Source organism: Urocitellus parryii, chromosome 3, assembly GCF_045843805.1.
Source record: "Urocitellus parryii isolate mUroPar1 chromosome 3, mUroPar1.hap1, whole genome shotgun sequence".
Classification (NCBI taxonomy): Eukaryota; Metazoa; Chordata; class Mammalia; order Rodentia; family Sciuridae; genus Urocitellus; species Urocitellus parryii.
In genome coordinates, this window is record NC_135533.1 from 11,845,204 (window position 1) to 11,989,382 (window position 144,179).

A 144,179-nucleotide genomic window follows, 5' to 3' on the forward strand; every position below is an offset into this window, starting at 1 on the left:
TGGTGCAAGTTTGTAATCCCAGAGGCTTGGGAGGCTGAGGCAGGAGGATTGTGAGTTCAAAGCCAGCTTCAGCAACTTAGTGAAGTGATACGCAACTCATTGAGATCCTGTATCTAAGTAAAATACAAAATATGGCTGGGGATGTGGCTCAATGTTGAGTGCCCCTGAGTTCAATCCAGGATACCTAAAAAAATAAAAAATGGAACTGCTTCAGTATTTGCTCATCCCCCTTCCCAACTTATTTTTTTTCCTGTTCTAGTTTTGGGGATTCTCAATCTCAGGCTGCCTCAGGATGTCTGACAATTCACTGGTGTCCTGTTTGCTGTTTCTTTTTTTAAAACTATTTTTCTTTCTGGTTCATTCTGGATGATATTAACTACTTTGTCTTTAGATTCAGTCTAAGAAGTCTAATCTGCTGTTAATCTCATTCAGTGTATTTTAAAACATTGTATTTTTCATCTGTAGACATTTTATTTCAGGCTTTTCTTAACATATGTATACTTTCTTCTACCCCATCGAACATACGGAAAAATATATAAGGGATCTTTTAGTGCCCTGGTTTACTAATTCTGTCTGTCGTGGGTATCCTTTCTGGATGGCTTTTTCTGGTGAGTGATCCCCCTCCCCACCTCGTTTCTAGAAAATGTTTTCCAGTTTCTTTGCGTAGTATTTTATCAAGGTGTTGGCAGGGCTGCACTCCTGTCTGGGGGCTGTAGGAGAGAATCCCCTTCCCTGCCTTTCTAGATTCTAGAGCCACCTGCATTCTTTGGCGCATGTTCTGCTTCCGTCTTCAGAGCCAGCAGCACAGCATTTCTCCAGGCTATATCTCTTTCTCTGACTGTCTTTTGCTCCCCTCTCCCTCACTGAAGGACCTTTGTGATTATATAGGGCATACCTAGATAATTCTCTCCATTTTAAGGCCATCCAATTAGAGACCTCAGTTCCATCTTCAACTTTAATCCCCCTTTTCCTGGTCCCCTAGCATATGCCCAGGCTCTGGTGATGAGGCGGAGGACACCTGGGTGAGTGGGCACATTATTCTGTTCACTACTGACATCTCTGCTTACCAAGCGGTGACCAGTGGATCACGCAGGGACCTAGAAACATGTTCACCTCAAGCTGGAAATAAGCACAATTCTCCTCTGCCCTCAGAACTTCGCTTCCGTGTCTGCCTTCTCCACCTCTCAACGCCTGGCCCTGGCTGGGATGTAGGTGAGCAGAAGGGAGGGTGCTGTATGAGTCCGCGCTCTGCGGCTGTGACAGAACACCACAGCCTGGGTAATCTGTAATGAACAGACATTGATTGGCTCTGGAGGTTGGAAAGTCTAGACAGAGGGGCTGGCATCTGGCAAGGGCCTCCCTGATGCATTTTCCAGGGCAGAAGGATGAAGAGAGGGAAGACAGGAAAGGGGACCCAGCTTGTCTTTTAATAAGGAACTCACTCCCACGAAAATAGCATTAATCCATAGTTAAGGGCAGAGTCCTCAGGGCCTAGTCCCCTGTGAAGGTCCCACCTTTTAACCGTTAACAAGAGCAATTAGGTTTCCCACACACACATTCAAACCACAGCAGGCTCAGGAGATTCAGGGACTTCTCTGCCTGACTCGCCCCACATTCCGTGTCAGCTCTGGTACCTCGTCATTTTTCGATAGAGAAACAAAGAGATGTTCCAAGTATCTTCCAGATCTATGATATAGGGCCAGATTTTAGTTTTAAAATCAGAGTCAACTCACATTGCTGTTCTTATAGAAAGCTTTATCCTGTCGGTGGCGAGTCTACAGCATTGTTGGAGAAAGAAGTAAAGGAAGGACTTGAATACAGGCTTGCTGGAGGTGGGTTCCCACCTTCCAACGCACAGGGCAAATGTAGAAGGGGGCAGGGCACAGGTCACAGCCAAGCCAGGCCTCCAGCTGGCTGGTCTGATTGACACCTCTGCGTCTGTCCTGTTTCCTGCGCAGACCCCCCCATCCTGGGGATCTGTAGGCACAGAGAGGTCACATCCCTACCCACATTTCAACACATGAATGACTGAAATGACTGAATGAATAAGCAGTACTGCAGATGGGGATGGAGAACGGGGAGAGAGAGTGAGGAGATTTTTTTTTTTTTTTTTTTTGAGGCATCAGCCATATGGAAGGAGCTCCAAGCTAGAGTTGTGATAATGATCAAGGAGTCAGGAGCCAGCTGGTTACTGTCATCTGACTGATAGGTCTCTTCACCCTCCAATCTGCTGTGCCATCCCAAAGGAGGAAGAGAGCCTTGCTCTCTACACTTGCTAGTCACACTGAGCCACTGCAGCTGATGAGTGGCATCTGGTCTTAGGGACTAGGCTGTTGTGAAAACCTGCCAGCCAACTGAAAGCCTGACGTGGTCCAGAAAGACCGAGTCTGTCCTTCCTACATCTGCTGTCACCCTCTGTCCATCCTCTCTGTACTCTTCACCCCCACTCAGGGATGATGATGATGATAATAATAATAATAATAATAATAATAAATTACAGGAACAAAGAAAAATAAGACAGAAATGGGGGGGAAAGGAGAAATATGTTGTGTGTGTGTGTGTGTGTGTGAGAGAGGGACTTTATCTTCGGCTCACTCTCTGCAATCCTGCTATGCATAAATATGGTATCACGTTCTCTTAAAAGATTCATATAAACTGAGATTGAACAACTATAAAACACAACTGGCATCTTTAATTGCCTATAGCTATTTTTCATCATATCGTCTAAATGTTCGTTGAATGCCCACTACATTTGCCACTTGATTTCTCATTTAAATACATGTTGTAAGAAAATTAATTACATTTAGGAAAGATTAAAACCCACACACACCCTTCCCAAATACATTGTACTCAAATGCAAACAAGGGAAACCTGCTACAGCTGAGACTGTCAGAAGGAAGAACTCCAACACAAACTTGGCCTTGAGTTCTTGCAGCATCAGCAACAATAACAAACAGACGACTTCCCTCCACCCTGATGAAGGGGAAAAGCGTTAAAATGCCCAACTGGCTTCTGTTCCTTTCCCCTTGAAGGTCTTCACTAGAGCACTCCACCACATGCAACCTGGACGACTGTTTTCAAAATGAATGATTCAGAAATGAGTGTCAGAGACAAAGGGAAGCCAGGTCCCAAGGGACAAGTTGACAGACCTGCAGGCCTCTTTGGGTTCCGTTCTGGGTCTCATTTGGTAAAATGAAGTTGTACCAGCCTTGCAGACCTTCCCCCTTAGCCTGGCAGTGCTTCCCGGGGTCTCTGCTGGCCCCTCACCTCCCACCCACCCACCACCCTGCCCATTATATATTTTCCAGTTCTTGTTGCAGTGTTTCAGGCTCGGACTTTTCTTGGGAGTCCCAAAACAAATAAATTACAATTGTGATGGAAAACAGATCATTCGACCATTGTAAGCATTTTAATTCTTCTTTTCATTTTATAAATGAAAAAAATAAATACAAAGAGGGGCTCAGAGTTTCCAGAGGGTTCTCAAGCCAGCAAGGATCAGAGCTTTGATGTGAACTCAGACCCATTGATTCCCCCAGGATGTTTCTTCTGCCTCATGTTACATCCAGAGGAAAAATTAGACCTAGTCATGTCACTGGCGACACATGGAAGATAGAGGCCAAGTTTCGTCAAGCCACTAGTTAATTCTACCAGTCCAGGTCTGAAATCCTGTCTGCTAGGGAGGAAGAGATACAGGCGACACCTTGATTGGCTGTCACAGAAGCTTCCTTTCCTCAGAACTAAACTTTTTTTGCTTTGAAACTCTGAAGACCTAAATCTCTTGAGCCCTGATCTGCTTTTATCTCCTTTCCAGCCTCCCAGGTGACATGTCCTAGTACCGTTTTCCAACTTCAGATAGACTAACATCCCTTTTCATCAGTGTCAGTTTCTCTGATGGTCTCTGGGACTTTTGATGTCTCCCGGGGGAGCTAGAGAATTGTCTCCTGTTTACAGGTAACTGATGAGTCACATGTATTTACATAGCAGTCTATCAGCGGGATTTTAATGTTCGTGACAATGCAGGGCACAGCTGGTTCCCAGGTAGAGGGTGATTCACCACACCCTCAAGAAAGACCAGGCTGTTTTCTCCCCTGCTCAAGGGGAAGTGATCCCTCTCCTCTGGCACCGGATCTCCTAGGGGAGGGGCCAGATGACATCTCTGGCCCCGAAGAAGAGGTCTCAACAGGATGAGCTGAACCCAAACTGGTCTTGAGCCATGTTCTGCTCTCTCCTTGCTCTTCTCCTCGGCACATTCTTAGGTGGGTGCTCTTCTTTTTGAAAGGCATCCCTTCAAATCCTCACCCTCACCCTGGACCCAGAGTCTCAGCTGTTTTGTTTCTCTCGAGGACAATCTTCCAATTGCCTGGACTGGATCTGGGGCTTTTGTCCTAGTGGGCTAGTGTGCTGAGTCTCTGCTACCTCTATCCCCAGGGGAGGAGGTTGATCTTTTGGTCTCCCCTGCCTTGGTGACATTTGGAGCCCTGGGTTCTGCCCATACATCCCCCATGATTGAAGTCCGTGTGCTTGAGCCTTGGAAAGGCTTGAGCTGTGCTCTGCTGGGGTGGAAGACTGGCTGGGCTGGGGCGCTTCCTCACTAAGGGGCGCTTTACCCTTCTCACAGGTGCCAGAGCTCAGACTATCCATCAATGGCCAACTAACAAGGTGCAGCTTGTGGGCAGTCCCCTGTCTCTGGAGTGCACCGTGAAAGGGGCATCAAATCCCAATTTATACTGGTACCGACAGGCTGCAGGAGGGGCCCTCCATCAGCTTTTCTACTCTGTGAGTGTTGGCCAGGTAGACCCCGAGATGTTCCAGAACTTCTCAGCCTCCAGGCCTCAGAGTGGCCAGTTCTTTCTGAGCTCCAAGAGACTGCTCCTCGAGGACTCTGGCTTCTACTTCTGTGCCTGGAGTCTCACACTGCGCCGGGTGGGGCAGACATCTGTGCAAAAACTCCACCTCTCCCCAGTCCTCCCCGCCCTCCCCAGAAGCCCTCACTTAGGAGGGTGGAGGAAGTTTGCGACTGGGTTTCTGGCTGCTAGCCACGGCGACATCCAGAAATCAATGTGAATCAGGCTAGAATTCTCCAAGGAACTGTACTAAGCTCTGTATAAAAAGAGCTTATTCAAGCAAAACCTGTGAATTGTCTACCCATCCTCAAGTTTCCAGCATGTAGAGGTTTGGTCATAGGCCAGCCCTCAAAACATGTGGTACTTCGTCTAACACCCTACATTGTCCCAAATTCCAGTTTGTCTGTACTGGATGTTCATGTGGCACCTGTGGCTAAGATAAGTCAGATACGCCCGTAGCCGTGAGGTGGACTGGTGAAGATAGGACGATGCCAACTGGGGTGACTTAATTGGTTAATTCCATCACTGGGATACTCCCCTGTCATTGATCTTTCTGCTGACACTAGGAAGTTTGTGGAGGCTTAACCCTGAGCTTTCGAGCCAGGGAAGGGTGAGATGTTCAGTGAGGTAGAAGTTAATGTAAGAGACATGCACTTAGGAATTTTGATTACAGTTTTTGGTTTTAGTTTTCTTTTTTTTTTTTTTAATTCCAGTTCTACTGTCCCTCATCCCTTCCCTTGCAGCAAAAGAGGGAACAAACACAGATGGTGATTGAAGATACAAGAGACTGAGGATAATGAGGAGGACTATGGTATAATGGAAAAGTCCTAAAAAGGAGAAATGACTTGAAGAGGAAAAGGCTGGGAAGAGATGTCACGGTTACCTTGACAACCACCCATCCTTCATCTTCCATCCTTCTCTAGTCCTTATTCTTGAAAAGGTTTTCTTTCCTAATGTCCCTTCACCTCCACAAGGGGGCACAAGAATTCTTAAAATACTCTTTCTGGCCTTGGCCTACAACAATTGAGGAGTGTGTTTATTTTCAGTGTCATTTAATCTGAGTCAGGGACAGAATGGTCCAAGGGTCACTACTGAACTTGAAGGATCCGCTATATATTAAGCAGCAATTATGTGCTGGACACAGTGAGCCATCCCAGGGACTAGAAAGAAAATGAAGGATACTCAGGATAGTGGTGAGCAAAGTCACAGCCTGATCAAAGCACTTGATCTTTTTGCCTAAATTTTAGTTGCTATGAACTTGAATTATTTATTCTCTGTAAAATTTGCCTTAATTGATTGTTATGTGTATTAAATGAGATGGTCTTTATAAAACCCAATTATAAGGCCTACTTTTCAGCAGATAACTGTTTTCCTCTTTTTAAGCTTATAAGATATTTTAACTACAACTTTCCTCAAAGAAGGATTTATTTTTAAACGTTTAAATTTAATATTATGTAGTAAATTTTTAAAATGCTCAACATACTTGAATGACAAATCCATGAAACTTGTATCCTACATTGTGCCTCCTTGGTCTTTCCTGTTGGGGCTTTGTGCAGCCTCAGAATCCTTAACAGAGAAATATCCCAGGCAATCACCATTAGTCAGATGGAATAGGTAAGAGATTTGAAAGAGATTATTATTTATCCCTGTAAAATATTCAGAAAAGTTCTGGACAGCTTCACAATGGAGATAAAATTTTAACTAGGTTTAGCAAAATGTCATTCCAAGAAGGAGAGTTGGCATGGGTGGAAATTATTATGTTGTGTGCATGTATGAATACATAACAATGAATCCCACCATTGTGTGTAATTATGATGCTCCAATAAAAAAATATGGTGGGTGGAGAAATGTGGAGATCTCAGTGGATGCTGTACACTCTGGGAAGGCAGTGAGGAGAAAGTCTCAATGGTGGCACAGGTAGGTATGCTTCAACAGGTATAGTGAAGTTACTTAAGGTGAGGCTTAAAAGCCATCTAAGTTTATCAGGATGGGTAAAAATCCCCCATGCCTCTCTCTTGCACAAGGATGCTATTTCCATAACTGTTTCTACCACATTTGGAACTTTAGAAATCCCCAGTCAGCACAACTGCAGAGGGAAAAGGAAACCAGCTCAGAGCGGCAGACGCTGATCTGCCATTTCTCACCAGGAATTCATCAAACTCACTTTCCCTATTGGTCACAATAAGCTGTTTCTTTTCTAGGAAAGCATCCAGGCAGAACCCGGATCTTGGCTTTGACTTTGTAGGTGTGCTGGGATAATCATGTACAAGCATCCCATTCCCTGGTCTTTGGCACGTGGAAGATCCAGGGCCACCTGTGGGTAGCCAGAGAAATGCCCTTCAAGTCACCTCATGTGGATCCCAGCCATCATGGAGTTGAGGGGAAACATCCTAGGGCCTAGAGACAGTTTAGGGAAGACACAGAAGGGCCAGTGTGGGAAGCTGCTGAGACTCAAAGAGGGCTACTTCACATTTTTGTCCAGGATCATATGCCTTGAGTGGAGTATGAGAGACCTTTTAATGGCTACAGAGTGGCATTGGCCTGTCATGTGCCCTGTGATGTCTGTCCCCATCTCAGGGGGGTGATTTCTGCCTCTCTGGTTTTCCATTCTCTTCTCTATTATGTTCTTCCTCCTCCTCTTATCCAGGTGGAATAGAAAATCAAACACATGGACTTTGCAGGTTTTAGTCACCAGAGGATGGAGCTTAGAAAAACCCGGTCAGTGCTGCACACAGACAGCAGCTCGAATGTCCAGGGACTGTCCATTTTGCAGTCTGTTGATTATCTAGGCTCCCTCCTTGTGACTCACTGTCATCTCTTCTGACATGAGTGGAAGGAAGTGGGGGCAGGGTGCATGTGGAGGGAGGTGGCAGGGAGCTTGGGGAAAGGGGGGAGGAGGAAGTGCCTGAGTGATGTGGGACCCCAGGAACCCCCAATGAGGTCAGAGCAGTTACTGCAGTTGCTCTCATTCTCCACTGTCTCCACGGTGTCCCCTGCAGCCTCTGACTTGGTGTGTGACCTCCAGCAGGTGTGAAAGATAGGTCGGTGGGCTGGAGCTGCAGGTGGAGCTGAGACACCCGATTCCCCCAGAGACCCCTTTCTCTGCTCTCTGAAGTTCTAGTTCACTGCCAGGGTACTAGTCAGAGGTTCTGGCAGAAAAGTTGGTATGGGAAGGACTTGGGGGCAGGATGTGGAGAGTGTGGTTTTCATGATGCTCAGAAGGTGGGTGGGGGAGGGACTTTCACAGGCACCCCAGATGTGGGACCTGGCTAATGTCAAACCACATCCTGTTGTGACTCCCCGAGATGGAGCTTGGGCAGGTGGCTGTTGTTACTTGGTGCTGATGTTACTCAGAGATAAACAGTCCAGCAGCTCTGGCTGGGCTGAGACACTCCTATCCCTTCCCCAATTGTCTGCACCAACCTAAAAGCCCCGACCTGTATCTCTCCACTTCCTGACCTTTGAAGCAAGGCCAGGCTGCTGTTTCCTATTGTTTTCTTCTCTCATTCATGGCTCTAGACCTCTTTCCTGGAGTCGGGCCAGGGAACTGGTGCCAGGGCTCCAGGTGCCTCTCATTAACTGTGGGGCTCTGGTATTAGCACTGTCCCTTTGAGACTAATGTCACAGATGTACATGACTTGGGGCTGGGGAGAGCTTTGGTTCTTTGAGACACTACCCTCTTTCTAGCTTGAAGACCGTAGCCTGAAGACACTACAGATCACCTTACTCCATTTTCTTATTTCACAAAGAAGGACTTGGAAGTCTAGAGACTATGAATGGGTGGCTTAGGGCCAGGTATCTGGGGACAGAGGGGGACCAGAAGTTAATTCTCTGTTTTGGCAGCTCCTGGACTTCAGACAAAGCTTAGGGAACACGGGTTTTCTATTGAGCTATGCTCTTGCTACCAATTTTAGGAATCAGTTTTAAGGAAGAAATGAAGCAAAATGAACATCTGAGATGCTGACAAAATGAACATCTGAGGATGGAGGGGTAAATATCACAGCTGTAGAGTCACAGCCTGCAGAAGCCAGGCAAGCTGGAGAGATGAGCTGAAGAAATGTGATGAAAGTAAGCAAGTAGCCTCTGCACCCTTCCCCCACCAAAGAAAGACACCAACAGCATGCACCCAGGAAGGAGAATACGTGCCTCGCAGGCAGCACATGTGAACAAAACCCAGAATTCTGAGTCAAAAGTGAGCTCTGAGTCAATGGGGCCAGGAAGGAATGAAAAATTAAAAAGTTGCCCAAATGAAAACCAATATGTTGGATCTTGAGAATGAGGAGAGAAAGCTCCCTTTTGCCCTGTGGGTCAGAACCCACCTGGTGCTCAGTACTTTTTTGAACACTTCCCTTCCAAAAAGATAGAAGGATAAAAGAAAAGTTAAATGTTTTCAGAAGACAGTGACAGGGCTAAAGAGAGTATGAAGAGCTCAGAACTGTATCTGAGAACAAAGTGGAGGCAACTAGAACTGTCTAGGTTGAAAAACACCTTCAGGATAATGGTAATTATAACAACAGCTAATATTGTTGATGCTCTGCTAAGAGCTTTGCATGTCATGTGCGTTAAATAAGATAAAACCATCATGTGAAGTTAAGGTTGGGAATGAGCTCATTTTACACAAAGGAAATCTGAGTCTTGGGTGGTCACTTACCCAAGGTCACAAAGTTGGGAAGAGATGGAGCTAAGGCTTGAACCCAGGTCTCTTTGGCTTCAATGTCCATATTCTTCATAGTCAAACTTTTTAAAGCTCTGACAATTTTTTCCCTCATATATTTCTGGAGTTTTGACTAAAGGTGGGCACCCAAACTATCTTATGAAGGGCTTTCATAGGGATATAATTATGACCAGTGAGAAGGACAAGGTGAGATTTATGGATACTTAAAGAGGAAGAAATTCTTCATACAGCTGTGCTACTCAGACAAGAGTTCTCTGTCTGTGGATAGTTCGAGCCTAACTGGGGAGGAGGAGGAGAGTCAGGATTTCATTATTATGTTTCTTTACTACCCAGAGTGTCTGTGATTCCAAGATCCAGGAAAATGCAGTCCCATCAGCAAGTGCCGGGGGCAGAGGATCAAGTTGTAACTGCCACTATGGCCCAGAGCCCCGTGGGGACAGCCAGGGGTTGCTAGTGCAAAACCCACTTACTTCCATTAGTCTTGGGTCTCGTGAGGGTGTCGTAGGGACTAGGCCCACAAGAAGCTCTGGCCCAGTTTCCCCTCCAAGACCACTACTCAGGCTCTCATAGACCTCTGCCAAGAGCAGTTGCAGAACAAACTGAAGGGACTTGGAAGAGTCACAGTTGTGGGCCCATTTCAGCTTGTGTTTGCTAATTTACAGATGCCACTTGCTGTTCTTTGGGACCCCGTCTCCCCGGAGCCTTCTTAGCAGCCCAGGTGCAACAGAGGTAAAGATTATGGATGGAGATGGTAGAGAAATGCATGTCGCTGGGACTTAGGGGAAGGGTGGGGTGCACCAAATGTACCTTGCTTGTTTCAGGACAGGACCAAGAATTGTCAGAATAAACCTTACGAAGAGACAGAAAGGTGGGGTGTGTTGAGGACGTCCGTCAGAGGTTTCAGACCCATCAATAAACAGAGCAAAACAAGATGTGAGCAGAGGTGGGAGACATAGATAGGGACAGGAACAGGGAATGTTTTGCATTTGGGGCCCAGATGACATGCGTAAAGTCTCAGAATCACCTTTCTGGAAAGCACAGCAGTCTGCCACAGCAATGAGTGCACTCGAACCCAAACTGCTGTTCAGGCTGTGCCGCATTCTGCAGTGTGGGTCTTCCTACAGGCCGCTTTTTCCAGCTGCATGGTAACAGTGACCCTGTGATTAAAGTTTGAGGACTCATCCGCAGGTCAGAGGCAAACTAAGAATTGGCTTGTGGGTTTTAGCCAATCCCCATTGGCCTTCCTGACACTCTAATGTGTCTAGGGATACACACATTTCATTTTTATTTTCACACATGGTTTCAAGAAGACTCTAAGTGTAACCCTGCCCTGCAGCTTCCGTCCCTAACCAGAGTGCCCTCAAGAAGCTCCTCCTACCTGACATTTGGGGCTGTGCATCACACAGATTATTAGGGGCTCAGGTCCCACTGGCTTCTCCTTTCTGGGTCACTATAAAAGAGAGACATGGGGGGGGGGGCTGGGCAAAAGATGGAGACGCTGGTATCCAGGGCCTGTTGTCCTTAGCTCAACTTATTCTAAAATCCTCTTCCTTTCTTCTTTCCCTCTTTTTCCCCAATCACTTCCTTAAAAGAAAACAAAGTCTTTGTCCCTTGGATGTCCCCAAGACACCAAGAACGTCCCTAACTCCACAATGAACAGTGTAGTAGGAAGATCTCTATGGCTACTGTCCTGATGGGAAGGTTCTTGAGAGGACAACATCTCATGCAGCCCCGCACCACAAGACTTCCCTTCCAGCTCTGGGAAGTTCCTATGATTACCTGACCATTTGGATTATTTCATCCCATTATTAGATGACCCTTTCCTTTCCTCACGGCCACTTAAATTCGTAAAGGTCACAAGTCAGCTCCTCTCTTGAAGGGCTAGCCACGGGGAGTTCAGCTGTGCCCCACGGGATAGTGGAGTGCTCCACCACCACCCCAGGGCACTTTTCTAGAGGTGCTTTGTTCTGATTCTTTCCATCAGAAAGCATGCTTTCCCCCAACACTGGTGTCACCTGTGGAGTTTGCTGCTGCTCCTGTCCTACATTCTGCCCATACTTCCCTAATGACATGGGACTGTCATTAGCCCTGAGGTTAGAACCAGTGCACAGGCCTGGGTTGATGAATCTCTTTAGTGTCTCCACGGCAGGAATAACTCTGGACCCAAGAACTGTCTCAGAGCTTCTTGTGTCCTGGTTTTTTGAGGAAAGTCCTGGTTCCCTTCTGTCCCTACATCCCATCTGGTCAGTGACATCCTCACTCTCAGTAGGATCCCAATTGGTAAAATAAATGATATGACTGTTCTACACATAACCCATTGGTGTCACGTTTAACCTGAGGAAGAATGGAGAGGAGGCCTGGAATTGTTCCAGAAGAATATACTTAAATTCTAGATAAAGAGGTGGAGGCAGAAGAGACAACTTTCCCAGGGCTGTGAGTTGAGTGCTGGGAGCCGTGATGTTTGGGAGAGACAAGGAAAGGGCAGTAAAGACTTGGGGACTTTCCTGGGTCACTTGGGGTGTTGAGCAGGGACTAGATGGGGTTTTGACTCTCCCCATCTCTGTTACCCTGGACTGAGAGGGTGAAATGCAACTGGACTTTATCCTCTGGAGAAGATTCCTTCATTTGTTCTTCACCTTGACCTGCTGGCAAACTCTGGGTTACCCGAGCAGCAACTCTGCCACACACTCCCACCTGCTAAGGCCTCTCCTTTCAGCATCCACAAGAGAACAACCACCAAACCCTCAGAACCCATTCTCTTCTGTGAGGGGCTACCCTCCCCCACCTCTGCCCTAGTCTAGCACTACAGCTGCTCAGCCCCTCACGGCTCTGCTTGGGCAAACCCCTGTCCTTCTACACCCCAGACCCCACAACACTCCATTTTCTCCAAAGCATTTGCTCGTCCCCTCTTCTGCTTAACTTTGCATCTAATCCCTGGAAGGAATCTCCATAATATGCTTGCAGCTTCCCCAATTCCCCCCCAGGGAGGATGCAGGAGGCATCCTTTTGTGGATGCTGGTACAGGGCTAGAACCTGTTCCCTTTGCTGTTAAGCTGTTTTAGCTCCCATAGAAACAAATCAACACATAAATAGCAAAAGCAACAACCAGTTTAAAAAAGTACTACAATTTGTGACATTAAAAGATAGTTTTGACTGATGGAAGTTACTAGAATGTAATTAGCTCCTTAGGCCAACCCTGGTGAAGGACCATCCTTTCGTGGCTTATGCAAGTTGCCTCCATGACACCCCTCACCTCCACTTCTTAGAAACTGTCACAGATGTGTAGTGTCCCTGCAGAACCATGCCTGCCCAGAACCTCAGAATGTGACCTTATTTGGAAATCTGTCTCTGCAGAAGTCATTGATTAAGCTCTCTAGATGAAGTCATTTGGGATTTAAGATGAGCTTTAAATACGATGACTCATGTCTTCATAAGAGAAAGGAGAGGGGGATTTAGAAGCAGAGATACAGGAGAGAGCCCTGTAAGACAGAGGGAGAGTGATGCTGACCGAAGCCTAGGAGAGGCCGGAGTCACCAGAAGAGAGAGAAGCAAGAAATGATCCTCCTGGGAGCTGTCAGGGAGCCCAGCCCTGCTGATAACTTAATTTTGGATTTCCAGCTTCCAAATTGCAAAGAGAATAAATATATATTGTTCTAAACCAGCTTGTGACACTCTGTTACGGTACTTTGTCATGTACTTTCTTTCTGCAGCCCTAGGAAACTAAACATTGAGGAATTAAGGCAAACTCCAGTGTGTATCTGTGGGTGCTGCCCTCCCTGGAGTTTGGGGGCAGCTGCTCCAGAATCACCATGACACCAGGAACAAGTACACCACCCTGGTTGCTAATTGGGAAAAGCTTCCAGAAGAGCTGTCTTCAGAAGAACATGCCACAATGTCACCCCTTACCAGTTACTTGATCTGTGAACTATAGTTTCTATACCTGTAAAATGGGGAGATCCACACTTGCTTCCAATACTTACATGGGGCCATTTACTATTCTCTGCCTTCTCTATCTGATCACATGCGTACACTCCATAGTACAGTGTTCCATCTTCATGCAAAGTTCACCCCTGTAAGGTAACTGCCTCCACCCTATAGGTGTCCCTAACACCATGTGCTTGGGGAAGTGAGATCTCCATCCATCAAGTGCAGGAGCAGATAGAAGGGCTACCGTATGCATATGGCCTCAGCCTCCTTGGTCCTTGCTTCTGGGCGATTACTCATCCCAGATTTCACAGAACAGTTTTATCAACTCCATCTTCTCTAGGATTCCAGCCTAGATCTGCAGAGCAACACAAATCTTAAGTCCAAATCCTGAAACAAGATAAACTAGAGGTGTTCAGGACATACAGACAAAACCTAAAGGGGTAAAGAAGGACATTTGATCTGGTCCACTTGATCTCTGTCTTGTGCTGGGCAGGGTTATACTTCACCATGATCTTCCCTCTCTGTCCCTGACTTGCTGGTTTTCCAGAGTCCAGCCACTGCCTTTCAGACTAATCTCACACTGGGAACTAGGAAAGTCTGATACAGTCCACAACTTTTGGGGACCCTCATCATAATGTACAGGAGGAAAGAGTCTTAGTCAAAGGAGGCAAGATAGTCACTCTGCATGCCTTTGGACATGCTGTCTTTTGCAGGTCAGAATGGAGGTCAATGAAGGGCAGAATGCCAAAGAAATCCATGAGACACAACCAGGCCCCAAATACCCACTTTTATTGGTAAAAATTGTTTCAGATTCAGGGCTATAAGCTCAATCTTCCCAGAAGCAGAGAGAAAGATGAATATCCCAGTAGGAAGGTGATGAGAGGTGAACAGAGTAACTCTTTAGGTCCATAGGTTGGATTAGGAACAGGAGAATCAAGGTGAGGCTGGAGAACAGCTCAAGACACGGGCTCAGACCTGGCCTCAGCAATTCTTCTTCTTCACCTGAGGAAGAGAGGACATTGTCAGGGCCCAGGGGCCACAAAGCAGTGGGAGTGGAGCAGAGCGGGCAGAAGCTGGGCCTGACTAGAGGAGGCCCTTGTTTCTCCCATCCCCCAGTGACGTACTCTTAGTGAGTCTGCGTTTCCTCCTTGGCCTGCAGTCCCCTGAGGTCTCATTGGGATGACAGTGGATCAGGGCTGGAGCTGGCTCAGAGATCCCCTTACATCCCATGCATAATAATACTTCACCCCCTCCCTCCGCCCATCTGCTCCCTCACCCCTCTCCCTACCATGGCCATCAGTACCAGGGTGCTGACCAGCACAGCATACACAGTGGCCTTCCCCAGCAGGATCTCATAGAGGATGGTGGCAGACAGCACCCCTTGCTGATAGGTCACTGTTGGGACAAAGACAGAGCAGGTAAGTCCCTGAGAGCACGTGGTCTGGCCTGCCCCACACCCCACTGTCCAAGAGTTCTCTGTGCCCTGGGTCCAGAGACAAGACCAGGGAGATGAACAGAAAGGAAGCAGCTCACTCACCCGAGGTGACACCACAGTCTGAAAGAAAAGAGGGGAGAAAGATGGGTGAGAGACCTCATCTCCTTCAGCAGGTTGGAACCAAGTCAGCCTCAAGCCTGGTCCTGGCCCGTCCTCTCTGAGCCCTGGGACCATCTTTCTTCTCCTGGGACAAGGTCACCCATCATTCTGGAGTCCTATAATGAGTGGCAGCACCAAGGGGACAGAGGGGGTACCCAGGTGCTGAGCTCCATGGAGAAAGGGGCCCCTAGCTCTTAGGCTATTGGGCAGAGGATGGGGAGGAGTTAGCCCTAGGTGCCCAGCTCCCCTTCCTGATGGCCTTTAGTCCTCTTCTCCACCCCCAGCCCTGCATCTAGACTTTCTGACTGTACCTCATCTTTGTGCTCCCCTGGTGCAGCCCCATCTCCTCACAGCCTCCCCAGGCCCTGCTCACCTGCTCGGCCCCAGACCTCAGCACTGACAGTCTGGGTGATGGGTTTGGGCCTCTCCTCGGTCCACTGGTCTTTCTCTGAGAGCCCATAGAACTTCACTTGGCAGCGGAAGTGGTTGCGAGGGTTGAGCCAGAAGGTGGCAGAGACCCTCAGGCGACTGCTCAGGAAGTATCTGGAGGCATTGGCGGCACTGGAGGGCTGAGGGTCCGTGCTGACCCCATTTTGCACCTCCTTTCCATTCACCCACCAGCTCAGCTCCACGTGGTCTGGGTAGAAGTCTGTGGCCAGGCACACGAGGGTGGCCTTTTTTTTCCTGTCGATCTCTGCTTCTGATGGCTCAAACACAGTGACCTTGGGTGGGGTCACCTTCTTCAGGTCCTCTGGAAAGTGAAGTGGGGTTGGGAACAGGGCTGTTCTGAGATCACTGTGGGTCAGGTGGAGACTCTATGTGTGCATGTTTGACCCTCAAGATAATACAAAGTTCTGTTGTGGAGGGTACTGTTTGCTTTGGGGGTGCAGGGGGTCAGTGTTCCATTCCCCTCTGGTGTTCTCTCTCTTCCTTGCCTTTCCTTTGAATTCACCTGAAGAGCAGGCACTGTTCACTGACTGTCTCCCTTACATGGCTTATGAAAGGGCACTCTCTAACATTTGGGGTTGTGTCCCTTCATTGACAATTATTTATTTCTCCTCCACCAATACAAGTTTACTTGCTACTTCTCATCATTTTATATAGTAGCTATTAAAATGGAATCTTGGATAGAAATCAGAAATAACCGTAGCTGAATCCTAGAACTGATTTTTCCCATCAGTGCAAACTCAGGACAGTCTCTTTCATGTCCCTGTGTCATTTTTTTTCCTGCAGTTTCCTCTGCCTCCAAGTGCCACCCAAGTTTCTATTACATTCTTTGCTTTTCCTTGATTCCTTTTTGTTTCTGAGCAGTTCTATTAAACTGAAGCAATATACTTCTTATGAGAACCCATAGTATTCATATTCTGGGCTCTGGAGAAAATTTATTTTGTCCCTTCCTCACAGTTCTATGGATATCACCTCCTTCCAGTGCCACCTCAGTTCTGCCTGCATACTTGCAATACAGGATTACAGGCTTAGAAAGACCCAGTGCCTGATGCCACCATTTCCAAATTCTAAATATCTTTTTAATAGTAGCTCTGGCATTTTTAGTTTAAGCTGGGCCTGCAAAATTTGAAGCTGGTCCTATCTTCATATGGTCAACCTCCCTTCACCCTACCTCCTTCCTTGCTAGTTAGTTATGATTTTAGGTCTAAACTGGCAGAGACTGGGGTAAAATGATAATATCCTCACTTCTATCTTTCACTCTGTTTCAAAGACTCTGAGGTCGCTAGTACTCACACTAAATATTGTAGGTTAAACTGCCTAGAATGGGATCCTGCCAATTTCCAAGGGCAATATGGAGTGTACTTCTCTGACCTCACTCAGTCCCTATAATAAAATTAAAGTGCCTTAAGCCATGTGAGCTATTCCCTAGGATATTTACCAATACTGCTGGCAGAACAAACATAAGCAGACCCCCACTACCCCTCAAAGGATGTCTCTATGACTCTACTGGCCTGTGTGAATATAACAAGGTGCCCTAGTGAGCTGCATTCGTATTCATTCTGCTATGGACTAGCCTCAGGCCATACTGTGAGCTTCCTCTTTGCTCTTCCCAGTTACCCAGTCTACCACATACACAGCCCTCCACCCTGTTTCTATATTACGCAGAAATTGAAGCTCACATTTGCCTTTTTCTTTTTACCTTTTTTACCTTTCTTTTTCTTTTTACCTTTTTCTTTTCTTTTCATCTGACCCTAGTCTAAATAATTTCTAAATGACTAAAATGCCAGGGATTTGGACCCAGCTTCATCTGGCTCAAAGTTTATCTTTCTCTACCCGGCTGGTCACAGGAATCTAGAATTTCCTCAGGGCACACTTTAGTGAAGCTGAACCAGCCCCATTGGATCCAGCTTAATGACAGTTGGTGCCTGGAGTTGTGCTTATCATACAGTCTGGGTTAGTACACCAAGACTGTGAGTTATTTCTCTGGCTTCAGGGTTCTCAGCAGGTGGTGTTTAAGGTCCCTTTCATTCCCAGAGCCTAAGATCTTCCAGGGAATTTTTCTCACCTCTCAGGCAAAATAACTGCATTTAAACCTGTGTTTGTGATAAGTGAACAGAAAGTGTGAGCTAGAGTGAGTGACAGAGATTTCAGGCTAGTAGGGGTGGGATTTTCATCTAGGGACTAAATACATCCCAGAAGCTAGGTGCCCCCATTCCTGCCTGCACCTGTTTAATGACCAGCTATGAGCAGCATGGACACTGGGCCTCCACCCCTGCTTCAGGGGTCCCACACACTTAGGAGGAAAGAGATGGAGGGGTTTTAATATAATTTTAAATCTATACTGCCCAGCCTCGGCTTGTTTTCTTGTTTTGATTCTTCTTTACCGACTCATGCTTATCTGGCTGCGGTGTTGGCTTCCCTGTTCCACTCTTGTCTGGCAGCCTTTTTCTTCTCTTTTCAACTGACCCTAGTCTAAATAATTTCTGCCCCAACACCTGTCCGGAGCCCCGCTTTGGCGGGCACTACCCTCTAGGTTCATTCCTGCTGTTTCTGCGCATTCAATTCTTTTTGCTTCTTAGCAGACATATCTCCCTCTACCTAGTCCCCAACCAGGCTTGCCCTTCTCTTTTTCTCTAGTCTAGCGGTTCTCGGGAAGGGAGTCCTACTCTCTGTCGCCCAGCCTGTCCCTAAATATCTCAGAAAAAGAGAGAAATTGGCCATGTCCTGTGTCCAGGTTCCTAGACCCTGAGCACCTCCCTACCCAACCTGTTCTTCACCAAGCTGCGGAGAAGCCGGGAGGTGAATTTGCAAAGCTGACCCCGGATCGCTAACTCTCTGCGGGCCCACAGCTCCCCTCCACCCCGCACCCATCAGGGGGACCAAGGGGCTCAGATAGGAAGGTGGGGGTCACGCGCGAACCTCACCTATGACCGTGAGCCTGGTGCCGGGACCGAAGTACTGTTCGTAGGAACACGGAGGCACAGCCCCGCGCGCAAACCCCCAGCAGCGCCCTGAGCCACTTCCCACCCCAGGGTCCCAGCCCCGGGTCCCAGCTCCGGGACCGGTTGGCTGGAGCGCGGTTCCGGGGGGAAAAAGGTTCAGAGGAGCGGGAGCAGCCCCCGGACCTCGCCCTCATCCATCCCGATCGGCTCCGGAGCTGCAGGTCCCCCGACACTCACCCAGTACGGTCAGCCGGCTGCCAGCCCCGAAAGTCAGGGTACCGGCTCCAGAGCACAGCCCGGGGGCTCCCCACAAAAACTGGACCCGAGCGACCAGCTCCCGCCACCGTCCCCGCCCGCCGCCGCTCACCTAGCACCAGCAGCCGCGTGCCTGGCCCGAAGTACTGGGTCCCTTGGTTCACGGCCCCCGAGCCCGGCACAAAAACCCGTGCCACAGTCCCACCCTGTCCCAGGCCGCTGCCCCGGCTCACCTAGCACCGACAGCCGGGTTCCGGCACCGAAGTACTGAGTGTTTTGGCTCACAGCCTCCCAGAGCGGCACAAAAACTGGCGGCACTCCGGCGTCCCCCGAGGGCCCCCCACTCCCGCACCCCGGTTCCCCGTGTGCCCCCGCTTACCTAGCACCGTCAGCCGAGTTCCTGGGCCAAAATACTGAGTATCTGAGCTCACAGCCTCCAGGCCCAGGACAAAAACCCGCCCGGCCTCTCGCTCCTGCTGTCCCAGCCCCAGCCAGGTCCCTACCCACCCTGAGAGCTCCAGCGCTCCCCCAGAACCCGGACCAGGGGTCTTTGGGCTCAGGCGCCGAGGAGCGGCTCTAAGCGCAGCCTCACAGGGAGCCCCCCAGCTACCCACCTCTCTCCATCCCACCCCACCATATCGTCCAGCTTCCTCCTTACCCAGTACAGTGAGCTTGGAGCTTGCCCCAAAGAACCACTGTGAGCGAACTGTGTTCCCACAGCCCTGGGATCCCGTCACAAACCCCCGCTTTCCCCGCTGAAGGGCACTCGATGGTCCGGAGCCCACTCCCCTAAGTTGGCCAGGGTTCAGGGGCATCCAGGCTGATCAGCCACTTCTCCTGGAAGCTACCTGCCTTACCTAGCACGGTGAGCCGGGTCCCTGATCCGAAGAACTGCTCGGCATAGGAGCACAGTGGCAAGGAGCTGTCAAGAATTCCTGCTCCTTGCCTTCCTCACTAAGGCCAGGAGAAGGGGAAAGGCTCGCCCTCCCTCTCCTGGGTTTTCCACTTCCCACCTCTAGACTTAATTGGACAAAGTAAAGGACATTGCAGAGGTCACTCCTGATTTGTAGATGAGAATTCACTTGGTTTGGGGATGATACAGTGAAGGTGAAATCGGATGGGGTGTTGGTAGTGTTGGGTAGCCTGGAGGGTTTCAGACTAAACCCTGCCTCTTACTGATTATATAACCTGTAACCTCTCTGACCTCAGTTTCTTCATCTGAAATATGGGATAGTATCTTTTCTACAAGGTTTTTACGAGTTTTAATTATATTTGATGCAGTCACAAGTACTTTGCCAAGGGCAAGTTTTATGAAAAATGCTGAATAGCAACTCTACTTAGTTGCCTTGCGCTTCTCATTTAAGGAAAGCTGTGAGCAGGGAGATACACAGGTATCACTCAGTCTTGGACCCTGCTAGACAACAGTAGGGACCAGCAGCACAGACCTCTGCCCATCTGGTAGCTGCTTTCCCCTGGCTAGAGGGTATATTTTCTGGGTCAGGGCTTTTTGTAAAAGCATCTCCTCTACTTGAATCATTGTGCTCCCCCCACTCCCCACAATGTTATATTATGATACAAAAATGTTTCTTCCCCATTGGTGCTCCTCCCCCAGCCACTGGGCAGAGGCAGAAGGTGCAGGTGGCAGAGGTTAGTCTGAGTGGGGCTAGGCAAACACAAACCCAAGGTAAATCTATTTGGGGGAGGGGCTTGTGGCTGGTTATTGTGCTAGTGGTGGTGTGGGAATGAGGGCAAAGAGCCCCTCCCTGGAACATGCGCCATTCTGAGGAGACCATCTATGTCATTGGGTCTCCCTTCTGGGATTCACTGTGCCCACCTGCTCAAACTGGCATTTATAGTGAAGTAGATGAGAGTGGGGGAGGGGAGGACAACTTTAACAGAGCAATCCATGATGCAGGTGATGGCAACTTGAGGCACAAGGACAAACAACTCAGAAAGCGCAATAATTCCTATTGCTTCCTGGACAAAGTCCACACTCCTTATTTATTTTTTCCACAGGTATTTAGTGAGCATCTATTCTGCATCAGCCCGCATGCTATTTGCAACAGTCAGAGTAATTTTGATTACTCCTACCTCTGAGCCTTCCACCTAAATTGATAGACCTAATATGTTTGGGCTTTTGTTCATACCTCTAACTTGGTATTACCACTCTCTATTGGACGGCGGAGCCCGATTCTTCCTTTGAAGAGTTTACCACCTCTTCAGACTCTTCCCTGATTATCCCAGCCCAAGTTAATTGCCAGTCTCTGCATGTTAGTGGACAGCTCAATCGCTGTTTCAATGCATGTTCTTGTATTCCAGGTCTTTGTAGTCGTGACTTAGCTCCTTTATGAACTGGGGGACTATAATTGGGATCCCTTTATTTTCTTGGAGGTCAAAAGCAAATCACTGCAATGACACGTGTTCAATGAGTAGGTGTGTAAATATATTCATATGTATACATATGTGTACATATATGCACAGACACCTTTTGAAAACATGCATGTGTTGCATTAGAGAGAAACAGCTGTGTGGTGTAGAGAGATGGCTATGTCAGAAAGGACTAGTGATGATACTCCTGAATTGGGTCACTTTGGGTTCACTGTTTATTCACTGACTATTCAGATTCCTATCTGGTGTCTACACTGAACCAAGGCATCAGGCCATATTCCAGGGATACTATCATAAAACAAAAGAACCTCCCAGTCAAATGGGGGTATCAGACAAGAGGTCGTTTCCATTAAGTGTGTTGAGTCAGGAAGGGGAGGCATCCTCTGCATCAGGCACTGGGATGGTGTAGTTCATCCAGTCTCAGGGGAGAAAAGGGGAAATACAGGACGATGAAGGGCCTGAGAGGCTTTTGGGAAGGAAAGAGATCGAAGCCAGATCCTGAAGGCCAAGTAGAAGTCATGAGAGAGAAAGAGTGCTGTCATTCCAGCCAGGATGGATAGGAGTATCCTGTACCCAGTGACCTGAGCAAGAGGCTTAGGGGTCCAGACATAGGAAGATGGGTGGGTAAGCACGGAATAATGAGATAGAGTTTATACTCTCATCTGTATGCCACCTAAAAGACTGGGACTACATCACCACAGTGACCAGGAGACAACGGAGAGCTTCCCAGAGGTCTCTAGACCTAGACATAGGGCTGATTTTTTGGTTTTAGAGAACTTTATTTTCTATCCTTATAGGCAATCATTTTCACACCAATATAATCAACTAAAGGGAAATTCATCAACAGATTGTAACTTAAACTGTAAGACACATCTTCCACTGAAAATAAGTTTCCAAGTCAGTGCATTCTCTTATTGTCAGCTGGGAAACCTACGTGGTGAACTAATGGAGAACCAGTGTAATCTAGGAAGTGACTGGAAGGATATTGGGTGACATATAGGGAACCAAGCCTTGTCAACAAGGATTATATGACCAGTTGACAGATGGACACATTTGTATGGGTCTGCTGTTCCTTGGAGCACATTTGTCCAGGGAAGGAGAGAAAATTGCTGTACTCAGCCTCTCCATAGACTATTCTGGGTATAATGTCTTCAACTCCCATTACCACCTTTTCACATTTAATTAATCTTTCCTGTCAATCACAGGTGGGTCCCTGACTTTTGTGACTGGAGGGTTCTGCATTTTCTTGAAAGCCTGCTGTTTCTATCCTGACTAAATGGGAAGAGCCATGGGGAATTCTGAGACAGAAAAGAAGCAGAAATATCACGTTAGGCCGAAACAGGACATTTTATTTGTTTGATCATCTAAGCATTCTAGGATTCCTTTGGGTTAGGGAAATTTAAGCAAAAATGATCAAGTGAGCATGCCTATAGGGGATAGATATTGGGGTCAGGAGAGGGATGACATCCCTTCAGAAGCATTGGCAAAAGGAGAATCCATGCAGCGCCATATTGGGTTGAAAGTTCCTGGCTGCACCTCCAGAGATAGCTTCAGGAATCCTTTCTCTTGACCTGCAGCAGGGGAGGTGGGGATTAAGAAGAAGTGGAAGGACCATTGACCAAACAAACAGTAAGTCTCCTCACAAACCCACTGGTTGTTTGGGGAACCACAGAATTTTCTTCCTATTAGGACTCTGGAGTCTCAGGTTGTCTTTCGATGTATATGAGTAAAGCTCCTTCCTTCCCTACCACCCGTAAATGATCCTGAGGGTCTCTATATCTGTGCTTCCGAGTTTGGGTTATGAGATTTCCTATACAGGCCTGCCCCATCCCACCCTCCTCCTTACCATGGCCATCAGCACCAGGGTGCTGACCAGCACAGCATACACAGTGGCCTTCCCCAGCAGGATCTCATAGAGGATGGTGGCAGACAGCACCCCTTGCTGATAGGTCACTGTTGGGACAAAGACAGAGCAGGTAAGTCCCTGAGAGCACGTGGTCTGGCCTGCCCCACACCCCACTGACCAAGAGTTCTCTGTGCCCTGGGTCCAGAGACAAGACCAGGGAGATGAACAGAAAGGAAGCAGCTCACTCACCCGAGGTGACACCACAGTCTGAAAGAAAAGAGGGGAGAAAGATGGGTGAGAGGCCTCATCTCCTTCAGCAGGTTGGAACCAAGTCAGCCTCAAGCCTGGTCCTGGCCTGTCCTCTCTGAGCCCTGGGACCATCTTTCTTCTCCTGGGACAAGGTCACCCATCATTCTGGAGTCCTATAATGAGTGGCAGCACCAAGGGGACAGAGGGGGTACCCAGGTGCTGAGCTCCATGGAGAAAGGGGCCCCTAGCTCTTAGGCTATTGGGCAGAGGATGGGGAGGAGTTAGCCCTAGGTGCCCAGCTCCCCTTCCTGATGGCCTTTAGTCCTCTTCTCCACCCCCAGCCCTGCATCTAGACTTTCTGACTGTACCTCATCTTTGTGCTCCCCTGGTGCGGCCCCATCTCCTCACAGCCTCCCCAGGCCCTGCTCACCTGCTCGGCCCCAGACCTCAGCACTGACAGTCTGGGTGATGGGTTTGGGCCTCTCCTCGGTCCACTGGTCTTTCTCTGAGAGCCCGTAGAACTTCACTTGGCAGCGGAAGTGGTTGCGAGGGTTGAGCCAGAAGGTGGCAGAGACCCTCAGGCGACTGCTCAGGAAGTATTTGGAGGCATTGGCGGCACTGGAAGGCTGAGGGTCCGTGCTGACCCCATTTTGCACCTCCTTTCCATTCACCCACCAGCTCAGCTCCACGTGGTCTGGGTAGAAGTCTGTGGCCAGGCACACGAGGGTGGCCTTTTTTTTCCTGTCGATCTCTGCTTCTGAAGGCTCAAACACAGTGACCTTGGGTGGGGTCACCTTCTTCAGGTCCTCTGGAAAGTGAAGTGGGGTTGGGAACAGGGCTGTTCTGAGATCACTGTGGGTCAGGTGGAGACTCCATGTCTGCATGTTTGACCCTCAAGATAATACAAAATTCTGTTGTGGTCGATACTCTTGGCTTGGGGTCACTGTCCCCACCTCTGTCGCTCTCCTTCTATCCTTATCTCATGGATAGGTACTGCTTACTGCACACCCCCATCTCCCTAAGGACGTGATTTTTTTTTTTTTTTTGCTTTTGTTATTTCTCTTACTCTGGGACTTTTTTGCTGATCTTTCAAAAAAACTTATCAGTCTGGTTTTTTCCTAATTCAGCATCTTGCTCAGAACATGGATAATGATTTTCAGACTCAGAAGCAGTCAGTGTACCATTTAGTGAGCCTGGATTTTGAGGCAGAAAATTCCCATCAGCAGCATGATGGTAGGAATCAAATTTATTTTTTTTCTAATTATCATTTTTCTTTTTTTAAAAGTGTGGTATTGGGCTGGGGATGTGGCTCAAGCAGTAGCTCGCTCGCCTGGCATGCGTGTGGCCCGGGTTCGATCCTCAGCACCACATACAAACAAAGATGTTGTGTCCGCCGATAACTAAAAAATAAATATTAAAATTCTCTCTCTCTCCCTCTCTCTCTCTCACTCTCTCTTAAAAAAAAAAAGTGTGGTATTAGTTTGTTTCAACAATACCACAGGTTGGAATCAGCCTTTCTTGCCCAGAAGACACACTTTCCTCATTGTATTTATTTTTCAAGCGGGTGTGGTGACTTGTCCAGAATGGCTATACTTCTATGAAAGACCTTGTGCATTATGAAAAATAGTCAAAGCCTGATTGCTGTTATAAACAAATCACCAGGTCCGTCGGCCATTTCAGCAAAAGGCTCACACTGGAAATCTCTGGGCACTTTTACACGCTTGGCAGATGAGAGGGAAGAATTTCTGGAATCATTGGAAGGCATTACCTCATGTGATGCCTCATTAGGAACGGAAGGGACCATATCCACTATGCATGCACCTGCTCTTTTGCCAGAGTTTGCTGCCCTGGTTGGCTCTGCTCTGACCATAGTACATAAATGTGCCATGCCAAGGTGACTCCACTCTGTCTAAATTTGAGAAATGTTTGGGAAATTTGAGGCACAGGTTTGGAAAAAGACAAACACTATGATGATGCAGGGATGAAAATTAACACAAATGCAAGTTGTCAAATCAGTTGAATCCTTTATAAAGGATTTTTACCCATTTTACATCTCTTAGGGAGCTAGAGATGATTGAAGTCATCTTTCAAATGGAATGAACCATCATACCCTATGCTGGGACCCATTCCATTGAACCCAGGACTTGGAATTCAGTAATTAGCACTTTCAATTAAATTTTTTGGCTTGAGCCCCTACCCGCAGGGCACTGTCTTCCCAGGGACCCATCCTGACATGACCTGGTATCCCATTATTTCAGTACTGTCTGTTTCCAGCCCATTCCCCTCACACACCTGCTTCTTCCAAAGCATGGCAATGGCTCTGTTAGGGTTTCAGGATGGCCCTTTACCCCAACGTCCCAGTGAAAATGTTGAGATCTGAGAAAATAGGGTCTCCAAACTAATTTTTTTTTTTTGCCTTTATACTTAACCTGTTGCTGAGATGGGGTAAGTTTCCTGTTGTAACGGTCTATTGAGACTTCTCTCCCTGATACCCACCAAGCACAGCACACTCAGAGACTCCCTGCTGCTCCTGCAGTGCTATGACATGGACTATGTCCCCAGGCCTCAGGAGCAGCCCTTAAACCACGCTGGCCTCACCAGCCTGGGCCCTACTGCCTCCAGGGCAATTCAGCCACCCCAGAGAGATGAACGTGGCTCTTCTGAGACTGGCAGGGGCAGACAGGAGGAGAGTCAAGCAAGCCCACAGGTCTGTGCTGGAGGTTTATGTTGGGAAGGAGTTTAATGTAGGTAACAGAGCTAAGTAACCAAAATGGGGTCAACAATGCAGAAATGGAGAAAGGAGAGGAAGGAAAGAATGGAGATGAGCAGATAGAAAAAAGAAAACAAAGCAACACACCTAGTAGGGAGGTAGAGGTAAGGGAAGTCCCAGAGAGCAAACAGAAAGAGAGCAAACATAAAGCCCGAAGGTGAAGGAAGAGGCTCTCAGGCTGGAAGCTGCGGCAGACACAGAACAGCAAGCGACTGGGTCCTGGGAAGGTAGGAGAGGGCGCCTGGCTGCAGAGCTCTGATATCTAAGCTTATGCCCAACACCCTTCCCAGATCACTGTGGTCAGAACAAGCACCTCTAGACAGAAATGGAGCCCCCATACCTGTCACAGTGAGCCTGGTACCAGTCCCAAAGAAGAGAGGCGAAGTATTGGCGCACAGCTACAGGTGGCTGGGTAAAACCCTGTTGGGGGTTCCGGCCAGAGGCAAGCCTTTGCTCCCCAGAGCAGAGGGCCGGCCGCCTTTCTCTGCCTGCACTCAGGGCAGCAGTCCATTAGGAAGAATGCCTAAGCATACTATGCAGTGAGAGGAGAGGGAAGGACAGGAGGGACGGGTCGAAGAGGTTTAGGGGGAGCAGACCCACGCACGAGAAGGAAAGATGAGCAAAGAAAGTAGGAGCGGATCACAGACTGAAGACTCAGAGGACAGAAACAGAGGTGCCGACCCAGCCCCACCAACCCTGGCAAGTCAAGGAGTAAAGGAATCACCAAGTCCCCGTCTACCAGTGCTGGGAGAAGCAGAAGCGGAGACTGACTCTGAAGGACAGTGGCCCTACCACCCCAGTCCTGCAGCTTACCTAGGACAGAGAGTCGAGTCCCCTCTCCAAAATGCTGTGCCTGGTTGTAACACAGTAAAACACAAGGGTGGAAAACCCCAGGGAGCTGCTGGAGTGGACTCTACCCTCCTACTCTCTCTTAGCCCAAACCCTGGCTGTGTCCTCAGTGCCTGTCCCCTCCAGAGTCCTCCTAGAACTCCGACGTAACAAGGCACTACTCCAAAATAAACCTTTTACGTACCTAAGACAGTCAGCTTGGTTCCATTGCCGAAATAGAGTTTTTCGTTGGTGGCACAACACGACAGCCTGGCAGAAAAACTGCCCCCTCCTCCTGCCGGCCATTCCCTCCCCCCAAGCCTACCACCTGCTCACCTCTCCCCGTCTGTGGAGAATTTTACATCTGAAGTGGAGGGCAGGGCAGACAACCTTAAATGCCATGATTAGGGGACAAATGTGCCCTATGGGGTCCCCATCCTTCTCTCTGTGTCTGTCTCCTTTCTGTGTGAAGGAGACAAAGAGCAGGACCATGAAGATGGTAAGGGCAGAATCCCTGCCACCTATCTTGGTCAGAACAGGCACCTTGAAGGAACAGGAGATGGACAAGGTGACTCCTTCCTTCTGCCTCCCTAGTACCGTACCCATGAAATGTTGGATATGGATTCCCTCCATGTCTGCATCCAGACAAGAATTCAGATCTTCCCAATAAAAATACATTGTAACCCAGGCCCATGAAATAGAGGCTCCATCTGGTCCCCAGCCCTCCAACCCTGATTTACTTACCTACAACAGTGAGCCGGCTTCCCTCCCCAAAATAGACCGTGTTTCCAGAACACAGCCTCCTGGGTCCACTTCAAAACCTCCCCTTGTCTGCTGAGCTCAGCTGGGATTCAGGGAGAGGCTGGGTGTTCACGGTCTCTTTCCTCACACAGAACACCTTGCTTCACACACTCCCATGCCCTTCCAGAGCCTGCCCAGGACCCTCGCAGGCGAGGAACAGAGACACAGCATGGCCTGCTCCAAGACTAGGGCGAGGAAAAACAGAAGCCCCTCTAGACCTACTGGCCAACGAGGGAGATGGACAAGTTGGCAGCTCCTTCATCACTGCCCGGTTCTCAGTCCCCTACCTGGGGAGGGACAGCACCATTGCCTTTTTCTTGGCCTGCCGCCTTCCATCCCAGACTTAGCTCTGACTCCACCAAAAATCTACAGACCACCTGGGTGGATTTGCCCTCCCGGGGAGCCTCCTCTGAACTCAGTCCCCAACACGAGAGGGCCTCTCCTTCATATTTTGACAGCTCCCAGAACAGAGTCTACCCTCATCGAACAAGCCCACAGAGCCTTACCTATGACCGTGAGCCTAGTTCCCGAGCCGAAGGTATACTCATAGTTGGCACATCCAAATATAGCCGCTCAAAAATGGACACCTGAGGCCCACTTTTCCCAATAAGGGAGCTGAAAATTTACCCGAGGGGTACCTTACCTACAACCGTGAGCCTCGTGCCTTCTCCAAAGAAGCCTTCTGTGTTTGCACGGAGACGTGGGGCAAGGAGGAAAATACAGTCCATGTGCAGAGAGAGGAAGCCCTGGGTAGGATCTGAAGGACCTGGATGGGGAATGCCCTCTTCTGCTTTGTAGATTTTTGTGTAGAACAACGTTTTCAACGCTTTACTCTTGGGACCACGGAACATGACAGGGAACTTCTGCCCCTTTCTGGAAGGATACCCATCCAAAAGCTCCCTCTCTGAGGGCCCATTCAAGGGACTCAGGTGTGCAGAGCAGGCCAGGGGCCCAGAACCTGTGACGACTGCATCTGTCAAGGGCTGGGTATCCCTGGGGTCCTCTGGAATCCTCTATAGAACCTCTGACGCACCTTCCCATGACCTGGGCTTGGCAAGAAGGGATCTCCCCGCATCCTTCACCTGTGGCGCCACGGAGGAATTCTTGTCCCTGGGTTCTTTCTGCATGGGATGCTCCAGTTCTGATCTGGGCCTGTCTTTGTCCATGACCTTGGCCTGGCATGGGGTCAGGTGTCAGGCAGAAGCCTTCTGAGCCCAACCACACCTGGGCCTGGGACCCAGGAGATGAACAGAAGGGCTGTGGATGTCGGGACAGGCGGGAAGGTTTTTGTAAAGGCTTCCCATAGAATTGAATCACTGTGGCCCCCCCTGTCCCCACAATGTTACAGCTTTATACAAAAAGGGCTCCTCCCATGACCCCACCCCTCAGAGGCTGCAGAAACCACCAGAGCAGCTGCTTCTTGGAGGGGGTAGAGACAGGAGGGGCAGGGGACATCACCCCCCATTGTGGGGAGATGGTGGGGCACAGACCAGGCTGGGGGCTCCCTTCGTACCCCACTTGGGGGCTGTGTGACTTATAGAAATGTTTGCTGAGGGGGCTGGTTTCCCTGGTATCCACCCCTTACCAAGCTGTTGTCACAGCAGGGAGCTACCCTGTCACGGAAGTCCCAGAACCACCCCTCACCTCAGCCCCGCCCCAAGAACAGACCCCTCTGGACTCAGACTGTCTCTTTAGCCGATCCTGAGCCTCTCAGGTGGTCAGCTGGGTCCCAGAGTTCTGTGGAAAATTGACCACAAGCTACAGGGAGCAAGGACTGTTCTAGATACAGGAAACAATAGCTGTATTTCCAGGGACCAGTTTGGAATGAGAGGAGATCACAGGCAGCGTCAGCCATCCTGACCTTCACTGTTGGCCTCAGAAGCTCAGTTAGGTAAAGGGAGCAGGGGAAATCCTGTGGGGGCTGGATGGAGAGCACCTTCAAGGCCACTCCAAGGTCACAGCCTTTGTGCTCTCTTCCCTGAAGGATGGAGACATTTTAAGTTCCCGCAGGTATCATTTCCCCTCAGGTACAAGATGACTTTGAAATTTAACTTGCATTTGGGCGGCCTGGATACCTCTCCCCAGATGATACTTCCTTTTTTTTGCTATGACTTAAAATCCAGATGAAGGAAAAAGTCAAACGTGACTAAATAATAATGACACATTTGCAGAGAAAAATAGAAAAAAAAAATCAAAAGAACGTGGGGGAGAGATTTGCAATTCACGCCCTCTGTGCTATTTCCCCCAACATGTGATAAACTCCTAAAAATCAAGAAAATAATCCAACAGCCCTATAAAAAAGGGCAAACAGCAGATGGTTCAGAGGAAAAGAAATTGAAATGGTACTTAACTATAGGGGAAAACTATCACAGCAATAATGTAAAGTAAAAATCCATTGAAATAATACTTTTCACCAATTAGACTGACAAAATGAAATCCTGAAGGCCGTCCTTCCCAGGTAGCATTTGGTGAAATAAACACATTAACATGCTGTTTTGCTGGTAGGAATGCAAATGACACACCTCATGTGAAGCAATTTAGAAGCAAAAGCATTTGCCTTTTCACCCAAAAGTCCCACTAGGGGAATTTATATTGTAAACACTGCTGCATACAATTGAAGGCGGGAGAGATATTTGCACCGTTTAGAAAAGTAAAATATTGGGAAAAACTCAGAACAGGATGGGATCAATAAACTCTGATGTTCCCATAATGGAATAGTATTAAATGCTAAAAAATTAATAAGATGCTTGGAAAGATCTTGAAGATAAATCATTAACTGGAAAAGAGCAAGCTGCAGAACTGCATAGACGTATTCTGCCATTTTGTCCAACAAAGGTGGAAAACGAGAAATATACATTTGTTTAGTTGATTTTTTACAAAGAAACATGGGAAGGATACAAAAGAAACTGGTAAGAGTGAATACCTATGAAGGATGAATGGGCAAGGGCAGGGACAGTGAAAATACAGGTTACATCTCTCGGTATTAACTTCATTGTGTTATTTCTATTTTGAGACTAGATGACTATACTATTTAAAATCAAACTTAAATTAATAAAATTTAAACAAGAAAGAGAAACAAAATATTACTTTGAATAGTGTATGAAAATATCCTACTTAAAAAAGCAATGCTTACTTAATTTACAAAGCCATTGTTTTTTCCCAAAGAGGATCACTTTATATAAGGAGCAAATTCATGGTCATGAATTCAGGGATCAGTGGAATTCCTAGTCCTGTAGGAAGCTTGGGAGAAATGCAGACTTCTAATGAATCCTTATGAGCTTGAGTTAAAATCTCTATGATTAGGTTTACCAACATATTTAAATTAAAAAACAGGGAGAAAATTCTCCTGGGTATTTTTGTCATAGTGCCAAGCATGGGACCCATAGTTGGTTCCCTGATGGAAACTGGACAGGTGTAAGCCCTGGAGAATATCAGAGTGCTAGCCAGGGGTGCCCTAAACTGGGTACAAGGCCTGGGTCTTAGAATTTAGTAAAGAAAGTGGGAGACATCTATTTATTTGCCTCATTAATTGTGACAGATCTCACACCACCAACAGCCTGAATAAAAGGTCGATTGCTTCCATTGATTGCAAAGTAGTTAAGTTCTCTTATTCATTTTCTTTCTTCATTGTGGCATAGACTTTACTTTGATCTATTTTCAAGTAGATCTGTTTTCCTGTCTTATTCACCCCTTTTGCCTATCAATAATTTACCCGATAAGTTAGCTTCCCTTTAAATCATCTGAGGACAGTAATCCCAACTAGTCTTATGATATCATAGTATCTGATGGAACTTTTCTTAGTTTTGCTTCTTTGGACATTGGGCTATAATGCACACAGAGCTCTTCCTTCCTTCCTTCCTTCCTTCCTTCCTTCCTTCCTTCCTTCCTTCCTTCCTTCCTTCTTCCTTCCTTCCTTCCTTCCTTCCTTCCTTCCTTCCTTCCTTCCTTCCTTCCTTCCTTCCTTCCTTCTTTCTTTCTTTCTTTCTTTCTTTCTTTCTTTCTTTCTTTCTTTCTTTCTTTCTTTCTTTCTTTCTTTCTTTCTTTCTTTCTTTCTTTCTTTCTACCAGGTAAAAGCAGCATACACTGGTTGATTTGAGCCCATGCATCTATTTGGGCAGCAGGAGGCAATCTTTCCTTATTTTTTAGAGCTCAGTACATGCAATCTGGGCTTGGCCACTTGAGGGGGTCAGAAGAATGTGCAGAGCACTGGTGGGGACAGGAGAGGGATGCCGGATCTTTCTGAAGTTGTATATTGTGGGACAAGGGGGAGAAACTGGGACACATACAAATAACATTTTTCTCATCTGTAATTCTTGAGAATGCTCAAACATGTTCATAGGTTTGTTTCAAACTCTTTCCCCCCACCCACTCAATTTTTTGAGTTGAAGAGATGAAAATTAAAGAGGCTAAAATGAGCTGCCCAGTGATGAGAAAGAGATGACACCTCTACTCCAGACTTGAGTTCCCTGCTAGAGTTCCCTGCCCTCAGGGAAGCCTACCCCCTGCATCCCAAACTGACTGCGCTCCCACTTAAGACTAGGAGAACTTGGTTAAGTTACCACACTGCTATAAACTCCAGTCTCCTTATTAAAATGAGAATAACAACAACAACAATAATAACCACCCCATGGGACTGCTGTGAGCACTAAATGATATAATACATCTGAAGATTTATCCTGGTGCCTGAATAGAGTCAGTAAAACCACTAGCTACTACTATTCTTTTCATAGAAAGTATTGGCTTAGGGATTTCTCTACCACGCTGGATCTCAAACTTTCATGTGATCAGAATGACCCAGAAGACGTGTTAAAATGCAAGTTCTTGGGCTCCATTCCAGAACTTCTGACTCAGTGGGTCTGGCGAGGGGCCCAGCATTTGCATTTCTCCCAAGGTTCCTGGTGATTCTGGTGCTGTCTTCCAGGGACCGCTCTTGCTCTTTGAGAACCATTCTTCTGAAAGTTTCCTTCCTTTCTCAGGATCTGTTTTTCCTTTTACTCTTTCTTCATTAATCACTAGGTGCTTATTCTATCCTGGGATTTGTCTGATCACTGGAGAAATCTGCATGAGTAGGGCCTGATCTCTTGTCAAAGTCCATGCCAGGATCAGCTCAGCCACTGTCTGGGCACCATGGGCAGAGGCATGGCAGAAATGGGCAGAGAAGGAGGATGCCTGACTCAGGTCCGAGGCCACTGGGACCAGCATCAGGATGGAAAGAGAAGAAGGCATCAGGGAAGAGTTTTCTGAAGAGGCTGGAGAGAATGAGGCAGGGCATCCTTGCTGGTGGAGTCATGGTGTCCAGAGATAGAGGCTAGAGGTGCATGGCTTGTTGGAAGAGCCACCAGGACTTCTGAGTGTTGGAGGAGAGCTTCAGAGCAGCAGGCAGAACAAGGACCCTGCATTTCCATTATAAGGAGGTTCATTCTTAATGCTGTGGGAAGCCAAGTACGGTGTGAACCAAGTACAATGAGCAGGAGCAGCTGAGCTGCATGGAAGGGAGCAACAGGGGGAGCCCCTCAGGAGGTTCAGGGAGTCAGGAAATGGGCTGGAGAGACTGGTCTCATCACTTCAGATGGACATCGCAGCAGGAGAGAATGGGAGGCAGGACTGTGTGCACATAGGCAGATGCGGCGTTCCCCGGGTCAACCATCTGCTGGGTGTTGGGCATGGGCAAGCTAATAACCTTCTCTTAGCCTCTGCTTTCCATCTGCACCACTGGAATAAAAGCCACTCTGGAAGGGAGAGAACTAAGTGTGCAAACACCTCTAAAGCCCTCAGGACTGTGTGTACATAATGGTGTATACATATTACGTGGATGAACCAAAGGCAGACCTCTCAGGCTGTGACTGATGGACACCTAGCGAGCTCTGCTCTCCTTCCAGACCCTGGGCAGGTGGTTGGGAAATGGCTGATGGGCTCTTCTTTAAGTTGGACATCTGCAGGTAGGAGGGAGTGCAGCACTTTGTCCACCAGAATATGGGTGAGGGGATTGGAAGCTGAGGTGATCGGGGCTGAGGTTTGCCTAGCTGTCTTTGCTCTGGGTACAAAGAGGTTCCTGCTGAATAGAGAAGACAGGATCTTACCTACCAACCAACCGCACACGCATCAGCACAATCAATACCCACCCGAGCACCAAGGTCAAGGAAGCTCTGGGAAACGCATTTTTCTTGAGAAAATAGATCATCCTGCCTGTTGTGTCTTATTATTATTTGGGTTTCAGGTCTTCATATGCTGTTAATCTAGTATTCCCTGGAGATTATTTTGAGGACTGGGGCCTCTGCTCATCATCTCTCAGGAGAGAGCTCTGTCTGACCTCAGACCGGAGGATGCTTTTGAGACCAAAGGTTCTGGAGGAGCAGGCACAGACACAGGCAGTGAGGATAGAGCAATTTTATTGGCAAGGTGACTTCAGAGGGACAGGCATAGGGACTTTAATTGGCAGCGATGGTCTTCTGGATCCAGTCCACATAGTTGCACACCTTGGTATAGACTCCAGGATTATCCTTCAGGGCACAGCCATAGCCCCAGGAGACAATTCCCTGAAGCTGACCATTGCAGACCACAGGGCCACCGGAGTCACCCTGGAGAGGAGGGTTGAGTAAAGAGGACGTGAAGAGGAATATAGCTACACTTACTCTGAACCTTAAAGACCCACCCAGCTGTGTGGCTCCATATCTTTCTCACAGGGACCCATTCTCTGTCCTTTCTAAGGAGCTGGCATGCAGCTGCCCAACTGAGCCTTCCCACCCAGCCTCACCACACTTGGGTATTCAGATTCTATTCCCAGGTGGGACCTGGGTGCTGGCAAGGATCTTGATATGTGGAAGGGCCAAATCACCTGGCAAGAATCCTTGCCTCCCTCCAGGAAGCCGGCGCACACCATGTTTTTGGTGATCTGTCCAGGGTAGGCAGCTTCACACTGAGCCTGGCTCAGCAGCGGGGCCTGCAGGCATTGCAGCAGGTCTGGGTAGTTGACTATAAGGGGCGGAAAATGAAGGAAAGAAAAAACATGAGCCGGGCCAGGTTGGAGAAGAACGATCCAGTGGGCCACTCCTGGAAAGGAGCTCAAGAATGCAAGACCCAGAAAGGAACAATGGCTTTTGGTTCCCATCCTTAGAAGTAATAATGGCATGTTCTCTACTTGTGTTCTTTTGGTTCTAGGATCAACTCTTTGGGACTTCGCATCTCTTGGTACCCACTACAGAGCCTTGGGTGTTGTGGGCACTTATCGGGGATTTGTAGGCTGGAAGCAAAGGGCTCACACTCAGGAACATGATTGGAAAGTGTGGAAATGTGGGGTTGGAGGGAAGTAGGAGGTGAAGGGTCCCACTCACCACCAGAGCTCAGGGTGTTGCCCCAGCCAGAGATGAGGCACTGGGTGCCCGCGGGTGCACAGGAGGTGGGCAGAGACACGGTGGCCACCCGGGCGTTGATGGTGGCAGGAGAGGCGAGCTTGATCAGCATGATGTCATTGTCCAGGGTCCGGCTGCTATAGTTAGGGTGGCGGATGACCTTGGCCGAGTTGATGAACTGCTCATTCCCCTCCACGACTTCGATGTTGTGCTCTCCCAGTCTCACCTGGATGCGACTGTTGGGAAGAGGCCTGGTGAGGGTTTCTCCCCAGAGCCCAGGACACCCCAGGGGGCTCAAGCTCCCTGTTCATGGGCAACTCTGGAGGCGTGGCCTGGAGTATGTGACAATGTCAGAGGAGCAGTGGGGCCGGAGTGGGCGAGTCCTGCTGGGAGACCTGGACCCTTTCTGCTTCCGGGATGGTGGTGTGGAGGGGGATGAGGTGAAGGACGGTGGTTGATGACTCCTCCTCACACTACTGACCCATAGCCCCTTCACCCTTCACTCAACCAGAGTTGTAGACCCAAAAGAGGGACCTGAAGTTCCCTTTGTGAACTACCCGCAGGGACCAGTGCTCTCCCTCTCCCTCTGGCAAGCACTGTCATTCTGCAGGAGCTCGTCAGTGTGTGTCCCTGGGACCCGCAGCAGCAGTGTCACCTGAGAACCTGTCAGAAATACTCAGTGCCCACCCCAGACCACGGAACCAGAACCTCAGGGATGGTCCTGGTGATCTGGGTTTTCACAAGCCCTCTAGGAGATTCCCATCCCACTCAGGTTGGAGAAAACCTGGCAGAGACATTAGTTCTCAGTTCTGGGTACAGAAAGAAGGGTTAAAAACTCACCAGTCATTACCACCCTCTTCTTGAAAAGGCCGAGTTGGCTGCTCTGCTATAGGACCCAGGCATTCAAGTTTTATTTATTTATTTTTAACTGTTTCTTAGGTGGTTTTAATGGGCAGCCAACTGGCAGGAAAGTGCTTATGCAAGGTCCCTGCCTGCCCTCCTCACGGGTTCTTTTTTGTTGTTTGTTTGGAGGTACCCAGGATTAAACTCCGGGGCACTCAACCACCGAGCCACATCCCCAGCCCTATTTTGTATTTTATTTAGAGACAGGGTCTCACTGAGTTGCTGAACGCTGCCTGGCTTTTTGCTTTGAACTCACAATCCTCCTATCTTTGCCTCCCAAGCCGCCGAGATTACAGGCGTGTGCCACTGTGCCTGACCTCACTGGTTCTCACCACCACAAAATATCCCTCCCTGCTGTTACAACACCTAGCCCTTCAGTTTTAGGAACGTCTTTGGGGTAGAAGGGTCTCTACCTTGGGCCGCTCTTCATGCTCAGCTCCAGAAGTCAGTGGCTCCCCGCGACTTCTCCCTCACCTTCCCCACCCACATCACGACCTCAGCACTTCCCGGGACTGACCCAGGCCCTCCAAGGAGGCCCGGGCAGTGGAGCCTGCCACCAAGAGCCCATCACTTACGACTTGTAGCAGTGAGCGGCAGACACCACCCACTGTTGGTTGATGAGGGAGCCTCCACAGAAGTGGTAGCCTGAGTTCAGAGACACCTGGTAGGGCACGGAATTCTGCTGACAGGTGTAGCCCCCGACAATCTTGTCATCGTCATCAATGGGGAGAGCAACTAGAGTGGAGACAGGAAGGGAGAAATCAATTTAGCAGGTTGTGGAGGGCAGAGCCCACAGCCTTGGCCACCTCCTGCTAATTAAGATTCCTTAATGAGCGCAGCAACCACAGCCAAGCAGGGAGCTGCCACCCCTGTGGGCATCACAGGTTATAGTGTCCTGAGGGCCTGCATCTGCAAGACACAGAGCAGATACCCTACAGGGGCTCAGAGTTCTTTGGGGGGAACTGGGGTGAGGACACAAGAAATGTACTTAGTGGGATACACGTCAGAATTGCATCGTCTCACCCACAGAGGGCTTCTCTGTCATCGCCCTAACTGGTCCACCTCCCATGGCTCTGTGAGCCCGGGGTTCTCAGGATGGTTTGGCCTGGCTGGCTAAGTAGCCCTGGTTATACCCAGCTCCTACCATAGCTCAGATCTGTACACTGAGGAGAGATTAGAAAGCGGCCTTTGGTCTCACATAGGCAGGAGGCACTGTTATTGACCAATGATTCTTAACTTTGGCTGCATACCTGGGAATCTTAAAGCACCTGGGAAATTAAAAACTCCAACATAGAGGCCCAAATTGAGACACATGAAGTCAGAATTTCTAGGAGAGACGCACTCAAGCAGCTATGCCAGAACTACATAGTCACACCATAGGGCTGCTGGTTCATTTCATGGACCGCCTGCACCTGGCCTCCCTCACCAGCCTCCCTGACACAGATGGAGGAGGATGGTGGGAGTGGAATCAGGGAGAACATGAGAGAGGTAAGGCTTACAGAGAGCCCAAGAAACGGGTAAGGAGACTTGCAGGTCAGGGGAGAGAACATCAAAGTGAGTGTGAAATAGGGGAGTCCGCCATGATGGCAGGGCAGGTGTCTTCCAGGAAAGAGGTGGGCAGGGCCCCAGGCAAAGCAAGACATGGAACTCACCAGCGGCTCCCACAAAGGCCAGGATCAGGAGGGCATTCATGGTGGCAGAGGTGTGTGTGAGCAGGTGGTGGAGAGGCGCCTTTATACCTCCCCAGTGAGGGAGAAGAGGGTGTTCGAGATGAAAGGTCACCGACGTCCCTGCACAAACACACCTGCAGCTTTCCCATTCCCAGTCTTGCATCAGCCTGGCTATTTTTTGGCCACTCTGTGGATAGGTGACCTGCAAGTGATAAGAAACTCACCTTCGAGCGAAGAGAGGGAGAGCAGCTGCTTCCTGGAGGGGCACTGGGATGGGGAAGCTGGGGAGGCCAAGCCTCATCTTCACAGCTGGACTTTCTGAGGCTGAGGAGCTAAGGGTTAGGAGGAGGCAAGATGGCCTGGGTACTGGATCCTCTGACCTCATGGGGATTTACTTAACTTACTTGGAGAAAGGCCTGACCCCCTCCGTAGCAGGCTTGGCCGTTCAGGATCCCGGAGTCCCCCTGAGAGGAAAGGCTTCAGTATGAAGATGTGTCTCTAAAATTGAATCCACTTGGTGGGAAGGCCGAGCGTGAGGCCTTTGGGAACCAGAACTACACCATCAAGAGGTGATGACAGAGCTCTTTAGGCGCCTGGGCTTCAGCTGGCTCTTCTTTCCAGCAAGTCTTATGGGTGGGGAGTGTTTCAAAGGAGGTGGGGCAAAGGTTAAGTAGGAGATTCCCCAATCCATTAGAGGGATGGAAGACCAATTCCACATCCTTCCTCTCCCTCAGTTCCAGGACCTTTCTCTCACTGCTTTTACTGTCATGGTTCTCTGTAAGCAGCCTCAAAGTTGCCCTGCCAATCTGCACTAAGATGAGTAAAAGTGCCCACCGTCTCGGAGAAGACTGTGGGAGCTCGAGTTGTATGCCCAGATTAGCAAGGGTTTGGGGAGAGGTGGATCTGGGTTCTGATCAGGGAATCAGCAACAGGTGGAGACAGGTTAGCTCACTGTAAAGAGGTAAGGCACTGGATGCAATAACAAAGACATGGGAGGGGGCAGATTCTGGAATTCTCCGTCTTACCTGCAGTGAGACTGTTATGCTAGGTTCAGTACAGAGTGCACCTTCCTGGATAAGACCCAAATTTGAGACCCACCATGATCATCAGGATCCGGCATTTCAATTCACGAAGGCATAACTTGGCATGAGTGTAGAAGGAGATGGTGTGCGTGCTTGTGTCTAATATGTGAGCCAGTTGCAGGCACAGTCTTCCAGGATGCTCTTGTCTCTCAGGTCCTCTCATCTCAGGGTTGGAGAGGGGGCCAGGAGCGAGCAGAGTTTATGTCTGACTTCTCTAAAAAGTAGAAAAAGTATGAATGTTTTGAAGATGCTGAACAAAGCAAGGAAAGCTCAGCTCCACATCTGGTGCTTGAATTAGACATGGTACAAAGGATGGAACATGGAGGAAATGGAAACTGAATTGGAGGAAATGCAGTGTGGGGCTCATGGGGTACCTTCAGGTCCCATCGCTGCATGAGAGGCCTGCAGCTCAGCGCTCTCTCCTCCACTCTGCACCCCTTCAAATGCTTCATGGACTCATACCTAAGTGAGAATACTGACTTATTTGTACAATGCCTCACAGCTTTTCAAGAACTTTTGCACCAACAACAGTGGCACATTACTTTTTCTTTGTATTGAACTTCACATTTAACTTCTTACACAAGTTTTAATCATGAGGTATGAGGAATGAAATTATTTCTATTTACAGAGGTGGTGGCAGAGACTCAGAAGGATTCTGTCTTGCCCAGGAATACATCTAGTAAGGGGTAGAGTTGGCCTCTAGGTTACAAAAAGAATGTAAAGGGATGTGAAGTGTGGGATTTGCTGCAGGTGGCATCTTAATGTTTTATTGGGGATCAAGCCAGAGGTCCCCAGAGGAGAAATTATACACCAGGTTCCCTTCTAGCACTTTTCTTCCGGCACAAATAGACCATTGAATTAATATTTCACCAGCAACCTTGTCTCAGGGCCTTACCTTGATATGACTTCCAACCCATTTCCAGTGCATGGACACAGGTTTCTGGGCTCAGAAGCAACTTGAGTCCGAGGAAGCCAGATTGTGCAGCCAGGATCATAGGTGATTTTTTTTCTATGGTGTCACCTAGCATGCTGCTGTCTTGCCTGCTTGCCATAGAGGGTCCACAGGAGTACTACTTTAGAGGATAAGATAGACTTTTCTTCTAGTATCTGTAGGTATCAGGGTGACCTGGATGTGTGACCCAAAGGGAAGTGATCCTTGGCAGAAGACAGGAAATTGATTTGGGAGAAGGGGAGTTTTGGAGAGGTTCTGCAGTCCTGATTCTGTCTAAAGTGGAACTTCCAAGGGCAAGAAGATTTTTAATTAAAAGCTTAAGATTAGCCTTCTGACATTTTGTACTCCTACTTATGTAGCCTGAGATCAGCTTTCCTCGAAGTAGTGGGAATTGCCTCAGAGGCAGAGAAGGGAGTCACAGAAAAAGACTATGTTGTCTCATACTCTAAGTTCAGACGAATAGACTGGGTTCAGAATTCAGCAGCTTAAACTCAATTTGGATGTCTACACAGTTCTTGGTACTGTGTATTGTACCTTTGGATTCCTTTGTCTACACCAGGACATTCCCCTGGCTTGTGTTTGGTGCTTACCATATCAAACCACTGTCCTGCAGTGAAGACACCAGTGAAGAGTTTCTGTGTGCTCATTATTTGCAAGTCTTATGGACCTTTTCCATTTTATCATCACAACCACCTATGGGGTTCCACGTTTTGCAGATAATCAAATGGGCTTCTTAGAGGTGAAGTAATTTGCTCAAGTTCACGCAGCCAGTATGCTGGAAAGATGAGATATAGACACTGTAGCCCCAACCTGGGCCTGCATGTTCCACCTTCGAACATTGTATTTCCCTTCCTGTGACCTCATCCTCCATACTAAGGCAGTGGGGAACAGATACTGTTTTCACCTGTTTACAGATAAAGAATCTAAATCTTGAAGGTTAAGTCACTTCTCTGGAGTCACTTGAGTGAGGAATGTAGGAATAATACCAGAATCTCCCCTTCTTTAAACCATGTTTATTTCCATCGTGTTGTTGCATAGTGGAGTCTTTCTGATCTCCCAGTGGTCTGAAAAGAAGACCGTTTTCTTTTTATTTATTTATTTCTTCATTAGTTTTAATTAGTTGTACATGATAATAGAAAGTTCTTTGATTCATTGTACACTAATGGAGCTGAATTTTTCACTTCTCTGGTTGTGCATAAAGTAGTGACAGCATTTGTGCAATCATACATGTATCTAGGGTAGTGATGTCTGTCTCATTCCACCATCTTTTCTATCCATTTTCCCTCTCTCCTCAATCCTATTTGCCCTATCCAAATTTACTCCAAATTTATCCCAGGCCCCCCAACACCCATATGGATTAGCTCCCATTTATCAGAGAAAACATTCGGCCCCTGGTTTTTTTTTGAGATTGGCTTATTTCACTTAGCATGGTATTCTCTAACTGCAAATGCCATAATTTCATTGCCTTTTAATGTGGAGTAATATTCCATTGTGTATATGTACCATTGTTTCTTTATCCATTCATCTATTGAAGACCTTCTAGGTTGTTTCCACAATTTAGTAATTGTGAATTGTGCTGCTATAAACATTGAAGTGGCTATGTCACTGTATTATGCTGTTTTTAAGTCTTTCGGGTATAGACCGAGGAGTGGGATGGCTGAGTCAAATAGTGGTTCCATTCCATGTTTTCTAAGGAATCTCTATACTGCTTTCCAGATTGGTTTACACCAATTTACAGTGCCACCAGCAATGTATAGGTGTGCCTTTCCCCCCACATCCTCGCCTACATTTATTGTTGCTTGTATAAAGACTGTTTTCTTTTTATAACACTTTTTTATCCACATCTTTATATAATACCTTTTTATCAAATCCCCCCACATTAGGTTTTTCTCCTCCTGTCCACTACTGCTTGGTCCCAATATCCTTATCACTCTAGAACCAGATGATTAAATTCCAGACTGTCTTCCCCCTAACCTTTTATTTCTTTTACTCTCATCCATTACTTTTTCCCCAAGCTATCTACCTCTCCCACAAAACTATTTCTTTTTATTCAATAAGAAATTGTTCTTTTAAATATCTCTTCTGTGAATAACTGAATCTGGATAGTGAAGGGGGTGCTCTGTGTGATCCAGAAAATCTGAAGAGACAGAGGCATTAGAAGCACAGACTGGTCATGGCTAATCAGCATATTAATAGCCCCCTTCTTCTCTTGCCCTGTCTCCTGCTCCCCATCTTAGAGCCATGAAAACATGCAAAATTAATGCTCAAGGAACTTCCATTTGCATATCTTACTTATTCTTCAAGCCTTATTTACTGTGGAGAGGTAAGTGAGGGAGTCTCTAGCAATGGAAGTTTTAAGGTTGTGTAAGGTCAATTTCTGTAGTGTAACAGTGAGTGTTTTTGTTCATACTGCAACCATTCCTTGTCCACTCTCTCGGGCCTCTTGGAGATGCTCAAGTGATCCCAGTTTATCAGAGAATAAGCAGCAGAGAGGCGGTGCGGGGTCTTGGAGGAATAACCATGCAGGCTGTTGTTACTGTAAAACCTATGACATGTGTGATGACAGACTTTAATGCAGGATGTGTGTATCAAGTTTTGTAAATCATATTAGATCCAAATTGAACTCCATAAACTAAGTTTGGTGAGAAATCCAATTGGTCAGCCAGACTATGTCTGCTCATTCGGTTCATAAAAAGTCGAGATTGTTTCAACCACTTGGAAAGCAGCCAACTGGTGAACCCATCTCTTCTAGATCAACTTGGCTTCCAAGGTTAAGAACAGAGTGCTACGTCTACATGGGCACCAGCACATTTCCAGTCTGAGGCCCTTGCACCTCAGGACCACTGTGCTGGAGCAGATTCTGGGCTGGGCCTCCATAGAACCTGTGACATCTGTTGCAGTTCCCAGGCTTGGGGAAGGCCGCAGAGGGGCTTGGCACACACAGTTATGTGCCTTTCTCTTCAAATAGAAATCTTTGCTCAAATATAGAGTTGGAGGTTTCTGTTTCTTCCTTTTTAGATTAGATTGTCTAAGCCCCCAAGACTTTGTGGACTTTTCCTCCAAGGGAGGTACACCATTGCTTAGCAAGGTTTCCTTTTTTTTTTGAGTCATGCTTAAATATTCGATAAATATTTGCTGAATTTCTGTGGCATTCCAGAAGTTATGGACTCTAAGATGATAACAATCAAGAACATGGGAATGTGCTTCATTTTTGTGGCATGCAGGTGTGAATCCATACAAGTAAAAAGGTTGAAATGGAAGGCAGAACATACATAACTAGATATGCATACACACACATTTTATTTCATGAAATAGTGATTTGATATTAAAACAGAGTAAAGTGGTCATGTGATATGCAGTGCAGTTCAGGTGGTCAGGAAAGTTCTCTTTGGGGAGATGATACTTGAGCTAACACCTGAATAAGAAAGAGTCATGCAAAGATGAGAACAGGAGGGCTTCCGTGGTTCCCTTGTGAGTCTATAACAAGAATCAACACACACAACCTATTCCTTTGTAAAGTTAGAAAACCCAATCATTTTCCATATGGCTGAATATTATTATCTTCATTTTATTTATGAAAAACTAATGTGTAGAGAAACGGTGCACTTGTTCAGGGTTACTCCTATAACATGATGAAGTAGAACCAAGTTTTAAGCTGAGGTGTGTCAGTTGACAGAGTTTAAGTTCCTAACTTAAACTGCACTGCTACATTATGCCTTCTAAGGAGGTGACTTTGCTATAACACAGGAAGCTGCTACACAATGCAGGCCTTACCTGCAGGGCACTGTTACTTCTTGGGGGCATGGGGTATGAGGAATTTAAGATGCCACTAGACCTAGTAAAACTGGATGTAGCATGGCTCCCTGTGATCTAGAGGATCAGCATGTGTAGAAGCTGAAGACTCCCTGGAGCAGGTCTAGGGAAGACCAGCACAGGACCAGCAACTAGGATACAGGAAGGCTGTGACACAGGAAAAGCTACACACTCAGCAAAGGACAAATTAGAAAAATAACTCAGAAGTAATGCATATTAATAAGCAAAATTATTTATTGTTCTTGGCTTGGGTAAAAGACTTTCTTCTGACTAATTCTTGTTACTGAGTAGTTAGTCCACGGGGGTTTTTGAACAGATGTTGTTCTATGGTGAAGATACAAATTATAAAATTATAAAATAACAAAGCACTAGGTTTTATAGCACCCTAATTGCTTGACAAAGGCAAATATAATTACTTCCTGGAAAACCCACTGTTAGTCCAGGCTTTAAGGAATTCCCAAAGAAGAATTTACAACATCAAAACACATATTATAGTTGGAAATAAGTCACTGTGAGATTCAGAGGACATTCCAAATAGGAAAACCAGATTCAAAAAGGCATTATCAGATCAAAGATCCAAATAGATGTTTGATATTCTTAAAGAAATAAAATAGTCTAGAAATGCACAAGAAGCAAATGATTTTTCAAGCAATCATTCATATGCATAAGAGACTCAAGGAGATTTCCTAGAAATTAAAATTAATTTAAATAAAGTCAGTTTAAAGTGTAAGTGGCTTATTGGCGCAGAGGTATGAATTAGGAAAGTGAACAATGGTGCTAAAGAAATTACCCAGAATGCAGCAGGAAGATGCCCAAGGAGGAAAAGTAGGACTGAAATGGTAAAGATACTGGGGGATAATGAGAAAGAAGGTTGAACACAGGAGAGAGCTACACTGCACGGCATCTCCTCTTCTATAAAACGTGAAAGGCCAGGTTTATGGGCTGGTGTTCTGGCCCTGAGGATTTTACTTTCACTACTAACTTCTGAATCCTATGTGTGTGAGACTGTAATGTTCATTCGAGAATGACGTTCAAACCTATCCAGAAAACAGGCCCATGCTTTTCACTTGGAAATGGGTAATTTCCACATTCATAGAATGGGGTGTGGATTGAGGGTAAGTGGGGAGAAACTAGGAGTGAGTACTATGAAACTCTGCAACATGCTCTTGAAATTGAATTTCTCCTTCTGGCATTTTCTATTTAATAATAGGGTGATTTATGTCCTTTTAAGGAAGGACAGATGTTGGCAGGTAGAAGAGGGTATGACTTTATACCAGAATTCTGCATCTCCTTCAAGAACAGTTCTTCAGTTGGCCTTGGACCAACCAAGCCCCCACTTCCTGCCTTGTCTCTTGTAGTTCTCAAGAATAACTGTAGAATGTAATGAGAACCCTACCTCCTAAGATAAGGAGGAACTGGTAAAGCAGCCTGAGCTCCACTGGACTCCTCCTGGAAACAGGATGGGCCTCAAATTTAGCCCAAAATGTCATGTCAACCCTGGGGTATAAAATCCAGACCAGGCTTCTTTCTGGGATTCCTCAGCTGTGGTGCAGAAGAGATCCAATCTACCCTGGGCAGCATTCTTGAGCCATTTCTGTCATAAACCCTCTTTATGTCACTTATGTATGTGAATGTTCTGTCTCATGTGATGCTCATAAGTAGTAAAACTTCAGCCCTAGATGCAGAGTTTTTGTGGTAACCAGGGAAGAGTGAACTTGCTTCACACAGCTGAGTAAGTCTCTTATTAAGAATAAAAGATAGGGACCTTCATAGAGCATCCCTATCAGACACAGGGCTCTTCGAGAACTATTGGGTCAACTTGGTCAATGCTGAAGCACCAGAAAGCTTTCATCACAGTCTGTTCTGCTATTGAATCTCTTTTGTACTTGCCTCATATTTACAGACCAGAGGAGCACAATCAAATACATTATGTCCCAAGGCTGGTTTAATATCCCAAAAGATCAAGCATCATCCATGGCAGATGATATGAATTTCAGCAGTGTATTTCTGACTTTAAAGAAGATATTCCAACAAGCCCCTGACCTCTGGAGCATGGTGGCAGGTCTCAACTTTTGCAGATTGTACATTGATCTGGCACGCATATGTCACATGGAGGCCCCTACAGTGTTTCCAGGTTGTGTTCACTGTGAACAGTCAGCATGTCATCAGTGCTATAGACCACCATGATATCAAGATGATTAAGGTCCTTCCCAAACCTGTGTTGATAGAGAATAGGCTATCTTAGAGCCTTGAGATAAAATGATAGAAAATAAGCTAAATATTTCCTTGAGACAGAACAGTTAAAACGTATATCTGATCCTGTCACTTTGAAAAAACTGTTATCTGATTATCTTTACTCACACCCTCTGGATGAAATTTTGCCCCTGGCCACCCAAGAGCTTCTCTTCCTGACTGTGATGGAATCCTCTGGCTAGTCCGACAGTCTCTGTCCACTCCCAGTCTACTATTCATGTCCATATCCACTCACAAACACACAGACGGTCCCCACCCAGAGGTAGTGGTTTCCCCCACTCCATATTTTCAGGGTCCTCAGGATCATTTGTGGGCAGCTGGGTAGGAGGAAGCTGAGGTTCTTGCTCAGATCTTTGATCTGTGTCCAGCACTGTGCCTCCAGCACTGCAGAGATATAAGCTGCTGTCTTCGGGGCTCACGTTGTTCACAGTCAGAGTTGAGAATGTTAGGTTTGGGCGGCTGATGGGAAACTTATCTTTGTCAAGTCCACTCTCATATGTGGCCTCAGAGCCTTGGTTTGCAGTGGCCATCAGCATCAAACTCTGTCCCGGGGGCTGACGGTACCAGAACATCAGGGAAACTTGGCTATCCACCTGACATTGGATCGTCACAGAGGTCCCATGTTGGCAGATGCTCCTGCTTGGCTTTTGATAGAGGAGAACACTGGACACAAAGCCTGATTACAGAGAGACAGAGACCTGTTAAGGCTAACTCGCTTAGGATCAGACCTTCCCCAGACAGGAAGGTCTCTGCTTCATTGACTCCAATATCACTTCAGCTCCCATAGGACCCCCAGCACTGCCTCCTTTTTGTCTTTCCAATCGTCATCCTGTCAGGATCCTCTAATCTAACATCTCCCCCATCCCAGCTGGTGGCTTTGGACCCTCTGGAGGGAAAATATTCCAAACCTCTTCTCAGCACTAACATGAACCCCAGACAAAGATCCTACCTCGTCCCAAGAGAAGTAGCAGGACAGCCCACATCTTTAGTCAATGACCTCTCCCCTGAGAAAAGGCATTAAAAGTCAGATGGAAATAATCTTTCCTTCTGACCCTGCAGTTGCTTCCCCACCTGCTCTGTTCCAGAATATGGAGAACTGGGTCTGCCCCCTAGTGGAAGTGTGTGGCTCTTCATTTAGAATGGGCGTTTAACAAGGCATCCCAGCACGCATCTGTCACAGCCCACCATCTATCCGTGTTCTCATCCATCATTATTCAACAACTGCTTAATCCCTGGGTACTTTTAATAAAGATTACTTGTACTCAAATTCAATTGAGTAGGGGTTAAGCAAAAGTCCTGTAAAATGATCATAATCCCATGTTCCTTTGCATTATTCAGCTAGTTTCCTGTATTATGTAACCACCAAAAATTGTTTCTTTTTGCATAATAGAAGTATTAGTATTTTTGAGCACTTACTCTGCTTTGCATGTATTATTTCAGTCTATTTACATGCTATGTTATTTAGACTGCTATTGTCATTCCTTTTATGAATTAGGAAATCTTACCGGTAAGACCTAGAGAACTTAACCCACCCAGATTCACATAATCCCAAAATTAGTAACAAAATGAAGATTCCAGTCCACTCCTATTGATCCCATAGCTCAGACATTAACATCAATACTACAGAGGATTGCCTTGGCTTTTCAGTTTTCTGTGCCTTATTGACTGGTACATAACTAAGAGTGATAGGCCTAGTAATTTTTATGTTGTTACCTTGAATGTTGTCAAAGGTACATCTGGGATTCTGTTTCATCCCTCTGGGGATACTTGGCTTTTTGTTTTAATAAAAATTTAACTTGTTTCAATTCAGACTTCAAATTCTGTTCCCCTAGAGTAGGCAATAGCTGAAACTGCTGTTTAATTCTCTCAGCCTCAGCATGGCTGGCTGGACTGTGATTTTCATGTGCATCATTCAGGCCTCAACCAGATATTTGGACAGGGTTTGTGTGAGAACATCGGCTTGCACTTTTGTGGCCTTCCCCTTTCTTGAACATCCTCCCTGACTCCACAGCTGAGTTCTTCACGGTTTTCTATGTGACTAGAAATGCTGCCCAGCAGAAAAAGATATTAAAACATAAAACTGTCTTTTCACCCAAGTGTGGTCTTTCCTGTAGCTTCTGCCTGCTTCTGGTTGCTTTGCTGTGCCTTCAGCTAGGCCTTCAAAATTTGTGTCTAGAATTTATGGTTGTTATTTCCTGGAAGGTGTGTCTTCAGGAGTCGCCAGGCCATTGTCACAATTGCCTCATTCTTTTTAAGGCTGCTTAATGATCAGAAGATTCTAGTTTTCTGGTTCCTCTGTGTATATGAAGCTTCTGAAAATTCTAGATTCATTTTAATGGGATCACCTTCTCCATTATGGATCTGGGTTTTGGATAAGCCACGAAAACTGACAGTAGAATCCATGGATGGTTTACTGAAACAGTATGGACAGATAGATCCACAGTCCCCGCATGTTGGCCATATTTGAAAATGTAATTCTAGAGTCCCCTGTTACAGTTTGGACTGATTGCGAGTTAGTTCTACTGTCTAATGTTCTGTTATTCTGAATAAGATTTCCATGAGTTCCTTTTATTTTGTTTTTCTCTCACAGTTTCCTTTGGGCACATGTTCAGTAATATCCCCAAAAAGGGTAAAATAGAAGTAAAAGTCTTGGATTCTAATACAAATGAAAATTGTCTTTTTGTTTGTATTTTATCGATATCTTGAGTTTGTGGAGAAATATATGTCGAAAATCATTTTCTATCAGAATTTTATAGATATTTCTTGCAACGTTGCTTTCTAGAATTCAGTGTTGCCGAGAAATCTAATGTCATTTGGCTTTCTAATTCTCTTATAGCTTTTTATATGTAGCTTTAAGCTATAAGTTTTCTTTGTCCTGGGGAGTATAGTATTAGGATCATTGAATCTGCCGTGTGTTGAAATTTCATAAAGCAATGCCTTAGTTTTAGTTGTAAATTCATCAAAAACACTGTTGCCTCTTCAGTGTGGAGGCTCGTGTTTTCCATTCCTGGGGAATAAATTTTGTGTGATTACTTCCTTGAGGGAAGCTGCTCTTTCCTTTTTCTGGGACCCCTCTGGGGCAGCCGTTGGGTCTCCTGTGTTGACCCCTTCAGCCACCAGTGTTCCCTTTTCTTGTTTTCTGTCATCTCTTTTGCTCTACTTCTTTTGACTCTTATTTTAAACAATTTATTTTGCCTTTCTTAAAGTTTATAGGTGTCCTCCCTGAAATATATTTCTTCTGTACCATTTTAAGGATGGAATATTTCTTTTACCTGAGGATGGAAGCAAGCATTTGCATGACTGCTATTTGAAAATTCCCTTTCTTTCCTTTCCTAGGTCTGCTTGCCTCCGTTTTCTTTGCTCCCATTATTTCTTTTTCTTTTCTCTTTCTTTTGTCTCCCTCTCTCTCTCTTGCTTTGGGGAGGGGAGGATGTGGGGATGGAACTCAGAGGCACTTGACCACTGAGCCACATTCCCAGTCCTATTTTTGTATTTTAGTTAGAAACAGGGTCTCACTGAGTTGCTTAATGCCTTGCTTTTGCTGAGACTGACTTTGAACTTGTGATCCTCCTGCTCAGCCTCCTGAGCTGCTGGGATTACAGGCATGTGTCACTGTACCAAGTTGCTTTCTTTCTTAAATGTTAGAAATACCACTGGGCATGGTGGCACAAGCCTATAATCTCAGTGACTCAGGAAGCTGCAGCAGGAAGATCGTGGGTTCAAAGCCAGCTGCAACAATTCAGTGACACACTGTCTCAAAAAATAAAAAGGGATAGGGATGTATATCAGTGGTAGAATGCCCGAGTTCAATTCACATACACACACACTCATACACACACACACACACACACACACTGATGATCTTTGATCGCTTATTCATGTTAAAGCGGGGCATGAAATCCCCAGTGTCTGGTAACATGGTGCACTTGCTTACTAGAGTTCACTTGAAGAGACCAGGCTGGAAACCAACCATTTTGAAAGGGTCACTCAGAGGCTGGTGTGGGTCTCTTTCCCAGGAATGTGCAGTTTCTTCAAATACGAGTATTTCACTAGGCTTCTGTGGAGTGCTACCTAGTTGCGCTCTGCCAGGGCCGTGGAGAGCTGTTGGGGGACACCTCTTCATGGGTCTCTGGCATTTCTCCACACCCCCCCAACAGCTTTCCTTCTGGACTATCTCATCAAGGATATTTGCACAGCAATCAGCCCCAAAAGGTGAGACCATGTCTCCCTTTGGGTTAGAGAAAAGATTTGTTTCTTGTCCCGAATAATCAGGATCAGTCTCCCTCTGGGGAAAAGGATGATCAGGTGTGGTAGAAGCCTCTTCTGAGGACTGAATTCTCTGAGCTTTTGGGTCATCAGTTGTGACTCAACCCTACCACATGTGCAACACCCCGCAGCTCCTCCATATCACTGTGGGGGTGAGGGTGAGGGTGAGGGTGAGGGGTGTGGAGAAGCCGCTGGCCACAGGATAGGGGAGGACCTAGGTCTGGGGCAAAGCTCTTTCCTCCAGGGACCCATGGGAGGCAATGACAATGACGGATGGTCCCAGAGGGCACTGGGAACAGACACACAGTGCCTCCTCTTTTGTGACACACTGTCTTATGATTGATCATCTGAGTTCGTGCTGTGCTTGCTGTGGGAAATAGGGAATTTGTGGGTAAATGTCAGGTTCTCGGGTACACCGAAGATGCTTGCATATGAATTTTGTAGACCTGTGCTCTGTTGCTTAATGATACATCGTGATGATGTATTTCCTCTGATCGGGATGTTGACTTCAGAAGGAATCCTGTGATTCTAGCCTTATGTCAGGGAATCTTTCCCTTCATTCCCATGGGATTGCTCACAGAACCTGACATTTACCCACAAATACCTGACAGGTATTTTTTCCTTTTGATAGTTCTTTGAAATTCTCCAAAATCAGGTCTTGTCTGAACTCTCATATAAACTCAATCCTAGGCATTACAATACATATTGATTTATTTTTTTTCTCTTACTTCTTTTACATAAAAATGCAACACTGAATCCAAATGTGTTTTCCTATGTCTATTTTGTCTCATTGATAGCTTTCCAAAGTTCTTATAATTTGGGTTTCTAATACCCTTAACATTTCTTCTATATTTCAAAAGTAGGAAAGTCTCAATTAAGATTTTCTGACAGGGTAGTCTGGTCATTCTCTAAAACAAACACACATTTTCTCTGGGTGATTATTGCTTGACCAGTTCTTATCACTCTTTGCATCAGAGTTTATTCCCTCCCTGACTAGATTTCTCCCAACGTAAGAGGATTATCAGAGAAACTGGAGAATTCACTTTTTCAAAAATTAGAGTGTTTCTCTTTATTGAATGAACAGAATCCCAATTCTGTAAACTTCCTCTTGATCAGCACATGACCAATAAAATTTATTCAAAAGGTTTAAAATGTATTAGTGGCCTCTAGTGACACTACTAACAGCAGAGATGCTGAACAAGAAGAGGACTTGGATATAAATGGGAAGGAAAACTAGGAGAAAAGGATAGAATGGGGCTCAGTGTGAGTTTAAGAGGACTTCTTGTTGGCTCGAGTCTCACAGATTCAGGTTGGGGACGACATACGTGTTTGGCAGGTTAACCTCAGAGTGTACCCCGACTTGGCAGGGGTGAAATCATCTCCCGCTAACTAATATTGCCTGTTGAGTTTCCTGTTCATGGCCACTTTTTTTCTAATTGTCACCAACCTGCCCCAGGAGCCAGCATCAGGCCGAGGCAAAGTCATTTTCTTTTTGTGCAGGGAGGCTGTGGCTGTGCAGTACTGTGGCTCTTCTGCAGGCACAGAGGTACAGAGCCGTCTGGGTGAAGCTGGCAGACTCCAGGATCAGGGAGAATCTCTCCCTCTTCTTCCGAGAGACACTGTACCCCTCAGGGATATCCCCTTTGTCATTATTGTCAGTATCATACGAAAAATAGATCAGCCGTAGCCCCAGGCCCGGGTCTTGTCGATACCAGAACATTCTTTCATAGTCCATATCCTGTAAACACTCCAGCACAGCTTTCTCCCCCATCCTTTTGACAAGGAATCTCGGGGTCTGGGTTACTCCTGTGTCCACAAGGCCTGCGAGAGGATAGAGGAGGTGAAAAGAGAGGCCAATGGGAAGTATGATAAGGGAAAAATCCTGGATCCAAGTCCTGCAAATAACAGGACAGGACTTTCCACCCCACCTCAGCCACCAACTCCCAGGACTCACCCACTGCCAGGAAACAAAGGGCCACCCCCCAGAGCAGCCTCACTCCCATGGCAGTTTTGAGGAAAGAATGGGTCCTCTCCCAGCTGCAGGCTGACTGTGATGTCATCTTCCTGCTCATGCTCACCATCCCTCCTCCATCACTAGACTGGGGTCTGGAGGGGAGAGAAAGAGAGAGAGAGAGAGAGAGAGAGAGAGAGAGAGAGAGAGAGAGAGAGAGAATGAGAATGTGTATGTATGTATGTGTGTGGGAGGTATATGTCTTTAAGTATGGATTTGGTATATCAAAATATTTATTTTTAGGTACTTCTGTTCCAATTGCTGCTGTTTGTTTCCATAGAAGTGGGTACTCATACACAATTTTTCTAGTGGGTATGGGGCAAATTCCTTTTACTGGGCACCTTTCTTTCCAAGCTGCTGCATTGGTAGTGGTGATTGGTAGTGGTGATAGCAGTGGTGCAAATGCCCACACATGCAGTTTCACCAGGTGGGGTGCCTGGGACAGAGGAATACCAAGAGTGGATGCAAGCAACAGTGAGTGTGTTATTGGTGGAGAATTTAAGAATAATAACAAAACCCAATTAATTGTCTGCATTTATCATCATTATGTGGTTAAAGAGTTCTTCCCATGCAACATTTTCTTTCCATGGCTGATTTATTTTCATTAGTAAAAATGTCAACCAGTAGAAGCAGAGTGTTGAATGCTGCTTTCCAGGGGAAGAGGATGGGGAGAATGGGGAGCAGTTATTCAACTGTAGAAAGGCTATGACGGAAGAGAAGGCTATACCACCTGTAGCTCAATTTACAGGACTGCATTGGACATAAAATTTTGTTAAATTAATTTGCTTACTGGACCTCATGCTAAATGTCCTTACCACAACAAAAAGAAAAACCATCTCACCAGGTGATTTTGGTGCACATGAAAAACCAGTGATCAAAACAAAAGGGTCAGACACAGATATCACAGTGATGCTTATATTTTCCAATAAAGTTTTTCTTGTAAGTTATTACACTTATATCATCCATTTAGATTTCTTCATGGTATATCAATTTTTGAAAATGCAGCTATGTACACAAAATCAGTCACAGGCATGGGACAGTTTCTATTCTGCTTGGAATAATATGAAGTCATCATGACCCAGATTCTTAGTTTTGACCTTACCATAAACACTGATCCCTCACCCAACAGATGGACCCTTATCATGGATCAACTTGCTGACATGGCTCAACATGAAATTTCACTGGACCATTTGCTTATACAAAAAGTTTTAAATCGATAAATCATGGTTACAAGAAATAATAACAGAAAAAAGTCATTCTTTACTAAAATGGGTTTTAAAAGAAATAATAACAGAAAAAAAGTCATTCTTTACTAAAACGCACAAGACATGTAAATTCTGAAAGTTTCCATTTTGGGCAAAATCTATAAATGTACAAGGTAGTCTGACATGCTTAAATGAAAGGCTTTAGACTAAGGTAAAGTTTGTTCCCTGGCACACAGAGGTAAATAAAAGGAAGGGCTTGTGCATCCTGTGGTAGTCCGAGGGCCAGATCTCCAAGAGGTGGCATGAGAATCTGGGTTGACTCAGGCCATTTCTGTGAAAGGGACTAGTATGGAAAGCCCTAGACCCCCTAGAGCCTCAATATCTCCAGAATGGGGAGACAGGAAGGGCTTCTGAGTGCTTCTTGCTGGGCCTTCATTGGTGAGGGCAGGGCTCAGGAAGGCCAGCTCTCCCCTTTATGTGCAGAGCGGAAGTGACTGCATAGAGTTGTGGGCTAACTGCTGGCAGAGTGTGTGAGGGGGCTGCATGTCTGAAGGTTGGGAGAAATGTTCAGTCTAGTCTCAAGACAGCACATATCTCACAGCTATCCCATTTTGGGGTGCCCCAGGCACCAAATGAGCAATAGATTAATTGTATCCTTCCTCCTGGCTCTTGCCCTGACTCACACATATAGATCATGGTACACATTGTGGTTCACCTTCTCTGACCTTCTTTTCTGACTTTGAAACCTAATAGGGATCTCAGTGACACCATGATTCATGAACATTGTGGATAAAAAGGGGGAGAATTTAGGAAGGATACTGAAGTATAACCAAAGAAAAACACTTAATATATGGCCTGGCGCACCAAGTTCAAGGGTATCATACCTGGGCATCTGACCTGCCTCTTCCCAAGGGGACAAAGGTCTACCCAGCCAAGAATTCTGGTCTCCATGGCAGGTGAGTTTGTGGTGGAGTCTGAGTGTTAGGATTAACTCTGTTCAGCCTGTTATAAGAGCACACAAGAGGAACTGATCCATCAGGGATTTAAGGACATCTTAGAGGAAATTGATACCACTGGTTACCGGTGAAGAATTCTGCTCCCTCACATGTTGAAATATAACATTGGAGAAGTTCACTGAGGCAAACATATAAAGCAGGGCTTGTTTAAAAAGGGGTGGGCTGAGGATGTGGCTCAAGCGGTAGGTAGCGCGCTCACCTGGCATGCGTGCAGCCCTGGTTCGATCCTCAGTACCACATACAAACAAAGATGTTGTGTCCGCCAAGAACTACAAAAAATAAATAAATATTAAAAAATTCTCTCTCTCTATCTCTAAAAAAAAGGGGGGGTAACATAGACATATGGGGGCAGATGGAGAAGCCCAGGACAACTTTATAACTTCCTATTGGGGGGGCTATTCCTGCTGCAGTTTCCCTTAGCAACAGGCTGGAGCAGGGGCAGGTTCTTGACAAGGGTGGAGGAAGGGCTCTGAAGGAATTAACATTTCAATCCCTCCATTTTCTGGATCTGACCCTTGCCTATCTGCTTGTCTAATTCTGGCTTCAAAATGACTTCTAAAGTGATTAGTTAGGTGTCCAGAGGCACATCCAGGGAGAGGAAGAGGGCTGAAGGTAGAGTGACCATCATAGATGAAGGCCTAGAAGTGAGTCAGCAAAAGTCTCATCTGTGGGCCTGAGAGACGCGGAACATCTCTGGATAGAATGTCAGCTGAAGGCAAGGGAAAGTCCACCTTGAGAAGGGGGGCAGGTGCATAGCCACAGCATCATGGGGGTGTGGAGAGACTTGCAAACTCACAGAAACTTGACCCTGAACTTTAATGGGAAGACCCAGGAGGGTGTAGGAGCAGGTAGCATGGCTGGCAGGCAGGCTGACATTTGAGTGTGGTTAAAGGAATCCAGGTGAGAGACGATATCTGCAGGTCCACAGTGTATCCCTGAGGTCGGAAAAGTCAGTAAAAATGTGGAGAACCTGGGAATGTGCAGGACAGGGCAGGGGATCGGCTATAGAGGAGAATGGGCCTGGGGAGACAGGGAAGGTCACTCCTGCATCTGGGGCTTGTTTGATTTTGGTGGTGGCAGAATCTGTCTGCTGAAATGGGGAAGCTGGGGGGGGGCACTGGATTTAGTCAACAACTCAGAACATTTTCAGAACATGGTGTTCTCTCCAAGGATGGAGACATCAGGAAGGGGACCTGGAGTAAGGGACCCAATTTTGTGGCAAGTAGATTGGGAATGAAATGGTTCATTTGGGCCACAGCTCAATTGTATTTGAAGATTAAAGCTCTACATGGAAGAGGATTGTAGACTGTAACCCCAGACCCCAGGCAGTGACTTCTCCTTCTTGGACTTTGAAAAGCTCCTTTGTATGGTGGGGGAAAGGAGAACTAGCCCCTGGGTGTTAACCATTGCAGAGTGTGGGGAGGGCTCCTATGGTCAATGGTGGTGGGAGCAATTTTCCTTTTGTTTTGGTGGGACCTTTCTGGGGAGGAGTCACCTATTTTTGTGGCTGCCCCTTTTTGTGCAGAGAGCAGCTGTCTGTGCTGTGCTGTGGATAAACTACTGGCACAGAGGTACAGGGAGGTCTGGTTGATGCTGGTTGACGTCAATGTCAGAGGAAATTCCTCCTTCTCTTTTCGAGAGACAACGTATCCATCGGAGATATCTCCCTTATCAACAATTTCAACATTAATTGAAAGATAGATCAGCTTGAGGCCCAATCCTGGGTCTTGTTGATACCAGTACATACAGTCATGGTTCATATTCTGAGAACAAGTCACCGTCAACGTCTTTCCAGTCTTGGTGATGAGGTACCTGGGGTTCTGGGTCACCTGGGCTTCCAGGGGGCCTGTAAGGGAAGGAGACAGAGCTAGAGACAGCTGGGGTCCGTCGGAAACTGTAACCCCAGGAAAGGACTACAGCAGAGGCCTGAAAGCTAAGGCCAAGGGTTGTCCACATGTTCTGGGACTCACCTGCTCCCAGGAGACAAAGGACCACAGAGCCCAGGAGCCAGGGGCCCATGGTAGCCTCATAACATGACACCTGCATCAAGAAGATGTCTGCCTGGGGACTCTAGTTGTGTTTTTTTGCAGTGTTTCTACTTCTTTAGCTACTTGGGCCTGAGAGACATTTCCCAGAGAGAAGCCACTCCCCTTTCCTCTGGTCACAGGGCCAATTCAGGCGGGGGACACCTGTGATCAGTGTCATTTTCCTCAATCTCCTTGAGGCCGCTGGTCTTCATGGATGCATCATGTTTTCTTATTAATACATTCTGGTAAGATTGCCAAATATTTATGTGTTTTGGATCTTGATGCGACAAACTGGCAAAACATGTTTGTCATCACTCAGAAATGTGAGAACATGAAGCTTACACTGTTATCAAAACTGCCTTCTGCTATTTTTAGAATGCCATTTCAACTCTGCAGAAAGCATTCCAAGTATCTTACCGACTGTCTACTCACTGGTATATTTTTTAGTTGCTACCTTTTAAAAGCAGCTAAGGTGGAAAAACAGTCAAATCCACATCCTGGATTATTTTACCACTCTGATTCCAGCTCAGAATCCTGGACACGTGGCCCTGTTGCTCTTCGGCAGATGAGACTGGGCGATGGGTGTTGCAGCCAGCAGCTGCTCCCCTCAAGACCACAGGAGGAGTTTCTTCTTTCCTTTTCCTCTTCTCTCTCTTCAGTACCTTGGATCATCCTTAAAGTTTCTATTAACAACTTAAGATGAATAAAATTATATACATCTGCCATGTACCACGTGCTACACACACACACACACACACACACACAAAAAAAAAAAATGTGAGCTTTTCTTGCGCTCTTTTTCTCAGGACAATGGTATTCCTGGGAGGGAAGGGGACTGCCCTAGACCCCTCCTAATTCCTCCCACCCACAGCTGGAGCTTCCCTGAGCTCTTCAGTACTTTATCAAGTAGTTTTCATCTCCAGGGAAGAAGCAAGTTTCATGCCAGTTTCAAAGCCACCCTCCAAAGTCAGAGATGACTTTGCTGCCAGCCCCCTTCGGGGTGGAAGGTGCAGCTCCAACAGTTTCCATTCCAGGTGAGCAAGGGAGGACTCTCATGGAGGACTCTTGTCCAAGGACACGTGCTCTCTCTCTCTCTGTGTTCCAGCACCATACCTTTCTGGAAAAGAGTGTGGGGAGTGAGCTTGACTCTACTTCACCCATAGGGGTCTGTGTTGTCCTGGGAAATCTGCCACATCCTACCTGTGGGTCTTGAGGGAAAGAAAACCGTTTTCTTTCTCAAAATCCCACTGAAGTGAATAATTTAACATCAGTCAACTCCCTCACCCCAAATATCGCCTTCAGAAACCTTTCAGTTTACCCACATCCACCAAGCTAAGCCCTCTGTCTACTGGACTTTGGGTTTTCTCCCTTAGACCTTCCAACATTGTAGAAGTGAAGAATTACACTTCAAGGTATTATTGTTTTTCCCATGCACTTTTCATAGTAGTTTAAATCAAGATTTAGGAGGTTGCTGACTTTACCTTCCTGTCCCCCTTCCAGCTAATTCAGTCTCCTCAGACACATGGCCCCTCCCCAAGCCCTCCCTTTGACTACAAGGAGGTCTCTGGTCTCTTCTTCCTTCTCTGCATCAACCAAGGCACTGAAATGCTGCTGCTAACCTGTGTCCCCACATCAGGAGCCAGTGTTTGCCTTCCACTTTTCCTTCTTACCACCTTCCCTTTGCTTTCTTCTACCCAAGGCCACTGCATGCAAGAGTTTTGAGAACTTACTCCATTTCTCCTATGCAAGGCAGGCTCCTATGTCCCTAACAACAGGACTGGGAAGAAAACAGAGTGTCTAGTTGGTGGGGAGCTCAAAGACATCTCCATCAATCTTTTGCAATTTTGTGTAATACATTTCATTCTAGCTGTCCTGTCCCGACTCCTATTCCCATACTCCCAGATGTCTGCTCTCTTCCTCCCCCTCCTGGCACCATTGGGTAAATTCACTGCATCTTTCATGCACACATCCTGGGCAATGGTATCTTGACAAAAATAATCAAACCTGCATCTACCAGACTGAGGAGTAATTTCTTAAAACCTGTGTGAGAGAACACGTGCTCTACCCTTTAAATACACAACTATTCCTCACCTCCTGCCGTGTCATTCTGATTGCTGGTGGAGGAGACTGTAGAAATCTTGTCACATTCTAACTCTTACTTTGCTTTATGCTCGGGTGCTTTTGGTACTGAAGAATTCACTTTGCCCTTTATTTTCCTGTGCAAGGCAGGCTTTGCAAAACTCCAATAAGGAATATTGGTATGTTTCTTTTAATTGATGATACTGTACTTAATTAGATCTAACTCCTATTACCTGAATTTCTTGATTATATTAAGAAATGTGTTAGTGCCCCCTAGTGGAATATTCCTATAATGGACGTACCACGTCCTGATCCCAAAGTTAGATGAATACATTTACTTGGATGGTAAATGGGACTTAAGGATGCAGATGGAATTAAAGTTGCTAATCATCTGATCTTGATTAGATTAGATTGGGCCCTATAGGGAGAATGCCTGTTTATCTCAGTGGGCCAAATCTAATCACACAGGTCCTTTTCCTAGCCAGAGACACATGACCAGGTGACTGGACAAGCAGGCTCGGAGGGTAGAGAGATGGACCACTGCAGGTTTGAAGATAGCAGAAGGGAAACGGAGGGCAAGGCAATGGGTTCTCTCCCAGATCCTTCACAAAGGAACACACCCTGCGGACCTTGATTTTACTCAGGTGAGACCTGCGTTTGACTTCTGACCTACAGAACCATAAGATGACAAATTTGCATTGTTTAGAGTCCAGAGTGCTAACCATCACACTGTGGAACAAGTTTGCATTGTTCTAAGTCATAATATGTGTGGTGATTTGTATGGTAACATCAAACAATGAGTGCAGTAAAAAAAAGACCCAAAACATGGCAAGGTGCGGTAAGAGAGTGACGAGGACGGGAAAGCCAAGGAAAGTGAGTGACCAGGACAGGGAGGGACCTGTGTGTTTTCCTCCATTGGGGTGGGCTCCAGGGCCCGGGTTGTTGCATGCCTTGGGTTTGCCATATTTTGTGCAGAGAGGCTTTCTATGTATTGACAAAGTGCTGGTGAAGGGGGATTTAAATATTTGGTAGTGCTGGATGATTCAATGGTCTGGGAACATAATCCCATAATTTTTTTTTCTTTTCTTTCTTGTTTTTTTTTTTTTTAAATATACCCGTCCCTTCCTATTTCTACATCATTTTTCTAACACAGTTTAGTTTATCAAACCACATGTTCTTTAAAATAAGTACCATCCTTATGATGGTTAGGAAGACAGGTTCTAGAGCAAGTTTGAACTTGAATCCCATTGTGGAAATGATCGCTTCTGTGGGCTCAAAGCAATTTACTCAACTAATATGTGGTTCAATGTCTTTATAAGTGAGTGGGTGTGTTAGCTTCCTAAGGCTTCCATAACAAAGTGCCAAAGACTGGCTGGAGCAGCAGAATTCTATTTCCTTAGAGTCCTGGAGGCTAAGATTCTGAGATCAAGATACAGCAGGACAGGTTTCTTCCAGGGCCTCTCTCTTTGGCTTATGGGTAGTGCCTTCCTGCATCTCCAAAAGGTCTTTTCTGTGTGTGTGTGACTGTGTCCTAAGCTCCTCTTCTAAGCACTAGGGCCTTGCCCAAATGCCCTCATTTTAACTTAATTATCTCTTTGAAGATTCCATCCCAGGTACAGTCACATCTGGGGTACTGAAGCTTGAGGTGTCAATGTATTACTTTGGGGGTGGGGTAGCAATCTGCCTATGACAACGGAATCTGAAATGTACTTACCTGACAGGTTTGTCATGACATTCAAGTAACTGCATAAAGAGATTAAGACATTGCCAGACCCAGGACAAAGTGCTCTGTTTCCTGCTGCCTCAGTCACAGCCTTGGTTCATTCTCTGCCTGTAGGAATCCTTTTCCAATCTATTCCAATGTTCTCACCCCAAACAGGCTTACTACACCCCCTTTCCTACACTTCTTTGTGCCCTCCTTCTTTCTCAGGTGTCCTGTGCCAACTTTGGCCTGGTTCCCTGTTAATCCTGGTGGCCCTGCCAAGCAGGACGACTCTGCTGACAGGCTAAAGGTGTGACTGCAATATCAACAGCAGGAATGGTACAGGAAGTGTCTGCTATCTTTCCCTGTGCTATCCTTTGTCTTGCTTCTACATGATTATAGCAATTTTTGTCAAACTGAGCATATATTTTTATACAGGTTGGCATCTTAAATTGAAATAAATTTAATACACAGTTTCCATGTTTCATTTTTTAAGCATTCACCCTATTTTATGTTTTGGGTGCACCCACATACTCTTCTCTCTTGCCATGTGAGGTGACACAGTAACAGGTTTTGAGGATTGGGCCATGGGCATCTGTGGGAGTCATTATTCTACCAATCAGAAACCCTTGAACAGAAAAGAAGGTGAGGCTGGGAAGGGGTTACACCTAAGAAATACAGTTTGGAGGGAGGAGGGGAGAAGATGCGAGCCAAGCGTCTGCTGATTTTTTTGTTTATTCTGTTAACAGACATTTAATGAACGTGTGTTGTGTACTGGGTGCTCTCTTAGACCCTGTGATCAGAAACATAGACACAAAAGTCACCTTTCTTGTCCCCATACTGATTATGATTGACTATTCACAATTTATACATGGAGAAAGATAATAGAAAGGCATGTCTTCTGACCTTGAAGATTTAATAGATAATAGAAAGGCATGTCTTCTGACCTGAAGGCCATCAAGAAGAATGTTGTACCAATGAACATCACCATTTGGCATTTGCGTGAAGGGAGGATTATAGAAGGAATGAGGGAACCCAGAGGCAGGAGCCTACAAACTTCCTAGGAGAATGGAGCATGTTTCACATAGTGTTGTTTTTAAAATAATATTTGAAAGTGCGGAGTGTACAGATGAGCCATGCTATGGATATAGGTGCACAGCATGTTTTGAAGACAGAGTGCGATGTTGTATGTGAGTGGTAGAAGGTATGAATGGATGTTGTACTAAGGCCATGATAAAAGAGGAGACCTCAAGATCAAGTTAGAAAGGAACCATAAAAATAGAAATCCCACAGTGGTCAGAAGGTAGAGGGAGTGAGGGAAAACATTGGCAGGAACCTTTTCTGAGGTTTTCATTGGAATTAATGGATGAGGCTGAGTAAGCAGGCCCATCAAGTCTGGAATTTCAGTGGCCTTGAGGGTGTAGAGGTTGTCTTAGTGGGTCTAGTACCTGTCCCTTGGGTGATCAGGACAGCAGAACAGGGACACAGAGTGTGAGAGCCTGGTGAGAGCCCAAGAAGGCTGGTTTGGAGTATGGGTTGGTATGCTCCAAAAAAAAAGGTGCTTGCTCTCTCTAGAAATTGATTGACTCTGGGAGGGGAAGGCCCTCCAAGATCAGCAAGGCCCCTGATAACAAAGCATCAGAAAATATAGGCAATAAAGAGGCATGATTAATACATATAATGAGTATGTCCTCTTTAGGGCTCAACTCTTAATATGGAAAGTTATCAAAGTGACTCAAGAGGAGAGGCACAGTTTCTATGACAACATTCTAAACTCTAATGACATAACATCAGAATACAAAGGACATTTTCAAATTATGAAAGGTATAGCCACAGAATCTTCCGTGCTAATAAATTTTGATCTGATGTATTATAAGCAGGGAAAGCCATGGAAGGAAGAGGTAGCATCATCCCTTCTCAGTGTGGAAGATTCAGTTTGGGTCCAGTGATAACACTGGATTGGATAGAATGATGGAGAATAAGGAATCAGAGAGCTCAATAAGAGAAATATTTTATTTATCTAGGAAACTGGTAAAAAGCAACTAACCATGGCAGCAGTTAACAGTCATTGACATAATAGATGAAGAGCAAAGTTATTTAGGAGTTAGAAATGCAAGTATTTAACATATGGAATGGATGTCCAGGGCAAAGGAGGAAGAGAAACTCATCATAAAATATAGGCAACAGAAAGGAATTATTTCCCTTTTTCATCTTGTTATATGTCTTTCTCTGTTTATGGGATTGAATGGCAATTCATTTCTGTGAACTCATCAGTATTTTGGGGGATGGTACTGGGGATTGAACCCAAAGGTACTTTTGCCACTGAGCCTTTTCAGTTTTCATTTTGAGACAGGATCTTGCTAAACTACTGAGGGTCTTGAAAAGTTGCTGAGGCTGGCCTTGAACTTCCTCCAGCCTCAGCCTCCTGAGTTGTTGAGATTTCAAGCATGTGACACCGTAGTCAGAAATTCTTCAGTACTTGAATTATACTCAGTTACCTCTGTGGTCTAATCATGGGAGGGTGGATAAATTCATGAGAAGAATTGCCCAGCTGAGTCTCTGCTTCTCAACAATCCCTATAGACAAAACACACTTCCTGGATTTTTTCCTCCATCTGGGAGATGCTGGGCCCTCACATACGGTGCAACATTTTTCTGCCCTCTTTGTCCTCTTCTTCTGTTACTCGGCCATTGCACATCCAAGGAAGTCCTGCTGCAGCTCTTCCCATTTTCCTACATACCATGATTGATCATGGAGAGACCCCTTAAAGTCTCTGAACAATCTTTGCCAATCCGAGGGGAAACTTTTTTCCTTTACTTGATTGAACAGAGTTCAGTTCAATCAAAACTCAACATTTCCCTACGTTTGTATCTGATAAGTGAAGTTTGTTTTAGAAAGTATTCAAATCATGTTAATACCCTCTAGCTTTGTGGGATATTGAGGAGGGGCAAAGACTGATTTCGGTAGGAAAGGGGTCCCGGAAGGACAAGAATGGGAAAAGGGGAGCTGGGAATGTCAAGTGTGGGGTAGGGCTTTGGTGCAATCCTGGGGAAACATCTGCAGTTTGGGATGAGGGATATGGGTTGGGATGAGGGATATGGAGGGCAGGGTCTCCCCCTTGGTTTGCCCCTTTGTGTGCAGAGAGGGACATGGCTGTGTGGTGCTATGGGTTCACTTCTGGCACAGAGGTACACAGATTTCTGGTTGGCACCGGTAGGCTCCAGGGTAAGGGAGACTTGTCCTATCTCACTTTGTGAGACAGAGTACCCCCCAGAGACAGCTCCTTTTTCAATGATGTCAGTATTGAGTGAATAATAGACCAGCTGCAGCCCAAATCCTGGGTCTTGTCAATACATTGCAAGGTGATTTATATTCTAGGAACCCCTGTAGCGTTAATTCTTTTCCTGTCCCAGAGATCCTGTGTCTTGGGAACTGTGTGACTACAGCATCCTTGAGGCCTGGAAAGGAAAAAAAAAAAAGATCAAATAAAGACAGAGGCTGGGGGAGGAGAGGCTGATGCTGTGGTCATAAGGTGTTCTATAGGGAGAGCTGGGAGCCAGCAATAGGGATTCAGGACTAAACCAGGCTCATCTGCTTCCAGGAGACAAATGACCTCACAGCAGAGGGGCCTGGTGCTCATGGCATCATTGGAAGCATAAAGCTGACTGTTACTCGGATGAATTTAGGCTCTGTGACCAATGCTTTTCATCTACTTCCTGTCCAGAGAGCCCAGCCTCCTCCACTGCTTCAGACGAGAATCAAAGGACTCTCAGAAAACTGGGTGTGATAGTTCCATTTATTCAGGCCAAGGAACTGTTTATGTTGTTTCTTTGAAGAATCAGCATGGCAGGTTTTTATTTTTTTCTTTTTTTGCCTCTGTGAACATTCTAATTTCCTTTACACATCCTTTGTGATATGATGATTTTGTGCCCTTTGAATGTGTACTAAAGTATGGAGGTAGATTTACTAGTATCTCGTGGGACCGTGAGTGTATTCTCTGAAGAATTCTCTGGGGACTCTTTTCCACCTTATCTCTATACCTGACTGTCAGTCATCTCTCCCAATGTACTCTAATCTCTTTGACCAATCTAGGTTACTTGTTTCCATGAATGTTGTGCAATTTCTACATAATTTTCATATAAGACTTGTGTCCTTTTCCTGGTCTCTTTCCTGGGGCTCTTGAGGGAGTGGGAGGCTATGGAGCAGCCATATATATTCAAAGGTAGGATAAACTCGGAAGTGCCTTAACAGCTTCAGAGAGAATGTGGGGCTGGTGTAGTAATTCTTCTCCCCAGTGGTTGCTTCAAGTGGATTTGGGGATTGAGACTTGCTGGTGATCTGTCTCTGGGTCATGTGACTATTCCACTAACTATTCAGAAAAATCTTCAGTTTGGAGAAAAAAGCATTTGAGGAAGTTGAGGAATGCTACTCGGAGACACTGAGGATCAGGGGTCACTGTTGTGGCTTTCTGTTGTTTGATATTATTTCTAAGAAGATAGTTTCTCAACTTCTAGTCCAACTGAGGACGTGGCTGTGAATTGCCTTGGATGACCTATTGGGGCAGGGGTCCCTAGATGTCTCTGGGGCTAGGAAGAAACCCCCTCTTCTCCCTGGAGATACTGCACTCATTAGGGACCTCTCCTTCTACAGTGCTGCTAGTAACAAGGGAGTAGTGGCTTCATTGTTGACCTAGCCCAGGGTCCTGGTCTTACCAGTACATGCCATCAGGACAAAATATTTAAGACATTTGAGAAAAGGTCTTTGTCTGTCCTTTTCCAGATATGAAGGCCCTAACTTTTCTAACATCCAAGTGCCTACAGGGGTAGGAAGCAGTACCTACCAGGAAGTCCAGCATGTTGACCCTGATTTTTAAAAATGCTTCTATTGGAGCCTAGAAATCCCAAGTCCTTATAATTTCTGATCTCACCATCTTTTGGGGGACAGAAGGGAGCCTGATATGGGAGGTAGGACAGGGGAAGAACTATTTCAGCTATGAACGTCATCGTTTATTACCGAGTCTTATTTTTGTGTGGAGATTATTTTAAACTTACGTGAAGTTTCTCAGCTAAATAAAACTTCTTGGAACCAAATATCACTGAATTCAGTTTTACTAGGAAATTACTTTTAGAGAGGTTAAGTGACTTGGCAAAACTGGAGAGTGACTTGATAAATCAATTTTCAAAATCTTCATTTTCAGCTAATGAATTTTCTCAAGATTCTCTACTTTGCATTTTTTCTTTTTCCTTTCTATTTTTTTTCAAGAGTGATTGGAGACTTCTTTTTATGGAAGTTATTTTTAATTTTGCTCTATAAACTAAAACTATACTTTATATACTATTCCAAGACTTCCTGAAATTCAAAATATCTTTTATTGCCAGGTGTGCTGCACTAGTTCTGTTGATTTTTTTTTTCCCTGAAAACCTCAAGCACTCTTATAACAAGTGGCTTTCTCATGGCCAAGTCCTTTGTGCCTAAGTTCCGGGCGGATCTCCTGAGAGTGGGTTCTGTGAAGCGTGGCCTTTGTATCTTTCTAGTTGAATCCTTGGTTGTCCTACTTCTACACTGATTCTCATCAGCATTCAGCACACCCTCAACAGTCCTTCACAGTTCATTATGATGCTGAGTCATTCTCGAAAGTGGGTTGATGTCTTGTCATGAGAACTGTGATAGAATTTGGAGGCATTGCATCTCCATACAAACATTTCTGTTTCAGAGTAAAAATTTCATCCACCTGAACATGATCTTTTTTTTTTTTTTTTTAGCAAATTCTCTTCCTAATGGCTACTAGCTTGCTTTCAGGGGAATAATTTTAGGATGGACATTCAGTTAAATTCATTACATAGTCCTATCAGTCCTCCTTGGTTTTGCCGCCATATTGTTGCTGGGTGGGGAGAGTACAGATATCAGATATGCGGAGTGCAGTATATGCAGAGGCCACTGTGCACACTACTGCCCTTAGGAGCAGTGAGCTCTGGGTTCCTCTGAACCCAAAGGTCACTGTGGATCCTTCCGTTGGAATATTCTACCCCTGCACCTGTGAAGGTGAGGCATTTATAGAAACAGGTGGGCTTAGGCCACTGCAGTGACAACTAACATCAGAAAAGTAAGGCTATTCTTATTCCTGTGCCACCCCTTCAGCTCTTCACACAGAGGCTTGTTTACCAGCCTCCTATTGAAGCATGCCCTTGATGAGGGAAGACGGGTGAAACCTGAGACTTGAGAGTCTTAATAATTTTTTGATGACCAGAGGATGGCAGGGTACAACTTCAGGGTCAATTCTCCAAGGGCATGTTGGAATTTATTCTATTGAACAAATGTATATTGAACAGTTTCTGTGTGCATCACATGTAGTACTCTACTAGGATTTGAAGGTGAACAAATTTGCAAGGTCTTTGCTTCCATTGCTTATCAGTTTGTATATCATGCATAGACCTAAGCTCCAGAACCATAAGGATAGAAGGATGCTTAGTCTGTCAAGGACTAACTTTGCCAACAAGCAGTCAGACATGTTCAACAGAGCCTCACTACGATGACAAAAATTGAAGTTTGCTTATATTGTTGTCGGCACAAGGAAGAAGGGACCTCCATACTGCTCTAGGGAGGGGGACTTCAAAGAGGTTGTGTTGTTTTAAGTAAGATTTTGTAGGAAAAAAATTGTTTCTGATAGACTAGGCAGAGGGACCATGTCCAAGAGAACATGAAAATTTCCAGTATTTGGGGAGTCTCTGATCTATAAAATATTTGATAAAATTCCTGTGAGAAGCCAACTGGAAGGTACTTTTCTGTGAGGAAATTCTATGACAATTATTTTACCTGTTTTATTTTGTAGCCACTGTTCTGTTTACTTTTTATATCCACATTAATGTCAATTTGTTAAATTATATCTTCCTAAAATGTGAACTATTTCATTTTGGCTGTTAGGTAATTATTTGCAGAGAATTACACAAAATATTGGTGTTTTTTTTTTTTTAGAAAAATAGTCTGTATCATGACATTTGTTTTCTCTGGTCATTTCTCATTTATTATATTTGTTTTCTGTCTTGTAGTTGGTGAGTAGTTTTCTATTTTTTCCAATTAGCTTATTTATTTCTCTTAGTTCTACCATTTATATCTTTTCTGCCTCATTAACTTCTGTTTTTATGTTTATGAATTTCATCTCTCTGCTTTTTTTTCTGTGTCTGAAAAGAGTCTCCTGGGGCTGTGATGGAGGTGGCAGTGTCACTGAGAAATATGGCACTAGAAAGAGACAAGCTGCACTTGGTGATGCAGAAGGGCAAGGTTTGCTCATCAGAGTCTTCTCCAAAGCTGAGCACAGCCCTTTGTTCTCAGTATTTTCTGTGTTTCAAGACTTTCTTGTGCAAGGAGCCTTGATCCCTCCCTTTTTCTCCAGGCAGCTCTGATTCCTGTCACAGCTGCTGAGCACGGATGATCACAGAAGCAGAAACTAGCAGGTTGCAGCTATTAACAGGAGAAAAAGAAACATCTTAGGAAGGAGCTGCCACTTCAGTGGAGGGCCAGCGTCCCCTCAGGAGACTTCCGAGGAGGATCTGTCCCCTGCCTCTGCTGGCTCCTCGGTGCCCCTGCAGCATTTGCCTCCTGGTCCTGCTCCATCTCCAGGGTGCGTCCCTCCAGCCTCTGCCTCCACTGTCACTTCTCCTTGCTCTTCCCTGGTCCTCCTGCCTGCCTCTTGAAGCAGTCTTGTGATGCTATCGGACACACCCGGATAATTCAGGGTATTTTCTCCATTTCAGGATTCTTAACTTAAATCATGTCTGCAGGATCCTTTTGGCCCACATATAACCATATATTCACAATTTCTGGGAATTAGAGTATGAACACTTGGGAGGAATCATTATTCATTTTTTTCATTCCATAATGAAAAAAAAAGTAATTGCAGCAATAGTTTTAGAGAAGTAATAAACTGAGATCATATCTTTGCTGGAGAGGCAAGAGCTGATAGATAGAAAGCTGGTTTACTCTTTTATTCAATGAATAGCAGGCACTGATTCTGTTTGGGACACATACTTATGTTAGAAATGCAAAAATCCAAAACCCTAGACATAATCCCTGATCTCATTAACCATGGTTTATATTAAACTTATTAACAAAAATCTATTAACAAATTAAACAGTGAACTCTGATTGAAGTTCAGGGTTCTGTGGGGCATTTGCCATAATCAGAGTTTAGCCAAGTATAGCTTTAACATGAAGGAGCAGCTAGTTGGATGCACAGGTCACCAGGAACAGAAAGATTACTCTCGGTCCTGTGAATGGCATGTGCAGAGGCCTAGGAGTGAGGGAGAAAGCACTTGGGAACTTTGGGAGAAGTGAAATATTTGGTTATGATTTGGTCCAGGGAGTGGATTAAGGATATGTGAGTTTCACAGTGGAGAAGTATGCAAAGACCAGAACATGGAGGAGTTTAAGAATTTGTAGGTTGGGAGACGTCAGAAAAGAAACATTTACAGTTTAGCATTTGGTTGTATGCCTAGTATCAATGGAATGGGTTGAAACACAAGTAAGACCCCAGATAGGTGGAATATTTGGGAGATGTTGGAATCATTCAAATGAGAGATATCAGATGAGGGTTGGTAAATCATGGTGGAATGTGGGGGGTTTTTAATAAATAGAAAATTTAAATTTGTGATTATGCATTAGATGTGAAAGGACAGTGTCACAAGGGCAGGGAAGACATTCCTGGGTCTCTGGTAAGAGAACTTGTGTAAATGGTCGTATCATTTAGGGATCCCGGTGAAGCAGGAGATGTGTTACAATATGGTTTAGAGCAGAAGCAGCTGAAGATCCAGGATTAGGACCAGGATGGGGAGAGGTGATACATGCACTTGAGTGGGATTAGGGAGGGGCTGTTCTCTCTGAGGAGCAGTGAAGCTGGAAGGGCACATAGAGGGTCTTGATATGTGCAGTTTAGTCTCATAAACAGAGAATGGCTCCATTTGAATGGGAAACAGACTGGGAGAAGTTTTCCAACCTCTGCACCCACTGGGATAGCACAAGAAGATTAAGAAATATTGTCTTCTGGCCTTTGAAGTCAGAGGTAAGGATGCAGCTCATGTCAGATTGCACAGGAAAATCTCTTGCTGGAGATTCTGGAAAAGGCCACTCTGTACTCCTGTAGGTGAGGCTCTTCCTCTGCATGGGGTGCTCTCCTGAGATGGGAGGCTCCTGCCTCTTGAGACCACTATCTTTGTGCAGTGAACAGAATACCCCTGCTGTGCTGTAGAAAGCAGAGGCACAGAGATGTCCAGAAGGCTCTGTAGATTTCAGACCTGAGTAGGGTAGATTTTAAACTTTTGTCATAAAATATTGTTTGTAACAGAGATGTGTCTCTTGTTAATAACATCTTAATCAAATTCAACTCTGATTCTTATAGATACTGTTCTAAACTTCCCTGACCCAAGTTCTGAGAACTCCTTTTCTACCTCTGCAGTCAGGTGTCTTGGGGTTTGCGGTCTTCAGCTTCCATGGGACCTGTAAGGTGAGGAGACCAGATGGAGACAAAGCCTAAGGGAGAGCCTTATGCTGCAGTGTTTGGAACCTGGGCTGTGCCCTGGAAAGCGTGTAATTAAGATTTACCAAATATTGCTTAGACTCACCTGCTCCCAAGAGACAAAGGAACACACAAGGAGGTACATCCAATTACTCAAGAATGAAAAGGTCAGAAAATCTTCCTCATTGAAGGAGAGTAAAACTCCAAAAATTCTAATTAGAAGGAAGATATTTTCTTTTAAAAAATTATTTATTTATTTTTTTTACCCAGAATAAGGCACACATGTCTTCATGGCTCTCTGTGGGCTGTAAGCAATCATTTGAATCTGAATTTTATGCAAACACTTGTCTAAATTTAGTTAGTAAAAAAAGTAAATTTTACATTATGCTGCTATTTAAACTGTCTTAGCTGAAAGCTATCCCATTTCTTTTCCATTTTCTTATTTATTTTAAATTGACAAATAATTGCATATATTTATGGGGAGTGAACAACATGATGTGACATTTTGATATATGTATACATTATGGAATTATTAAAACAAAAAAATATATATAATGTGTGTGTGTATAAAATTTTTGTTTACATCATACTGACATCGAGTTTGGATTTTGTCTATTATATCTCCACCATTTGAGCATTATGCCTTCAGTGTTCATATAATTTATATATAACACACGTAGACTCCTGCTCATGCTTGCTCTCTCTCATACATCCCAAATGAATATAACAATTATGAATTACCAAACCCTGAAATAGTCTTTTCCCATTTGGGGCTCCTGTAAAACAAAGGTAATCATTAATAATGTTGGGCATTTGCCTTTATAATAAAATCTAATCTTATCTTGGTAGGAAGTGCTGAGAAAGAAAAAGTAAATGAAAATTTACTCACCCTTGCTGAAAAAAGATGAAAAGTAAACTGGGCACTTAGAGATTTGAGAAGATTTTCTCTGATGGATTTTAAATCAATTAGAAGAAGAGAGGCTCCCAGTTGTGCCAATTGTGAGATAATTTAAAGATGAAGGATGAGTTGACCCAAGTCCTGGTCAATAATTTAATGCAAAATCTATACCTTACTGTAGAAAGGATTAAAGAAAGATGGAAGAACAAAAGCATAGATGTTGGGTTGGTAGGAAATTTAAGAGAGGCTCAACCCCTATTAAGATAAAGGGGTAATTAGAAGGTGAACCATGTGTCCTTCTTGCCCAATATAGGAATAGCTCATGCATGGCCAGACTTTTACTGATAAATGCATTTTCTGCTTTAGGTAGAGAAGTCTCTGAAACAGTTTCTGGCAATTTTTAAATGCCATCAATAAAGGATACAGGAATTACCAGAGAATATTATTACGTATGTCTGTATACATTTTTGGGTCAGTAAAACACTCTCATAGGAACCTCTGGGATTCAGGACCTTGTCATCCTTCCAGTGTCCATGAAGTTGCAGAAGAAAGAGATTCCAATAAGGGCAACAGATAAAACGGCACCAACATTCAGCCAGAATGGAAAAATCTAGAACCAGAGGACAGAGCTGCTGAGTCAAAACTTCATATCATGACAAAAGGACTCACCAGTCGTCAGAAGAAGCAGAAGAAAGAGAGAAGGTCCTGGTTTCCAAACCAGGATGGCCTCCTGACTCAGGGCTCTGGCTCCCTGTGGAAGTGGAATTAACTCTGAGAGTTAATCTGACCACACTGTTGCAGGAATCAGGCAAGAAACAGCAACCAGCACTTGGGAGAAATCAAACTTTATTTTACACCAGCAGGCCCAGAAGAGATCAACGTTCCAAATTCTGAGCACTCCTTACCAGTTTTGCACAACATTTATAGGCTATCTAGTGAATAAATATCCTTGTCTAAAATAATACATGGTTGTGCACAGGGCTTCAAAAAAACGATATATGATTGTGTGTAAGAGTTTTCAAGCAGAAAATAAAATATCAATAAATGGGATGGATTCAAACTAAAAAGCTTCTTCTCAGCAAAGGAAATGATCAATAATGTGAAGAGAGAGCCCACAGACTGGGAGAACAACTTTACTACATGTGCATCAGATAGAGCAATAATTTCCAGGATGTAAAAAGAACTCAAAAACCTTAACACTCAAAAAACAAATAACCCAATCAACAAATGGGCTCAAGAACTGAACAGACCCTTCTCAGAAGAAGAAATACAATCGATCAACAAATATATATATATAAAAAATTCAACATCTCCAGTAATTAGAGAAATGCAAATTAAAACTACTCTAAGATTTCATCTCACTCCAGTCTGAATGTCAATTAATTATCAGGAATACAAGCAACAATAAGTGTTGGAAAGGACTTGGGGGGAAAAGATGCACTCATACATTGCTGGTGGGATTGCAAATTAGCGTAACCACTATGGAAAGCAGTATGGAGATTCCTTAGAAAACTTGGAATGGAACCACCATTTGACCCAGCTATTCCAGTCCTTGGTCTATACCCAAAGGACTTAAAATCAGCATACTATAGTGACACAGCCATATCAATGTTTATAGCAGCTCAATTCACATTATCTAAACTGGAACCAACCTAAATGCCCTTCAATAGACGAATAGATAAAGAAACTATGGTATTTATACACAATGAAATATTACTCAGCATTAAAAGAGAATAAAATTATGGCATTTGCAGGTAAATGGATGGAGTTGGAGAATATCATGCTAAATGAAGTAAGCCAGTCACAAAAAAACAAAGGCAGAATGTTCTCTCTGATAAGTGGACACTGATCCATAATGGGGGGGGCAAGGGCATGGGAAGAATGGAAGAACTTTGGATTGGGCAAAGAGGAGGGACAGGAGGGGAGAGGGCATGGGTGCAGGAAAGATGGTGGAATGAGTTACTCTAGGTACATGTATGATTGCACACATGGTGCGACTCTACATTGTGTATGACCTGAGAAATGAAAAGTTGTGCTCCATTTGTGTACAATGAAATGAAATGCATTCTGTTGTCATGTATAACTGATTAGAACAAATGTTTTTTTTTAAAAAAAAGAGTTTTCAAGGGGAAAGCATGTTTACAGAAGTGAAGTGCAAAAGAGGTAAGCTGGCTCTTCTTATAAGGCCTTCTGCAATGGGAGCTTAGGTTTTATGCAGCGGCTTGCATGTCTGGATCCCCACTAAGTGCCTTTTATGAGCTCCTATACCATGTTTTCAACCATGCTGAGCCAGCACTTGCAAGTTGCAAAGGTTCTTAGAACACAACTCATTATCCCTGCTCCACACTCTGCTTTTTGTCCATCATAATAAAACCAGAATTCTGAGCATGAACTCAAATTGCTAAACATTTCAACTAAATATATTTTATAATCCATCCCAATAGATGAATATATAAGTTTGTGTTCAAAATTGAAAAATAAAAACAACAAATATGTTCATACAGACACATTTTTCCATGTCCTCTGCCTTAAAACCCAGACTCTGTTAAGGAAGACAGGTTTCATTTATCCTGCAGTATGCTCCCTTGAATATTTGGGATTATGGTTCATTTTCCCCTTGTTCTCAATTATATATTACCATGAAGTATCATTATCAGATAAAAAAATTGTTACATATATTTCTATGTATTTTTGGTCTAGTAAAATACCCTCTCTCACTTTCCACATTTCTCCTTACCAAACATGCTTTGTTTTAAAGAACTTGTAAGTGGGAGGTGTGAGGGATTTAAATACCATGTACCAGAAGTTAGAAAATATGATACTTGGAATAAAGTCTTGAAGAACTACTTGGTGACTGCTCCTCCCGCCATTGTATTCTATCATTCCTCCACTGAGCTAGAAATTGTACCAAGTTCTAGGAATGTAAAATTAGAAGGAGATCACTCTTAATACAGAGTCTTTTGAAGAGCCAGCATAAAAATAATCATAAAAAACATAACCACAGTATTTCAGGACTGCATAAACTATGCTGAATCTTTTCTGTCCACAAGAGTCAGAAAAACTCTATGGATCAACTTCTCTCTGACCTGTAAACTGGAAAATGGGTACAAGATACTCAGGCAGTCAAGAAGGAGCTCTGTTCAGATATAGGAAAGAGTGTTTGCAAGGGTACAATGAGCAATTTTATTCAGGGAAATAGGAGAAGTTCAACTGTACCAGAACCTAAAGAGCTGGAGTGAATGTGGACTTTGTAGCCACATTTCTACCCAGAGAAGTATTCATAAAGAGCTTCATATAGTATGTGAAGTATCATGGTCACAGTCACCCTGGTGGCAATATGGAAGCAGCGAGGTTAGAGGCCAACACACCAATGACAAGGCCTCATATCGTTTCCTAGGTAACAGAGGATGAGGATCTGCGCCAAAGCAGAGACAGTGAGGAGAGAAGCAGCTGAACCACGTGAGCACATGCATGGGGAATGGGATGCTGACAGCCCTTTTGGTAAATTGCTTTGGTTAAAGGGACTGCTCCTCCTTGTCAAGCGTGTGGCCTCAGTGAAATGATGTGATTGTCCAACGACACCGTTGCAATGAAAATGGGCATAAGACCTGTCTCCCTGCCACAACTTAGATGACTCCGGGGCGGTCAGGCTTTGGAGCTCCTCGTAGGGCCAGCAAGGCTTTTGTGAAGGCTGTAGCACAGCCCAACTCTTTGCTGTGCCCAATCCCACTTCCTGTGTTTCACAGCCATCCATGTTGACTGCAGGGCATTTTCCAGTAACTCCTCTGCACATGCGGATCTCCCTCTGTCTCCCCCACAGACCAGTTGTGTCAGGGCAGTGGAGTAGGTTGCAGATAAGTACCCAGAGACCACATGAAAGACATACGGTTTATTGGAGAAAGCGTAGAGGAGGTCAGAGACTGCTTCAAGAAGAGTTCGGTGGCAGCAGGCTGACAGCACCTCTGTCCCTCAAGGGTTTCACCAAGAGTGCCTCTTCTCCCTCAGGTGCCAGTTGCCCTCAGTTTCACACCTGTCCCCACTCAGAGAGGGGTTTTATATGTTAGCTGCAGAAGCAGTGACATCATGGGTCTCAGCTTGCTTGTTTGACTGACCACAATCCCAAGGAGCAACCTTCCTGATGTATATGCAAGAGAGTAGCTTTCTAGAATGACACTATCTCGCCTTAGCTCCCAGTGCACATAAGAAAAATTCATGTCCTTCAAGATGATTCGTATCTGGACTTTCCAGCCCAGGCTTGCTCTCATTGTTCCCCTTTGCTTGCCTAGGGTTTTGACCACAGAAAGGATCATTCAAGGGCATGGTGTCCTTTTACTGTGTCCTTTGCTTTAGGGACAATATACCCTGTAAAGTCAGTTTTATGAGAACCCAGTCTATGATGATGTATGCTATAAAAATGATAGTTTTGGAAACTGATTTAATGTGAAAGCTAAGAGAAAAGTGGGAAGGGATATAAATCCCCCAAAGATAAACTTAACATAACCCTTTTTACGTTAATTTTTTTAAATTTGGATTCATCAGGACTTGTGCTGTGGAAAGGCATATGTAAAAAGTACATAAGCCAAAGGAACTTTGGAAGGATATTCTAACTGGACAATGGAAAGGTCCTGACCCAGTGATTGTCTGGAGTCCGGAGTCTGTTTGTGTATTTCCATAGGGAGAACAGCAGCCGATTTGGATTCCAGAGAGACTAACTAAAGCGATTTCTACAGACCAAAAAGAAGATGATTTGGCTCAAATCCATAACAGCTGATATCCAGAACCCCAGTTTAACTATCCTTACATCTGCAATAATGGTTCTCCTACACCTGGAGGCTAATGAGCACCATTAAGGCCTATTTCAAATGTAAAAAACCTTGAGGCTCACTTGTGGGAATGCCTTCAAACCCATATGCAAGTTACAAGAAGAAGGAATTACAGCTACCATCATCAGAGCTGTTGCTGTTTCTGCTGCTGCTACTGCAGTTTCAGTGATAGCTATCACACAAACTGTACAAACTGTTGCATCAATATTTACTTCAAGAAGAAATAGATACATTAATGGATTCCTTTGCTTTAATCTGCTTGCGGAACTTACCTGGACTGTGTATCACTTATATGCATTATGAACCGATAGAACAAATTGTAATAGTACCAGGGTATCATTGCTGACAGTGTCATCTGTAGTACAGTTTTTCCAGGGGTTTCTCACTTGCAGCTGTCAATGGCTTGATATCGTGGCATTTTGTATCCTCCTCCTCCTGCTTGTAACAGGTTGTTTATGGTGTTTGTGTATGGTGTATGTTGTTTATGGTGTTTGGTCGTTATCCACAAGTATGGCTAAGTATGTTGGGCGGGTAGTCAAAGACGGGTAAGATCCAATTGCAATGGTACCAACCTAAGACAGGAGGCTGACGATTTGAGGTCAGACCATCCAATGATGGGTAAGGACCATATGTAGTATTGGACAACCTAAAACAGGCACGGTCCCTAAACCACATACATGTTGTTTAATAAAATAAAAGGGGGGATATGTTGAGGGCCGCGAATCAAGTCAAGATGGTGCCTGGCAGTTTGCCAGGAGGAGTGGTTTGTGAGGCAACGCCACCGAGCCATTAAGATGGTGGAGATTCCTTATTGGCTGAATGCTGTATCTGGATGATGCTAATTGAGTCAAGCTGTGTGTAATCAGTTAGGCATATATACCGCTCTTGTTCCGTAATAAAGCAGTTCCCGTTTCAACCTTCAAATTGCTTGTCACCTCCTGGTTATTTGCCCAGCCAGACTGCGGCAGAAAAGAAGAGCCTAGAATGAGTGTTCCATTCACTGAGACAGAAATACAGTGTAACCAAAATGGGTGCACGTAGGGTTGAAGAGATGATAAATTCAGCCATGAATTCTTTGAGTCACCTATGGAGCATCCAACTCTGAGTGTCCAGTGGACATCAGTTAATATGACAATGGATGAAAAAGTTGAGGGGAAAATATTTATACTGAAAACAAAAAGAGAACAGATGGAAAATTCTAGAAAATATACTAGAAATATCCAGGAGCTAATGAAAATTAGTAGTTAATATTTTATGAGACAAGAATTCCTACTATAGCTGAGAAGATTGAAGGAAAGTGTATGGACAGCAGGGAGGAAACTCAGGAAAAAAAACTTTTTTATTTTAAGGGAGAAAGTAGATGAGACAGATCCCATAAAAGACTAATAGAAATAAAAGGGTGACATTATTTTATATGAGAATAGGTAGAAAGTGAAAAAAGTTAAATACTATTTGCACAGTCACCAAGTCCTGTGGTTCTTTTGCTGAATAATCCAGGTTCATGGGCAAGAAGAGAAAGCACATGAGGAAAGACTCTTAGAACTGTGCTCTGGGCTTTATCCTGTGCTTCTGTGCCTGGACTCACTAACCCCCAGGAGGGACCTCACTGCAGGGGAGATGGGGGTTCATTCCAGTGTCTGGATAGAAAGAGCATCTCCAAGTTCCTGGCTTTGGTCCCATGTGGGCCAAGGGAATTCTTCTGAAATTCAACAAATCCAGATAATAATACAGATAACAATTAAAAGTCTACCTGGTCTTTCAGACTAAAATTAATCTCATTGGAGATTATGGTGTGGAGCAGTAGATGAAGAATTACTTTAATAGACCATGGTCTCTACCACTTCACCTTCTGAATCAGATTTAATAATAATTAAACTTGGAGGAAAGCTTTAGAAAGCAAATAGTTCTCAGTATAAGGCAAAAAGTCTAGAGGTGAATGGTGAAGCTGCGCTCAGAGGACGAAGGACTGAGAAAGGGCACACAAGGCAAAGGGACTGTCAGCGGGAACAGAATGGAGTGGGAGATGTTGCAGGGTGAATAGAGACCACAACAAAAGGATCAGAGAAACCACATTGTATTTGAGCTCCTAAGAAATGCTCAAGTTGCAAATCAGGAGCCATATCAAATGCCTGGGTTCATTCCCCTGGAAGGTCACAAGTGGATAACCCCTCTAGAGTAGATAGATAGAATAGGCAGTGAAGACAGATCCAGTGCAGCCTGTGGCTTCAGAGTCATTATCTCACCTGGTGACATTGACCCAAAGTGGTCCTAAGCTCAATTGGGGGCTCACACTCAATAGGACCATTCAAGCTCAGAGTATCCCACAGCCCACAATCAGGAAGGCCTCTGTGCTCTTCTGACCAAATCACTCACCCATGAGCCTGTCTTTCTGTGCAGAGAGCAGGTGGCCCAGACACACTGTGTAAAGGAGAGCTGGCACAGAAGTAAAGAGCTGTCTGGTTGGGGGTGGCAGTCTCTACAGTCAGGAAGAATTTAGGCTTCTCTGTCCGAGAGGCACTGTACCCATTGGAGAACTCTCCTTGGTTGATGTCTTTGACACCAATGGAGAAGTAGATCAGCCGTAGACCCTGCCCTGGATCTTGTCGGTACCAGTACATTCGGTCATGACCCTTAGTCTGAGAACATTCCAGCACAGTGCTCTTTCCTGTCTTTGTGATCCTTTTCCTTGGGGTCTGAGTAACGCCAGAATCCATGGACCCTGCGGGGAGGGGAGGGGGGAAGAAAGACAGAAGCTGGAGACAGCTAAGGAAGGTCATCTTGCCGCCGCAGTCAGCTTCATCCAGGACCTGGGCAATTTAATGCAGGGATTTCCTCATCTCTTTCCCAAACTTACCTGTTCCCAGGAAACATAAAAACACACAGGAGAGCACTGTGTAGGCCATGGCACGGGGAGGCAGGAAGGAGGTGTGTCGAGCTCTGAGCACTGGGGAGACAAGGCCTGGCAACAGGAAATGGGAAGGATTCAGGAAGTGACATCATCCTCCTCCCACTTGACTAGCCTCAGGGCAAGGTGCAGCCACACCCCTGCCCAGCAGGACCCAGCCCTCCACTTTCCTCCTTTCTGCCTCAGGCAGAGGGTGCTTTGGATTAAGTACTTAAACCTTAGTGGGAGAAGACAGATCCAATGCAGCCTGTGGCTTCAGAGTCATTATCTCACCTGGTGACAGGTGAGATATTTTTCTACTGATTCTTCTTTTCCAGGCTCCTCACTGACAATTCCAGAGCTGTCTTTCTCCCTCTCCCCATGGTGTAGCTATTTCAGTTGTCCAGGGAAGCATCCTCCTCCTGATATGACAGACTCTTAAAGGAATCTGGTCTTGCTGGAATGTTACCACGACATTTCCACCCTCAACCCCCATTTATTCATTTGTTCTCAGTTCTAGGCAAACTATGAAATTTAAATAAGTTCACTAAAATTCAAGACTTTTTATTTGTTTGTTTAAAGAGGGCAGAGTTACTAACTTCGTTCCAAATGAGGGTGATTCTAAGAGGAAAGTTGATAGTATTGAGCTCATACATTAAAAGAACAGAAAGATACCAAATTGATCCTGATTTTAGTGACTCCTGCTTCTCTGGTAAATGTTTCCTGGGTGCAGATCTTTACTGAAAATATTGGCCGACTGTAGGCAGGTGTGTGTTTAATGTGGCTTTCAAAGAAATTCACCTTCACTCATGATTTGAAATAACTGAAAATAGGCTAATAAAAGGTAATTTTATGATAACATAAAATATTACAATTTTTAGGAGGAAAATGTTCCACATTTCAATAAAATAAATTGCCAGTAAATCCCAGCTGCAGAGAGAGTGTGAAATCTTGTCTGACTGAAGAAACAGTTGGCTCCTTGCTGCTTCAGGTGTGTGTCTTGGTTTTCCCTGGTGGCAGCCTACCCTAGTTAGTCCTCCTGCACATCAAGTTCACAGTCTTTTTTGGTGGGGATGGGGTTGGGGGGAGGGAGATTGAACTCAGGGTCAAACCACTGAACCACATCCCCAGGACCTCCCCTCACCTTTAAAATATTTTATTTTGAGACATGGTCTCTCTAAGTCCTTAGGGCCTTGCTACGTTGCTGAGGTTGGACTTGAGCTGTCTAACTTCCTGCCTCAGCCTCCAGAGCAGCTGGGATTATATAACAGTCTTCTTTATTTATTTTGAAGTTTTTAATTTATTTTATTTTTGATTGACAGACAATATTTAATGAGATGCTTTGATCTCTATAGACATGGGACAGTAATCAAATTATGCTATCTGTGTTCTAAGAAAATTTTACCTATTCTTAGGTCAGGATAATTACTTTAAGTGTTCCTCATTTCTGCATCATGAACACATTCAAAAGCCTCTCTTATTTGGAAGTACACGTTGTATGAATGATGTTAACTGCATTCAACTGACTGTGTGATATCGCCATCCAACCTAGCTGGTGACCTGTGCTGAGTTCACAAACTCTGACTACTTCAACAACTAAGAAAATGGCAAAGGAAGCACGCAACACACAGAAGTACCTTTTCAAAATCCAGGATGGCTCTCTGACTTTAGGGGTCTGTGGAAAGAGAGAGAGCCACCTGAATTCTTTATTCTTGCATAGGGGAGAGACACAAAAGGGGAGTTCCATGGAATGTTCTCTCCTATAAGGCAAAGGGTCAGGTTTCAGGGGGTTGAGTCTAGGATGTCTGGTGGTCAGTAGATTGACTGGCATCTTGGAAGGCCACCCCCATCCCATGTGCTGTGTGATGATCAAAGGCAGAGCAACTGAAAGGGACACACACATGCACAGCTCAGACAGAGCAGCATCGTCAGTCCAGTCCGCTTTGTGCACTCAAAATGCTCACAGCTCACACACAACCCATGGCTGGCTTGTCACATCTCCACATTCCCATCGCTCAAAGCTAGGGGGCGCTCAGCTCCTATGGGCAGCTTCCGACAGCGACATAGAACAAAAGAATTTATTCTTCCTTTCTAACTGTAACTTTGTCCCCATTGGCAAACCACTCCTCATTTCCCTTACACTTCTTTTAAGATATTTTTATGTTTCATTCTAAACATTTCAAACATACACACAGTGGACACAAGAGACGAAGGGGCCACCACATACCTCCATTACCCAGACTCTATAATCACCCACTTGTGGCCTCACTTGCCTAGGTACCCCACTCCTTCTCCCTCTCCTGTGTTGCATTGAAGTCACAGCTTTATTTAGAAGTGCTGAGCACACTTCATAGCATCTGCACACATTCCATACGGTATCTTCCAGTGACCTCTCCCTTCTTCCCTCTTAGTGTCTTCTACAAACAACTCCAAGAGAAACATGGATTTACTCCAGTGAATTGCTTTTCCAGGGGTTTGATTAATACAGGATAATGATAATGAGGACTATCATTTTTGGTTTGCCCTTAGTGTAAAAAATGGCTTTGTCCCTACGTGCAAACTAAACTAAAGGTGCTGTGTGGCTGCCCCCTGCTGTGTGGAGTGGTGTGGGTGAAAGTGAGATTGGGGAGCTGTTCTGGGAGATCACAACAGATTCGAGAACAGAGGACTCAGGTCTGGTGGGTGAGAGGCCATCCTTCAGCCACTCTGGACAGATGCATGCAAGGAGAAGCAGAAATCATTCTGGGAGCAGGATCGATGGCCAAGGGGGAGAGAGATGGTTAGCAGAGGAACGGGTGGAGAAGACATGGGGTAGGATCAGATGGGCATGGAATTGAAAAAGACCCCAATTTATGGACAACCAAGAGAGTTTTAAATGGCAACGGCCAATATTTCTCCTCCTCTGGGTTCATATGGCCCTGGAATCACATTTATAATCCATACATATTCCCTCTGACTGTCCTCCACCACAGGCAGAGGGCACACTGCTCTGTCTTATCCAGCATCATATCCTTTGACAGCTGTTTGTTGTGTGTGGACGAGATCCTAAGGACTCTGGACACTCCCTTCCCCTCATGAGTGATTTCTCTATGTAGCACATTCACCAGCACATAGGATGCCAATGGAGAAATGATTATTTTACACCTGGTGTGTGAGTTCTGTGTCTAAGGAAATTCTGCCTATTCTCAACTCACAAGTTTTTCTCTTATTTTTCTTCTAGAATATTTATAGTTTAGTGTTTTACAATTAGGTCTATGACATATCTCATTTATTTTCATTTAGGATCTTCGTTAAGAGTCTAGGTTCTTCTTCCTCTCCTTCTCCTTCTCCTTCTCCTTCTCCTTCTCCTTCTCCTTCTCCTCCTCCTCCTCCTCCTTCTTTTGTTCATCCAGTTGTTCCAACATCATTTGTTGAGAGGTACCATCTCAATGTAGTGAAACTTCCAATCCATAAACATAATATGTTTCTTCATTTATAAATGTTTTCTTTAATTTTCTCTAGCCATGTTTTGTAGTTTTTCATTGAATATCTTTTGCTGAATTTATTGTTAGTTTGTTATTGATACTATTGTAAATATTATTATTTTATGGAGTTTATTTTAAAGTTGTATGTAGCTAGTAAATAAAACATGATTTTTAAAAATACTGACCCTGTGTCTTGTGATCTTGCTGAATTCACTATTTACAATTGTTACAATTCATCAATTTACAATTTACAATGAATTTACAATTCATCAATTTCTTATTTTTCTATATAAAATCATATAATCTATAGATAGTGATACTTCTTTCTTTTTAATATTTTAAAATTTTCTCCCATTCCTGTTGCTTTAGCACACTGGATAAAATGTGCAATATAATGTTGAATAATAGCAGTGAGAAAACATCACAGCTCACTTCCTATTATGGAAGAAAAGTGCTCCACATTTATTATTAAAAAGGACTTTAGCTATAAAGCTTTTGTAAGTAACTTCCATCAGACTGGGAAAGCTGTAGTAACATTTTGCCAAGTGTTTTTGAGTAAGTACTAGATTTTGCAAAATGTTTTCTCTGAAATGGTCAAATGGCGGTTCTTCATTATTCTACACTGGTTTCTGCCTGTGAAACCATTGTTTCTCCTGTACTTTTGGTGATTTTTCATTATCATTATATACATATTTATGTATAAATATACACATGTGCAAACCCATACGTGTATACATACATATTTGAAATTGACCAGTTTAGTGTGTTGTGAAGGATTTTTTTTTTTATCATTAATCATAATGTTGTTCTGGAGAATTTTATCAGTTTTTTGCATTAGGGTTTTGCTGGGTTCATATAATACATTGTGAAGCATTTCTTCCTCTCCTAAATTCTGAAAAAGTTTATGGAAAATTGATATTTTTCCCTTAAGATTTTATAGAATTTATCAAGAAAGGAATCTGGGTTTGTAGTTCCCTTTGAGAAAATCTGTTTTTAATGTTTCCATTTGTGCACTACAGTTATACACAATGTGAGGGTTTAATTTGACATAGTCACTTATGCATGGAATATAATTTGCTCTACTTCAGTCCCAAATACTTCCTATTTCCTTCCCTCTTACCTCTCTTATTTTCTCTTTTTCACTCTACTGATCTTCCTTCTATTTAGTTACAGTTTTTAACTGGCGCTTCATAGATAAACATAAAGGTGAACTCACTATAGTATTTTTATATTCAAATTTGACCTAATTTGGTGAATTTCATTCCACCTTTCCTCACTTTCCTTTCTCTCCCTCTATCCTCTTCCTCTACTGCATGGCTCTCCCTTCTATTTTCATCCCCTTTTTCACTAATTTTGCTCTGGCTTCCATATATGAGAGAAGACATTCAATCCTTGATTTTCAGGTCTGGCTTATTTCATTCAGCATTATATTCTTCAGTTCCATCCATTTACCAGCAAATGTCATAGTTTTATTCTTCTTTTACAGATGAGCTATACTCCCTTGTGCACATATATCACATTTTCTGTAACCATTTGGTTCCATAACTTGGCTATTGTGAATTTCACTGCTATAAACATTGGTAGGCATATATCAATATAGGATGCTGATGTTAGTTCTTTAGGATAAATACCAAGGAGTAGGATAGCTGATCATATGGTGGTTCTATTTCTAATCTTGTGAGGAATCTTTATACTGCTTTCTAAAGTGGTTATACTAATTTGAAATCCCAACAAAGTATGAGTGTACATTTCCCCCCATATCTTTGCCTGCATTTATTCTTATTTGTATTATTTATTTATTTTTAAAATACCTTATTTATAATTCTTTATGTACAAAAATCCAAGAAAAACTACAGTAATAACTTATGTCAAACACTATACATCTGATATAATAAACTTTAAAAAACACTAACATAGGCAACGTGAATATAGAATGCTTTAAGATATTTCTATTGTCATAGCTAAAACTTAAATTATATAAAGACAGATATAAATAAAGCATTTCCTAATGTGTTATGTCTCATATTATAGTACATATTTATTTCTGTGAAATTAAAATAGGGACGAATACCACAGACATCTTGCCTAGCAGTTCAAATATTCAAAGGGCCACATGATTTTTTTTAAAGTACAGTAGGAATTTGAAGTTACTATTTATATCTTTACCTTCCTATATTTTGAGAACATACACTGTCACTACTGCAAGAAAAAAAAAGAAAATATACTAAGGAAAAAACAAGAATCGGTTTGTTATTAAAATCACACTCAATCTTCAGCAAAGGCAAGAAAAACAATTAGAGAGTGTTTTATATCCTTGGCCTTTTGTATTGATACATAAACTTCAAGGAGGAAGGAAATTAATTGTCTATCACAAAATGCAGATATATATATATATATATATAAAAGGAAAGTGTAATATAATCAATGGAACTTTCATATCAGAAAGGATTTTATTTACTTTGAAACACCCTTATTACCTCCTTTACATTTTCCTTTCTCAAATTGTTCAGATAATGTTCTGTGTAAAATCTAAGACCATTCATTAGAAATATAGATTTTTTTAAAAAGACACTTAAAAGTTAATATATCAATGTGAACATAGTGACATGAAAAAGGAAATGAAAAATTAAATGTATACATATTTCCTAAATGTTATTATTTGTATTCTTGATGATTGCCATTTAAGTGAAGTGAAATGAAATCAATGTAGTTTTGATTTTCATTTGCCTGATTGCTAAGGATGTAGAACAGTTTTTCATATATATGTTGGCTATTTGTATTTGATGTCTTTGCGCATTCATTGGTTGGGTTATTTGTTTTTATGGTGTTATATTTGGGGTTCTTTATATATTCTGGATATTAATCCCCTGTTGGAGGGGTAGCTGGCAAAGCTTTCTCCCATTCTGTAGACTCTCTTCATGTCTCCTCTGCTGTGGAGATCAGTTTTAATTTGAGACCATATAAAGTTCTTCGCCTTTCTTATTTCATCTTGAGTGAGTTTGGTAAATTGTGTTTTTCAAATAATTCCATTTCTATTTCATCCACATAGAATTTATTGTCATATACCAATTTATGATACTCTTCCAACATATTAATATCTATTGCAGCTATATTCTCTCATTCCTTATTGATATAGTAATTCCACCCTTTTGATTGTTATGGGTTAATCAATTTTATCAACAGACGAGATTATGACCCTATTTTCCTCTAAGTCCTTGAGTGTATTTTTACAATGGCTGCTTAAAGATCCCCACCTGAAATTTCCAGCATCTGTTATTTCATGGTTGATTTCTACTGCCCATTTTTTCCATGTATGGGTTATATTTTCCTGTTTCTTCCTACATCTACTATTTTTTTAAAAAAATTGAAGTAGCTATATTTATTCATATTCAGTCCTTATTTATTCTGCTCTTGCCATTTGGAGGCACAGATGGAGTGGACAGTAGGTGGTATTTTGTCTTGTAGTAAGTAAGGAGAGCCCACAGAGGTGGAAGCCATCTATAGCCATGGCTCAGGCTGTCACCACTGATGCCTCTTCTTTCCCAGTGCATCTCAGGAATGTGAAGGTCTTGAATCATTTCAGCCAGACCCATTTGAGATGCTCCCTCTTGTCTGTGTCACTTTCCACAGAGATAGATGTTGACATTTGTTGACATTTTCCCAACTGTCTCATCTTCTTCAAGTTTTTCGAGGAAATCTTGGTGTTGCCTTTCCTTGTCAGTATTCTGTTGTCTCTTTCTGTTGGAGGCACTTTCAATTTCCAGTTTCTATGATGCTGACATTTGGTATGGCCAAGTTCTTGTTGATTAATACCACATCTGGAAATGCTATCCAAGTTTATTTTGTTGACATGCTAATCATTTGAGCGACAGTTGGTCAAATCAAATCTTCAACACCAGATTTCCAGGATTTAGAGGATGTCCCGAATGAGAATTTCAAAAAGACTGTTTCTGTGTATCATTTCAGGTGTTTTCTGTGCTCCAACTTTTCTTGAGGATGTGTTTTTTCCACATTATTCCAGCACCAGCACTGCAGGTTGATTTCAGTTGCTGTTTTCACTCACAACAACCTCTTCTACCTGTTTGAAGTAACAAACTTTGAAATGGCAATTCCAAAACCAGCTGAAATTCCATGTAATGTAATTGGAAGTTTTTTAGTCATTTTTAGTCAGTTTTTAGTGAATGGACACAATTTTGCAAGCATCTGTGGAATGAAAATGGATCAGCTGTCAGACCAAGAAATTAATGGGATTGGTGATTTCAGTGGATGGAATCTAGCCATAAAAAGATAATGTCTAGGCAAATATTAAGTCCTTAAGAAAATATGTAAAGTGTTATTGTCCCCTTCCTGTACCAGGCAGCAAAATCCAATTAGAAAAAAGAAAAGGAAAAAGTTTAATTTAAATCAAGTTGGCCAAAAGCACAACTAAAGGGAATAATTTTTTTCTCCGAGCATTTCTGAATGAGAACTTCTGTTTTAGGGGTGAAAGTAGTTTGGGGGGCAGCACTGACTGGAAACTTCCGTGGTGCTCCAAGATGTGAGTTATAATGGAGGAGCTTGCTCTGGATGCCTAGGGATATGGCAGAGAGAGGTCTGATTCAGATAGTGGAGTTAATTATCATGCACCCACTCAGGAAGAGGTCATGTGCTTCCCCCATGCCCACTGGCTCTTTGAAATCTGACTGAGACTATGGGTGGCGCCATATTAGGAGGTGACATTTTCAATGTCTAAAATAAAAAGGGACTATTTAATACCTAGTATAAAATCATTGAGTAAACTATAGAGCTCCCAATAAAAATGGTCTAAAGATGAACAAGCCATTCTGAGAACAGAAATGCGAGATCAACATCACATGAAAAAGTGGCCAAACTCCTTAGTGATCAGAAAAATCAATTAAGAAAGGGAAAGAGAAAGTAAGAGAATAATCTAGATTTCTAGATTGATAGCACTGTTCATCTTCAGGTTGCTGCTGATTATTAGGAATAGTGGTATAATATCTCCCTCTCATTAAATTCTTACTTTTATTTCTTTTACTTTAAATATTTACCTGCATCTTAATGATAAATACTGATGATGTTTTGGGAGAAAGCAAGAGAGATTGGGATCCCCTAAATGTACTCACACTGCTGGACTGGCAGCCATTTTGCTTGCTGGATACTGTCCTAAGGAGATACGAGGATATGGGGGGAAAATTATGCCTTTGATTGTGGGGTTGCAGATGTAGAGGGTAATTTTGAAAAAACTTTCTGGAGAAATTTGGTCACATAAAGTAAAATAAACATGTAGTCGTCCATGTCTGAACAATCATGATCCTAGGCATATAAACCTACAAAGGATCATGAAGGGATATATTCGAGTATTTGCAATAGTGGCAGGAAATTGGAGGATAATCAGGTATCTTTTCTCACAGAAGTGAGAATGGAGTACTGTGCATTATTTAGCAAGAGAATAAAATGCAGTGTTTCACTCAGAGCTGAGTGAAACAAATCTAAGAGGAAAATAACACCCATAATAAAATAACATTTGCATGATTTTAAATCCACACATCCATGACTGAGCTGGGTGCTCTATGAGAAGGTCACGGCTGAGTCATGACTAATCCTTTCTTTCTCTTGAGATTTTTAATCCCAGGCTTAGAAAAAGTGGGGCTGACCTTACCAGTGGAACAGTGCCAATCGGATTTATGATCTTTGGTGACCGTCTTATTCTCACTGTGAGGACTGGACAAAAGGAGAAAGACAGTGTGTGGGGAGAGAAAAGAATGAAGCAGAGCAAAGAAGAAAAAGAAGAGCAGTGGGCAGCAGCCCAGACTCTCCCCCAGGTGGTGTTCTTGCAGCATGGTCAGCCCATCCCTCCTAGGCTTCCCACCGCTCTTTGGCCTGTGTAGGCTCCGCTGTGGTTTATACGGGCTCCAGCTGATCTCTGTTACTTCCTTCCAACCGAATGCATCGAATGCATCGCCTGCTTCCTGAGTCGGGGCCGTGATGGGTTTATGCACCAAGAGGAACCAACGCTTCAGCGCTGTGGATGGACTGCTGGCGCAGAAGTAGAGGGCTGAGTCTCCTGGTTCAGAGGACTGGATTTCCAAGCTGCAGGGGGAGTTTTTGGGGTACTCAACTGTGAATCGCTGCTTGACCATCTCTATTTGATCAAGAACTTCTCGGTTCTGAAAGTAAATCAAGAACTGAAGCTCTTTGTTGGGCTTCTGTTGATACCAGTAAACAGCGGTATGTCCTGTGGTGGGGACACAGTTCATCTTTGCTTTCTGTCCTTTCATTTTGACCAGATGTTCTGGAGTCTGGATGACTTCGGCAATAAAAGAACCTGCAAGAGATGGAGGCAGAAGTTATGGACTAGCCCAGGAGGGACCCTGGCTAGGAAAGAGGCTTGGATCCAGGACAAGGAGCTATCTTCTGAGCTCAGGACTCACCTGCTCCCAGGAGACAAAGCACCAGGCAGCAGAGGACACTCGTGCCCATGGTCACATTGGAGTAGCGAAAGGATGAGGCTTTTTCATTCCCTATCAGCGACTTTCTTGTCACATGATCCCTTTGTGACTCATAATCAAGGTGTGAGTGGTAAAACCCTCTATGATATTGGAAGGAAAGCTTTCATCCTGATGTAACAAATACAACTGGTTTATATTTTATTCATGTGGAAGCATCTTGCAAAATTCTATTTTTACTAACATCAACCAGATAGACATATTTCAGAAAGTTTGCAAATAAGCAAAATAACAAAATAAAAACACTATACTACTGCTGAGTAATGATTACACAGTGAATGCCTTAGTGAAAATCTTTGAAGATATTTTTTCTCTTTCCCTCTGTGTGTGTGTGTGTGTGTGTGTGTGTGTGTGTGTGTGTGTGTGTTATATTTGGACACATTTTTGGTTAAATTTTTTTAAGTGTGCTTTCATAAACTTTTATTCCATTGAACAATCATCCTCCCCTGTTATTGCATTTTTATCTTCTTCGATAACTCAGTTTTTATTCAAAGTTTCACAGTGTTCTCATAAATGTCCTTTACTGCTAATTTGCTCAATTTCTAGCTCAAGGTCGCGAATCATTTCTGGCTATCACCTTTTAGTATCTAATTAAATTTTAGAATAACATATCCCTGCTGTTAGTGTTGTTTTATGATTCTGAGACTAGCCACTGCTTTGGAAATACTTTACGTTCTAGCTGTTTCTGATACCTTTGAGCTTGCTCTTTTACGACATTTATTGTACATGATCTCTCTTTCTCTTCCCTGATTTCTGTCACTGTCTATTTAACATGGTGCACTTGTTTTTTTTCGTGTGATATTTTTTTTTTCTTATTTTCTTCTTCCTCTTTCCTATCCCCATCTTAAGTAATTTTAAGAGCTTAAGTATTTCCGTGGATTTCTACTTACTCTCTGAATAGTTCAAAGAAATTGAACTATTCGATTTCTCCATGTTAAAAATGATATCGAATATGCAGACAAGTAGTTGATAAGATACCAGCAGAATGAACCCTGCAACAAACAACTTGCTAAAGGAAAAAGAAAAGTCACCAGAGTCTTTGAAGTCTCATGTTTCTTTCCCCAGATCCATTCCCATTTTCCAACTCTATGAAGTGTTCCAGTTTATCTTTCTTTGAGTCTCTGACATTTTATTACGTAGGAGTATAACTAAACAAACTCTATTTTATGCTTTAAAACTTCACAAGATGGGACAATGCTGTACATTTCTGAAATGTAATTTTCATTCACATTTGTAAAATCCAGTCATTTTCGTTTTAATTCGTTAATTTTCACTGCTATAAAATTCTTATAGTAACATACCGTCATTTATTGATTCTTCTGTTAGTGTCCACTTGGATACTTTGTGGTGTTTTCCTGTTACTGGAGATATTACTCTGAAATTTTGGTCCTGGTTTTTATGTATAAGATTTTTCTCTAGGAAAGAATTTCTCAAGTGTGAAATTGATGGGCAGTGGGTGCACACATCTTGAACTTCACTAAAAAATAACAAATTATTTTCCAGAAATGGTCTAACCAATCCATATCCCATCAGAAATTCAAGAGGGTTCCTGTTGCTGCCTTGACTTGACAAAACTTTGTGTACTTTCTTTTTCCACTTTAGCTCTTCACGTGGGTGTGTATTACACTGGATTCTTAATTTGCATTTCCTCTAATTATGAAATTTAACAATATTTCCCCATTAATGATAAATTAAATTTCCCCTTTTGTGAAGTATTTATTTGTTGTTTTTTTTCACCCATTTGTCTATTGAATTATCTTTTTCTGGTTGGTTTATGTAGAAACTAATTTATAGATTAGTTAAAAATTCTATATATTAGCCTTTCTTGAATACATAAATATAGAGAGGGACAAGGATTTGGGATTGACATATATTCACATCTATCTATATAACTAATCTTTTCACTGTTCAATGATTAGTGGTGATAAATTGCACATGTTAATTCTGATACAGCCATTTTAATCAATCTGTTCTTTAGTGGTCAAGAGCTTCAAGAAATCCTTACCTGATTTGAGAACATGAAGATGTTCTTCTATAGTATATTTTAGAAGCTTTGTAATTTTATTATGTTCATCTATTCTTTTTGTTGAAATTGATTTGTGATACATTGTGATAAGTGTCCAGTTGGATTTTTCTTTGCACAGATTATCAATTTCCCCACTATCATCTGTTGAAAAATCTGTGATTCCACCTCTGCAGTTCCACCTCTGTGCATGTGTGCACACACACGTTTTCCCCACAGGTGTGTCTGTGTGTCACTGTCCCTATATTATTGTGGTCTTATAATAACTCTTAAGTTGGTTAAATTGGATCCTCCCACCTGCTTCTTTCTTGTTGGAGCTCCTTAGCTAATCTTGATCCTTGGTAGCTTCATATAAATCTTAAATTCAGTTTATCAAGTTGTATCTAAAACCTATGGGGATTTTAATTGGATATATTTAATATATAAATTAATTTCTAATTCTGGAATTTTTTAAAAAATTGACTCTATTCACCTCTAAAGACAGGGTATATTTTCATTTATTTGAATCACCTTTAATAGCGACCCACATGGCTTCACACTTGTTTTTCCCAGAGAAAACTTTTAATTCATTTTTTTTAGTTTTCTCACTTTATTCCCAGGTTGTGCTCATTTGTAGCTCTGTTTACCTTGATGTTCTAAGTCAGTTGCTGGGGTGTTTGGGTCTGGAATATCAGAGCTGCAAGACTCCATTCCCTGAAGCACACCAGGTCGGAAAGACTCAGTGTGTTGCTCCCTCCCTTCCCCACACCTTTCAATGCAGTGGCACCCCTGCATACTTCCACCAGCCACTGAGGGCAGAGGGCAGACACACCCTCACTTACCGAGGCCATGCATTGCCTGCTTTGGTGGCCTTTTGGAATCATATCCAGGTCTCACATCTTTCTAAAGTCCTCATAAAGAGACTGCAGTTGAAAAGGTGAGTTCACTGGTGTAAACTAACAAGGGCATGTCACCCATGCAAACCTGTTGCTCAAGGTGCCTCTGTGGCTTCTTGACTTTACCTTTTTTTTTTCATTTTCTTACAAGTATTAAAATTAAGATCAACCTAGATTCTCACTCTTCTCCTTACTTTGTTTTTACATCTCCTACCTTGACTTCTCCCAACCCTCAGCCTTCTTTAATCTCCCAAAGAATCAGAATACTACACAGTCCATAGTTTCAACCACTTTCTCTCTGCTATCTAAGTCTATGTTCTGGAATTTGGGGGCCCCATTTTGAATCCCATATATGTGAGTTTTGTGGACTCTAAACCTCTCCTCTAGCTCCATTGCATCTTAGTTTCACATCTGTAAGGACAACATACTACTCCCAGTTTTCATCTGATTGCCTCAAAGACCCCTGAAACCTTTTGTCCCAGATGGGAATTGCTACTTTCAGCAAGGTCTAGTGTTGTTTGACTTTTTTAAGGGATCAATGTTATATGGAGACAATTTAAAAAATTGCATGGATTCCCTGTCTACTAATGACAATCCAGTATTCCTCTCAAGCTTCTCTTTTGAGCAACAGGCTACAAGGGGCTTCCACACTCATATCAATGAAACCAGAATCTCAACTTGTTCAAAAATGCATTCTACCTTCTCAAATTTGTTCCATTGTATTTATTTGACTCATATCAGTGAATCAGTTGTCTCCTCTTTCCTAATTGTTCTCCAAAGTGTTGGTTTCTTTAATCTGATTTTGCAGAAATCGTTCTCTGCCCAGCATGTCCTACCCACAGCCAGATACCTCTGGTGAAGCTCATATGAAGCCTCCTCTCTTTTAGCTTCCTCTGATCCAATGAGACAGAACCAAGCAGGCCCACCCCTGAGCTTCCACAGAACTTCTGATTATAGTACTATTTCATATTATATTACATTCTGTTTTATTCCTTTCCATTATAATTATTTGCTTTTTTTATTAGACTTCTAATTCCTTAGAGAAAGGATTGGTTTTGTATTCAGTTTTGTATCCTTGATATTTGAGAAAGTAGTAAAATCTTAAGAAAAAGCATAGATAAATCTAGAAGGAAAAGTTGAAAGATTTGAGGCACAAGGGGCAAAGTATACCCTCTGGGACTGCTCCCAAGAGAGCTAGATTAAGAATTCAGTAGTGTGTGGTGGTATGTGAACATTCACATTCACAGCACCACAATTCACAGTAGCCTAGTTATGGAACTAGCCCGGGTGTCCATCAACAGATGAATAGACAAGAAAAAACATGGTATATATTCACAATGGATATTTATTCGGCCATAAAGAAGAATGAAGTTTATGTCATTTGTAGAAAAATGGGTGTAACTAGAGAGCATTATGTTAAGTAAAATAAACCAGAATCAAAAAAGATCAAGGGTTGTATGTTTTGTTTTGTTTTGTATTTTTCCTCCTCTGTGGAGGTGAGAGAGGAAAAAAAGAAAAGGGGGAGGTTGGAGAAAGGGATCTCCTGAAGCAGGGAGACAGTAGAACAGAGGAAGGAGACCAGGGGGAAGGAGGAGAGAGAATGGGGAGTACTGGGGAATGAAAGTGACCAAATTAGGTTGCGTTCATCTATGAATGTGTCCCAATGACTTCCACTGTATGTTCTATGTTATATAATTATAAAGTACCAATAAAAAATAATTAATAAAAAAGAATTCAAGGATGCAGGGAATGACACTTAGCAGAAGAAAAGTAAAAAAGAATGGTTAGGGGCTATGGTAAGAGTGCAGGTTTGTGCCCCTAGGGTCTATGGGGCACACCACTGCAGGGCGCTACCAGAACAGAGGGATGGGTAGAGCCACTGATGGGTGTGGGCCAACTTCACCATGAGAGAGCAGCCCTCCTCCTCTTAAGAGATGCCTCAGCCTTCAGTGATGTTTCCTCTTTGAACACTCTTTTCAACTGAAATCAGTCTCAGACCTTGCCCTGGGTCCTGTGGGTACCAGTACGTGGCATTATATCTCAAATTCTGTTTACGCCCAGGTTCACGTGGGCTCACAGATGGTTGCTATTACTAATTTCTGGAGAAAATGTTTTTACGTAATATGCTGAGGAAGCGATATCAATGGAGGTATGTAAAAATTAAATTGAATTATGCTGACAAGAAATCTTGGTAGAAAATATTTTAATAACTTCCTTATGAGTATTAAAATACATTCATAGTTATTTTATTAAAACAATTTAAAAAAAAATTAACAAAATATGTGGTAGAAGACCTATCTAATAAAAACCATAAAATAATGCTAAAAGAAACTAACAGAGACATCAACAAAGAGACATTGGGTGCTTTGGGGGCAGGTGAAGAGGCTCTGCATCTTGTCACAGTGGTTCCATGGGTGTAAAAATGTATCCGGATTTATTGAAGTGTGCCCTTAAAATGGGGTGTATTTTATTGCATGGATTTTCACCTTTATAAAGTTGTTGTTTAAAATCTCACTATTTAGTTTTCCAGAGGGCGGGAGTTGCTGAGGGCTTCTGGGAGGTTCCCCTGGCAGGACAGCTGTGGGCAGCAGTCACATAACCACACTGGAGAACCGCCCCCCCCCCCCCATGCTTCGCTGGCCTTTCCTGGGCTTCTGTCCCGCTCAGCTCTGTGAAGCGCCCCTTTGTGCTCACCTCCAGTTATCGGTTATACTTTTTTCCTTCTGCCTTGTGTTTTTTCAAGCTGAGTCTCTGTTCTTCACAGCTGAAGGTATCACTTGCTTCCTGAGCAGGTCCACCACGGGTTTGTGTTCTAAGAACAGCCACCGTTCAGCACTGTGGATTGGCTACTGGCACACAAGAACAGGGCTGAGTCAGTGAGCTCCGTGGACTGGATCTCTATGCTGCAGGGTGAGTTCTTGGGGCACTGGGCTGAAATCTGCTTATCTTTCATTTCTGTTTTCTCTATGATGTCTTCATTCTGAAAGTAAAACAAAAACTTGAGCTCTTCTCCCAGCTTCTTGTGATACCAGTAAACATAACTGTGTCCTTTTTTAGGGATGCAATCCATCTTTGCTCTTTGACCCTTTCCTCTGACCAGATGTTTTGGGCTCTGGGTAACCTCAGGGTCCATGGTCCCTGGGGAGGAAAGAAATAGAAGCTGGAGAACAAAAGCCCAGAAGGGAACCTGGTATTTCAGCCACAGGAGAAAGGGCTGAAACTGGAATCCACCGAGTTCAGAACAGGGACTTACCTGCTCCCCAGAAAAGCAGAGCCACGCAGCAGAGACATCTGAGGCACATGGCTGGCTCTGGGAGACGCAGTGAGAGGCCACCTTTAGTACAAGGCTTCCTCGTCCTCCTTCAGCTACCTCCTTGCAATGTGATGATTTCCTCAGCCTTGAAGCCACTGAGCACGTGGCATGAGACATTTCACAGGATGTGGGAGGGCAGATCCCTGGTGGATATGGACAGTGTGAGTTTCAGGCTGTTTTTATTTTCTTCTTCTGTGACTGACTATTCTATTCTTTTAATAAAATAACTTACATATTACTTATTTGCTTTTTTTCCCTTCATACCAGGTGCACTCGACCCACTGAGCCACATTCCCAGCCCTATTTTGTATTTTATTGAGAGACAGGGTCTCACTGAATTGCTTAGTGCCTCACTTTTGCTGAGGCTGGCTTTGAACTCACTATCCTCCTGCTTCAGCCTCCCGAGCAGCTGAAATTATAGGCATGTACCACTGTACCCGGTTTATTTGCCTTTTAAACTTGTCAATTTCCCTCTTTCCTCCTCCTTTCCGTCCTAGGTAATGAGTCACTACTCTGTCATAGCAATCAAAGTTTCTGCCACATTTATCACATTAGCAGCTACTTCAAAGAATTAAATGCTTGTAACAAATATGCAATACATATGCTACACAAATATGCAATATATATTCCTACTCCAACCAGTCAGCTTAAGAGATGGATTTTAGCTGAGAATTTTCCAGCCCATGTCATGGTAGCTGTAACTTACTTGCTTTTCATTATTCTTCTTAGCATTTATGTTAGAATGTGTAAAGTCTGTATTATTTTATACTGTATGTCTTTTAAAGGTGTCCAGGGAGAATTATTCTGTTCATAGTTTCATATGACATTAGTTTTTCATTCTAACACATGTTGACATAGAATTCTAGAGAATCCATTTTCACTACTATTTAATATTCCATTATATTAATTATCCATTCTTGAATTAATGGCCACTTCCCCACCTCTCAATTGTTTGTACTACTACAAATGGTATTGTGGTAATTGTACATGTCTCTGCATGCCTAGGTGCAAGATATTCTCTATTTCTGGGAATATAAAAAGTGTGTTTTATTTAACGTGTTTTATTTAACTTTACAAAACATGACAACATGCTTTCCGACTAATTAAGTCAAGTAAATAATCCCACTAACAGTTCATGAGTGATTTCAAATGCTTTATATCTAGGACTACAATGACAATTCAGTATTCTTTTAATTTTGCTTGTCAGTTGGATTAATGTAAAGGTAAAATTTCTAAGCTGATTCTAAACTGCAAAATTAAAATGTAAAAGACCGGGCATGCAAAGTTCCTCTGCTACACCCAGAACCTGAAATTCCTGAGATAGTTAAGACAACACCCTACTGGCCATTTAGCCTAGGGCCCTGTGCAGTTTGTCACAGGGCCCAAACCAATCAGTTTAAATGTGTACCCCGCTTAGGAGTGACCAATCACCCCCGCCTGACCTGAATGTGCTAATCATGTCTCAGAGTTGTTGTTCAATTTTCCCACGCCTCATGATGATTTGTTCTGATGTATGCAAAGCCCCCCCCCTCCCCCCAAAGTGTCAAGCTCTGCTTGACCTCTGCTCTGGACTCTGGGCTGCTCTCCCTTCCTGAGTGAGCCTTGAGCCTCAGCGCGCTGAATTAGGATCCTCTTCAATAAACTCCCTCCTGCTCATTGCATGAAGCTGGTCTCTTGTGGTCTTTTTCTCCAATGATTTGCCGGACCCTTACATTAAAATTTTATCTCACTGTACAATATAGTTTCAGTTTTAACTCTTTTGGTTGCCAAGGATGTTCAAGATATTTATTGTATTTATAGGCTGCCAGTATTTTCTGTAAGCTGTCTTTTTGATGATTAGCTACTCATTTTGGCTGATTAGCATTCATTTATTTGTAACTGTAACTGTTCTTTATATGTTGTGGATACTAAACCTTTGTCAGCTGAAAGTATTGCTTTTAAATTTGTGGCTTGTTTTCACTCTCTTCATGAAGGTTTTTGTTCAATTTCTTAATTTAGTTGAATGTACTATTCTTTTCTTTTGGGTGTATTTTTTCTTATTCTTTACAAGGAATTCTCAGTAACCCAAGTTCGTGAAGATAAACTCCCTTGTTATTTACTAAGACTCTTAACATTTTGAATTTTGCACTTAAGTATTTAATCCATTTGTAATTTATCTTAGCTTATGTGGTGAGGAAGCCTTTAAGTACGTCTTTTCTTGTGTGGATAACATTTGTCATAGGATAATTTATTGTATATTACATCATCCCCTCATATGTATGCAATGACAGCTCTGTTACATGTCAAATTCCTATATATGCATGGGACTATTTTTCATCTTACAATTCTTTTCCACTTGCCTATTTACTTATGCAATTTTTATTATGTTAAATTATAAAATAATTTGATAATTGGTGGGACAAATCACTTCAATTTGTACTTCATCAGTATTATCTTGCTATTCTTGACTTTCTTGTTCACTTATAATTTTAGATTATTTTTGTCAAATTTTGTGAAAAAAATCTTATGGTTTTGATTAGTGTTGTTTTGAATACATAAATGATATTACAGAAACAGGAATACTTTTCTATTGAGTTCATCTGCTCATGATCACAGTGAATATCTCTACTTATTTCAAGTTTTTTTAATGCATTCCTTTTTTTGACATATGAAGGAATATTCTATTAATTCAATTCACAAATATTCAGTAGAAAAATTGCTAAAGCCCAAAGGAAACCCTAAGGAAAAAACACCAATAAAATTAAGGAATTCAGTATACTTAGCTAAATTTAGCTATTAATAATACAATGCTTCTTTGTAGTGTCTGGATCTTTGAAAACAACCTTATCATCTAATAACAATTACTTTCTTTTCCTTCTCATGCACACGGTTTTTCCTTGTCCCCCTGGCTGCAAATGCAGTACGTTGTAGAGTAGAAATGAAGTTTCACTCATTTATGAATTGAACGATTTTAGGTGCCAGATATGCAGTAAATGCTCTGGGAACTGTGAAATGTAAGATTAATCTTGCTTCTTATGGGACCAACTGGCCTCTCAGGGTATTTTTGAAAATCATTCTTCTGGTCCTAAGAATCTCTCACCTGAAGTATCTTTGGTATCTAACAACTCTTTCCAGGTGAGTGACTGTATCTGGGTTCTAAGCGCCACAGGCTTTTTTTTTTTTTTTTAACAGAAAGACCCACATTGCCACCTAGTGGTGAGAGGGATAAACTCATCTGATGCCCCTTGTTCCAGGCTGCTCTGCCCCACCTGACATGAGTTGGTACCAGTGCCACACCTGGTTATAGCAATATCGAAGCAAGGCATCTCAAGTGCCTGAAGGAAATCAGGAAACAAGAAACACATGTGTATGGTGACCTGGCTATACGCCACAGAACTGGAACTAGTGATGAGTTACCCTATTGCACAGTGAGTCATTTAACATTGGTTGAAGGTTTATGGGTACACTTTGTCTTCTAAACCTTTTCCTGCCACCATTCAAGGTGACTGTGCTATTTGAGTCTCTGTCCTAAATTCTCTGCTCTTTGCATTGCATGCTCCATCAACAAGGGATCATGCTTCCAAACGGTCCTAAGCACCTCACCTGAAGTATCCTTGGCAGCTAACAACTCTTTCCAGGTGAGTGCTTTAGGTGTCAAAGGTTTTTTTTTTGTTTTGTTTTGTTTTCCTACAGAAAGACCCACATTGTGCTAAGTGTCTCCAATGTTTACTTCTCCTTCACTTCCATTTTCTGAGTTCGGGACAGCCAATGGCTTTCTGCGCATTTCTAGTTGGATTCTGCCTCAGAGTTTACCCCAATCTCAGAGTAACCCACGATCTTCCTCATTAGATCCTCCTAATCCATCTGCTAAAGGAGTCATACTCAACCTCAGACCCCACCCCCATCTGTTGCTGTTCATACCTAAGGACTTACCAACTCTGTAAACAACATGCCTTCCCTGTGCAAGAGGAAAGTACCTTTCTCATCCTCAAGGACAGGAAGTCAAAGTGCAGAGAAATCTGCACAAAGAACCCTTGTTTGACTATTCCTTTCTTCCTCACCATTTCTCCATTGACTTAACTGACCTGGCCCAAGCCAACTGCCTTATCACAGTTCCATGGTTTACTACTCTCGGTCTGATTTGGTACATAAGCGTTCAACTCCAACTACATATCTGGGTCTTGTTTCCTTTGAAGGATCCCATGTCATATAAAAATGTGTATCAAATTTGTTTACCTTTCTCCTATTGATCTGTCATATGTTAGTTTAATTCTCAGGACTAGTGGAAAAACCTAGTTTTTAAGAGGGTAGAGGCAAAATGCTGCCTCCTCTCCATGGTCCTTTATTTCTTCCCATGGCAGCCCAGGTGATCTGATTATTACCCAGAGATCTGATTAAGACAGAGGTCAAATGTAATGCTTTAGCGACTCCTTAAACTTAATGTTGAATTTCTTACCAATTACCTTGACTTGAGAGGCCGTGGTGGTCCGATATCTCCCTCCATCTCTCAGTCTCACCCTGTCCTCACCCTCCCTCACTCTGCTTCCCCATCATTGCTAACTCCTTTCCAATCCTTCCAATCTCTTCTTTCCCTCCTGCCTGGAACACTTTGCACTGGCTCTTCCGAGTTCCTTAAATTCCTTTCCTTGCATTGTCTTTCATCATCCATGGTCCCACTGAATTAACTCGAGCTCAACTTAATATAAAGTGTTTAGGAATAATACTGAATGTTTTTCCCCATGTTTTTTTTCTCAAAAGGAGGATACCCACTAAATATACAGTGTCAGGAAACATTTGATCAAGAGTCAGCTGCAATAAATTAGCCACATTCCATTTTTCTTAGGCAAAAAATGAATGCTGATGATTTTTAAAATAGTATCTGAGAGTAGTTTTCAGATAAAAGGCACACATATTCATGGGTATTCGACCACAGGTAGTCAAAAGTAGTGCAACTGCTTTCCATATTCCAATGGAAGAAAATGGCAGCAGCAGTTTGAAATCATCAAGGAACTAATCAATCTATCACCTTTAAACACCTGCGATGTATGCACTATTGCAAACATGTCAAGACTTCTGTGAGTCAGCCCCAGAAATAATTTTTTTGAGTCATTGAATTGCAATGCCAGTTGTCTCATACAACTGGCATTTCAACCCAATTAAATCCTGTGTAAGATAAGATGTCAAGAAAGAAGTGTGTGCTCAGAATAGGGGTGTGTGTTAAAAGACACTGAGGTCCTAAGGGACCTTGTCTCCCTCTAAACCTGTGAAATTCTCTGCATGGTGTCTCCGTTTCTGGAGAACCAGATGCCTTCCTTGAGTGTGTGTGTGTGTGTGTGTGTGTGTGTGTGTGTGTGTCTGTGTGTGTGTGTATTGGGGGGGGCAGGGAGGGGGAGACAAGCATCAGTCTTAAAAGTGAACTTGGATTTAAATATAACATAGCCCAGAGATAGAAAATAGAATCAGAATATGGAAAGAAAGGGTTAGAATTAAAAGGAGTTGATCATTTATATCATCAAATATTTGGAAGAAATGTTAAGGATTTTATTTGGATGGCTATATTCCAAGGAGGACAGAACCAATTTGGATGGGTTATATTTGACACTATGGCCATATCCTCCTATGGTAATGCATGGGGGCAGCTGCTGGGTCTCTAACGGTCAGCTGAAATGCAGAAGGCAGGCTGGCCACGGCACTCATCCATGTCCACAGACACTGCAGAACCCTTCAGCTTAGTGTAGAGGGGGGATAACTGACTGCATGCGGCAGGCATGTCACCACTTTCTGATTGCGTTTCAGGCCAGAGCCTTGAGTGCTCATGTGTTCCCGGTACCAGTGCTGAAGGGGGTGGTGGAATATTCAGAGCTATTTTGCTAGCTCTCTTCTTGAGGCTGAAAACACTGGCCCAGTAAGAGGCAGCAGTTTATGGGTTCTTGGTTTCCATGGCAATGATGTAGTCTGAGGGGACTGAACCTAGCTGGGATATTGAACCAGCAATAGCAAAATGGACTTCGTCATCATGTAGGTAGAATGTGATCCATTGCTGAACTGGCTTTGTTAAAATAATTAATTGGGAAGCTATCATGGTTAGCAGATCTGAATTCCTGAGTTCTTAGGTTAGCAACCCAGAACCTAAGCCAGCGTGAATGGTCATCACCTAGGAAAACAAACCGTCAGCTCAACCAATCAGGAACTGCCAATTAGACCCTACCTAAGGTCTTTCCACATTGATCAACCATGTGTTTTCTTTGTCTTGCTTCTGAGAACACCTTATGAAAGCTGCCCGCTGGCTCTCCATGGACCCCAAACCACCTGGGATCAAGCACTGCCCAATTTGTGAATTATTGTTGGGTGAAAACAACTCATCAACGTCTGTATGTGCTTTTATTCTGTAGCAGTTCCCATCCTATTTTAAGTCCCACTGTGGTCAAGGGCAAGATCTTATCTGCATGCTTTCATTTTCATGCTGAGCTCCTGCTCTGTGTGGTAAAGGCATTTACAAGGCATGAGTCTGCTGGTTGGCAGAGCGTCCCCTGAGGGAAATCCACTGGGTGGTGGCTGAGCCACCTTGGTTCCCAGTAGGTAATACTCTTCATCCTCCATTGTCAAGACCTCTAATCCTCTGTAACACTTTTACATATTCATTTCTTTCTCTCTTTTTTATGCTCAGAATTTAATCAATCTTAACCTGTGATTCAAAACATGCAGGCCTCGCTTGTCAATGTATGGTTATTTACTTAAAACTAAACTATGGGGGCTGCTCTCTCTCTCTCTCTCCCTCTTTCTCACTCTCTCTCACTCTTTAAAAAACAAAAAAACAAAAAAACTAAACTATGGGCTTTGGAAATACCTCCCCTTCCCCACACAACAATATGGAAAGACAGATGCTCAGTAGTTTCCTTGTCCCCTCTCTTCACGTATTCACTGGACATATTTTCTTCTAATAAATGGTGCTAATGTATTTTGCTTATTTTTTTTATCAGATCATGCAGATTTGTTGGTCAGTATCATTTTTTTGCTTTTCTTTAGGAAATGATTTCTACCTTCAGTGTTCCACTTATCATCTTCTACCTTCTGACAGAACATTCTAGATCTTTCAGCCATGTAACCTGAAGTCTTCCTTCATCCTTCGCTATTGAACTCTTGAGAGCAGCTCAGCAAAACCTTCTCTAGGTGTTTCAGATACTCTGTAGATGCACAGGGAGTTCGCCTCCTGTGCTCTCTGTCTCTCCTCCTCCATCATTAATAACCCGGATACTTACAGTGTGTTGGATCTTTCGATAAGTAACACTCTCTGCCTGGTTGCTGCATAATTTCTCTCCATCTTGAGGGTACAGCATGGTGACATGATGGTGCTGAACAGTCATAGAGAGCCAGTTACCAAAGGAAACATAATAGAAATGTACAGCAATGTGTAGACGTGTCTACAGCTCTACCTTTGGGAACTTGGCAGAGTCAGGCAAACACCTAGGTCTTGAGATATGGGGGAACTTTCCATGTCAGTTGGTCATTTGATTCCCATTTTTCTAGGTCTAGACATACATGCTCCCAGAGTTCTAATTCACAGAAGCTGTGGTGTTCCCTCCCCCAGTCTCCTCCCACAGGGCCCCTGGGGCTGTGGGGGAGGGCCAGGCTGCTGCAACCCTTCTTGCCTAGGTCTCTGACTTCCACCCAGCACTGTGTCACTGCCTCCACAGATGTAGAAGCTGCTGTCTGCAGAATGTGCGCTGGTCACCATCAGAGATGCAAAGGAGGAATTTGGGTGACTGATGGGAAACTTCTTCTTGTCAAAATCTTGTTCGTAGGTGGCCTCAAACCCCACATTAGAGGTTGCCATCCGCACAAAGGTCTGATTCGGGAACTGATGATACCAAAACACAACTTGGGCCTGGAAGTCCACAAAGCGACACTCGATCTTCACAGAGGTCCCACTCTTACAGATGGCTCTGTTTGGATGTTGAGAGACATGAGCACCAAGCCCAGAGCCTGCTGAAACACAGGGACACAAGAGGCCAGCAGGACCAGAGTCAGACAGGACCCAGGACACTCAGCCTCTGCATCACCTTTCCCCCAGCCCCTGGAGAATCCCTGTCTGTCCCCAAGCATCCTCTCAGACTCCCTGGGTCCTAATCCCCCGCCTCCCCTCACTGGTGCCTCACCCTGTACACTTCAGCCAGCCTGGACGCGCCCTCTCACTTCTAGAAGCACACACACTCCACAATGCCTGGCACACTTCACTCACACCAGCACATGCACACACACGCCCACTCTCCCAGGCAGGAGAAGGCTCATACTGGGCCCCAGAAGCAGCAGGAGCAGCAACATCTTCAGCGTTGGCCTCACACCACCTTCTCTGGGGAGGTCTGACCATGTGCCCCTTCTTCCTCTTCCCAGCCCTGGAGGATGGGCGCCTGAACACAGGGTCCTGGGGTGCTCTCATCTGCCCCCTGGTGGTGGACCTTGCCAGTGATACAAGATGCAGCCTTAGCAAACATATAGTCCCTGCCCTGAGACCTAGAACTCTGGGATGGTTGGAGCGAGTTTCGTAGGTGGAAAAGGGGACATGCATTTTATTCAATCCTTAGCTTTTTTATCCTATCTTCGAAGTAATCTTAGCAAGACATCTAACAGCTGTAAATCGCTGGACTGCAGGCGACACTGCATTGTGAATCCACAGTGCCCAGAGCAGCACCTGGGCGGGAGGCTTGGTGCTTCATTATAATCAGGTTGAAGGCCCTTCTTATCTTCAAAAGTGCTCTTCCCCTCATGATCATTTCATGACATTTTCCCTCATATGTCAGTGGACTTGATTCCAAAAAATGAAAAACTACTCATTTATCCTGTGTGTCTTCATGTAAAGAAAGTTATGATAGTAATTAATTTATCATCATTTTACTATAATGAAGATCACACTAAGTACTGGCCAGTGGAAATGAATTCTTGGTGGTGTAAGGAATGTTTTCTATTTGAACATACGGGGCTAGGCCTTTTAATGGACCAGTTTTGAGAAAATTTAGCAATTACCAAAAAAAAAAAAAAAAAAAAATCAAAAGAGGGCTGGGGTTGTGGCTCAGCGGTAGAGCGCTTGCCTAACAGGCACGAGGCACTGGATTCGATCCTGGCACCACATAAATGTAAAATAAAAATATTGTGTCCACTTAAAACTAAAAAACAAATATTTTTTAAAAAACAGTCAAAAGCAAACAAAATAAGGTAGAGCTGAAAGTTTTTTTTCCCATAGCACTACACTTTCATTTGGAGAACAGCCTACTGGTTTTACTTAATGTTTAGTTAAAGTTCTCTTGAGTGGGGAGCTTACAAAGGTAGAATTAAGACATGAATCATCAAATTATATTTGTGACATAATGAAAAAGATTTTTATCCTAAAAATAAAACTTTTGCATTGCATCAGTATTAATATATGTGCCTAAGGGCGTCTGCACTGTCCTGTGACTGCACTTGCCTTTCCTGGTTGGCTGGGCCCCTTGGAATGAGGCCAGTTCATAATGTAACTACTTCTGCAGGGTGGAGCTAAGGCGCACTTGCTGTGGATGGTCTGGGGTCCAGCTTTTGCCTTGTCTGGGAAGAAGAGGTTGGAACTGCCCTCATCAGAGCAAAACCTTCCTGTTTATTTTGAGAGGCACTCACTAGGTGTTTTGTTACTGTGTCAACTTAGCTAAGCAGCAAAAGAATTTCCGAGAATTTCCTTTGTGATTTGTGTAGGTCTGGGTTGGCTTACAGTTGAACATATGGAGAAGCAATGCATGAAAGTATCCAGGGAAAGTAAAGTACCTGCCATCATTATGAAATCATCATTGATCTGAAGCTGTGACAAAGAGGACCAGAGGTGCTGCGCTGGGTGTTAGAGCACTTGATGGGTACACATGAGGCCCTGGGTTTGATTCCCAGCACTGAATAAAAGAAGTAAATAAAGGGTGCCAGTGGTTCCAGTGTGTGCTGACCTTTCTCTACTTCACGTCCTGCTGACCATGCTGACCACCAACCCCACTACCAACGGGACACCCAGGCCCACAAGCCCTCCCTGAGAACTCATGGGGCAGTGCGCACAAAGAGCCAGCCTCCTCTCATGGACTCCAGCACCCGCCTCATGCACAGTCCATCCAGGGCTTTCGTGTACCTAACTTATCCCAGGCTCCAGTTTGTCCCCCATCACCAGACCTACTTAGAGTTTTTTTTTCCCTAACTAGTTTTGGATCTTTCCTAATCTAGTTTCTCCCCAAATTGTGTCAGGTCTGATTCCTAACATAAAATTTTTAGTTCTTCAGGCTTGTGCTAGTTAATTTTGTGTCATTATTGACATTGTCATATATAGCATGGACTAGTCATGGGCCAGGTCAAACATGTTGTTAACAGCCAGTATATTACTAGTCCTCAGTTTTATTTCAGTGTGACTTTGTTTCATTATTCTTTCTTCTTTTTATCCACATGATGAGTTTTCTTGATGTCTGGGAGACGTTAGCGCTCATGAGAACCGTTGGGTAAGCAGACAGAAGATAGAGTCAGAGCTCTGGGATCACAGGACTGTGGCCCATGAAGAGCCCTGGCACTGGGGTCTGATAGCCCCTAACAGGGTTCTACTCATTGCCAGGACACATCTGCTTCCACGATTCTAAGGGCAAACAGCCAAGAATCATGCTCCACAGGGCAGAGGTAAAGTTAGATGTATCTCTGAGCTGATATGTGCTAAAGATTTGCTTGAGGAAAATGGCATATGTAGATAATGGTAAACATGGCTATCTATCATCATCATCATGTAGGTGATGGTAAGCATCCCCTATTGGCAAGCCACTTGGTGGTGGCTGAACCACTGTGGTTCACTCTCTGGTTCTTACTAGGTAATGTTCCTCATACTCCATCTTCAAGACATCAAATCCCTTGTAACCCTTCATGTATTATTTTTTCTCTCCTTTTTATGCACATAACTTAATCAATCTTTATCAGTGCCTCATAACAGGCAGGCATTACTTGTCAATCCATGGCGATTTATCTAAAACTCAAGCATGGGCTTTTGAAACATCTCCCCCTCCAAACACATCAATATGTAACACAGATGCAATGTGGTTTCCTTCTCCCATCTCTTCATATACATACTGGATACATTTTCTTCTTCTAAGAAAATGAATGCTAATGCATTTTGCTCATTTTCTATTGGATCATGCACATTTGTTGTCAATGGAGAAATCATCTATTAGGAAATGATTTCTTCAAGATCCTGCCTTCAGTGTTCCAGTTATCTTCTACCTTCTGATAGAACTTTCTAGATCTGTCAGTTATGTAATCTGAAGTCTTCCTTATAGACTTCCTCTGGCTCTTGGACTATTGTAGCCTATTTCAAGAGAAGTTCAGCAAATCCTTCTCTAGGTATTTTTCAGATATGCTCTGTACCTGCAGAAAGGGATTTACCACAGCAGTGGATTCTTTTATGACTAACTCTTTCTGACTGGTTGCCTTCTGATTTCTCTTGATCTTGAGAGTACAGCATGCTGACAAGATAGTGCTGAACCATCCTCTAGAGCCATTTGCCACAGGAAACACAAAAATGTACAGTCATGTGCAGAAATGTCTACAGATGTAGCTGTGGGACTTTACATAGACTCATGAAGACTATATGGAGAACATGGCAGAGTCAGCAAAGATTCAGGTCTTCAAATACTTGGGGAGTTTTCCATGTCAGCTGGTCACTTTATTGGACAAATTTTATTCCCATTTTTCTAGGTCTAGGGGAAAAAAAACCCTCACAATCTTCCACACTCAGATTCTCTGTCAACTCCTCTTTGTGGTTTTCCCTCCCCAAGGCTCCTCCTAGAGGGCTCCTGGGGTGTGTGTGGGTGGGGGAGGCCAGGCTGCTGCAACCCTTCTTGCCTAGGTCTCTGACTTCCACCCAGCGCTGTGTCACCAGCACAGAAGTAGAAGCTGCTGTCTGCAGAATGTGCATTGTTCACCACCAGAGATGCAAAGTTGAGGTTTGGGTGACTGATGGGAAACTTTTCCTTGTCAAAACCTTGTTCATACGTGCCCTCAGATCCCACATTAGAGGTTGCCATCAGTTGGAAGCTCTGTTTGGGGAACTGATGGTACCAAAACACAGTTGAGGCCTGGAAGTCCACAAAGCGACACTCGATCTTCACAGAGGTCCCACTCTTACAGATGGCCCTGCTTGGATGTTGAGAGACATGAGCACCAAGCCCAGAGCCTGCAGAAACACAGGGACAGAGAGGCCAGCAGGACCAGAGTCACACAGGACCCAGGATACTCAGCCTCTGCCATCACCTTTCCCCCAGCCCCTGGAGAATCCCTTTCTGTCCCCAAGCATCCTCTCAGACTCCCAGGGCCTCACCCTGTACACTTCAGCCAGCCTGGAGGCGCCCTCTCACTTTTAGAAGCACACACACTCCACAATGCCTGGCACACTCCACTCACACCAGCACACGCGCACACACGCCCACTCTCCCAGGCAGGAGAAGGCTCATACTGGGCCCCAGAAGCAGCAGGAGCAGCAGCATCTTCAGCGTTGGCCTCACACCACCTTCTCTGGGGAGGTCTGACCATGTGCCCCTTCTTCCTCTTCCCAGTCCTGGAGGATGGGCGCCTGAACTCAGGGACCTGGGGTGCTCTCATCCGCCCCCTGGTGGTGGTCAATGACAGTGATACAAGATGAAGCCTTCTCAAATGTGTAGAAGCTGCTCTGGGACCATGAACTCTGGCATGATTTAGCAAGTTTCTTAGGTAGAAAAGAGGACATATATTTGAGTAGTAAATGCATTTTACTCAATCCTTACCTTCTTTGTCCTATCTTGGTAGTAATCACACCAAGACATCTCAAGCTGTTAATCACTGCACTACAGGCCCACAGTGCATTGTGAATCCACAGTGTCAGAGCAGCATCTGGCCTGGAGGCTCAGTGCTTCTCCATAATCAAGTTGAAGGCACTTGTCACCTTCCAACAAGCTCTTCCTCTCATGATCATCTCATGATAATTCCCTTCTCTTCTCAGTGAACTTCACTCTTAATAAATACTCGTTTATCCTGTATGTATTCAGGTAAAAAAAAGTTATGACAATAATTTATGTATCATCATTTTACTATTATGAAGTTCACATAAGAATGAAATGAATTCTAGGTGGTTTAAGGAACATTTTCTATTTGAACATGCTGGGCTAGGTTTTTTAAAGGAATAGTTTTTAAAAGTCTAGCAATTAAAAAACAATCAAAGAAAACAAAAAAAAAATACAGAGCTGAAAAGTTTTTCCCAAGCACCACACTTTCATTTTGAGAAACAGCCTAGTAGTTGTAGTTTCGCTTAATATTTAGTTGTAGTTGTCTTGAGCAGGGAGCTTAAAAAAGTGGTATTAAGGGCTGGGGTTGTGGCTCAGTGGAAGAACACTCAACTCACCTAGCACATATGAGGCACTGTGTTCAATCCTCAGCAGCAAATAAAAATAAAAGGTATTTTTTGGTCTTTTTTAATCCTTTATTTTTTATTTATTTATTTTTTTGAGCAACCAATAAAAAATAGATTAACAAACAAAAATAAATAAAAGGTATTGTTTCCATCCACAACTAAAAAATTATTTTTTTTTTAAAAAAGTAATATTGACTTGAACCATCAAATCATATTTGTGATATAATAATTTTTGTCATAAAATATGATTATTGCATTACATCAGTGTTACTCTCTGTGACAATGAGCATCTGCTTAGTCCTGTGACTGCATTTGCTTTTCCTCGTTGGCTGGGCCTCTTGGAATGGGCCACCTCACCAGGTAACTACTTCTGCAGTGTGGCACGAGGACTCCTTGCTATGCATGGTCTGGCCCCAGCTTTGTGCTTTGTCTGAGAAGAAGAAGCTGGAAGCCACCTGGATCAGAGCCAAGTCTTCCTGCTCATCTTGATAGGCACTCACTGTGGTGTCCTGTTACCTGTCAACCTAGCTAAGCAGGAAATGTGTTTCTGAGAATTTCCTTTGTGGTATGTACGGTTCTGGGTTGGCTTAGAGTTGATCACAGGGAGAAGAAAAGCAAAAAGTATGAAGGGAAAATAAAACCCCTGCGTTGTTCTGAAATCATCATTGATTGAAGCTGTGACACGGAGGACCAGAGGTGCTGGGCTGGGTGGGAGGCCCTGGGTTTGATTCCCAGCACTGAAAAAAGAAGAGAATAAAGGGTGCCAGTGGTTCCAGTGTGCAGACCTTTCCCCACTCCACATATTGCTGTCCATGCTGACACCAGGCCTGCTCACCAGTGGGACACCCTGTCCCACCAGCCCTCCCTGAGAACTCATGGGACAGTGCGCACAAAGAAACAGCCATCTTCCATGGATCCCAGCCCCTGCCTCTTTCAAGATCCACCCAGGGCTTTCATGTACCTAACTTATCCCAAGCTCCATTTCATCCCCCATCACCAGACCTAATTAGATTTTTTTTTTCTAACTGGTTTTGACTTTTCCTAATCTAGTTTCACCTCAAGTTGTGTCAGGTCTGATTCCTATGATAAATTTTTTATTCCTTCATGCTCATTCAGGTTAATTTTGGTGTCACTACTGACATGGATTATTCACGGGCCAGGCCAAACATGTTGTCAATAGCCAGTACGTTGCTAGTACTTATTTTTAGAGTATTTCAATGTGACTTTGTTTCATAATTTTTTGTTCTTTTTACCCATGTGATGAGTTTTTCTGGATGTCTGGGGAACTGTTCTATCCACGTGAACCATAGGGTAAGCAGAAAGAAGTTAAGAGTCAGAGCTCTGAGATCAGGGGGCATCAGTTCAAGAAGAGCCCTCCGAACCCTAATAGGGTTCTACATCTTTGCCCACGACATATCAGCTGCGAGGAATCAAAGGCCATGAAGCCAGGAATTGTGTTCAGAGGGCACAGGTAAAGCCTGATGTATCTCTCTCTACTCTGAGCTGGTACATACTAAAGATTTGCTTGAGGAAAATGGTAGGTGTAGGAGATGGTAAGTGTCCTCTATGGACAGTCCACTTGGTGGTGCCAGAGCCAACAGGGTTTTGCTCTCTAGTTCTCAGTAGCTAAAGCTCTTCATCCTGTTTTCAAGACCTCAAATCCTCTATAAGCTTTCACGTATTTTTTTTCTTTCTCTATTTTATGCATATAATTTAATCAATCTTCACCTGTGATTCAAAACATGCACACATTGCTTGTCAATGCATGGTTATTTACGTAACACTCAACTATGGCCTTTTGAGACATTCCACCCTTGGCACACACAACGATATGCAAGAGAGATGCTAAGTAGTTTCCTTGTCCTGTCTCTACATGTGTTTACTGGACACATTTTCTTCTAATAAATGGTGCAGACGTGTTTTGCTCACTTTTTCTTGGATCATACAGATTTGTTGGCCAGGGTCATTTTTTGCGTTCTCTTAGGAAATCATCCTTCTATGAACCCCTCTTTCTACCTGGTTGCCTCATGATTTCTCTTGATCTTGGAGAGCCAGTTGCCAAAGGACAGATCATAGAAATGTACAGTAACGTGTAGGATCACCTACAGATCTAGCTGTGGGATTTCACATAGATTCAGCAAGAACATCTGGCCAACATGGAAGAGTAAGGCAAAGATCTAGGTCTTCAAATATTTGAACTTTCCATGTCAGTTGATCATTTTACTGCCATTTTTCTAGGTCAAGAGAAACAATTCCAACAACCCTCCATACCTAGATTCTTGTCTACATCCCCTGTCCCCTTCTTGGAAGTCTCATTCAGAACAACTGTGGTTCCCCCCCACCCAGGCTCTTCCCACAGGGCCCCATGAATCTGTGGGGGGAGGGCAGGCTGCTGCAATCCTTCTTGCCTAGGTCTCTGACTTCCACCCAGCACTGTGTCACTGCCTGCACAGAAGTAGAAGCTGCTGTCTGCAGAATGTGCGCTGGTCACCTTCAGAGATGCAAAGGTGAAGTTTGGGTGACTGATGGGAAACTTTTCCTTGTCAAAACCTTGTTCGTAGGTGCCCTCAGATCCCACATTAGAGGTTGCCATCAGCTGGAAGCTCTGTTTGGGGAACTGTCAGTACCATAACACAGTTGAGGCCTGGAAGTCCACAAAGCGACACTCGATCTTCACAGAGTTCCCACTCTTACAGATGGCCCTGCTTGGATGTTGAGAGACATGAGCACCAAGCCCAGAGCCTGCTGAAACACAGGGACAGAGAGGCCAGCAGGACCAGAGTCAGACAGGACCCAGGACACTCAGCCTCTGCCATCACCTTTCCCCCAGCCCCTGGAGAATCCCTGTCTGTCCCCAAGCATCCTCTCAGACTCCCTGGGTCCTAATCCCCCGCCTCCCCTCACTGGTGCCTCACCCTGTACACTTCAGCCAGCCTGGATGCGCCCTCTCACTTCTAGAAGCACACACACTCCACAATGCCTGGCACACTCCACTCACACCAGCACATGCACACACACGCCCACTCTCCCAGGCAGGAGAAGGCTCATACTGGGCCCCAGAAGCAGCAGGAGCAGCAGCATCTTCAGCGTTGGCCTCACACCACCTTCTCTGGGGAGGTCTGACCATGTGCCCCTTCTTCCTCTTCCCAGCCCTGGAGGATGGGCGCCTGAACACAGGGCCCTGGGGTGCTCTCATCTGCCCCCTGGTGGTGGTCCATGACAGTGATACAAAGAGCATCCAACTTCCTGTGAAAGAATCATCTTGCTGGAGGAGGCCTCAGAGGCTTGCCAGGTCAACCTCCAGATGTGTAGAGGTGCTCTGAGACCCATAACACTGGGGCGATTTCAGTGAGTTTCTTAGGTGGCAAAGGGGACATACTTTCAGGTAGTAAATGCGTTTTACTCAATCCTATGTTCTTTGTCCTATGTTCAAGGTCATCCCACCAGGCCTACTCATGAGTGTTAATCAGTGGACTACAGGCCGACACTGCATTGTGAATTCACAGTGCCCAGAGCAGCACCTGGGCTGGAGGCTCGGTGCTTCTTTATAATCAAGTTAAAGGCACTTCTTACCTACCAGTGAGCTCTACCCCTCATGACCATCTCCTGACAATTCCCCTCACATCTCATTGGACTTGATTCTAAAAAATACTGGTTTATCTTATAAGTCTTCATGTAAAGAAAGCTAGGACAGTAATTTATTTTTATAATTTTATTGAAACGGAGTTCACATTAAGTACTGTCCAATGAGAACGGATCCTAGGTGGTTTAACGAACTCTTTCTATTTGAACATGCTGGGCTCAAGGTTTTAATGGATCAGTTTTGAAAAAAATCCAGCAGTTACAAACAAAACATTGCAAACCTCAGAGCTGAAAGTTTTTCCCAAAGCACCATACTTTCATTCTGAGAACAGCACACAGGTTGTACTTTCACATAATGTTTAGTTATAGTTCTCTGGAACATTTAGCTTAAAAAGGTGGAATTAAGACTTGAACTATCAAATTTTATTTGTGACATAGTAAAAAGGATTTTTATCCTAACAATATAACCATTGCATTGCATCAGTGTTAATATATCTGCTGAAGGGCATCTGTATGGTCCTGTGACTGCATTTGCCTTTCCTGATTGGCTGGGCCTGTTGGAATGGGGTACCTCACAATGTAACTACCTCTGCACTGTGTAGCTGTGGAGCATTGTTGTGGTTGGCCTTGGGCCCAGCTTGGTGCTTGGTCTGGGAAGAAGAGGTTTCAAGCCCCAGGAGCAGAGTACAAACTTCCTGTTTTTTGTTTTGTTTTGTTTGAGACACACTCACTGTGTTGTTCTTTTACTGTGTCAACCTACTTGAGCAGGAGATCTGTTTCTGAGGATTTCCTTTGTGGTATGTATGGTTAGAGTTGATCACATGGAGAAGAAATGCATAAAAGTATCAAGGGGAAAAAAATACCTGCCATTGCTCTGAGATCATCATTGATCTGAAGCTGTGAGAAAGAGGACCAGAGGTGCTGGGCAGGTGTCAGAGCACTTGACAGGTACACATGAGGCGCTGGGTTGGATTTCCAGCACTGAAAACAGAAGAGAATACAGGGTGCCAGTGGTTCCAGTGTCTGCTGACCTTTCCCTACTCCACATATTGTTGTCCGTACTGACCACCAGCCCTGCTGACCAGTGGATCTCCTCAGCCCCTCTGGCCTTTCCTGAGAACTCTAAGGGCATTGGGCACAAAGAGCCACCCCCCTCCCATGGATTCTAGCACCAGCCTCATGCATGGTCCATCCAGGACTTGGGTGAACTTCTTATCCCTACTCCATTTCATCCTCCATCATGGGAGATCAATAGAATTGTTTTTTTCTAACTAGTTTTTTGTACCTTTCCTTATCTATTTTCTCTCCAAGTTGTCTCCAGTCTGATTTATATAATAATTTTTTTCCTTCATGCTCATATTGGTTAATGTTTTTTGTCATTATTGACACTGCAGTTTGTAGTACAGCCCAAACCAAACATTTGTCAACAGCCAGTGTGTTACTAGTCCTTATTTTCAGAGTATTTCAATGTGATTTTTTTAAATATAATTTTTTTCTTCTTTTTATTCACGTGAAGAGTTTTCTTGATGTCTGGGGAACTTATTTTCCACAAGAACCATTGGGTAAGCAGACTTGGTGGTGGCTGAGTGCACTCAGTTTAGCTACCTGGTTCTTCTAGGTAATAGTCTTCATCCTCCATTATCCAGACCTCAAGTCCCCTGTGAGCCTTTCTTTATATTTGGCTTTTGCTCACTTTTTTATGCATAAAACTTAATCAAAATATGCAGGCATTGCTTGGTAATGCATGGTTATTTATTTGAAACTAAATTATGGGCCTTTGAAACTTCTTCCTCTCCCCACACAATGATATACAAGGCAGATACGGTTTCTTTTTCTCATCTCTTCACATGTTTACTGGACACATTTTCTTCTTCTATAAATGGATGTTAATATATTTTGCTCTTTTGAAATTGGATCATGCTTATTTGTTGGTCAATGTCGTATTTGTTTTCTTTTAAAAAGTGCTCAACTGTCATCTTCTACCTGCTGACAGAACTTTTTAGACCTGTCAGTCAAATAATCCGAAGTCTTCATTACAGGGTTTCTCTGCCTTCTCTCACAATTGACCCCAATCTCAAGAGCAGCTCAACAAAATTTCCTCGAGGTGTTTCAGTTACTCTCTGTGCCTGCAGAGGAGGTTCCCTGCAGAGCTCTGTCTCTCCTGCTCCATCATCAAGAACCCACAGGATATTTCAGCAGGGAATCCTTCTCAGAGTAACTCTCTCTGCCTGGTTGCCTCATGATTTCTCTCAATCTCGAGGGTCTAGCATAGTGAAATGATATTTTTCAACAGTCATAGAGAGCCAACTAACAAACAAAACATCATAGAAAAGTACAGCAATGTGGAGAATTGTCTGCTGATCAAGCTGTGGGTTTTCACATGAATTTATCAACAACATATGAACAGCATGGCCAAGTCAGGCAAAGATCCAGGTCTTCAAACATGGGGGAAAGTTTCATGTCAGTTGGTCACTTTATTGTTCAAATTTATTCCCATTTATCTAGGTCTAGAAGAAATATTCCCCACAACTATCCACACCCTGATTTGCTGTTTACAGGACATTTATATATGTTCCCAGAGGTCTCATTCACAGAAGCTGCGGTTTTCCCTCCCCCAGGCTCCTCCCACAGGGCTCCTGGGGTCTGTGGGGAGGAGGGCAGGCTGCTGCAACCCTTCTTGCCTAGGTCTCTGACTTCCACCCAGCGCTGTGTCACTGCCTCCACAGAAGTAGAAGCTGCTGTCTGCAGAATGTGCGCTGGTCACCACCAGAGATGCAAAGGTGAAGTTTGGGTGACTGATGGGAAACTTTTCCTTGACAAAATCTTGTTCATAGGTGCCCTCAGATCCCACATTAGAGAGTGCCATCAGCTGGAAGTTCTGTTTCGGGAACTGACGGTACCAAAACACAGTTTGGGCCTGGAAGTCCACAAAGCGACACTTGATCTTCACAGAGGTCCCACTCTCACAGATGGCCCTGCTTGGATGTTGAGAGACATGAGCACCAAGCCCAGAGCCTACAGAAACACAGGGACACAAGAGGCCAGCAGGACCAGAGTCAGACAGGACCCAGGACACTCAGCCTCTGCCATCATCTTTCCCCCAGCCCCTGGAGAATCCCTGTCTGTCCCCAAGCATCCTCTCAGACTCCCTGGGTCCTAATCCCCCGCCTCCCCTCACTGGTGCCTCACCCTGTACACTTCAGCCAGCCTGGACGCGCCCTCTCACTTCTAGAAGCACACACACTCCACAATGCCTGGCACACTTCACTCACACCAGCACACGCACACACACGCTCACTCTCCCAGGCAGGAGAAGGCTCATACTGGGCCCCAGAAGCAGCAGGAGCAGCAGCATCTTCAGCGTTGGCCTCACACCACCTTCTCTGGGGAGGTCTGACCATGTGGCCCTTCTTCCTCTTCCCAGCCCTGGAGGATGGGCGCCTGAACACAGGGTCCTGGGGTGCTCTCATCTGCCCCCTGGTGGTGGTCCTTGCCAGTGATACAAGATGCAGCCTTCTCAAATGTGTAGAAGCTGCTTCTGGGACTATGAACTTTGGCATGATTTAGCAAGTTTTTAGGTGGGAAAGAGGACATGTATTTGAGTAGTAAATGCATTTGATTCAACAAAGACAACTTCTTTGTCTCATCTTCAAAGTAAGCAGACCAGGTTAACCATTGCTGTTAATCATTGTACTACAGACTGACCCTGGGTTGTGAATCCACAGTACCCAGAGCAGCACCTGGGCTGGAGTCTTGCTGCTTCTGTGCAATCAAGTGGAAAGTACTTCTTACCTACCAGTGAGCTCTTCCCCTCATGTCAATCCCCCACATGTCAGTGAACTGGATCCTAAAAAAATACTTGTTTACCCTGTATGTTTTTGTGTAGAGAATATTATGACAGTAATCATTTATCATCATTTTACTATAGTGGGGGTCACACTAATTACTGGTGAATGGAAATGAATATTAGGCTGTTTAAGGAACGCTTTCTGTTTGAATATTCTGGGCTCGGTGTTTTAGTGAGCCTGTTTTGAAAAAAGTCTAGCAATTATATAAACCACTCAAAAGAAAACAAACCAATAACAACAAAAAAAAGTAGAGCTAAAAGGTTTTCCCCAAAGCACCAAACTTTCATTTTGATAAAAGTCTAGTGGTAGTACTTTCACTTAATATTTATTCATAGTTCTCTGGAACAGGGAGTTGAAAAAGTTGAAATAAGACTTGAGACAGACCACCTACACCAACCCACTCAGGATTCAGGCCCTCAGTAGGCCTGGTCCACCCCTACCCTAGCAGGGCAAAAACCTGCCAGAGCCTAGCCTCTGATGCAGGACCATCCCTTCTGACCAGCAGACTACCATGGAGGTCAATCCTGGTGGTACAGATCCATCAAACCGATCTGTGTGGGTCTCAGGTGCACAAAGACCTGGTTCAGCTCCAGCAGGGCAGACACCCACCAAAACTTAGCCTCTGGTGCAGAACCACCCCTTTCGACAGACTACTGAGGGAGGTCATGCTCAGCGGCCCAGATCCATCCACCCTAACTTGCACTGGACCCAGATCCAGGATGCAGTAGCATTCATTGAGGGATACCAGCAGGGTCTGGAAGCCTAACATCAAGGTTAGGTACAGATAATCTGTACGGGTACTACAAGAATATAGGGGAGAAACTGTAATATCTCAGATCAACACTGTAAGAAAGGAAGACACATAGACAATGTGAAAAAACAAGGGAGGAAAGTGTCCCAAACAAACCAGGACACTATATTAATAGAATCCATGGAGAGTGAAGTTGATGAAATGTCAGAGAAGGAGTTCAGAAGATTCATAATTAAAATGGCCTGTGAATTAGAGAATGACCTAAATGAGCAAATCCAGGCAAAAATCGATCACTCCAACAATGAGATAAGAGAGCAAATACAGTAGCAAAAGATTACTTCAAGAGAGAGATAGAGACCCTGAAAAAAAGTCAGAAATCCTTGAAATGAAAGATACAATAAATCAAATAAAAAACTCAATAGAAAGCATAACCAACAGACTAGATCACTTGGAAGAAAGAACAACAGATAATGAAGACAAAATATACAATCTTGAAAACAAAGTTGATCACACAGTGAAGAAAGTTAGAAACCATGAACAGAACATCCAAGAATTATGGGACAGCATCAAAAGACCAAATCTAAGAGTCATTGGGATACAGGAAGGCACAGAGTTTCAAACCAAAGGAATCTACAATCTCTTCAATGAGATAATATCAGAAAATTTCCCAAGCATGAAGAATGAATTGGAAAACCAAATACAAGAGACTTACAGGACACAAAATGTTCAAAATTACAACAGATCTACACCAAGGCACATTATAATGACAATGCTTAGCATACAGAATAAGGAGAGAATTTTAAAAGCCATAAGAGAGAGGAATCAGATCACATATAGGGGAGACCAATTCATATCTCAGTAGATTTTTCAATCCAGAACCTCTCAGCCAGGAGATCATGGAACAGCATAATCCAAGCTCTGAAAGAAAATGTATGCCAACCAAGAATCTTATATCCAGCAAAACAAAGTCTTAGATTTGATGATGAAATAAAAACCTTTCATGATAAACAAAAGCTAAAATATTTTACAACTAGAAAGCCTGCACTACAGAACATTATCAGCAAAATATTTCAAGAAGAGAAAATGAAAAAAAATGATGAAAATCAGCAGAGGGAGGGATTACACTAAAGGAAAAATCTAATCAGAGGAGAAACCAAGTCATGATAAATACCAAAATAAACAAAAATGGCTGGAAATACAAATCACGTCTCAATAATATCCCTGAATGTTAGTGGCTTAAACTCACCAATCAAAAGACATAGACTAGCAGGTTGGATCAAAAAAAAAAAAAAAACCCAATGATATGCTGCCTCCAAGAGATTCATCTCATAGAAAAAAATTATCCACAGACCGAAGGTGAAGTGTTGGGAAAAATCATACCATTCACATGGACTGCAGAAACAAGCAGGGGTCTCCATCCTCATATCAAATAAAGTAGACTTCAAACTAAATCAATCAAAAAGGATAAAGAAGGACACTGCATACTGCTCAAGGGAACCATACACCAACAAGACTTAACAATTATAAATATATATGCCCCAAACAATGGAGCATCTACATTCATCAAACAAACTCTTCTCAAGTTCAAGAGTCAAATAACCACAACACAATAATTTTGGGTGACTTTAACACACCTCTTTCATCACTAGATAGATCTTCCAAACAAAAGCTGAACAAAGAAACTATAGAATTCAATAATACAACCAATAACTTATACTTAACTGACATATATAGGATATTTCATTCTTCAACAAGAGAATACGTTTTCTTCTCAGCAGTACATGGATCCTTCTCTAAAATAAACCATATACTATATACTATGCCAGAAAGCAACTCTTAGCACATATAAAAAAGTAGAGATACTACCTTGCATTCTATCAGATCATATGGAATGAAATTAGAAATCAATGATAAAATAAGAAATAAAATCCACTCCAACACCTGGAAACTAAATAATATGCTATTTAATGTACAATGAGTTACAGAAGACACCAAGGAGGAGATTAAAAATTTTTTAGAGGTGAATGAGAACACAGATACAACATATTGAAATCTCTGGGACACTATGAAAACAGTGCTAAGAGGCAAGTTCATTTCATGGAGTTCATTCCTTAAAAGAAGAAAAGGTCAACAAATAAATGACTTAACATTAAATCTCAAACCCTAGAAAAAGAAGAACAAATCAACACCAAAAGCAGCAAAAGACATGAAATAATTAAAATCAGAGCTGAAATCAATGAAATTGAAACAAAAGAAACAATTAAAAATATTGATAGAACAAAAAGTTGGTTCTTTGAAAACATAAATAAAATTGACAGATCCTTAGTCCTGCTAACAAAGAGAAGGAGAGAGAAAACTCAGATCATTAATATACGTGATAAAAAAGGAAATATCACAATAGACACTACAGAAATACAGAAGGTAAGTAGAAATTATTTTGAAAACTTGTACTCCAATAAAAAGAAAATATTGAAGGCATTGAAAAATTTCTAGAGACATATAATTTGCTCAAATTTAATCAGGATGATACGCAGAATTTAAACAGATCAATTTCAAGTGACAAAATAGCAGATGCCATCAAAAGCCTACCAACCAAGAAAAGCCCAGGACCAGACAGAATCACAGCCAAGTTCTACAAGACCTTTAATGGAGAACTAATACCAATACTCTTCAATTTATTCCAGGAAATAGAAAAAGAGGCAGCACTTCCAAACTGATTCTATGAGGCCAATATCACTCTGATTCCAAAACCAGGCAAAGACACATCAAAAAAAAAAAGAGAAAACTTCAGACCAATATCTCTAATGAACATAGATGCAAAAATTCTCAGTGAAATTCTGGCAAATCAAATACAAAAACAATCAAAAAGATCGTGCACCACGATCAAGTAGGATTCATCCCAGGGATGCAAGTTTGGTTCAATATTTGGAAATCAATAAATGTAATTCATCACATCAATAGACTTAAAGATAAGGATCATATGATCTTATCAATAGACTCAGAAAAAGCATTTGACAAAATACAGCACCCCTTTATGTTCAAAACACTAGAAAAACTAGGGATAACAGGAACACAACTCAACATCATAAAGGCTATCTATGCTAAGCCTCAGGCCAACATCATACTAAATGGAGAAAAAATTGAAGGCATTCCCTCTAAAAACTGGAACAAGACAGGGATGTCCATTTTTCACCATTTCTATTTAACATAGAAACATTGGCCAGAGCAATTAGACAGACAAAAGAAATTAAAGGGATACACACAGGAAAAGAATTCAAATTGGCACTATTTGCTGATGATATAATTCTGTACCTAGAAGACCTTAAAAGTTCCACCAGAAAACTTCTAGAATTAGTAAATGAATTCAGCAAAGTAACAGGATATAAAATCAACACCCATAAATCAAAGGCAATTCTGTATATCAGTGACAAATCCTCAGAAAGTGAAACAAGGAAAACTACCCCATTATAATAGCCTCAAAAAAATAAATGAGTAAAATACTTGGGAATCAACTTAACAAAAGAGGTAAAAAACCTATATAATGAAAATTACAGAACCCTAAAGAAAGAAGTCAAAGAAGACTTTAAAAGATGGAAAGATCTACCTTGCTATTGAATAGGCAGAATTAATATTATCAAAATGGGACCATACTTCCAAAAGCACTATACAGATTTAATGAAATTCCAATCAAAATCCCAATGACATTCCTCACAGAAATAGAAAAAGCAATCATGAAATTCATCTGGAAAAATAAGAGACCCAGAATAGCAAAAGCAATCCTTAGCAAGAAGAGTGAAGCAGGTGGCATCACTATACCAGACTTCAAAGTATACTACAGAGCAATAGTAACAAAAACAGCATGGTATTGGTACCAAACAGACTGGTAGACCAATGGTACAGAATTGAGGACACAGAGACTAACCCCCAAAATTACAATTATCTTATATTAGACACAGGTGCCAAAAACATGCACTGGAGAAAAGAGAGCCTCTTCAACAAATGGTGCTGGGAAAACTGGAAATCCATATGCAGCAAAATGAAATTAAACCCCTATCTCTCACCATGTACAAAACTCAACTCAAAATGGATCGAGGACTTAGGAATAAAACCAGAGACCCTGCGTCTAATAGAAGAAAAAGTAGGCCCTGACCTTCATCATGTGGGATTAGGCCTCATCTTCCTTAATAAGACTCCTGTGGTGCAAGAATTAAGATCAAGAATCAATAAATGAAACTAACTCAAACTAAAAAGTTTCTTCTCAGCAAAAGAAACAATCTGTGAGGTAAACAGAGAGCCTACATCTTGGGAGCAAATCTTTACCCCTCACACCTCAGATAGAGCACTAATCTCTATGGTATATAAAGAACTCAAAAAGCTAAGCACCAAAAATACCCAAATAACCCAAACAATAAATGGGCCAAGGGCCTGAGCAGACACTTCTCAGAAGATGATCTACAATCAATCAACAAATATATGAAAAAAATATTCATCATCACTAGCAATTAGAGAAATGCAAATCAAAACCACTCTATATTTCATCTTACTCCAGTCACAATGGCACCTATTATGAAGACAAACAACAATAAGTGTTGGAGAGGATGTGGGGAAAAAGGTACACTCCCACACTGCTGGTGGGATAGCAAATTGGTGCAGCCAATATGGAAAGCAGTATGAAGATTTCTTGGAAAATTGGGAATGGAACCACCATTTGACCCAGGTAACCCTCTTCTCAGTCTACAACCAAAGGACTTAAAAACAGCAAACTACAGCCACATCAATGTTTATAGCAGCACAATTCACAATAGCTAAAAGGTGGAACCAACCTAGATGCCCTTCGATAGATGAATGGATAAAAAATGTGGCATATATACACAATGGAATACTACTCAGCAATAAAAGAGAATAAAATCATAGCATTTGCAGGTAAATGGATGGAGTTAGAGAAGATAATGCTAAGTGAAGTTAGCCAAACCCCCAAAACCAAATGTCGAATGCTTTCTTTGATATAAGGAGGCTGATTCATAGCATGGGAGGAATAGATGAGCTCTAGATAGGGCAGAGGGGTTGGAGGGAAAGAGAGGGGGCATGGGGTTATAAATGCTGTTGGAATGTAAAGATCATTATTATCCAAAGTGCAGGTATGAAGACATGAATTGGAGTGAATATACTTTGTATACAACCATAAAAAAACTTAATAAATCATATTAATGATGTAGTAAAAAAATCTATCATAAAAATTTAACTGTTGCATCAGTGTTAATATATCTGCCAAAGGCCATCAGCAGGGTCTTGGCTGCATTTGCCTTTCCTGGGTGGTGGGGCCTCTTGGAATGGAGACACCTACTTCTGCAGTGAGTAACTTGAGATGGTCGGGGCCCAGCTTGTGGTTTGTCTGGGAAGAAGAGCCCCGAAGCCCCCTGGATCAGAGCAAAATCTTCCTGTTCATTTCAAGAAGAGCTCACTGTGGTATTTTCTTACCCTGTCCACCTAGCTTAGCAGGAAATACGTTTGTGGGGATTTTGTTTGTGGTATGTGTGGTTCTTGGTGGTCTCAGAGCTGATCATAGGGAGAAGACATGCCTAAAAGGATCAAGGGAAAATAAAATGCCTGTCATCATTCTGAAATCATCATTGATCTTAAGCTGTGAGAAAGAGCATCAAAGGTGCTGCTCTGGGTGTGAGAGCACTTGACTGGTACAGCTGGAGCCCAGGGTTTGATTCCCAGCACTGAAAAAAGGAGAGACTAAAGGGTGCCAGTGGTTCAGTGTGTGCCGGCTTTTCTCTTCTCCACATCCTGATGTACATGCTGACCACCAGCCCAGCTGGGGACCCCGAGCCCCACCAGCCCTCCCTGAGAACTCATGGGGAAGTGGACACAAGGAACCAGCCTCCTTCCATGGATCCCAGTACTGGCCTCACTCATGGTCCATCCAGGGCTTGTGTCTACTTAACTTACCCCAAGCTCCAGTTCGTCCTCATCACCAGACCTGGTTAGAATTTTTTTTCTAACTACTTTTAGACCTTTCCTAATCAATTTTCTCCCCAAGTTGTGTCAGTTCTGATTCCTGATGTTATTAGTCCTTCAAGCTCATACGGTTATTTTTGTGTCATTATTAACACTGCCATGCACTGTACAAATTAGCCACAGCCCAAGCCAAACACGTTGTCAACAGCCAGTATGTTCCTAGTTCTTATTTTCAGAGTATTTCAATGTCACTTTCTTTTGTAATTTTCTCTTCTTTTTATCCATGTGATGAGTTTTATTCATTTCTCAGGACCTTTAGTGTTCATGAGAACCATTGGGTGAGAGTCAAAGCTCTGGGATCACAGGGGTAGGAGAGGGGACAAGAAGAGCCCTGGTACTGGGGTCTGAGAACTCCTAACAGGGTTCTACATCTTTTCCCAGGACATATCTGCTGCCAGGAATCAAAGGCCATGCAGCCAAAGATGGTGTTCCACAGGGCAGGGGTAAAGCATGGTGTGTCGTCTTTCTGCTCTGAGCTGGTACATGCTAAGCATTTGCTTGAGGAAAATGGCATAATCAGATGATGGTAAGCGCCCCCTATGGACAGTCCACTTGGTGGTGCCTGAGCCACCATGGTTCTCCTCTGGGTTTCACAAGTTAGTGCTCTTTATTCTCTATTTTCAAGACCTCAAATCCCCTGTAACCTTCTCTCTATATATTATATAGAAATTATTCTCCATTTTCAAGACCTCAAATCCCCTTTAACCTTCTCTCTCTCTCTCTCTCTCTCTCTCTCTCTCTATATATATATATATATATATATATATATATATATATATATATCTTATGCATACAACTTAATCAGTCTTAACCTGTATGATGGAAACCATGCAGACATTGCTTGTCAATGCATGGTGTTTGATCTAATACTAAACTATTGAGCTTTGAAGCATCTCCCTTCCCCGCCACAACAATATGCAAGACAGGTGCCATGTGGTTTCCTTGTTCCATCTTTTCACATGTCCTGGATATATGTTCTTCTTCTAATAAATGGATATATAATATATTTGGCTCTTTTTAAATTGGATCCTGATGATTTGATGGTCAATGCCATATTTATTTTCTTTTAAAAAATGATTTCTCCAAGGACCTGACTTCAGTTCTCAACAGGTCATCTTCTCCCTTCTAACAGAACTTTCTAGACCTGTCATGCAAATAACCTTAAGTCTTCATTATAACTTTCCTTTTGCCTCTGTTCACTAGTATGTTTTAGATATGCTGGGGAGCTCCAGAGACAGTTCCCTTCTGTTCTCAGTCTCTCCTGCTCCATCATCAACAACACACAGGATGCCTCAGCCGTGAGTCCTTCTATGAGAAACTCCCTCTGCCTGGTTGCCTCATGATTTCTCTTGATCTTGAGGGTCCAGCATGGTGACAAGATAGTGCTGAACAGTCATGCAGAGCCTGCTACCAAAGGAAACATCATACAAACGTACAGCAATGTGTACAATTGTCTACAGCTTTAGCTGTGGGATTACATGTATATTTACCAAGAACATATGGAAAACATGGCAGAGTAAGGTAATGATCCAGTCTTCAGATAAGGGGGAAGTTTCCATGTCAGTTGGTTATTTTATTCTCATTTTTCTAGGTCTAGACAAAACACCCCCCCGCAACTCACAACCCAGATTCTCTCTCTGACTAAACACACACACACACACACACACACACACACACACACACACACATACAAAATGGTCACACATATGCTCCTAGAGGTCTCATTCAGAGAAGCTGTGTTTGATCTAAACACCATTGAGGAAAATGGCATAATCAGATGATGGTAAGCACCCCCTATGGACAGTCCACTTGTGGTGCCTGAGCACCATCCCAGGGCTCCTGGGGTCTGTGGGGGGAGGGCCAGGCTGCTGCAATCCTTCTTGCCTAGGTCTCTGACTTCCACCCAGCACTGTGTCACCAGCACAGAAGTAGAAGCTGCTGTCTGTAGAATGTGCGCTGGTCACCTTCAGAGACGCAAAGGAGGCATTGGGGTGACTGATGGGAAACTTTTCCTTGACAAAGCCTTGTTCGTAGGTGCCCTCAGATCCTACATTATAGGTTGCCAATCAGCTGGAAGCTCTGTTTGGGGAACTGACAGTACCAAAACACAGTTGTGGCCTGGAAGTCCACAAAGTGACACTCGATCTTCACAGAGGTCCCACTCTTACAGATGGCCCTGCTTGGATGTTGAGAGACATGAGCACCAAGCCCAGAGCCTACAGAAACACAGGGACAGAGAGGCCAGCAGGACCAGAGTCAGACAGGACCAGGACACTCAGCCTCTGCCATCACCTTTCCCCCAGCCCCTGGAGAATCCCTGTCTGTCCCCAAGCATCCTCTCAGACTCCCTGGGTCCTAATCCCCCGCCTCCCCTCACTGGTGCCTCACCCTGTACACTTCAGACATCCTGGATGCGCCGCCCTCTCACTTCTAGAAGCACACACACTCCACAATGCCTGGCACACTTCACTCACACCAGCACACGCCCACACACGCCCACTCTCCCAGGCAGGAGAAGGCTCATACTGGGCCCCAGAAGCAGCAGGAGCAGCAGCATCTCCATCGTTGGCCTCACACCACCTTCTCTGGGGAGGTCTGACCATGTGCCCCTTCTTCCTCTTCCCAGCCCTGGAGGATGGGCGCCTGAACACAGGGCCCTGGGGTGCTCTCATCTGCCCCCTGGTGGTGGTCCTTGCCAGTTTTACAAGGGGCATCCAACTTCCTGTGAAAGAACCATCTTGCTGGAGAAGGCCTCAGAGGCTTGCCAGGTCAATCTCTAGATGTGTAGAGGTGCCCTGAGACCCATAACACTGGGACAATTTCAGCGAGATTCTTAGGTGGCAAAGGGACATACATTGGGGTAGTAAATGCATTTTACTCAATCATTAGCTTCTTTTCCTATCTTCAAGTCATCCCTTCAGGACAACTCATGGCTGTTAATCACTGGACTACTGGCCGGCTCTATCATGTGAATTCTCAGTGCCCAGAGCAGCACCTGGGCTGGAAGTTCAGTGCTTCTTTATAATCAGGTGAGGGCACTTCCTGCCTACCAGTGAGCTCTACACCTCATGACCATCTATCTCATAACAATTCCCCTCACATTTCAGTGGACTTGGTTCTAAAAACAATGCTGGTTTATCCTGTAAGTCTTCATGTAAAGAAAGTTATGACAATAATTAATTTTTATCATTTTGCTATGAAAGGTTAATAAAATAAGTACTTGTCACTCCGTTTCTCTATATGCTTAACAAAACACTGTTGAAATCTTAAGAACTTTTTGCTAATCTTGTTCCCAGAATGTGCTGTCCCCAACTATGGACTGTCTGCTAATCTTGTTCCCAGAAAGAGCTGTCCCCAACTTCCAAACTACAAAATGTAACTTCTCTCCCTGCCCTCTCTAGGGAAAGTATATAAGCTCTGCTCAAGCTGTTCTCAGGGCTCTATCTCTCTTTGCTATAGAGAGCTCGGGCCCCAGCATGCTGGTCTCCAAATAAACCCACCCTTCTGCTGTTGCATAAGACAGTCTCTTGTGGTCTCTTACTCCGACATTTCGCTGGACCCTTACATTTGGTGCATTGGCCGGGAACTGCACATCGCCGGACAGGGAGACCTCAACAAGACTCCTTTAGGGGGGTAAGTAAGGTGCCTTATCTTCTTCTTCTTCTTCTCCTCCTCCTCCTTCTTCTCCTTCTTGTTTTTCCTTTGTGATCACTCAGAGTCTGGTTTTGGGCTGGAGAGCATGAGCTCTCAGGGCCTTCTGGTTTTGGGCTGGAGAGCGTGAGCTCTCAGGGCCTTCTGGTTTTGGGCTGGAGAGCGTGAGCTCTCAGGGCCTTCTGGTTTTGGGCTGGAGAACGTAAGCTCTCAGAGCCTTCTGGTTTTTCTGTTTTTTTGGTTTTGGGTTGGCAGAGTGTGGTTGTCAGCGGAGAGCGTGAGCTCCCCCTGGCGGTGGTGGATAGACGTGTCCCTGAAGCCACAGACCACGTCTCCTCAAGGGACGCTTTGGGAGACTCTGGGGGGGACGGAGGTGCCCCCATCTGGGAGGGAGAAGGTGCCCTCATCTGTATTCTGCTGCCAACCCGTCTGGTCTTGCCGGCATCTATTCTTTCTCTTAGGTTGAATTCACTGTCTGTTTTTAATCTTTGCCTCTGAACTTGTGTTACACGTTTACTGTTTACTGTGTGTCCGTGTTTGTGTCATGTTTGTATTGTCCCTTCTTTGTTCAAGTAACTTTCATCATGGGACAGAGTCATTCACTGGACTGAAGTCCGCATAAGGGCTCAGAATCTTTCTTTTTCAGTAAAACAACGGACCTGGCAGACTCTCTGTGCCTCCGAATGGCCCGCCATTGGAATTGGATGGCCTCCAGAAGGATCTTTCTACTTCCCACTAATTTGAAAAGTCAGAGATATTGTCTTTGTCTTTCAGGTGGGGCCACATAGCCATCCAGATCAACAGCCGTATATCTTAACTTGGCAGGACCTTTGTGAATCTCCTCCTCCACCCTTTGTTCTCCCTGAGTCTCAAGATTTGACTCTGCTGGACTCTCCTCCCTTTCCTTATCCCCTGCCTTCGTTCCCCAACCCCCAACACCCTCTAAGTGATTCCCCTGATGCTGACTCAGGTTCTCCATCATTGAAGGAGGTTAAACAAGCCCAGCACCCTCCAGATGACTTCCCCGAGGCACAAACAGCCCCTCCTCCCCGGAACTCACCGGCAGCGAATAATTAAAAACCCTAAAGCCCCCGTGATACTTCCTCTCTGTCCTTATGGGCCAATGATAGAAGATGGCCATGGTGGAGAAATGCAAGCCTACCAGTATTGGCCTTTCTCCTCTTTAGATCTATATAACTGGAAAAATAACAATCCCCCTTTTTCCAAGGACCCCACCCGGCTCACAAGTCTGATAGAGTCATTGATGTTTTCACACCAGCCTACTTGGGATGACTGCCAACAACTCTTAGGTACTCTCTTCACAACAGAGGAATGAGAGAAAATCCTCCTGGAAGCAAAAAATATATATCCTCGGACCAGATGGGCGACCAACACAACTTCCCAACATAATCGAAGCTGACTTCCCCTTGAACTGACCCAACTGGGACCCCAACACCTTTGAAGGTAGGGAACATCTGTCCACTTATTGCCGGGCTCTAATAGCGGGTCTCCGAGCAGCCGCTAGACGGCCAACTAATTTGGCCAAGGTAAGAGAGATTATTCAAGGGCCTAATGAATCACCCTCTATGTTTCTGGAGAGAATTATGGAGGCATATAGGAGATATACTCCTTTTGATCCTCAGGCAGAGGATCAAAAGGCATCTGTCACGATGGCCTTTAATGGGCAAGCTGCCCTGGATATTAAAAAAAAGTTATAACACTTAGATGGATTACAAGATATGACTTTAAGAGATTTAGTCAGAGAAGCTGAGAAGGTATACTATAAGAGAGAAACTGAGGAAGAGAAGGGAGCAAAGGGAGAAAGAAAGTGAGCAAAGGGAGGATGAAAGAAACAAAAGACAGACTGAGGCATTGACTAAGGTCCTGGTCACAACAACAAATAGGCCAGAAGTTAGGAGACAGGGAGACAGAAAGGGATACCTGGGCCCATGCCAAAAGCCACATCTGGCCTCAGATCAATGTGCCTACTGTAGAGAAAAAGGACACTGGGTCAAAGAGTGCCCTAGAGAGAAACAGCCACGCCAACCAGCCATTCTAACTTTGGAGGATGACTAGGAAAGTCAGGGCTCGGATCCCCTCCCCGAGCTCAGGGTAACTTTTGAAGTGGAGGGGACCCCAGTAAACTTTGAAGTGGATACAGGGGCAATATACTCAGCCCTTAAGGCCCCATTGGGCCCTCTATCAACTAAAAGGTCTCTAGTTCAAGGGGCTAATGGCAGTACATATCAGGCTTGGACAACTAAGAGGACCATGGACCTGGGAAAAGGAAAAGTCCATCACTCCTTCCTAGTGATCCCAGAATGCCCAGCCCCATTGATGGGCAGAAATCTGCTCACCAAACTCCGGTCCAGAATAACTTTTAACCCTGAAGGCCCCCAAATGGAATTTCTAAATCCTTCAGTAAAAACTCCTATTGTCATGGCTTTAACTATGTCAGTAGAAGATGAACATCAACTCTTCACACCCCCCCAAGACTGATCAAACAGGCAAGCTACCCCAGAAATGGATAACAGATTACCCAGATGCCTGGGCAGAAACTGCTGGGTTAGGCCTCGCTGTAAAACAACCTCCAATAATGGTGGAGTTAAAAACCTCAGCCTCCCCAATTAATATTAAACAATATCCTCTGAGCAAAAAAGCTAAAGATGGGATAAGGTCCCATATTCAGAAATATCTGGCCTTAGGGGTCCTAAGGCCCTGTCAATCGGCCTGGAACACTCCCCTGTTACCAGTAAAAAGCCAGGAACTGGGGACTATCGCCCTGTTCAAGACCTAAGAGAGATCAACAACAGAGTGCAGGACATTCACCCCACAGTACCTAATCCGTACAATCTGCTTAGCACCCTGAACCCTGAACGAAAATGGTATACTGTCCTGGGCTTAAAAGATGCTTTCTTTTGCTTGCCTCTGCATAAAGATAGTCAATTGCTGTTTGCTTTCAAATGGGTAAACACAGAAACTGGAACTACTGATCAACTAACTTGGACTAGACTCCCACAGGGGTTCAAAAACTCCCCCACTCTCTTTGATGAAGCCCTCCACAGAGATCTCAACAACTTCAGAACTACGCACCCCAAAGTCACCCTGCTTCAATATATGGATGACCTACTACTGGCAGCCGATACCAAGGAAAACTGTGAGTCTGGGACCCAAGCACTATTATCCGAGCTTGCTCAACTCAGGTATAGAGCTTCTGCCAAAAAGGCCCAAATTTGCCAGCAAGAAGTAATCTTCCTGGACTATTCCCTTAGGGGCAATAAACGATGGCTCACTGAGCCCAGAAAACAAACCGTTGTGCAGATACCACCCCCATCTAACAAGAGGGCAAATGAAGAAGCTAAATTGGCAGCCCTAAACAGAATAACCATGTTAACACTTTCCATACGGGGGAAATATGAGTCAGGAGATTTAACTACATCAGAGCACCCCAACAACTTAACATCTGAGGACACTGACACTGAACTCCTTGACAACACTGAACCCAACTTGCAATTTCAGAAAGCCCTACACTACGTTAAGAATGTACATCAACTCACTCACCTTGGTTCAAAGAAACTGCAGGCATTCCTGAAAGATCAAGAACAGAGTTTTCCACTAACCGGCTCACAGCAAAAGGAAATAACTGAACGGGTAATAAAAGCCTGTCGGGTCTATCAATTGGTTAATGCTTACCCCTCCAAGCTTCCTATAGGAAGGTGTCTTCGAGGAACCAGACCAGGACAATTCTGGGAAGTGGACTTTACTGAAATTAAGCCAGCAAGGTATGGACTTAAATATCTCCTAATCTTTGTAGATACATTTTCAGGATGGATTGAAGCCTTCCCCGCAAAAAAAGAAATGGCACAAATGGTAGTCAAGAAGATCCTAGAAGATATTTTTCCAAGATACAGCCTGCCTAAGGTAATAGGGTCTGATAATGGACCGGTGTTCGTGGCCCAGGTAAGTCAGGGGTTAACCAGGACCCTGGGGATTAATTGGAGGTTATATTGCACTTATAGACCCCAGAGCTCAGGACAGATAGAAAGAATGAATAGAACCATTAAAGAGACCTTGACAAAATTAAGCTTGGAGACCGGCATAAAAGATTGGACTATGCTCCTGCCTTATGCACTGTTTCATACAAGAAATACTCCCTCTGTTTCTTTGTGTAACCTCACCCCCTATGAAATTCTCTATGGTGCCCCTCCTCCAATAAGGGACCTGACCCCAACTCTAAGACCTAACGATTCCTTTCACACCCCCTTGCTTGACAGACTTAAAACTTTTGAAAAAACTCAGTGATACCTGTGGAAACAGCTGGCCACTGCCTACCAACTTGGGAACGAAGGAACTCCACACCGATATCAAGTGGGAAACTTCATCTATGTAAGACGACATCAGGTGTCATCCCTAGAACCCCGCTGGAAAAGACCATACCAGGTGCTACTTATAACACCTAAAGAGGTAAAAGTAAATGGAATCACTTCCTGGATCCATGCCTCTCATCTCAAGCCTGCGCCCTGTCCAGATTCTGGTTGAAAATTGAAAAAGACTGGTAACCCTCTCAAATTGCGTATTCGCCGTGTGGATAAGGCTATAGACTCTCCCCTTGACCACCAGTGGTCCTAACCCTCATCAGCCCGTACAACAGTGATGGCTAATCGCAAATCATGTGAGCTGGCTATAGATCTTTCCTATTGGGTATCCCTGATAAAAAATCCCACTAAAATTCCATTAAATCCCTTCCATACCATAGATAATAAAAGCAAACATTATGGATGTAGGGACACGAGAGCCAGATGCAGGTTGGCTAAACCTAGATTACTATGTTTGCTGGGCAGACTATCAAAGCCACAAACAGTCACAGCTATGTGGGGGAAAAACCGACTTCTTCTGTAAGTCATAAGGATGTAAACATACAGGGGCTACCTGATGGAACCCAAACCTCCGCCGGTTCTCAGACCATTGCCCCTTGCTGAAGTAACAGGTACTGAGGTATCTCTCCACCCATTCACTCCTCTCTTCTCCTGTCAGTGTCCACACCGGGTCCCACCAGGTCCTCTTACCAGCTAATCCAAAGCTCAAACCAGCTGAGGAGAGCCCTCAGACCCCTATCCGAGATGTAATGAAAATGGCCTTTAAAGTTGCTTTGTCATCACTGAAAACAGGTTACTAAGAATTTAAAGTCCCTCACAGGCTTTTTGGGATACTCACTCCAGTCTTCCCCTCTGCTCTACCTGTTCTACTACTCGAGTTTTTGTTGCTAGGAAAATCCCAAACCCCTTTCCCATTATTCTTTTACATCTCTCCTTCCTCATTCTCAGATCCACGGAGCTGCTCTCAGCACCGCCTTCCCCATCCTCCCCCTCTGCACCAGGCCCACAAAACTGACCTTCTCCAGAAGTCTTCACTATGGCTGACTTTAGGACTTTCAGCAAAAGAGTCCCTATAAAAGAGTTCAGTATAGATAAACTTCCTCTTTTCATATTGCCCTGTTCTACTTGGCCACTGACTGGAAAAATCAGCACTCCTAAGCTAGACACCCCCTTACTAGTTTTTCACAAAATATGTGAACAAGGCCTCTGGCCTTGAGCTGGGGCTTCACAGAGATGGCTACATTTCTAAGATAAAAAAGTTATCAATTGGGCTCCATGGTAACAGCTGGCAAGGAAAAAAAAAAAGTTCTCCCCCTCCCAGGTGTCCTTGAAAAGTTAACTTGCCCAGAACAGAGAAAAAAACAGAAACAAAAACTGCTTTTTGTAAACTTCTGCAGACTGGAAACTTCTGAGCCCCTTCCCTTACATGTTGAGTACAAAATTCTAAAACTACCTAAACTTGGGTTTCAAGAGATTAATTGATTGCAACAGAAGCAATGCCCTCTGAATCCGGTTGCAACCAAATAGGACTGTTTCCCTGTCTTCAGTGCTATCTTAGGTGCCTTGCCTTGTCCGTCCCTGCAACAGTATAATTCTATATACTTAAACATTACTTATGTTTTCATAAAATGGTCAACAGATGTGATTAATTATGTAATGGTGCAGATGTTTCCCAGAGTGCTCTATCATGACGCAGGTTCATTTAAAGATCAAATAAGGGGACATACAACCTGGTTCCGCTGGGAACCTGTAGCCCTCACTCTAGCCATCTTATTAGGAATGGGAATTGCTGCAGGGGTGGACACAAGGACTACTGCCCTGGTCCGTGGGACACAACAAATGACCCAATTAGAAACAGCAATGGACCAAAACTTAAAGATATTAGAAACCTCCATCACAGCTTTACAGGAATCTTTAACCTCTCTCTCTGAAGTTGTTTTATAGAAAAGGCAAGGGTTGAACCTCCTCTTCATGAGAGAAGAGGGTCTTTATGCTGCATTAAGGAAAAAATGTTGTTTTTATGTCGACCATACTGGAATTATAAAAGAATCTATGAGTAAACTAAGAAGACGCCTTGAAGAGCGTCAGAGAGAGAAAAAAACCCCCAAAAGGGTGGTATGAGTCTTGGTTCACACAGTCCCCCCTGGTTAACTATGCTTTTATCAGCCTTGGGCGGTCCTCTAATAATTCTTATATTGTTGCTAACATTAGGACCCTGTTTGCTCAACCGTGTAGTTTCCTTTTTCCAATCCCAAATTGGACAAATCAAACTTATGGTAATCAGACAACAATATACCCCACTATCAGACACGGAATGTGACACCCCCCAATGATCACTTTTATGATTAAAAGTAGCCAGAAGAAGAAGTGGAGAATGAAAGGTTAATAAAATAAGTACTTGTCACTCCGTTTCTCTATATGCTTAACAAAACACTGTTGAAATCTTAAGAACTGTTTGCTAATCTTGTTCCCAGAATGTGCTGTCCCCAACTATGGACTGTCTGCTAATCTTGTTCCCAGAAAGAGCTGTCCCCAACTTCCAAACTACAAAATGTAACTTCTCTCCCTGCCCTCTCTAGGGAAAGTATATAAGCTCTGCTCAAGCTGTTCTCAGGGCTCTATCTCTCTTTGCTATAGAGAGCTCGGGCCCCAGCATGCTGGTCTCCAAATAAACCCACCCTTCTGCTGTTGCATAAGACAGTCTCTTGTGGTCTCTTACTCCGACGTTTCGCCGGACCCTTACATTGCTAAAATGGAGGTCACACTAGTAATGCCCGTGGGAAATGGATTCTTGGTGATTTAAGGAACTCTTTCTATTTGAACATGCTGGGCTCTGTGTTTTAGTGGACCAGCTTTGAAAAACGTCTAGCAATTACAAACAAAACAAAACAAAAAATTCGTAGAGCTGACAGGTTTTTTCCAAAGCACCACACATTTATTTTGAGAACAGTACTCTGTTTGTACTTTCATGTAATGTTTTTTAATAGTTCTCTGGAGCAGGGAGCTTGAAGGATTGAATTAAGACTTGAACCATCAAATTTTATTTGTGATATAGTGGGGAAAAAAGTATTTTTATCCTAAAAATATAACTATTGCATTACATCAGTGTTAATGTGTCTGCTGAAGGGCATCTGCATGGTCCTGTGACTGCATTTGCCTTTCCTGGTTGACTGGGCCTCTTGGAATTGGGCCACCTCACAATGAAACTAGCTCTGCACTGGGTAGCTAAGGACTCCTTACTCTGGGTGATCTGAGGCCCAGTGTTGTGCTGTGTCTGGGAAGAAGAGGCTGGAAGTGCCCCCAGGATGAGAGCAAAAACTTCATGTTCTTGTCGAGAAGCACTCACTGTGGTGTTCTTTTACCATGCCAACCTAGCTACGCAGGATAATATTTCTGAGAATTTCCATTGTGGAATGAATGGTTCTGGGTAGGCTTAGAGTTGATCATAGGGAGAAGAAATGCCGAAAACTATCAAGGGAAAATAAAGTGCCTGTCATTCTGAAATCATCATTATGCTGTGAAAAAGAAGATGAGAGGTGCTGGGGAGGTGTTAGAGAACTTGACAGGGCCACATGAAGCCCTGGGTTTGGTTCCCAGCACTGAAAAAAAAAAAAGGAATAAAGGTTGCCAGTGGCCAGTGTGTGCTGACCTTTCTCTATTCCACGTTCTGCTGTTCATGCTGATCCGCAGTCCTGCTCACCAATGGGACACCCTGCCCCACCAGCCCTCCCTAAGAACTCAGGGGGAAGGGGGCACAAAGAGCCAGCCTCCCTTATGGATTCCAGCACCAGCTTGTTCACGGTCAATCCAGGACGGGGTGCACCTGGCTTATCCCAAGCTCCATTTCGTCCCCCATCTCCAGAGCACGTTAGAATTGTTTTTTTTTTAACTAGTTTTGTGGAACCTTATTTATCTAGTGTCTCCCTAAGTTGGGTCAGGTCTAATTCCTATCATACCTTTTTTATTCCTTCATGCTCCTATTGGTTAATCTTTGTGTCATTATTGATACCGCCATACACAGTACGGATCACTCACATCTAAGCTAAACATGTTGTCAATAGCCCATATATTACCAAGCCTTATTTTGAGAGTATTTCAATGTCAATTTGTTGTGTATTTTTTTTCTTCTTTTTTTTTACATGAGATGTCATTTCTTGATGTCTGTGGAACTGTACTGTCCACAAGAACCATTGGGTAAGCACACAGAAATTAGAGTCAGAGCTCTGGGATCATGGGGTCGGAGGAAGCAGGGGTAAAATGATACAAGAAGATCCCTGGTACTGGGTCTGAGAGCCCCTAACAGGGTTCTACCTATTTGTCCAGTACATATCTGCTGCCAGGAATCAAAGACCACGCAGCCAAGAATTTTGTTCCACAGGGCAGAGTTAAAGCGTGATAGCTCTCTCTCTGCTCTGAGCTGGTACATGCTAAAGATTTTCTTGAGAAAAAGGCAATGTAGATGATGGTAAGCGTCCCCTATGTTCAGGCCACTTGGTGATGGCTGAGCCAACTCCATTTTGCTCCCTGGTTCTCACTAGGTAATGCTCTTCATCTTCCATTTTCAAGACCTCAAATCCTCTGTAATTCTTTCATATATTTGTTTTTTCTCACAATTTTTATGCATAGAACTTAATCCATCATAACTTGTGATTCAAAACATGGAGACATTGCTTGTCAATGCATGGTTATTTATTTAACACTGAACTATGGGCCTTTGAAACTTCTCCCCCTCCCCACACAACCATATGCAAGACAGATGCTGTGTGGTTTTCTTGTTCCATCCCTTCAAGTTTAAACAGACACATTTTCTTCTTCTAATAAATGGAGCTGATGTACTTGGCTCTTTTGTAAATTGGATCCTGCTGATGTGTTGGTTAATGTCATGTTTTGTTTTCCCTTAGAAAATGATTTCTCCAAGGTCCTGCCTTCAGTGCTCAACTTCTACCTGCTGACAGAATTTTCTAGATTTGTCAGCCATGGAATCTAAAGTCTTCATTACTGGTTTCCTCTGCCTTCTCTCACTATTGACCGTAATCACAAGAGCAGTTCAACAAAATCTTCTCTAGGTATGTTCCAGATACTCTCTGTAACTGCAGAGGGGGTTCCCTCCTATGCTCTGCCTCTCCTGTTCCATCATCAAGAACCCACAGGTACCTCAGCAGTAATTCTTTCTAGGAGTAACTTTGTCTGCCTGGTTGCCTCATGATATCTCTTGCTCTTGAGAGTCCAGTATGTGACAAGATAGTGCTGATCAGTTGTAGAGGGTCAGCTACTGAAGGAATCCTCATAGAAATGTACAGCCAAGTGTGGAAATGTCTACAGCTCTAGCTGTGGGATTATACAGAGAGTCAACAAGAGCATATGGACAACAATATGGTCGAGTCAGGCACCGATCCAGGTCTTCAAATATGGGAGAACTTTCCTTGTTAGTTGGTCAGTTTATTGGCCAAATTTATCCCAATTTTTCTAAGTCTAGACAAAATCCTCCCCCCCAACTATCCGCATCCCAATTATCTCTATATTTACATACATACAATACACACACACACACACACACACACACAATGCCCCTACACACATGCTCCCAGAGGTCTCATTCACAGAAGCTGTGGTTTTCCCTCCCCCAGGCTCCTCCCACAGGGCCCCAGGAGTCTGTGGGGGGAGGGGAAGGCTGCTACAACCCTTCTTGCCTAGGTCTCTGACTTCCACCCAGCACTGTGTCACCAGCACAGAAGTAGAAGCTGCTGTCTGCAGAATGTGCACTGGTTACCTTCAGAGACGCAAAGGAGGCATTGGGGTGACTGATGGGAAACTTTTCCTTGTCAAAACCTTGTTCGTAGGTGCCCTCAGATCCCACATTAGAGGTTGCCATCAGCTGGAAGCTCTGTTTGGGGAACTGATGGTACCAAAACACAGTTGTGGCCTGGAAGTCCACAAAGCGACACTTGATCTTCACAGAGGTCCCACTCTTACAGATGGCCCTGCTTGGATGTTGAGAGACATGAGCACCAAGCCCAGAGCCTGCAGAAACACAGGGACACAAGAGGCCAGCAGGACCAGAGTCAGACAGGACCAGGACACTCAGCCTCTGCCATCACCTTTCCCCCAGCCCCTGGAGAATCCCTGTCTGTCCCCAAGCATCCTCTCAGACTCCCTGGGTCCTAATCCCCCGCCTCCCCTCACTGGTGCCTCACCCTGTACACTTCAGCCAGCCTGGAGGCGCCCTCTCACTTCTAGAAGCACACACACTCCACAATGCCTGGCACACTCCACTCACACCAGCACAGGCACACACACGCCCACTCTCCCAGGCAGGAGAAGGCTCATACTGGGCCCCAGAAGCAGCAGGAGCAGCAGCATCTTCAGCGTTGGCCTCACACCACCTTCTCTGGGGAGGTCTGACCATGTGCCCCTTCTTCCTCTTCCCAGCCCTGGAGGATGGGCGCCTGAACTCAGGGACCTGGGGTGCTCTCATCTGCCCCCTGGTGGTGATCCTTGACAGTGATAGGAGATGCAGCCTTATCAAATGTTTAGAAGGTGCTCTGGGACCTAAAACTCTTGGATGATTTAGCAAGTTTCTTAGATGGAAAAGGAGACATATATTTGAGTAGTAAATGAATTTTACTCAATCCTCAGCTTTTTTTATCCTATCCTCAAAATAATGGCACCAAGACATCTCAAGCTGTTAATCACTGCACTACAGGCCCACACTGCCTTGTGAATCCACAGTGTCAGGGCAGCACCTGGGCTGGAGGCTCAGTGCTTCTCCATAATCAAGTTGAAGGCACTTGTCACCTTCCATCAAGCTCTTCCTCTCATGACCATCTCATGAGAATTCCCCCCACATGTCAGTGGTCTTAAGACTAAAAATACACATGTTTACCCTGTGTGTTTTCAGGTAAAGGAAGATATGACACCACTTTATCACGAGTTTACTGTAATGCAGGTCACACTAAGTACTGGTGAATGGAAATGAATCCTGTGTGGTTTAATGAACGCTTTCTTTCAATTTGAACATGTTGGGCTAGGTATGTTAATGGGCCAGTTTTGGAAAAGCCTAACAATTACAAATAATCAGAAGAAAACAAACAAGACAAACAACAAGAAAAATGTAGAGCTGAAAGGTTTTTCACAAAGAACCACACTTTCATTTTGAGAATAGCCTACTGGTAGTACCACCACTTTGTATTTAGTAACAGATCTCTGGAGCAGAGAGTTAAAAAAGTGGTATTAAGACATGAATCATCAAATCATATTTGTGATTTAGTGAAAATGACTTTAACATAAAAATTTAACCATGCATTGGATCCTTGTAAATATATCTGCTGGATGCCATCAGCAGGGTCTTGACTACATTTGCCTTTCCTGGTTGGCTGGGCCTCTGGAATGGGGCATTGAGTCCTAAGCAGTACTTGCCATGGATGGGCTGGGGCCCACCTTTGTGCTTTGTCTGGGAAGAAGAGGCTAGAAACCCCCCGGATCAGAGCAAAATCTTCCTGTTCTTCTTGAGAAGCACTCACTGTGGTGTTCGATACATTGTCAACCTAGCTACTCAGGACAATATTTCTGAGAATTTCCTTTGTGGTATGTATGGTTCTGGGTTGGCTTAGAGTTGATCACATGGAGAAGAAATGCCTAAAATTATCCAGGTAAAATCAAATGCCTGCCATCACTGTAAAATCATCATTGGTGTGAAGCTGTGAAAGAGAGGATCAGAGGTGCTGGGCAGGTGTAGAGCACTTGATGGGTACATCTGAAGCCCCGGGTTTCATTCCCAGCACAGAAGAGAGAGAGAGAGAGAGAGAGAGAGAGAGAGAGAGAGAGAGAGAGAGAGAGAATAAAGGTGCCAGTGGTTCCGGTGTGCAGACCTTTCTCTACTCCATGTCCTGCTGTCCATGCTGACTACCAGCCTGGCTGACCAATGCTACCCCCACCCCATCGACCCTCCCTGAGAACTCGTGGGGCAATAAACACACAGAGTCAGCCTCCTTCTGTGGATCCCAGTACTGGCCTTATCGATGGTCCATCCAGGGCCTTCCTCTAACTGACTTACCCCAAGCTCCAGCTCATCCTCCTACCAGACCTCATTAGAAGTTTTTTTTTTTTTTTCTAACTAGTTTTGGACCTTTCCTAATCTGCTTTCTCCCCAGGTTGTGTCAGGTCTGATGCCTATCATGACTCCTTCTCACTCATTTTGGTTCATTTTTGTTTCTTTATTGACGCTGCGGTACATAGTACGGATTAGCCACAGTCCAGGCCGAGCCTGTTTTCAGCAGCCAGTTTGTTATCCGTCCTTCTTTGTAGAGTATTTCAATGTCACTTCCTTTTGTGTTTTTTTTTCTTCTTTTTATCCACGTGATGAGTTTTCCTGATGTCTTGGTAACTTCAGTGTCCACGAGAACCCCTGAGTAAGAGTCAGAGCTCTGGGATCACAGGGAAGGTGGGTGGCACAAGAAGAACCCTGGTACTGGGGTCTGAGAGACCCTAACATGGTTCCACATCTTTGCACAGGACACATCAGCTGCCAGGAAGCAAAGGCCATGCAGCCAAGAGTCCTGTCTCACAGGGCAGAGGTGAAGCATGGTGTGTCTCTTTCTGCTCTGAGCTGCTACATGCTAAAGATTTGCTTTGGGAAAATGGCAGGTGTGGACGATGGAAAACATGGCTATTTATCATCATCATCACATGATGGTCAGCATCCCAAACGGACAAGCCACTAGATGGTGGCTGAACCACTTTTGATTCTTCTCCCCATTTCTCACAAGTCAATGTTTTTTCAGCCTCCACTTACAAGCCCTCAAGTCCCATGTAAACCTTTCATATATTTGATTTTTTCCCCTCTTTTTATGCATAGGACTTGATCAATCTTAACCTGTGATTTAAACATGCAGGCATTGCTTGTCAATGCATGGTTATTTACCTTTTACTAAACTGTGGGCCTTTGAAACATTTCCCCTCCCCACACAATCATATGCGAGACAGATGTGTGTGGTCCCCTTGTCCCATCTCTTCACATGTTTACTGGACAAAATTTCTTGACCTAATAAATGGATACCAATGTAGTTTGCTCTTTAAAATCAGATCCTGCGGATTTGTTGGTCAATGTCATATTGGTTTGCTCTTAGAAAATGATTTCTCCAAGGCCCTGCCTTCACTGCGCAACTGGTCATCTTCTACCTTCTGACAGAACTTTGTAGATCTGTCAGCCGTGAAATCTTCAGTCTTCATTACAGGGTTCCTCTGCCTTCTCTCACTATCGACCCCAATCCCAAGAACAGCTCAGCAAAACCTTCTCTGGGTATGTTTCAGATACACTCTGTACCTGCAGACGGGTTTTACCCCAGCAGTGGATCCCTCTATGAGTAACTCTCTCTGCCTGGTTGCCTCATGATTTCCCTTGGTCTTGAGGGTCCAGCATGGTGACAAGATCATGCTGAACAGTCCTAGAGAGCCAGCTACCAAAGGAAACATCGTGGAAATGTAGTGCAATGTGTAGAATGTCTACAGCTCTAGCTGTGGGATCGCAGGTCCATTTATCAAGAACGTATGTTAGAGTTAGGCAACGATCCAGCTCTTCAAATATAGGAGAGTTTTCTGTATGAGTTGGTCACTTTATTGGCCAAATTTTATTCCCATTTTTCTAGGTCTAGACAAAATCTCCCCCACAACCATCCACACAGATTCTCTGTCTACACACACACACACACACACACACACACACACACACACACAAACTCCCAGTGGTCTCAGAGAAGCTGTGGTTTCCCTCCCCCAGGCTCCTCCCACAGGGCTCCTGGGGTCTATAGGGGTGGGCAGGCTGCTGCAACCCTTCTTGCCTAGGTCTCTGACTTCCACCCAGCACTGTGTCACTGCCTGCACAGATGTAGAAGCTGCTGTCTGCAGAATGTGCGCTGGTCACCTTCAGAGACGCAAAGGAGGCATTGGGGTGACTGATGGGAAACTTTTCCTTGTCAAAACCTTGTTCGTAGGTGCCCTCAGATCCCACATTAGAGGTAGCCATCAGCTGGAAGCTCTGTTTGGGGAACTGATGGTACCAAAACACAGTCATGGCCTGGAAGTCCACAAAGCGACACTCGATCTTCACAGAGGTCCCACTCTCACAGATGGCCCTGTTTGGATGTTGGGAGACATGAGCACCAAGCCCAGAGCCTACAGAAACACAGGGACAGAGAGGCCAGCAGGACCAGAGTCACACAGGACCCAGGACACTCAGCCTCTGCCATCACCTTTCCCCCAGCCCCTAGAGAATCCCTGTCTGTCCCCAAGCATCCTCTCAGACTCCCTGGGTCCTAATCCCCCGCCTCCCCTCACTGGTGCCTCACCCTGTACACTTCAGCCAGCCTGGAGGCGCCCTCTCACTTCTAGAAGCACACACACTCCACAATGCCTGGCACACTCCACTCACACCAGCACACGCACACACACGCCCACTCTCCCAGGCAGGAGAAGGCTCATACTGGGCCCCAGAAGCAGCAGGAGCAGCAGCATCTTCAGCGTTGGCCTCACACCACCTTCTCTGGGGAGGTCTGACCATGTGCTCCTTCTTCCTCTTCCCAGCCCTGGAGGATGGGCGCCCGAACTCAGGGTCCTGGGGTGCTCTCATCTGCCCCCTGGTGGTGGACTTTCATAGTGATACAAGATGCAGCCTTCTCAAATGTATAGAAGCTGCTCTGAGACCTAGAACTCTGTAATGATTTAATCGAGTTTCTTAGGAGCCCAAGGGACATACATTTGGGCAGTAAGTGCATTTGCCTCAATATTTAGCTTCTATGTCTTATATTGAAAGTAATAGCACCAGGGCAACTCATGGCTGAACTTGCTGAGCTAGGTGTTTTAATGGACCAGTTTTGAAAAAGTCTAGCAATTATAAAAAAATTAGAAGGAAAGAAACAAACCAACAAAAACAACAGCAAAAGTGGAGCTGAAAGGTTTTTTCCCCAAAGCACCACACTTTCATTTCCGTAACATTGTACTGTCATATTGTGACATAGTGAAATTGTTTTTATCAAAAAATTTAAGTGTTGCATTGCATCAGTGTTATTGCATGCTCTTAAGGGCATCTGCATGGTCTTGTGACTGCATTTGCCTCTCCTGGTTGGCTGGGCCTCTTGGAATGGAGCCTCTTCAAAATGTAACTACCTCGGCAATGATTTCCTAGGAGTACTTACTATGGATGGTCTGGGGCCCAGTTTTGTGCTTTTTCTGGGAAGAAGAGGCTAGAACCCCCCCCCCCCCCCAGATCAGAGAAAAATCTTCCTGTTGTTTTTGAGAAGCACTCACTGTGGTGTTTGACACATTGTCCACCTAGCTAAGCAGGATTATATTTCTGAGAATTTCGTTTGTGGTATGTATGGTTCTGGGAGAAGCGATGCCTAAATGTATCCAGGGAAAATAAGATGCCTGCCATCACTCTAAAATCATCATTGCTGTGAAGCTGTGAAAAAGAGGTTCAGAGGTGCTGGGCAGGTGTTAGGACACTTATCAGAGGTGCTGGGAAGGTACACATGAGGCCCTGGGTTCGATTCCCAGCACTGTACAAAAGAAGAGCATAAAGGGTGTCAGTGGTTCCAGTGTGTGCTGACCTTTCTCTACTTCACGTCCTGCTTTCCATGCTGACCACCAGCCTGCCTGACCAATGGGATCCCCAGCCCCACCAGCCCTCCCTGAGAACTCATAGGACAGTGGACACTAAGAGCCAGCCTCCTTCCATGGATTCCAGCACTGGTCTCATTCATGGTCTATCAGGGGCTGCGGTGTACCTAGCTTACCCCAAGCTCTTGTTCATCCTCATCACCAGACATAGTGAGAATTTGTTTTCCAACTAGTGTTTTTTACCTTTCCTTATCTGGTTCTCCTTCTGTTGTGTCCGTTCGGATTCCTAACCTAAAATTTTTATTCCCTCATGCTCATATTGGTTAATTTTTGTGTCATCTTTGACACTGCCATACATGGTAAGGATTAGCTACGGCCCAAATCAAACACGTTGTTAATAGCCAGTCCGTTCCTCGTGCTTATTTTAAGAATATCTCAATGTCACTTCCTTTTGTGTTTTCCTCTTCTTTTTATCCATGTTTTGAGTTTTCTTGATGTCTAGGGGACTTTAGTGTCCACGAGAACCGCTGGGTAAGCAGACAGAATTAAGAGTTCTGGGATCACAGGGCTGTATCCCAAGAACAGCCCTGGAACTGGGCTCTCATAGCCTCTAACAGAGTTCTACTCATTGCCCAGGGCATATCTGCTGCTAGAAGCAAAGGCCATGCAGCCAAGAACCGTGCTCCACAGGGCGGAAGTAAAGCTTAGTGTACAGCCTTCCTTCTCTGAGCTGGTACATGGTACCATGCATTGCTTGAGGAAGATGGCAAGTGTACCATTGTCTAATGATAAACACACAGGAAAGTGACTAGGTAAGTATTGCCAAAACAATAATATCTCCAGTTACTACCGTTAGAGCTCACATTCTGACTACCCACAATATTGGAAACCAGAAAGGAAACAAAGATGTGAATTGCTCGAAAGTTCATGTGTGCTCTAGAGAAGTGTAAAGGTAAGGCCAGACCCAGGGCTTGTGAAATTTTATGGTTATCCCTCAAATAAATGGAAATAGGTTATATATTGCTGGAATAAAAAATAATGAAATAAAATATCCAAATGTCTTCCATAAATGATGGGAAAATACAATCCTGGCAAAATTAGAGTGTAAAACTAAATAGAAGACAAATTCAGATCTTATTAATTACATACTAAAGGAAACTATACAGTAATACAATAAAATAATCGGCTGGGCATTCTAGCTATATAAGTCATGATACTCAAAATGCATTATACAATCCTTGTAAAACACCCACCTACAGAATAAGGAAATTAATCATCAGGGAAATGCAAATTAAAACCAGGAGGAAATATCTCCTCAAATTAGTAAAAAGAGCTATGGACAAACAGACTATAGATAAAACATGCTGGCAAGATTGTGGGGGAAAGGCCACACTTGCACACTGTTGGTGGGAATGTAAATTAGGACATTCACTATGGAAAGCATCACCTGAATTCTTCAAAAAATTGAAGATAGAAATACCATATGATCCAGCAATCCCAACCTGGATATATATCCAAAGGGAATGGAATTGGTGGTCCTTCTTACTCACTTCCATGTTCATGGCACCACTGTTCAAAATAGCCAAGTAGTGGAAATCACCTGAGTGTCCATCAACTGATAAACATTGTGGTACATATTCACAGTGGAATATTATTCAGCCTAAAAAAATGAAATCCTGTTAGTGTGACAGCAGGGATGGAACTGGAGATGATTTTGTTAAATGAGATAAGCCAGGCACAGGAAGACAAGTACTCCAGGGTCTCACTCTTGTGGCATATTAAAGAGTTCACTTCATAGAAGTTAAGAGTGGAATGGTGATTACCAGAGGCTGGGGAAAGCCGGGTGCAGGGAAGCATGGATAAAGGTTGATCAGTGGGTTCTGAGTTCAAGTTCAATGGGCATAAGTAGTTCTGTTGTTCTATTGCATAGTAGAGTGTCTATAAATAATAATATTGTGCTGTATATTTCAAAAAAAGGGAGAAGGATTTTGAATATTTTTACCATAAAGAAATGATACTATTTGAGGAGACAGCTATGTTTAGCCTGACTTAAACATTATACAAGCTGGTGTTCTAACAGCACGTGGGACACTCACTTTTATGAGTTTACGCATCACTTAAAAATCAGTTTTATTAAAAAAAGACAAAAGGGGGCTAAATATGGAAACATAGAAAAATAAATCCTGGATAAATACTATTTTTTTTAGAGAGGGAGAGAGAGAGAGAATTTTTTAATATTTATTTTTTAGTTTTCAGTGGACTCAACATCTTTATTTTATTTTTTTTATGTGGTGCTGAGGATGGAACCCAGCACCCCGCACATGCCAGGCGATCGCGCTACCGCTTGAGCATCCCCAGCCCAAATACTACTTTTTTTTTTTTTTTTTTTTTTAAGAGAGTAGCTTACCAGGTAATGACCAAAGATCCAGATGACCATAGTATGGCATCTGGCCTTCAGAGACGCCACCAGATCAAACAGCTTCCAGGGCTCCCATCCCAGAGAGCCCTCCGGAACCCGAGAGGGCGAGAATGTGGTGGAAACCCATTGCACGTTTTCCAGGCTGGACCATAAACAGCTGCGTAAATCCCGCTGCATTACGTGAAGGCTGGCTCTCAGGGAAGCCGGCTACCATGTAGGAATCCTGACCACCCAGAGGCCATCATGCTGTACAGAAACCCACCTGGTCACTTTGAAGGGCTGAGTGGAGGGGGCTTACCTGCCTTGGCCTCCAGCCTCCAGCGGAGGTG

At 44.0% G+C, this 144,179-nt stretch overlaps 1 protein-coding gene and 2 gene segments (V, D, J or C); all 3 read right to left on the reverse strand.

Moving 5' to 3' along the window:
* Nucleotides 1-14,227: 14,227 nt before the first annotated feature.
* LOC113199667 (T cell receptor beta constant 1-like) lies at nt 14,228-19,499 on the reverse strand. The segment is given in 6 exon segments: nt 14,228-14,448; nt 14,735-14,841; nt 14,984-15,001; nt 15,414-15,791; nt 19,064-19,207; nt 19,343-19,499. Coding segments are annotated over 6 exon segments (825 nt in total).
* Nucleotides 19,500-22,395: 2,896 nt separating this feature from the next.
* LOC113199670 (T cell receptor beta constant 1-like) lies at nt 22,396-87,950 on the reverse strand. The segment is given in 7 exon segments: nt 22,396-22,643; nt 22,919-23,025; nt 23,168-23,185; nt 23,598-23,975; nt 28,073-28,138; nt 87,484-87,795; nt 87,902-87,950. Coding segments are annotated over 7 exon segments (951 nt in total).
* On the reverse strand, nt 33,995-37,510 carry LOC113199668 (trypsin-4). 2 transcript variants are annotated; one of them, XM_026412713.2, is made up of 6 exons: nt 37,471-37,510; nt 36,394-36,553; nt 35,766-35,798; nt 34,898-35,151; nt 34,402-34,538; nt 33,995-34,144 (listed from the first exon to the last, which is right to left on the reverse strand). In XM_026412713.2, the coding sequence occupies exons 1-6, from the start codon at nt 37,508-37,510 to the stop codon at nt 33,995-33,997; spliced, it is 774 nt and encodes a 257-aa protein (XP_026268498.1). The 2 variants fall into 2 exon arrangements, with proteins under 2 accessions (XP_026268498.1, XP_026268497.1); XM_026412712.2 differs by lacking the exon at nt 35,766-35,798.
* Nucleotides 87,951-144,179: the final 56,229 nt, after the last annotated feature.

What these genes read in the sequence shown, in the direction of transcription:
- LOC113199668 (XM_026412713.2), bottom strand. Translation starts at nt 37,510, where the DNA reads ATGAATGCCCTCCTGATCCTGGCCTTTGTGGGAGCCGCTG. An exon ending in GCCGCTCACTGCTACAAGTC is followed by an intron (nt 35,799 to 36,393) that starts GTAAGTGATGGG and finishes GTCCTATAGCAG; the next exon opens with AGCAGCCAACTCGGCCTTTT. An exon ending in GCCTTTTCAAGAAGAGGGTG is followed by an intron (nt 35,152 to 35,765) that starts GTAATGACTGGT and finishes TCTTCCCAACAG; the next exon opens with TCGCATCCAGGTGAGACTGG.